Here is a 144,179-nt window from a genome sequence, read left to right as displayed (position 1 = left end):
CCAAAATATAGGCTAATAAGTAAGGCTGCATGATATATCGAACATGTACCTTAATCAGAGTGGAGAATATAAGTATAAATCAAGTTGCGCAAAGCCACTCTTCTCTGCTCCTCTCTCTAACAGACAGTTAACGATCGCTTGTTAAGTGCCTGCCAGACAGACAATCAGATGAAATGAAGGCAGGTGTAGAGTAGAGTGCAGACTAGTGAACTGAACATGTTCTCTTTATATCAAGTACTTCATACCAGCCCCTTATGAAACTACTTCTCCCCAAATCCAAATGGATTTAATTTTCCATCCTGAATGGCAGTAACTAGCATACAATGAGAACTGAGAAGATCTCCACAAAGGTTTACTCATCAAAACTGATTATAAAACTGTAACCATCAAAGCATGCACTCAACATACAATGGTTATGTGACCATGGCATGAGCATAATATAAAATCTTATAAGTTTTATCTGATATTGATTAATATGGGGGGTGGGTTGAATTAATCGATTATTAATCGGCAGAGCTGTCGACTATTCGATTTGGCTGATGGTCACTTTGTGGCATCCCTACAAGTTACAACAAGTGAGTATCTCTCTTCTATACTGGTGTGTGGCGTCTCTTGCGTGATATGATGAAGTGGAACGGTGCCAGTAGCCCGTGCACATTATAGGGACAAAGTTGTGTGTGTGTGTGTGTGTGTGTGTGTGTGTGTGTGTGTGTGTGTGTGTGTGTGTGTGTGTGTGTGTGTAGTGAAGGGGGAGGGGCCGCATCGCAACTTGTTTCTGTTCAGAGAGAGAGAGAGAGAGAGAGCCCACAGATGTGTGGGCATGGGGAAATCATGGAATGGTTTTAACTAAGAAAATGTAAAAAATAAGGCATTTTCCCACATTCCAGTTTTCTGACTTTTTATTTGGCTGGGTCTGAGCACTATGTATGTGGCTTGCTGGCTGGCTGGGTCTGAGCATACATAGATAGATAGATAGATAGATAGATAGATAGATAGATAGATAGATAGATAGATAGATAGATAGATACTAGATAGATAGATAGATAGATAGATATTATAGCAGTGACTGACTGAGACATCGAGCGTGCGTCCGCAACTGGTTGTGGCCCCCATCAAGTGACCTTTTGACCAATGCGGCCCTCGCCCCAAGTTGAGTTCGACACCCCTGTCCTAGGCGGTATTCTTGAATTGCTGGAATTAGTTAAGAAGAGTTCTGTGGTGTTGAGAGATTTCCATTTCCTCCGCTCACTCCAGTGTTTCCACTCCCCAGCAAAATAAGGACTGAAAATCAGCCGAAAAATTGGGACGTTGTCAGAGCCCAAACTTGTAGAACTCACAAAGTATCATCTTTTCACTTCGTGCTGACATTTTGATTGACAACTCTTTTATTTTTCCTCTATCTTTTTTTTATTTTCCCCTGCATTTTTATGCTATATTTCTTAGCTAGGATGGTGTGCAGAGAGACAGGAGAGTGAGGAGAGACGTGCGAAACAAGATCGGGAGTTGGATTCAAACTTGGGTCATGGCGGCTGACGAGAAGGACATGGTCTGTGCACTAGGGACTACCTTTTCTGCATGCAGAGCCTGGGTTTCGATGGGCGCTGATGGGATGCTTGTTTTACAGCCTCACAAAAACTATGGCTAAACCTAACCCCAAACCTACAGTATCCTCACAAATACTATGCCTAAACCTAACTCTAACCTCAGTAAAACTATGCCTAAACCTAACCCCAATCCTAACCTGTCAAACAAGTGCCCCCTCGACACCCAGGCTCTGCAAAAAAGACTCTCCCCTGTGCACTAACTGGCTGAGCCACCAGGTATAGCCTTGATTGACAACTCTACAGACGAATGAGAGTACAGCACACTTAGGTGGGCGTTATTAACTCGGACACAGACTGGGTATGAGGTTAGATTAGCATGAAACTGCATACAGGGGTTCAATACGAAGACATTGAATGCCGTTTCAGCATGCTGTGCTCAAGATCAAGGTTGCGTCACAGTACATGTAAATCGTATAATACCATTAATCTCATTGTTGGTTTTCATGCGTGTATTAAGCACACTGTACATGGTGCGCACTTTTGTTATTCACAAAGAACGGTAAAAGCTCGTATATACCATTTGTATAAAATTATTAAAAGCGTTCTTTATATGCTCCATTCCCATGTACAATGCCAAACACACAGTTAAATCGTTAATCGCAATTAGTTGAATTACAATTAATCGTCAAGTAAAATGTCATGATCATGACAGCCCTACTCCAGAGAAGAATGAGAAGATCGAGGCACGGTTTCTACTGCAGAGATCGTAATCTTGGGATTCCCAACGACCGCGAATATATTTAATTTTTCACTTTTTTCCCCCATTTTCTTCTACTTTCCAATTTGCCCCACTTTGAAAACCTAGTGGTGTTGTCCATGCCTAACGGCTAGCCTACGCTTACAGTAAGTCGCTGTATATTGTGCCTAAGCTATATGTAATATTTTGTATTATCCATTTTATCCCCTCTAATTCCCCTCCACCCACGCATGCAGAGGCACGCTTTTCTTCTTCCTACACTTCCAACACTGTCTGAAATGTCACACCCCCCCCCCCCCCACACACACACACACACACACACACACACACAATTCTCATCCCACTGTCACCCCTATTTCCAACCATCACCCCCATCACTGCCATTTTGCTCCTGGGCTGAAAAGCAATTGAAACAATTTTCTTGCAGAGAATTATTGTCCTTAATTGCGATGAAGGGCACGTTTTCCCGTCATTCCTTGGGAGTGTTTTTCCTCTCTCCGGGTGGAAATGTAGGCATTGCCACCGAGCGTGGGCTCTCTCTCTGAAAGGGGTCATAATTACATCCTTCAGTATGCTCGCCGTCGGCAAGGATTTTACGCCTCATAATTATTAAATGGCAGATTCACTCTGTGTGTGCGTGTGTATTTTCATGTGTGTATGGCCGCGTCTGTGTACCAGTGTGTTGCGGGCGCACGAGAGAGAGAGAGAGAGAGAGTGTGTGTAAGTGGTGGGTTGGTCTGTCTATGTGCGTGTGTATGTGTGTAGGAAAGAATTAGCATTTAATTTTGTTCTTCTTCATGCTTATGTTATGCTCTGTCGTGGGACGGTGTTGCAGGTGTTAAGTAGCAGATCTACAAGCTCACAACAGCAGACTGGAATTAGTTGAAATGGTTCAGAGGTTCTAAACCTTTTCTCGTTTGGGGGCCCCACTAGAACAATATATAGCCAATCAAAGTCAACATCATCATTGGCAATCGCGTAGAAGTGAGAAGTGCATCACACTTATTTATCAGTTTTAAGCAGCCACACAAATGAATCCTCTACCAGGCAATAATGTTTTGGAAAAACAGAATTGCAAATGTATTACTTCATAATTGCTTTGGATACATCGGTAATTGATACTGATACATGCTAGGAGATTGGGAGGTAAAGGCGCCGACTCAATGAGTCTGAGCTCCCCTCAGACTCAACTTTCCTGCCTCGGCATAATTTCCATATCATAATTATATTGTCTCAATCGCAGCTGAGATGCTATCCCACTCACTGCCCTCCCTCTCATCATCCACCAACCCGCCACAGTTGAAAGTACTCAAATGTCTTTACTCAATTGAATACAGTACAACAAGTTCTGCTTAAGTGTCCAGGTATTATATCTTTGCTGATGCAAGTTGTCCTCTGTTGAGGACAACTTGAGGACAACGAGTGGTTTTACCTTCTGCTGGCTGAAGTGCGCAAGACTTCTCTTGCCACAGTGCTCATTTTCGGCAATAATCATAAATCCAATGCAAGCATCCATCCCATATAGACTCTTTGTTGAGGGAACCAGGAAGATGCCAATTTATTCCTTCCAACCTTCTAAGTTCTGCCTACTGAAATATGTCACAGCCCCCCCCCCCCCCAAACACACCCAATAATAGATGGAAAAGGCTAATTTATTTCAACATCCAACACACTAGCATGTGTTTTAACATTGGTAGACAAACAACATAGACCATATAAACACTGCTATCAATTTCTCATTCTGCTATTTATTGTGTGCAAGTGTAGAGTAGCCCGTTTGCATGTTCCCCAATGACCGTTGCACCAGCCTAATGATGAGTAATTAGCAAACAAGACTTTAAACAGCTACATTATTTCAGGGCTTCTCTCAGTCACATAGATTGTGTGTGTGTGTGTGTGTGTGTGTGTGTGTGTGTGTGTGTGTGTGTGTGTGTGTGTGTGTCAGACCCACACAGGGAGGGACTGTTCTCAGGTCTGTCACGTCCCTGTGCATCTGACATCATGGCAGTGTGTTGTTTCATTTATCCCTAGGTGGCTTAAAAAACCCAAAACAAACATCCTGTCTAGTAGTGTCAAGTAATAGTATGTCAACAATGTGCTATATATTTTTCTCTTTTCCCTCTGTGTGTTAAGCATGTGCAGCAGCTATATCTGGTTGGACCATATAATGTATAACTAAATTCTGATCAGTGTTTGGGTCTATTGTATTACGCCTCTTGTGCAGATCAAAAAAATTTATTCAAATGTGTGTGTGCGCGTGTGTCCATGCATACATTCATAAATAAAGGGTTACATTGCACTATAAAACATAAATAGTAGGCCCATCCAAATACAGGAAACGAAACTAACCACGGGCCATCCTATACAGTAAAATCTTCAGTGTTCATTTCAATCTGAGAGTGTAATATAGGAATCCCAAATTGACTCTTTGAGCATAACAATTGACGAAAATCCCGGGGTCCAACTAACAGTTAGGTTTGAGTAACATTAATGATTGCACTGGCTATAATAATGTACTGTAGCCTAGATGTGGCCAGCACAGTGATTTATGGATCCCTAAATGTCCTAAAGCCATTAGACCCACTGAATCTCAGTAATATCTGAATGGTATGTAAATTAAAACTTAACTTAAATGGATTTAACTAAAGCAATTAAAATGAATGTGCACATAGGAGTTAGGGAGAGTGTGAGAGGAGGGGGGATTATATAATGCTTGTTAAGGCACAGGCACCTGCTGCCTGCCAGGCAGAACACGGGTTCAATTCAGGAGATTCAAATGAAAAAAATATATATGATTTTTAAACAGGGATGTCTCTAGGGATTAGGCAAACATCACCAGAGACAAATAAAAAAAACTTTCACTCTCTTCTGCGAGAAATGTCGAAAACGCCCTGTTTAGTCTTGTTCCGTTTCCTTCACAAACGTATACGTTTTCCAGCTGAAACAAAAAAGTGTTGAGTGGTGGAAATCAAGTGTTTTGGTTTTTTTTGTTCAGCCTGTCTCGCTGAAAACAAGACACTCGAGTTGGAAAGTGAGAGAGAAGTTGAGCTGTATGATCTGGGAAGCACACGTCGCTCCCCTGGGGAAAGACACAGCTCCGGGTAGTCACCGCACCGCGCCACCACCGAGGAGCGGGTTTAAAATGCTGTTGTCACACAGGGATCACAGGGCTCCGCTGATGGTACACAAATAGTCCCCTTTGCGACACGCTTAAAAGCCCATTAGACGTCACCCACCACGCATGGCGTTGAAGACGCCTGTGCTAAGTGCTGCTGATGCCGAAAGGAAAACAAGACATGAGCGCATGTAGAACAATTCACGTGCGCGTACACACCACACACACACATCCATCTGAATGTTTGTTGACTTTTCAGAGTGTCTTGTGCTGATAACATGTATGAGTGGCAGGTGATCAGCGTAATGGCCGTTTTATCCGAAGAGTGTTTTCCGTGCAAAACAAATGCTTGCAATGGATTCAGAATCATGAGAATGTACTATATATATATCCATTCATATATTCACTGGCGATAAGATGTACATTCATGCATATAATCATCACTGGAGATATATTTATTATATTTATTGAAAGAAGTTACTATACATGTTCTTATTCGGACCCAGAGCAGATGACTAGTGTCAGACTCTTGAAGTCTATTTATTTGATCTTATTTCTCTGCTCTTGCCTGTAACCTCTCCTGTGTTTCCACTCTCACTGTTGCGTCTATACGACTCCTGAACTCCCTGATGGGGATTAGGGTTGTCATTGTCACGATCACAAAGTTTATAATTCATTGTCACACAGATAATTGAATTGTGTTTTTGGCATTGAACATTGTGAAATGTTTGTCTTTTTAGGCTTCATAAACACAAATTGCACAGGGCAGATAGGACATATAACTTAAATATACAAAGTAAGTACTGACACATTTAATAATATTATAGGTTACTTTAAAGAAAATGTAAAAATTGTGGAAATAGCTCATCTACAAGCTTAAATGGAAATGTATGAACCTTTTCCAAAATGGAAACGATGACAATTATGCAAAAATAATTGTGACCACCTGAAATAATTGTGATTAGGCGATGATGTAATAATTGGGCCAGGCCTAATGGGGGTCAATACAGTTTTAATTCCATCATATGTCACTGTGTGACTAGTCAAACGTTGCGATTGTTTAACGGCTGATTTCTGAGGATTTTTTGTATAGCAACCTGGTGGCGTGTGAAAAGCAGCCCAACACAGAGGTCAGGTCAGGCAGGTCTGGTAGCCTAGGACGGGTGCTTCTAGAAGGCCAGGAGACTTGCTGCCTGGTGAGGAGCGGTGTGAGGGCAAGGATACATCAACATGTTCTTCCACTCTTTACTTACACTGTGTGGGGAAGCTAAATAGTGCCATCTGGTGACTTCCAAGAGTCAAGTAGGGCAGCAGCAACAGCAACAACAAAAAAGAGAATAACTTGACATGTCGACAACTAATAATAGATGTAATTAGGGAAAATACTAAATTAAATGTAGAGCAAACAAAATGCAAGACTCAGTTTATTTACTCTATGCCAATAGTTTATCCATTGCCATCTACAACCGCATATACAGTACCAACAGTTGTCATATTTTAACCAATGAAAACTCTGACTTTTCCAATATGAAAGCAGTAATCATACCAGTTGACAGGTCTAGTGGCATTGGCGCACAGCGGAAGGTGGAAATTAGAGAGAAAAAAAAAGTGAGAGACAAAGGGAGCTACCAACAGCGTGAGAGTGATCCAGGCCAGAGAGGTATTAGGTGAGGATAAATAAACGGAGAGCAGAACTATGGTTCCGAGTGTGTGAATGCGTTGGCAGCCCGGGGGGCCCGGTGATCACTCCCAACCAAACTGTGTCTGCTGCATGTGGGGATTGTGGCTCCTGGAAGTGGAAAAACTAACAGGTTCTAAAGAGGCGTGAGCCCAGAGGGAGGGAAGCAGTACTTACAGCTGAGGATCGGAGCCCAGCCAGAGCCTCTCTAATTGCACTTCATTATCTCATATTGATTTAATTAGCAGCTGCCTCGCCTTGCCGCTGCTCAGGGTTATGGTATGCCTTCACACGGAGAGGCCAACAGATGTACTGTATGTATACTGTACTGTACAGCGTTTAGAACTCAACGCGTGTACTGCATTGTGGTCGAGTCAACTCAATTAACCCACCATAGACAATGTAAGGCAGTTCCACTATTATTAGTTCCAAGTCGTTTTTACCGGGTAAAGATTGTACAACATATTTCTCATTATCCAATGTAGTCTGACTGCTCATATTTACCCACACTACCGGAGACCAGAGATTTCTTTACGTAAACTTTGACAATATTTATTCTTAATATACAATAGTTATACTATACAGTTAGTGAACTTTGACTACTTTATTTTATACCTCATAATAGCTTATAAAACATGCAAATCCCAAGCGGGCCAAGTGCATAGGGCCAAGCAAGACCCTCAAATCTCCTTCGGTTTCTGGTACTTTAGTCCTAATCCCATGTTTGTACTCTTAATCGCATCTATTTTTCTATATCTGTTCTATTTCATATAACTGTCATGACAACAGACTTTACCCCGTGGGATCAATAAAGGTACAGTATATCAATGAAAGTTCAAGTTACATACTATGTAATATATATATAGCAATATGCAGACACATAAAATAAAATCCCAAGTGTTCATTTATCCATGTCTAACTCTGGGAATGTACAAACGAACGTCTCTTACGGGTCCATTTGGTTACATCGGTACACTCAGAGAGAGTTGGATGAAACACTCAGGATTTTCCTGTGCATAGGTGTTGATTTAAGGGCAGGAAGCCTCCCTGCTATAACAGAGACTCACAGAGCTGAACGCACATAAAGATGGAGTCATGGCTGTTATTTCCATAGACGTTAGTCAAATAGAATATCTAAATGGTCATTTCATGGTGCTTTTTGGAGTTTGCACAGAGTCAACTCTGACGTCATGAAGAGCCATTTCATTATAAATTGCAGGGCTCCTTAATCAAAATAAGTAAGGAATAAGGAAAAATAAATACGTGTTTTAAAAGGCAAATAGAGCATGGAGGCCCCGGTCTGCACAAACACATGAAAATGTATAAGCGACGAAAATACCACTTCTGCGTCCGCACGTGAAGGAATTAAAATAATTGTCTCAATGGATGCTCTTGTTTCTTTCTCGCGCTGTACTCGCTAGCTTCCTGCTGACTGAAGTGACTTCAATGTTTACTGTGGGATTACAACAGAAAAGCACTCTTTAGACCAGTGGGTCCCAAACTTTTCAGGCTGTGACCTTTTCATTTTTTGAGGGGGCGCTAGCTCCTCCAACGTCTGGCTTTCAGTAATTACGTCATGTGGCAACAAAGTCTATGGACTTTTATTTTTTAATGTTTGCCTATGCATTTATTATTATTAACAAACACCCCAAAAAAACGGACCCCAGTCAAGATATGGACTTTTAATGTTTGCTTTGAGCAGTGGCAGCCACAGTGGTTCTCTCAACGTCCAGGGACACCGAGGGTTCCTTTAGTTTAGGGGTTCCAAGCTAAATGATTGATATTTAGTAAAGAAATGGATCCTAAAGCTCAATGAATGCTCCGTCACACGGAGAGAACAGCCGAAACACTGCAGACCTACAAGCTCACTCGTAGGTCTAGTGAGCTCACTCGAAGGTCTAGTGAGCTTGTGGCTCGGCTATTCGACGAAGTATGAATCAGGCTTTCATGGGTCTGTAACTGTGAGTGTACAAATATGTACTTTCTCAGAGTTAAACACAGTGAGGATTGGGCTCCCAGGGAGATTTTTTTTTAAATGGGGGTACGTGGCCTAATAAAAAATGGGGGTCCTTTAAAAGTTGAGAATCACTGGTTTAAAGAGGATCAGCTCAAATGTGTTTTGAGAGATGGAATGATTTAAACATGCGAAAACAACCCTTTTACAATGTGTTGTGGTGAGAGACAGACAGGATACACTGGTGCAGTAAGCAGGTGCAAAGAGGGCGAGATAATGAAAGCTGAGGTTGGACTTTTTGCATGAAAGAAAAATGTTTCATTTAGTTTTTAACAACTCGGCACACACTATTAATATCTGTGGAATACTCCCAAGTCTGCCAGATCAGATTTCTAGGCAAGGGATGGAAATGGGTTATAGCACACCAAAGACTATTCACAGGGAGGTGGTGTCAGGGATTGGGTGGAAGAGGAGAGGGGGGGGGGGGGGGTGGAGGGGTGATGGTTGGGAATGGGGTGATATACCAGAACGCTATGATTAGAGGAGGGAGTTGACGGCAGACAGCAGGGTTAGATGTTGCAATGAGACTTAGTAAAACCGGCTTTGCGCACACACAGTGTCACATTTGGTATTACGACTTTGCCATACACACGAATATTCTCTCTCACACACACACACACACACACACACACACATTTCATATCTACCACCCCCTTCCAGTCTCACTACCACCCCAACCCACTCCCCCCACACCCGAGTCAATCTGTACCATATTACGAGCAACAAATGGAGAGAGATATTCTAATCAAAAAGAGATGTGGTGGAAGTTAAAACTGCGTATTATATATCTAAAAGTTGAACATTTTCTGTTATTAATTTTAATGCCTGTTAAATATCTTAGGGACATTTTCTTTGCAGCTTTATCAAACGGAGCAGCCTCGGCGTCGACGAGGGGGAAGTCATACAAAAGAGCCGAAAACTGATTTCATATCCACAGACTTTCCCGATTGTCACAGCCGTTCTGAACAGAGCCTTTGTGTGTGCCTTTTGACACCAGTCTCTTTGAAGACTTCAAATACACAATGGGCAGAATGAATTCAATAGTGGAAAATCAGTATTACAGTTTAAAGGAGGTTAGATTGACTTCACCTCTCTCCCTTTGTCAGGCGTCGGAGCCCAAGATGGATAGACGTTCGCTTCACAGTCCTGGTTATATGTGTCGACTAGTAAGTACTGTAAGTACATTTTATTTATTAAGCACCTTTCTAAACAATGTTACAAGGTGCTGTACAGTGGACGACGACGTAAAATAGTCGAGTTAAAACAAGGCATATAAGAGCAAAAATACAACAATTAAAAGCAAAAACATTGACCTGCACAAATAGGTCAGATAAAAATGTCCAAAGACAAAATGCTTACGAAGCGTGGTCCCCCCCTCCCTGCAGGTTATTAAATCAACGTTGCATTCTTAATCCTTATGTTTTCGTATAACTCATGAGCCTGATTTATAATTGGATGCATTCCGGTGTCGCGTGCCAAAGTCAAGCCACAAGCTCGTAGATCGGCAATTTGCAGGCTTAAAAAAGGTAGGGTAAGTGATTATTTTTTGGTTAAAGCACTACATTCTGATAGTAATCATTGCTAGTATATAGTGTTAACTGCAAGAGTTCTCTATCCTGATTGGAAACAAATGGTAAAAATGTGTTTGATAAAGTGCTGAAGAGACATGAAGACTCCCATCACTCTATAGCAATGAGTACTATCAGACTATACACAGCTATTTAACACTCATTTGTAACCAAAGAAAATCACTTACGCCACCTTTAAAATCAGGCTGCTCTGCTACTTTTTTTTACACAATACTGGAGGAATCAACCGAGGAGGGTGTAGCATCATGTGAAACACACACAATAGATTTATTCCCCCAATTCTCTCATTGAAACCTTTAAAGGGAAAATACGAGAGCGAACTACAGTGCATTAAGGTGACTTTGAAGCAGCTGAGATAGGTAGATAGAGAGCAGAGTGGAGGATAGCGAAGAGGTCAGGAGGAGAGGAACGGAATGGGAAACAGGGCTGAGTTAAGTTACAGACTTGCTGAACAGAACGGAAAGCCCCGGCAGCAATCTGCTAGCACTTAAGAGTAAAAGCAGCCCAGGGTCACTTTCTAGTGCCAGATCGCCTTCGACACAGACCACTTCAGCCACTTGAAATTGTTAAACAACAAACAATTGTTTAGGAGGAGGAACTGGAAAGGTGCATTGGCACTGTTGTTCGTCTCTTTTCTTTTTTCCCCCCTATGCATTCTCGGTCACTCTCTGTTTTCGCATTTTCCTTTTACTTTAAAGAGTTGAACCGGAGCTATAGCATAGTAACTTTTCCAAGAGTGTGTGTTTGTCTCTCTCCCACTCCCTCTCTCTCTCTCTCTCTCCCTCTCTCTCTCTGCTGGCTTGGCAAGCTGTGGCTGATGGAGGGAAGGAGAGAAAAATAGATGGACTTGGCAGGCGACTCATCCTACCCAGCCTGGTAATGTGAGAAAGCCTTGTGCCAACACACAGGGATGGTACAGATGGACATGACATGTTGTCTGTTTTTTAGTTTCTATATTCCATCTCAGTCTCTGCACCTGGGTTAAAACGCGCACGCACGCACACACACACACACACACACACACACACACACACAGTGGAAGTAACTATACGTACATTTACTTAAGTACATGTACATACATGTATTTTGAGGTATTTGTACATTACTTGAGTATTTCCAATTGCCAGTAGCCTACTTTTACTTCTACTCCACTATACATCTCAGAGGCCAATATTGTACTTTTACTCCACGACATTTCTTTAAAAACTTTAGTTACTTTGTAGTTTTTCATTATTATTACAAAACATACATTAACCACTTCAGCTTCAGCTTGTAGATCTGCTATTTTCCAAAGATTTGTATACATTTGAAAACTTGAAACGGGACATTCTGCATAATGAGAATGTCCCGAAGTAAAAGTAGAAGTAGGATTCTACTTTTGCTACTTTAAGTATACATTTTGATGCCAATAGTTTTATACTTTTACTCAAGTACATTTATAATTCCGGACTTTTACTTGTAACAGAGTATGACTATATTGCAGTATTGGTACTTTTACTGCACACGCACGCACACACACACGCACACACACACGCACGCACGCACGCACGCACGCACGCACACACACACGCACACACACACGCACCTCAGAAGGGGCTTCACTTGCAGGCAGAGGCTCGACCATTAGGGTATACGTTCAAAGGACAAATCGTCAACGGCTAATTAGCAATTATTAACTGTACCGCTGTGAAAGAAGACAAATTATCATAAATTACAGCCTAATTAAAATGTGATTGCTGGCTCAATAGTTATAAATCATTCATTTTTAACACCCTTATCGCGCGCGGACCATACCAATTGGACAAAAGGCCCATTAGGCAGAAATTAATTTGCTGGTTACTTTTTAACATACACCCCACTTCCTGTTCTTCTCTCCCAATGCAGTCATTACCAGTAATTACTCTACTTAACACATTGGCTTTATCCATAGATATTAAGGAACAATTAAAACCACACTGTAATTGCATTAATTGAAGTCATGCTTTAGCAGCCGCACACTTTTAAGCGGCAGGGGAACCCTTCATGCGCATCGTAGATGTGCGGGTTCAAATCATCGTATCCTAAATGGCAATGTTAGCAACATAACGCTGCATTTAGAGTTGTATATACATAACATAATGCTGCATTTAGAGTTTTATATACATAACAGACCACATAACAGACAACATAATGCTGCATTTAGAGTTGTATATACATACCAGACCACATAACAGCACAACATAACAACACAACATAATGCTGCATTTAGAGTTGTATATACATAACATAATGCTGCATTTAGAGTTGTATATACATAACATAATGCTGCATTTAGAGTTGTATATACAGAACAACATAATGCTGCATTTAGAGTTGTATATACAGAACAGCGTGTGTGAAAGGAAAAGAAAGCTCCATGGCAATAACAGCTGGTCCCAAAACACAAAACGTATGTATTTTTAATGCCTTATAAAGCATCGGTTGTGTCAGCATACTCAGTACAACTCTCTCCCACCAGCGAAACCACTAAAACCAGTATCACCATCGACCCTGAACCCCACAACCCCTACACACGGTTTTGTGTGCGAGTGTGTGTGTCTTTATGTGCACATGCATGCGTGTGTGTGTGTGTGTGTGTGTGTGTGTGTGTGTGTGTGTGTGTGTGTGTGTGTGTGTGTGTGTGTCTGTCTGTCTGTGATCCCATGGCTCCTGTTTGTAGGGTTTTCTATCTATTTTCCTTTGCCTTCAAATCCTTCCTCCTTCCTCTAACAAGCTTGCTCTGGGGCCGTCGAGGTGAGCAGCCGAGGTGAGGGTGCAAAGGAGGAGGGGAAGCGAGGGGAGGGAGGGAGGGAGGGGGAAGTATAGGTATTGTTCAGAGACCCCCCCCTCTATACTGACAGTCAGGTAAACGGGTAAACGTGCTAGGCTCATCCATATTCCAGCAACCTGGGCCAAGGAGGCGTTTGGCCGGAGCATGGCAAGTGCGGGGGGGGGGGGGGGGTGGTTGGTCAGGCTATGAAATATTAAAAGGATAAAGTTGAAGGTGGAGGATTATCCAGGGGAGGGCCCTAGACAGTTAAGCAACTATTTGTGTGTGTGGATGTGTCTTTTCCTCTCCCGCCTGTATCCCCACCTGGTTCTTCTCCAGCTGTCTCAAAGCACACTTCAACCAGGTTCAGCACAACAACCACATGGACGTTGCTTCCTTCAACAACACCCGCGTTGTGTTCTATGATCAACTCTTATCATCCGCTAGAGTACAACTACAGTGATGGACCGACCGCGCGCTCGGTTTTACAGCAAACAACAATCAATAACGTGGCGTGACGAGAGAACAGGTTGGACTGAAACTTGAAACGTGGGGGTAGTAGTGGGGGCAGGGTTGGGTGGTGAAAGTAATGTAAACGTGGATTTTATAGCACACACATTCTAAGGATGATAACCACTATACACTTACCCACTTTAACCCTATATACTTAGTTAAACGGAATAAGCTCCTTTGTCTCCTCTCAACACCAAATATCTTCGCCGAAAATATCTGATCTACAAGCTTACAACAACCCATTGCGAGTGCCATTTTCTCTAAATGTTCGCCCCCAGAATATACAGGGATTATAGGGGTTGGGAGTGGTTAGAGGACGGAGGCTGCTGCGTTTTCTTTCCGTCCTCAGCCTCGTTGGCAGTAAAGCGTGTCCTGCTGTTTGGCCCGGGAAGTGTGCCAAGCAGGGATTCAGATATATCAGATTTCAATTAAGCACAGTTCATGAGGTCCATCGGTAGAGGTGACATGCCCCTCACGCAGCGCTCTCCATCCCCTGCTCAGCTGCAGCCCCAGGGAGCAGGTAATGAGATGGCTTTCTATCCGCCTCTCCATCTCCTCTCCCTCCTTCAGGGGGCCCGCCCGGTGCTCAGGGCCGAGGGGGTCTGTTGACACCTAGGGCAGGTGCTTGCTTGGTCCATTTGGCTCTCTGGCCTAATACAGCCTCCAAGCATGTTTTGGCTAGGACTGGCCGCACGGTTCGCCCCTCCGGACTGCTGGAGGGATGTAGATAATGAATGGTGTGTGTGTGTGTGTGTGTGTGTGTGTGTGTGTGTGTGTGTGTGTGTGTGTGTGTGTGTGTGTGTGTGTGTGTGTGTGTGTGTGTGTGTGTGCGCGCGCACATGCATACGCGCAAGTGTGTAGCCCTAAATTGTAAACAGGAAAAGATATTTGTACAATTGTTGTACAGACAAACACTTCTGGATGCTCACTTAATGGGGTTTTCCTTGAAACATTGGGTTCAATTTCAGTTTCTCGGTTTGCAGGTTGGACAAGAATAGAGGATTCCTCAGGTCAAATCTATCACAAGCAAAGACAAGTAAAAAAAAAAAGAGGTCTCAGACTCAGAGCCTATTTCTGCTCAATCACTTAAGCTTAATTTGTATTCTGACACTTGCGCACAAAGAAAACAAATAGCAGGGTGAAAATGACAGCTCATCCCTCAATAAATACATAAACAAAAAGAAAAGAAAAAAGAAAACGGGGACTCCAAGAGGCTCCAGCAGGAATGCGTTTGTTGGCTGCACAGCGGTATAAATTCCATGAGCGTGAAGAGTGACTTAAACGTAACCTGCTGTCAGGTTGGATCCTGAAGTGACCTCCTTCCCAACCTGCCCAGTAGGGTGTACTGGTCTGGGATGAGACATGAAGCCTCCACCGGGGCCAGCCAGCGGCCTCGTAGGGACAATGGGAGAGCCGGACAACATTAACCAGAGCCCCCAAAACGATCAGGGGGGTGCATGCATGCTGCTAACAAAAACAACCTGCCTATAATTGCAGGAGAATTATAGGCAAAACACATGTATCTCAGTCAATTTTACCGCCCCAACATATAGAGAATCTTATTGTGCATTTTATACGTTTTGTTTTTGCGGTCAGCTTCAAGGGGGAGTTGTTATGGGAGCTGAACATTTGCCGTGGGAGAGAAACCAACGGGGGTGAGCGAGGGAAGTGAGCAGCGAGCGAGCGCCCCAGTATTTTCTGCGGTATGCCAGCGCCATTCATAACCGGAGTGGAGAGCGGAGGGAGAGAGAGAGAGAGAGAGAGAGAGAGTCGGGGCGACGCAGAGAGCTGGTGCAACAGTGCATCCGTCACCGAGAGGGATGGCGGTGTCATCACCAACTGTGGTGCGGAATCACAGCCAGTCGCTCTAAGATACACTTCTTTATGGAGGCACTTTTTACATTCTGCTGAGTAGCCCTGGAAAAATAAAAGCTAAATCTTAGCTGTCAACCGTCATTCCGCCGCTATACACCGCGGCACTGTCCCGTGCAGAGGCTACGGGAGCACCGGGAGCCGGGCAAAGTAGTACGTAACAGAATATGTATCAAAAGGGAGAGAAATTAGGCATGAGTTCAAGTACGTTGCTCTCCCCATGTCCCCCATATATGGGGACTAGGTTGGCGGAGGGTGTGTAGAGCCCAGGATCACATTAGATAATTGACACAGGGGTGAACAATGCGTTACAAAATCGTGGGATAAAAATTAAAGGAAAAAAAAAAGGGAGAGAAATGCTAAATGGTGTCTGCGGCTTTGCCTGTATGTGTGTGTGGGTGTGTACACGTGTGTTATGTGTTTGTGTGTGAACGTGCCTTTAATTGTGTAATTCTGTGTTTTCATATACTATGTTAGTGTATCCATTTGCAACTCAAGAGAGTCCTAATGTAACATTTGTACATCATCCGATTTAAATTACTTGGTCTAGGTGTGTGCGTGCCATAGAGTAATAAAAGGATAGGCCGAACCTGGTGCGACAGCCCCGCCCCCTGCTATTCATTTCAGTGTAAGTTGCTCAGTGGCGTTTTGAAGCAGCCGGAAGAACGCTCTACTTATGCATTTTTGTCTTGGAAAAGAATGACAAATGTGGCATATTTCTGACACATTTTAACACAAATCTGGTATGGGGGTATCTGGCACAAAAGATTTGTAGATGTAGAAGTCCTTGACTTGAATGTGAGAGAATCACTGGTTTAAGCGACATTAGGAAACAAGCCCAAATAAGCAACTAAAAAAACTACCAATATTTACAAGCAACTTTACAGAAACAGAAGACCAAAGTCACTTATAATAAGCAGACAAGGAAAAACTGGTGTGTATGTATGTGTGTGTGTGTGTGTGTGGGGGGGGGGGGCAGCATAATAGATAGGAGGTGGTGTTGGGGTGGCTGCACAGCCATTTCACAGAATCAAATGGCTGAACAGTCAGTAATGAGCCACACAACGGAGACTCAGTCAGACCCTGAAGATTTGAAGGGCAGACAGAGGGGAGAGGAGAGGGGGGAGGCATGACAATGGAAGCGTGTTGGGGGGGTTATTGAATTAGTGAGACAGTAATAGCATAAAGAGGAGAGTGTGAACATCGCGCGGAGGAGTGAGAGACAGCGTTAGCGTGTTTATGACCAAAACTACATACTATGAAGTACAAGGAGGAGAGACAATGTCAGATTTAACCAGACTGAGAAAGATGGGCTACAAAAGTGATCCAAGGAGAAAGGAGGAGGGTATATGGATCTGCATTATTTATCAGACCTGGAGGGGAAGAATGAATGGTGGGTATTTTTTTTGAGAACAGTGGAGAGGATATGTAGCTCATTACTATATGCTGTTGCTCTTGTGAATGTACCCTGCTTAAAAATGTAATAAAGAGAACACGCATAGATAAAACGTAACAAAATGAATATAATTGTAAATTATAATTGTCGGCGCGGCGTGTGAGCCGGGACAGATGATGATTCCCATTGAACACTGAATGAGCTACAGTCTTCCATTTTTGGGATGGATCTCTGACGGGAATTGGGAACCAGGTAATAGTCACTCTGGTGTTCTAGCACGGGACTCTGAGGTGATGCAGTGTTAGAGAGAGAGTGTGGCTCCCTGTGATCTGCAGTCACACAGCAGCAGATTCCCAGAGAGGGAGCGTGTCACCAAGGGCTGTGAGGGGGACCTCAAATGCTCCGCTCGTTACTCTAAACGCCACCTAATTAATAATGTATCAGAGGACACAGACACACACACACACACACACACACACACACGCGCTCCCTGAAACAGACACACACACCCTTTGAAAGGCAGCGATCAAGCGCTCCCAACCAACCACTCTCACAGGAACGCAATAAACAGTAACACAAATGCTGCAACTGAATACATGCATTGCATATACAGTATAGGCTAGTTGATGCATCCTGCTTTGCACATTTTCATGAGTGACATTTTGATGGTAAACTGGAGTGGTGGAGGTAGGGGGTGGGTGGGTGTTAGTCACCTCCACCTGGTTGTAGCAGGGTGTGTCCCCAGAGGTATAGATAGATGTTTTGTTTGCTCTCTATTTTTCCCCATGGAGAAAAAAATTATAAAAAACAAACAATGAAGAATCTTTGGCCTCTAGGGAGTGTGCATACAAAGTTTTACACAGATCCGTGCAGTTAGAGGTGAAAACACTAATCGGCCAGTTATAGCGCCACCATGAGGCTGGGTTGAAAATGTTCAAGTGGCATTTCTTCCTCTGCCTAGTGGGAATGTGCGTGCACAATTTCACGGAAATCACACGATGTTGAAACTGAGCACTCCTGTGAACTTTGGAAGCCAATCTTTGTCTGAAAATCACACCCATGTGAACCGAGTGGTGCAACTCCCCTCTCCCCCTCCCCCCCCCCCTCCTCCTCCCCCCCCCCCCTCTCTCTCCCCCTCTCTCTCTCTCTCTCTCTCATTAGCAGGCAGCACTGTCTCTCTCTCTGTTTCTGCTTTGTGCTCATACATAGGTGAACACATACATGAACACGGACATTGCTGGTTGTATAGGAGTGGTTGAACCACTCAAAAATCTGAAAGACCAGTTTTGTTGAATGGCTCTGGAGAGACTGTGTGGCTCTAGAGAGACTGTGTACCAATATGCGTGATGTTTGAACAAAATCTGTAGGTGTACTGTCCAAAAAAGTGTTTTGCACAAAGCGGCCTCCTGGTGGCGCTATAAGAGGCCAATGTGAAAACCTTGGGGCAGAGGTTCAGCTGTGGCATTCAGGGAGTGTGTGCAGAGTATTAGCTGTCCACAGACGGACGGACGGACACACGGACACACACACACAAACACACAAACGGACGGACGTTGTGCAAAACATACTCTGTCCCCATACCTTCGGCCTGGTGGAGACAACTAATGCACTGTCTGTGCGCATGTGTTCATGTGTTCGTTCGTGCGTGCGTGCGAAATGGCCTCCATTTAATATTAAATCAGTAAAATAAATAAATAAAAACAAGCCATTCTCAAAATAAAAAAAATCGTACCTGCAGGCCAAAACACCAATAAAATGAAAATTGTGCCTTGATAAAATAAGAAAATTGTTTACTAAAAAGATTCCTTCAATACTAAACAGACACCATTGTTTATTTCTCTCTTTAGCCTACTTTTTTGACTCTGCAGCACTCTGAATAAAACCTCAATTGTGAGAAATGACACGGCGACTGAACTCATTCTGTTCCTATATGTTCCATACCTCAGTTGCCCAACGATAATCTGTCAAGAGCTGATCAATGCTATACACTACTACACAACTGGAGGGATAAAATTCCATAGTCTCTCGCTCGCTCTCTCTCTCTCTATATACAGCTCCACTATTTTTTTTTACCTCACATTTGATTTATTTGGCTCTTTGTTTGTTTGTCATATGGAGAGATGTAAATTTAGCCACACCCCCGAGGGAGAGCGTCCTCACTAGTGACACAAAAAAAGAAATCACAATAACATAAACCGCAAGAAGTGAGAGAGAGGGAGGGAGGTAGGGAGGGAGAAAGGGAGGGAAGCGAAGACAAAAGTAAAGGAAGAGTTGTGGTTTGAGAGATGGTAGAGAGGCGGAGGGGGGAGGGGGCGGGAGGTTTGAGATGCACAGGACTCTGTAAACAGTCGGCGCGGGGGCTGGAAAAATTAGCGCTGCATAAATTGTGCGAAACATGTCCTATTTTCTCGTTCTTTTCTTCCCTGCTCCCTCCATTAAAAAAAATAAAAAGGGGGTTCAGGATGCGGGGCTGTCAAAAGAACGCCAAGAAAGGCATTTTTCCTACTGCGTTTGATCTCACTTCCTCTTTAAAAACACTTTCCGTCGATGACAGAGGGGAGGCAGAAAGCAGGTCGTGTGTGTGTGTGTATGTTTCTGTGTGTGTGTGTGTGTGTGTGTACGTGCGCGTGCATACATGTGTGTATGTGTGTGAGGTGGCAGCGGTGGTTAAGCGAGGCAGTTGGAGAGACGTGCAGACAGGATAGACACATGTCGACAGACGTTCTCCGTCATCACACCCTCATTGACACAGTGCTTCTGCAGTCACTGCAAACATCACCTCGTTGTGGGAGGGAAGGAGGGAGAGAGAGAGAGAGAGAGAGAGAGAGAGAGAGAGAGAGAGAGAGAGAGAGATGCTGTGTTTTTCAGCATCTGCCAGGTGCGTCTATACCTGTGCAGTATACAGTGGTGGAATAAAAGTACTCACACTTTTTACTTGAGTAAAAGTCTCATGTCGAAGTACTCTGTTACAAGTCAAGTTAAGTCCGGAATTCAAAATGTACCTGTAAAGTTGCCTGAACAGCCAAGGCTCCAAGAACAGTCAGAAATTGTAGTTAAGGGCTTTTATTTTCCCCAAACTCCTCCACCAAAAGTCCAGACAATTGTTGCACGGCTGCCAGACGTGGCCCTAATGCCCTAATGACCTCAACAAACCCTGGATAGCCATACATGGAGACTGGATCATCACTTAGATCTGCATATAATATGGAACCGGCCATGCAACTCTACATCTGACCTCACGGACACCATGTTGATCTGACCTCATCAAACCCTTAGATCTCCATACATGGAGCTGACCTGATCCCTCCACACACGTCCTTCCTCTTCGATGTCTTCATTGGTGGAATTATGCTATGTTGATGAATTGAATACATAGGACCACAATGGAAACAAATCCCCAGGACATTTTTTGCATTATCCTTTTAGACCAAATGCATGACTGTACCCCATGCTGTTTGCATTTTTGTCTAATTAAAGTATTCAATCAATTATTAAAGTACAGTGATCACCAAACACTGTACACAGAGGTTTTTCTGTGTACAATGTCACAAAACCATTTTCCTTCGGGCCATCTCAGACAAACAACCTAATCTAAAGCCCATCCCCAAAACGACAGTCGTAAATGTTTGTTCATTGTTCTTTTCCCTTCAGGTTGTGTAACCTTTCACCTTTTGTGTCAACCTAAATCGCATCTGCAGTGCTTCACCAGCTAATGAATGACACAGAGAGAAAGGAAAAAAAGAGGGCATCTCTTTTTCCTCTCTCTCTCTCCCGCTCCCTCTCGCTATCACAACACCATTTCAATTTATAATTTCAATCGTTAATTTGCATAAGAAAAATTACTCGGGTGACATGCGTGATGTTTTTTTTCTTCCACAGCCCCCGTTCCTTTCTGCTTAATTTTCACGCTAATTATAAGCAGCAATGGCACATTATTTACATAAATAATTGTTGTTCCTTCTGTTCACTCCTCTTTTTTCCTCCTTCCTTTCTTTGTCAGAGTTGTTTTGGCATTTGTCGTCCGCAGGGGCAACTCTCCTCGGAGAACGTTTTCACATCTCTCCTGACTGGAAGATCTTGGATCTTGACATATAGAGTGTCGCTTGATGTTTGTTGTGGTGTTTTGCTGTCCTTTGTTCAATAAATAGATTCATCCTACATTCCCTTCCCCACACACACACACACACAAAGAAAAACTTCTAAACAGTCCTCTCGTAACGAAATGTGTCATTTCCAAACACTTTTCCGCTATTTTTACTTCAAGAAAACAAGTTTTTTAACATCTCCGCCAGTGACCCTTTTTGTGCAGAGCGGGTTCTGATGGAGATCAGACGTAAACCTGCAATGAATGCCGGAGTCAAGCTATTTCTTTTTGTTTGTCTATCATTGCTCTTTTGTTGTTATTATCGGCGGATGTTGGCGCGAGAGTGTTGAAGGTTGTTTGTGGTTGGGGTTGAAAGATTGTGCTGTGCGTGCGTGCGTGCATGCGTGTGTGTGTTCACAGGTGGAGCAGTAAAGCCCGCCCACTGTTCAGGGAGCTTTCACTGTTCATAAACAACTAAACAGCCAGATGATCAGGCTCTGTTAAAGCAGAGCATGTATGAACTCAACAACGTAACACTTGGTAATTGGTCTGGACGTAAAAACACATTGTTTACAGCAATTCAACTAAAGCAGCAGAAATGTTTTATCACTATAGTTGGAAGTTATAGTGAGTACGATACACACTACTACCGCAGTCCCACACTAATTATAAATTAATTGTTTTTTTGATCAACGACTGTCAGCAACGGCGTCCACTCAACAATACATTAATTTCAATGGGCAGAATTAACTCACCAGAAGGGTCAGACTGCAGTGGTGTCTGTTTATTAATAGACAAAGGTCTTGCTCATTACTAAAGGATGGTAATTTCCACAGTGATGCATATCAACTCTACATTTAGCACGTATTTTCATTAACCTACACTCAAACAAAGATCTCCAATCCCTTGATTCATAAGGAATACTAGGTTGCACAGCTTTTGCTTGTAAATAACAGGCACTGAAAATCAAAGTCGACATGTTCACTTCACCAAGCAGAGCACAGCTGACACAGAGAACATTTATCTGTGAGGCTATTTATGTTAAGATTCATAATGTCAATTAACTATATTTAGCGCCAATATTTATCTTACAGTTTACATCACTTGATTATCAGTTCAAACTCATTAACTCGTAATAGCTTCAATGCCCACAGCAAATCAGTCTTATACGCTGGCACTTTAAACAAACTGTTTTGAAAGTTTAAAGTAGAGTTCATTAGGAATAACAACAATGAATAACCTCAAAGTAATGCATCCTGTATCTATAGAATTGAACCATTCACTATAAACTCCCAGGGCTTTATCCTTTTTTCCCTCCAAACCAAATCTCTTCGATGCAAACAGCCGATCTCAGAGATCACCACGTGTCGCGTGCATTTTGTCCAAACATCACGCACATTGCCGGCCCACAATAACCTTCCTCACCTGGCGGAGACTTGCGCTCCGAGGAGCACTTTTTCTAGTTTTTTCATTTCATTTTAATGTAGGGGGGAAACAAAAATCACACTCGTGTGAAGTGAGGGGCGCTCTTATCATCATACATCATCATATCATACATAATCATACATCACATTCCGTGCTCAGCCAATCAAATCATCACAAATGTCATTCCGGCCAATCACTTTTAGCATCTTCACTTTTCTCCTCAATATGTACTTTTCTCAGCCAATCAGATCATCGCTATGGGGTGATAAGCCAATCATCAGCCAATGTTTGTGTTCACACAAACCCTCAAAGCTGGGAATAGGAGGGGCTGGCACCCCTCAAACATCACTTGTGTGAAGTGAGGGGTGCCCACTGCCACATTCATTGCAGATTCACTGCCCCTATATACGTTACGAGACATGATTGCAGTGTGTTATTGTATAAAACTAAATCAGTCACAAGATGCATTTATATTAGCCACATGACGTCTCATGTCATCAATATTCGTTTAACTGCTGTCCTAAACAAACGTTAAAACTCCATAGACTTGCGACTGCCATATGAAAACAGCTATAAAGGGCGGACCATTGGCGGGACTAGCTCCCCTCAAAAAAGGGGACATCATGACATGTACTTGCGACCCATAAAAATTGGTCTGCGACCGTAACACAGGGTCCCGACCCACTGTATGGGTAGATGGGTTTAATGGGGAGGGGGGGTTGTGAGGGATGGAGGAAGACCTTCAGAGGCCAATTAATTTGGAATACAAAGCAGTGGTGCAATCTGCTCAGGGTTCTGTCCAGGCGCACCCCTCGCTCAAGAGAGGCACTGTAGTGCACATCAAATTAATTTAAACAGCCCGCTACTTACTGCACACACTCTACACCTGTCTGCATAAGGTAGAGTGTGTGTGTGTGTGTGTGTGTGTGTGTGTGTGTGTGTGTGTGTGTGTGTGTGTGTGTGTGTGTGTGTGTGTGTGTGTGTGTGTGTGTGTGTGGGTTCATTATTGCAACTCTTAACTCTCATTTTAAAAACGGATTTCTTTGCAGCACAAATCCACATCATTATACCAGACACACACTCATGTGTACGTACACAGGAAGGCAGTGGCACGCGCACGCACGCACACAGACACTCTCTCTCTCTCTCTGCCTGCCTGCTACTCACAGAGCAGTGTACTCCCTTCAACTCTGCCAAAAATAGCACGTTTCTCCTCCACAGACTACTTACTGTCTGTGTGCTCTCACCAGAAAGACAGGTCTCGCATAGCAGTGGCCAAAGACCACCCACTCCTCCCGGGTCTGGTCTGCCAACTCTCTCTATAGATACGCACGCATACATGCAGGCAACTGGGGCATATACGCATGGGGCATGGCTAACCTCGCCGGCGGCGGCACTGTGCCCGTTTGTTTAACAAAGTTGTTTGTTCATTCCTAACAGACTGTTGACAGCACCAGACGGACAAATATGTGAAGGTCAACATGACTCACGTCATTACGAGATAACAAGAGTGCAAAATAGATGCTTCGGTACTTCACCCAAGATGTGAAAATGTGTCGATTGGATGGGATTCAACAAAACAAAATCATCATTGTTAATTGGGTGAACTTATTTTGGATCAATCTTTAAACTCTTTACAGTTAAATAGTTTTTGTCCCTCCGTCACACGGCTCGCACCATAGGACATCTGCGAATGAGACCCAGATGGACTAGACTTCCCCTAAAAGGATCAACACGTCAATAGGCCTGTCACAATAATTAAATAATCGCCTAATCGCAATTATTTGAGATAATGGCAATTATGTTTGCATAATCGTCAATAGTTTCCATCTTGAATAATGTCCATACATTGGGGAAACCGGAATCAGTTCCATCAGATTTGGAACTGTTTCCGGAACTGGTTTCATCATACTGTCAGAACTGGTATGTGGACTTCATGTCTACTATACAATTACAATAGCATTGATTCTCTAACTTTTTTTCATTTTCAAGGACCACTATAACTCCATTTGTACATTCCATTTGACCATTTGGAAACCCCTATAGGAATCGTTAAAAGTAACCGTTAAGGAATCGGACCGTTAAGAGGGAACCGTTAAGGAACCAGAATCGTTAAAATCCTAAAGGATCCCAACCCTAACCACTCAGTTTGATCGCACCGATTCTCCCAAAACTAAAGCACCCAACGGAGCCCTTTGCTCTCGTCCACATTGATCATGTCTAACTTTACGGTAGTGGTACGAACACGGACTAGACTTCTCCAACATCACAGCTCAACAGACCTTCCCCAGGCCACACAAACGCCCGTGATGCAACAAGGTTCGGAATGTTTGCAAAGTACCGTGCCTGTTCAGAGGGAAGCGGAACGAAACAAGGTCTCATCGACCGTGAGCAAGGAAAGCAGACAAAGACAAGAAGTCTAATTGTGGAAAAGGGAGAAGCTGTTAAAAAAGCACAGCATACTATATGCGAGAGAGAGAGAGAGAGAGAGAGAGAGAGAGAGAGAGAGAGAGATGGTTAATTCATAAGAATGGTGGCCGGGGTAACATGAACAAGGCCAAGCAATGGTAAAGAAGAGTTTCCCAGAATGCTATGTTTCACAGACCCTGCATCCATTCATGTCAATTAATTCTCTCTACCGTCTTTCGTTCTTTCTCTCTGCAACCCTAACCCCCCCACCCCTACACTGTCTGTTTCTTCCTCTCGCCATCTCTCTCTCTCTCTCTCTCTGTCTGTCTCCCTCTAGGCCCTATCTCTCCCCCACTGTGAACATAGTAGCCTTACAGCCTCTTGTCTCTCCAGCCCTCACAGAGGTAATCAATCTTAATCATGCTACAGGTGAAATATTTGTCTTGGCTCGGATTGGCCAGGGAGCATCTCCGGGACCCGGTCGAGAGTTCTGTCCTGTTTACACTGCGGCCCGCAGGAGCTCTGTTGTGTTTTAAGGCCACAATTCCGGTACGTTTCTTTTTAATGTGTTTATTTTCCATTTCTCCATCAATTGTAAATCAAGGTTAACAACAGATCCTCTCTCGCCCCATCTATTCTTTCTTACTTTCTTTAACATGCTCAAGTATCGCTCTCTCAGCCTTGCTCCACACCACCTCGCTCTCCCCTCCTCCTCCTCCTCCTCCTCCTCCTCTGTCTCTTTCATTCTCCCCCTCTCCATCTCTCCCTCATTTCCGATGCAGGGAGCGTAGCTGCAGCCGTGGAGCCCGGCGCAGAAACACCCGAGCAGACAAGAAAAATGACGGCCGGCGCAATTTCATTTTCTGAGGGGCTGCAAGTCAGGCAGGAAATGGCTATTATTCCATCGACACTGTCGGTATTAAGTTATTTCCTTCTCTAAATACGAGAATGTTCATGAATATCTATTGAGTTCCAGGTGTGAGCGCTGGGGGTTTTGTCACCACACACTCCGATGATTGCGGCCCTATATCCCGCCCGGTGCACCCTCACTTCTGAGATTGAAGTGAAAGACAATGGTAGTGGAAATTGGCTAATAAATCCAGGAGAGGCAAAGGCCCTGCTTGAGCTGTATACTGCTAGCTCATGCACGCCCTTTTCTTTTTCTTTTTTGCGGAATAAAAAAAACCTTTCGCTTTCCCTCTACCGTATGCTTTTCTAAAAAGCAGCTGACCTGGGCAACAGTCCGATATTGCCTCACCAGAGTTCCGGGGGGGCAACGCTCTTAAAGGCTGTGCTAATGTTGGTGGGACTGCAGCATGGTCAATAGGCTGGCTGCCATGCACGGCATATTTTAGCACTCCCACATGCATAATTCAGTTGAACGAGATCACATATAGCTGTCGCCGTGTGTGATGACACTTTTGTCACCAAGCATGATGGCACAAACAGGGAGAGAAACAGAATGGTGAGACGAAGAGGCTTGTGGCAAAAAGCTATATGGGTGTTTCACTAAGCGTTCCACAAGCTTCTATTATTGTCAGACATATATATATATGTTATAGCGCCACCAACAGGTGGATTTTTGCAAAACATATCTTTGGAACAAAATGCCTCAACTCATCTAATCCCCCCTCCCCCTTCATTGAATGGGTGTGTACGGGGTGGACACCTGCTGTACGTGAATGTGTGAATGGGGCCTTAGATTTAGGTGTGCATAGAGCGATGGGTGTGCGAATGTGCAAGCATAGACAGTAGTCAACATAATTGTGAAAGCTTGCAAAATGGCACACCTAAATCGAACACATCCATTATTAATTGTATTAGCCGCAGCTTCAAAGTACTCTTAAGGTCAACCTTATGCAGCCTGCCCCGTTTTTACCCTTCTGTAGTTTTTAACCTGAACCGGCCCAGAAAGCAAACCTAGATCGTCAATCATGCCCATTTAAGACGAGAAGTGAACATTCAAGAATTAGAGGATAAAAGCTGAGACTTTGAAAAATACATTCTCCATTTCTAACATTTTTAAAAGTAATGTTCAAAGCCAGTACTACTACTAGTACTGGGCCATTCTGGACCAGGGAGAGCATCGTTAGGGTGGTGGCCGATGGGAGGAGAATGCAGGGGGGAACGGAGGGCTGGAGAGCAGAGAGCTCATGGGGAATGCTGGCTGGGTTGATGATCAGAAGCCAATCTAAGGATTCTGAGAGGCCAGTTACCTCCCAGTGCACAGCGGCACGGGGAGCAGTCAGCGGGAAAAAAGGGCTCTGGAGCGCTGCTTACATGTGTCCGCTCAGAGGCAGTCCATCGCGGGGCAGAAACGGGGGGAGGAATTGATCGAAGGTGTTGGACCATAAATGAAGGTATTGATTTTGCGGGTCAGAGTCTCAGGATGAGGTCTTGAAATAAATTGAAATAAACATATCAATACATCAAGGCTATATGGCACGCGCGCCACACCTTCACAGATCTTTCCCAGATATACTATATATATATATATATTATAGTATTATAAACCTTATTAAGGGTAATAGATTGTAGATGAACGCATGTGTAATGGTTGTAAACACAACAGCTGGGTGATGTAAAGGAACGAGGGAATAATTTCTATTTTTACCACGTGTTTTTTAGTGTCTGTCTGTCTGTCTAAGATCATGTGTCTAATTACGGAGAACTAATGACTATGGTTTTAACGATCTACTAAAACACAATGGATATGAGGGCTATAATGACGTTTGATAGCAACTGCTTAATATAGCTAATGTACACTTTTTCAATTTCAAATTGATTATCTATGCTCTTCTGATATAGCCCATGTTGAAAAAGAAAATGTTTTCCATTATTTTGTTCTCTGAAAAAATAATTACCCTGCCCTATACTTCCCAAAGATAGTTTTTACTAAATTAATTTTATGCCACGTATTTGAAAATGAAAGGCCCTCATAAACAGCAAGTGTGAGTGAGTGATATGCGTCATTTTTTGCTATTTGAAAAATCAATCTCATCTCCATAATAAAAGAATACAGGGGGTCCCATAAAGTGAGCACTCAGGAAAGGTTAAAGTGTTTCCAATTCATGGGTCAGAGAGGGAGACGCTTAGCCGTTAGAAGGAGGGAGAAATGACTTGGCTGGCAGACCAACAGAATCCCAATGTAAAGGCATGGAAGCCAATTAAGAGAAAGGTCAGCCATAAAAGTGAAAGCAGACTATAAGGCTTCTACACACCTAGCTATGGCATCTCCTCCCCCTTTACTATCTCACACACGAAGGCCTATCTCCTGGTCGCAAAATGCATTTAATGTCTTTTTATAATGACAATTTGTTTTATGAACCACGTATTATAGATTATTATTCAGCCGAATAAAAGTTTATGTCCGGCAAAAGGGGAGGAACTGGACGCTTTATCATGTTCTTATATTGAATCTAGTGGTGGAAGGGGGTGAACGTCCAATTTTGGGTGTGGGCTTCAAATGAATACACTAAAGCAAAGAAACAAACATCACATAATTACATATTAAAAAAAGAAAATCCTCACAGAATCAATTTCTTTATGGTCATGATTCACCAGGATCCTGGATGGTTTTATTCTAGGATTAAAATAAATGCTGTAAATATTTTTGGAAATGGGAAAGATGAATGGGGCCTGGAACGATGGAACCAGAAAATGGCCACCACAATGCCACCATTCTAGCATATAGGAGTCCAGTCCATATAATCTACCACACACGCATGTGTGTGCATCTCTCAGAGCTCTGTTCTATTTGGGAGCATCACGGCATGCATGGCACAGCATCCTAAATGAGTCAGAGCAATGCAGAAAGGTAACCTCTTTTTCATTCTTGAGGCTTGTCGGTGACGCTTGCGTCAGTGACACTTTCAGTGTCATCTGTCATGACCTTTTCTCTAAATCTAGATCTAAAATATGACTGATGATGACAAAATGTATTATTGTGACCGCATGTCGCTTTTACAATGAAAACGTGCATTTCCCGTCAGTTCGTTGGTCCGTCACCCCAGACATTCGTGACATCATCAGGGATGGAGATCCCTGATGTCATCAACATTAAGCGCATATATGGGAATGCCCATAATGAGATCCCTGATGTCATCAAATCGTCCAGCAACTCTACTCTACATCTGACCACAAACCTCAAACCTTTAGATCTCCATATCCTACCTAGGCCCTCATCAAACCCTGTACACTCAAGACACTGCCCCCCTTAGATCTCCATATATGGAGCTGACCTGTACATTCCATATGTTGATCTGACCTCATCAAACCCTCTACGTCTACATTCAAGACACACTCCCATATATGGCCAGGACAGAATTCATTCCATTATGTTGATCTTACCCTCATGCCAAAGCGCCAGCGCTCACCCAGCAGTCTGCTGTCACCCAGGCGGATGCGTGCATGCACTACCTCGCCCTTTAGTACAAGGTCGCTTCTCGCCATCAGGTGTCTTACTGGTAGTTTAGACTTAAACGATACTATACAAGGTCTGGCACAGGAGTGGACTTATAGAATCAATCTGGGTGCTTTAAACTGTAACATGGGACATATTCTTAATATTATGTGATATAATGTGGCAACTAAATTGCCATCATCTGTTGGTATATCAAAATCTACCATTGTGAGTAGGGCAACAGCAAATGAGACAGCAGCAAATGCCATCCAGCAAACTTGAACCACAACTAGAATAGAAAAGCACACCATGCTCTGCAATAAGGCTGCAAGATATATAGATTTACCTTCGAGGTATCATCATGCAAGGTATACATATCGCGAGAGACGCCCTTCATCGAGGTAAATAAATGACATTATGTTTATTTGCCGATTGAGCAACCCCATCGGCAAAGCACAGTGGAGTGGAGATTGAAGAATAAATCAAGTTGAGCATAGCTGCTCCTCCCCACCACTCTCGTCTCTACTGAACGTTTTCTGTATATCATAAGGACTTCCCAGTAACCCCAAATCGAAAAGGACAATTTGGATGCCATCCTGAATGGCAGCAAGCAAGGCTAATATTATTATTGCATTTAGGCTATGTGCAATAATGCAACTTAACCCATTTAGGCCTGACCTCAACATTTTCTAAATCCTCCAGTTTTCTGAAATAAATATTTGCTCGATTAAAAAAAAATAGCAGACCTACAAGCTTGTAGCGCGCCACTCGGTGGCGCGCTATGAGCTTGTAGATCTGCTATTAGATCTGCTAATTTATAACATAATGTATGTAACACCAAAAGGGGTTCCTGCTCAAAATGGGTCAATGTTCAGAGGCATTATTAATGCTTTTTTAGGCTAGATATTTGTTTAACATATTGAATGAACATCTTTAGTTTGCTAAACTTAACCTGAAGCAAAAAGACATTAAATCTACATACAGATTATTTTTTGTAATTATCGTGAGTATATCGTTGTCGAGGTATTCAACAATGCTATCAAATATCGCATGCTTTTCTATTATCTTCTGCAACCACAGCAGTTCATAAAATGTAACATACCATACCACCAGGTTAAAACATCATCACTGAGTGGGGCCGCAACAGCAAGTGGCACGGCAGCCAACCAGAAAAGCAGAACCCAACTACAATAGACTTAGAGTAGTAGACTATTATTGACTCACCGATCAGTAGTGAGACCATGCAGGCAATGATTCAGCCCAGTTAATTCTCCTCAGGAGTGCATCTTTCCATTCACCAAAGCCTTGATCTGTTTCAAAAACATTAGTAGGTTGGAATAAGAGTCTTTTCAGGGCTCCAGAGTGCACCCATTTTGGACATGCATGGATCCAAAACTCTGTCACCTTATATGTAGTAGGTCTCTCTCTCTGTGTGTGTGTGTGTGTGTGTGTGTGTGTGTGTGTGTGTGTGTGTGTGTGTGTGTGTGGCAGCTAAATTATATGCTGGTGCACCTGTAAAACAGTTAGGTGCATCAATGCAACCATGGCATGCAACTAGAAAGTTATTCTTGAGCCCTGTTGTTCGATGCAACATGCTAAGCTATCAGTGAACATTCTATAAGGCAGAGATTTTTTTTTTGCTGTTAATAGTCTTAAAGCTGTCCATACCAAACGTACACACTTCCTCAACAACAGCAGAACCGAATGGCAGTCAATATCAATGCACAATCAAAAATGTACATGCCAGAATAGATGTTAGTTAATAGATGAATAGATAATGTTGTCTAATGCTGGTCTATAAGGGAGTTCTGAACTTGAGTGAGTGACATGAACAATGATAGTTTCTCAAAAACAGTTACTGTGGAAAACACCAACAGTCATCCCTCAAAGAAATATCACACATGACACACCCATGTATAATTAACAGTATCAATTAGGCCTACTGAGGGAGGTAGGGTACAGTAGATATAAAGATGCATGGTTCTTAGAAATAAATGGATAAGCAAACCTCAAACTCAAAGCAATTAAGTAGCATTAGACATAATCTCAAGTCCTACAGATAAAAAAGAAAATGGCCATGGACGGACAATTTACTATGACACATTAAATAGGAGTCCAGCTCATCTGGTACAATAGTGGTTCTCAAACTTTGAAACGTTTTGTGGCTATGGACCAGAGCTAGGACCGCCATAACTATCAGTGTAGGCCTACAAATGGAACCAAATGGACCCTTGTAGCATCCACCGACCTGTTCATGTCTCTTTCAGTCTTTCTCCAACTTCGTCTAGTTAGTGGTTTCCCTGTGGCTGTGTGGGCCTGGCTGTTTTCTCCTCTTCTGTGGTCTTTTTGTAGGCCAACGTTGCCCAAATATATATCTTGGAAACCGAAACTCCCAGTGTCATTTTGCGAACCGACGCACTGTTTGTTGCAATGTTGTCGTCGAGTTCCAGTGTCGCGACTACGCAGTTAAATGAAACAACAGTTGCTAGCCTAAACTTTATATTCTTGACATTCCTTGCTGGTTCTATAAGGGCTAGGGTAGGTAAAACGCGGCAATTTAGTTGATTCCCAGGGTGTAACAGTCGTTTGCGCGCTTTGCTCAACAACAAACAACAAAACAAACACGAACAGTGATTGCGCAAAGGTAAACAAACAGGTGCGCACAACAGAGGCGCAAGCCGCAAGGACACATCCAAGCGGTTGCCAGGTCTGCTTATTATAAGCGACTTCACTTTGTGCTTGTTTTTTCTGTAAAGTATCTTGTAATGTTGTTGTTGGGAGGCCTATATTGTGTATGTTTGTTTGTTTTTGTTTGGGGTTTTCTTTTTTGCGGGGGGGCTTGTTTCTAAAGCTAGTTGCTTTTTTGAGCTTGCTTCCCAATGTTGTCTAAAAAAACATAAGGACCCCCAATGTGTAGGCTATTTGTTTGTGGACCCCCATCAGAAAATACTGGGTTCCAGGGACCCGCGCGCATTTTTCCCCCTTTTTTTTTAAGGTTGTTTTGAAAGTAGCAAATCTATCTGCTATTTTCAATTTTTCAAGTCAGTGTTGCACTGCTGATTTTATTTTTGGTATTCATTTGGGACACCGCCGTCCTGCGCCCTACTAAAGCCGTAAGAGGCGCTGACCTCCGTCCTGGCTGACATATCCCAATTCAAATAAACTATTCATCACAGACACCAATGCCAGTGACAGGGTCTGGGCAGAGTGCTGTCCCAAGGTGTCCCAAGGGGGTGAGAATGGAGTGCATATGGTTGCTTACTGCAGGTGCTCTTAAATTGGACTGAAAGGAAAGTCCTGGATTATAGCATCAAAGTGTTATATTGGGATGAAAATATTGTGTCTAATTTAAAATCAATGTCACATTGTTGTCTGGAGTGTCTTTATTATTGTTGTGCTGGCTGTATCTTTTCATTCGGCGACAGTGACTCAAGTCAGGGCTTAAAAGATCAACAGCCAGAGAAGTTTGGCTCAAGTTGTTAGAACCATGTCACACATTTCTAACAATGTCGTCTCCGAAAGCTTTTAGACTCTCGAGACAGACTTGGCTCGCAGTTTTCACTTTCCAAAACAGTCTGGATATCGGAAGCACTGAAAATCCCTGAAAAAAAATAAAGTGGATGTCCTGTCCTGCCTCCCCCCACTTCCGTTGTGCCTTTGAAGTCCTACTGTAAATGAAATTAGTCTATAAGCCTAGCTTGCTGCTCAGCAGGAACTAGGAGGACTTTTAGGAGGTGAAGTACATACTCATTCAAAGGCATGTGGAAGAGTTGTTTGGAGTGAGAGACTACCAAAGCTCTCACCTGGTGCGTTACAGAAAATACTTCAAGTCATACTCAATATTCAGTCCATGAGATACCCTTTCAATATAAAATATATCTTAATGAGGAAATGATTGAATTGAAGAAAATAATTATGTAATAATGTTAAATGTACCTCAATGCATGCATGCAATATGTTACAAGAAAATAATGAATTTAAAATGTACTTGACAAAAAGGACAAATGTTACTGTATTGGCATCAATGTACTACTTAAAGTACCAAAAGTAAAAGTACTCATTATGCAGAATGTCTCATTTCAAAATTTCAAATAAAAATCTTCATTGGAAGCTTGTAGATCGGCTATTTATAAATGGCCGAAATGCATATAGGGCTGAAGTGGTTAATTTATGTTAGGTAATAATAATAAAAATCTACAAAGAAACTAGTAACTCCAGTTTTCAAATAATGGTAGTGGTGTAAAGGTACAACATTTGGATCCGAAATGTAGTGGAGTAGAATTGGAAATTGGAAATACTCAAGTCAAGTACAAATACCTCAAAATGGTATGGAGTAAATGTACTTTCCACCACTGCCTCAGGACCAGTCAACCATGGACTCCGTTCCCTGCCTCATTTGCCGAATATAGTTTCAGCTTTGTGTGAAAGAGGGGTGGCAGCCAGGTGGGGGTGGTGGTAGCATTGTCAGGTCCAGCTAGTTTCAGGAAGGAAAAATGGGAAATATTACCACAGGTAGTGTGGAGCTTCTGCCTGGCTCTTGGATTACATTTGCCGAGGTAATGAGACAGAACCAAAGCTGTCTAATATCAAGCTGTTTGAATGTATTCTTCATTTACTTATCACTGTATTTCACATATTTTCTCACAAAGAGGCTGAGTGCAGATCTAAGTAACAGTGGTATGCTGACATTACGCTACTGTAAGTTCATGAAAGACCTACGGTATACGAGGCATGGACCTATTTGCTACAAGGGGAATACTTGACATTCTTATGAAATTAAAGCTATAGCATGAAATTAAAGCTAAAAAACAAAAATGTCCCTTCTGGGCACAGGTCTCCACCAGGAGGCTAGGACTGTGAGATGTTTGGCAAAATGTTTAGGAGTAATATAAACATGTTTTTTTGTTGATTTGGATGAAATCTGTGCCTAACATGAGCAATGTGTTTTGCAGAAATCGGGCTCATGGTGGTGCTATAACCGGCAGATGTGGAGGGATGCAGGGACAATGTTTTTCCATGGCCTCTAATGAGTGCGTTGTATACAGATCGATGCAGTTATAGCTAAAAACAGGAATTGGCCTGTTATAGTGCCACCATGAGGCTGGTTTGGAAAAAAATTAGCATGTCGTCCTCGGCCTAGTGTAAATGTGCATGTATAATTTCACGGAAATTGCACACTGTGTTTGTGATTTGTGGCATTTTGTTCGAAACGGACCAATCATGTGAGCTCATGCAAGCCAATCTTAGCCAATCAGGATGGAAGATGGGAAATGGTGCAGATCTGTGATCACATGACAATGGAGATAGTGTATACCGAATTGTGTGAACTATGGATAAAATGTGCACGAGTAATCTACAGAAATGTGTTTTGCCTAAATCGGCCTCATGGTGGCGCTATAACAGGCCGTTGAAGAATATTTGGGGCAGAGGTTCGTCTTTGGCATCCAGGGAGTGTGTGTGCAAAGTTTGGCATGGATCGGGCCAACGGTGGCGGAGATTAGCTGGTAACGGACGGACGGAAGTAAGGACGGAAACATACTCTCTCCCCATTCTTTCGGCCTGGTGGAGACAATAACACTTTTGATGGATGTTAATGTCCCAAGTGAAGTGGGTGAGACTTACCGAGCGAAATATATTGAAAACAAGATCAAACAACTTTTTTGTTTGTCCAAGTTTGGATATATAATACTGTTAGTAGAATAACTAACCACTGAGCCAGAAAAACCACAAACAATTCTAAATTAAGACAATAGTATGCTCTGTCTACCCAGCTCACCAAGCGTTGCAAAGCGTTATGAGCTTTTAGATCTACTATTTTCGGGGTGGCCTTCAAAACATTTCTGATTTGTTGACATGACATGCCTAAAATTGGTATGCCTGGGTTAAAGTAGTTACAATGGTTGAATTAGTCTCCCTTGAATGAGCTGTGATCCAGCAGAGAAAAACACCCTATAGAAACTTTGACCGGTTATAGTTATGATATTAATTCTTATTATGGCAGACACAGAGAGGCAGGGGATGGTGACACCTTGGCCCTTCTTCACCTGCCAGCCCATTCTGAGGAGCAGCTGGCCCAGGCAGGCCTACATGGGCACGGAGCGTGGCATGAGGGATGACATGAGTAATGGGAAGTGGCGTGACAATTAGAGTGGTAATGTGGTACTAGAGGTGGGCTTGGCATGAAAGGGTATATGCAGGACCCCAAATTTACTACTAAAAGTAATAAAATAAAATGTGTCATTGAGGTTGGGAGCACATTTTTAGTAACAGGCATGACACACAAATGTGTGCTTTTGTATGTTTAACTTTCATTTACTTTATGGATGAATTGATATGGAAAATCTTGGCCGATACGATGTTTAAAAGCCTAATACCGATATAAAACAAAAGGTGCACAGGGCAGATATGACAAATAACATACAACTGTTTGGAACAGTTGTTTTTTGTATGTTTGAAAACATGAACATTTTTCAACATGGAAATGATTATGCCGAATATGAATAATTGTGATTATCTCAAATAATTGTAATTAGGCCATTTTGTAATAACTGTGACAGGCCTATAAGTAGCTTGGTAGGCTGCAGACCAACACAGCAACATAGCCAGCACAAAAGTGATGCTGCCCAACAACAGATAAATATTGTCTACTGCCATCGGTGAATGTCAACTTTATTTGCAGATGCCAATATTTACCAATACATGTGATGCATTGTAAGCTTGTAGATTGGCTATTTTGGATAATTTCTGCATTGTGACAGCATGTACACTGTACATTTTTGAATGTCTGTCTGTGTTCTCAATAAATATTTAACTAATGAAGTCTTAACAAGAGCTTGTGACTAAATTATACAGTGGATCCATATAGTAAGACATGTTCTATTTAAAGTTAAGGATTTGGACATGCAAGGTTTCCGCATGACAGCAACGACAAGAATGTTCTGGCTTAATTGCATAATACAATAGTGAATAGTCTTCATAATACCAGTCTTTGGTAATATTGTATTGGTGGTTGTTGACTCCGATTTTTTTTGATATTGATGTTCTAATCTGCAGGTGTTTGAGGGTGATACAGTGCAGTGGAAAGCTATTCATCCAACACCATCCATAGTTTATTTGTTTTACCATGGTTTTTCTCTCACCATCAGGGCCTGAAATAGTTCACAGTCTAATCATTTCAAAGGCCGCTGCCAAGCACGTTTCACATTTGTAAGGACTTTCTGCCAAGAGAGGGCATGGGTATATGAAGTCTTATTAGTGAGAGCGAGAGTGGGGAAATTGATGCCATGAAAAAAAATGAAACTGAAAAAGCCTCACATTCTCTATTCTTTCTTTCTTCTTTTCCTTTTTTTGCCCTCAAAGGTACAACCGTTGATGATGGCCTTTAGACCTGTACCAGCCATGTCCTTCCGCTGCTGAATGGAAAGCCGGTGGTGTGAGCTGACAGGTACCCTGACACCGCTGTCACCATTCTGCTACAGAGGTCCTCCACTCTCCCATCTCTCTGAGCCACGTAGCTGGAGCTGCATGGAGGTTGGCCAGCTGGCTCTCTATCCCGCCTGGCTTTCGTGCACTCTCCTTCCATTTCCCCTCTTTGCTGGGTAGAAAAGCAGAGGTCAGCGAGGGAGTAATTGTAAAATGGTAAATGGTGCATTTATATAGCGCTTTTATCCAAAGCGATTTACATAGATTGTGTATTACATTCACCCACTCATCCACACACACATTCATACAACGATGGCGGAGGAAACCATATGCACACACTTCCGGGCCCCTTCCCTCCTTCCTTTACAGGTGTTACCGATGATACTAATTCATGCTCTGTTCCATTCTGGTCAGTCAGGTATTGTGCATGCTGGCTCACTGTCATGGAAACACTCCAGTGGGTCTCAAAAGTGTCTTTGAGTAGGTTCACAATGGCCCTGTACGGGTGTGTAATCGGGGTCCTTGAAATTAAAAACGAAATGTATTAGAGCCTTAATTATAGTATGATATGATTGGTATACTTGAGAAGGGCCCGGAAGTAGGAAGAGTTCTTTCCTAAATGGCTGTTGTGACGTAAACTATAGTTGCGACCGAAGGTTGCAGTTAACTATGGAATTGTGCATTTCCCGTCAGTCTATGACTCACAATCCCCATACATGGTGAAAGCCCCCATATATGGTGCCCAGGTCTCGTGACATCACATGACATCATCAGGGATGGAGATGTCATCAATATTATTATTATTACAACCTGTTCTGACATTCCATATGTTGATCCTTCCCCATCCATCCTTCCTCTTCGATGTCTCCCTTTTGACTGATACCTGTCCATTTAAACTCTAGACAGGCCTGCCCCAAAGTTATTTGTACAGCCGCGCCCGGCAGCCGGTGAAAAATAGAGTTCTCAGGCCCAAAAATTAAGGCCCGGCCCTACCTGGGCCCTCATCAAACCCTGTAAACTCAAGACACGCTCAATATATGGCCAGTGCATTGTGTATATTGTATAGTTGGTGTGTTTTTATGGCAGATGTTATGTTGCCGGGTTGAGGGGTGCTAGCTTTGAGGGTCTGCAGTGTAATTGAAGACAAAAGTGTGTAAACACAAACATTGAAGACAAAAGTGTGTAAACACAAACATTGAAGACAAAAGTGAGGACGCAAATTGTGATTGGCCAGAATGAGATGATGAATGATGGTAAATGGTGCATTTTTGATGATTCACAGTTTGGGCTCACAAACTCACATAGGATGTCAGTTGAGCGTTCTCAATAACATTGTATTTTGAAGTGCTGCTTTTTCCACTTTGGTGGTATTTGATTGAAGTCTGTTGACTTTCAGGCAAATTAAGCAAAACAATATTGTCACCCTCTGTTGTCAACTTAATATCACGAAAATTCATTACAAAAACACGCTTTAATGAGGAAAATGTGATCCTTTCAAAGGCATTCCAAAATAGTGATTATATTATCGCTACCACTCACCACAGAACCTTCGATTCAAACACCTGCATAGTAGAGGTCAATTAAAGTTTTGTACTTGAAGAGGCTAAAGTTTGGAAAAAGATACCTTTTAGTTTAAAACATTTAATCATTTAATGGGAGTGAAACTGTATTTATGTATGTCAGAAGTTTTTACATATCAGTTCTAATCTGAGCTGTGAGAATGCACAGTAATAGTATATGGGCCATGCTGTTCTTTCGAGAGGGGAGCAGAATGGGATGCTATGGTACAGAGGCCTCACTCTAGGGGTCTCGGATTTTGGCAGCAGAACGTGTTTACATTGTAATTAGGACTTAATTGGCCTAATTAGAATCCCCAAACTCTGATTACCCCAAAGCATTGCATCCTGCTGAGCCAAATGACCTGACTCCGCCTTGGTCGTCAACCTAGAGGTCCTGCACGGGGCGTACGTGTTCCAAGAACATTGGGGTAATATTCCGGTAATATTCCTGTCGCGATTCCAAAAGCTTGTGATGACTATGAAGGGACCAGACCACTCAAAACTGCTCCGGGAACACAGAGAAAAATGGGTTTCCTGGAAATGTGTTCCGTCGGCCCCAAGGCTGCTTGAGGAGTCATATGTTAGCGATGGGAATTGTATGTACACAGGGCTGTATAGAGCTAGGAGCCTTTGTCATACATTACGTCCAAGAGCAGTCTTCCATCGATTTCCACTGAGTAGATTTTGTGAGATCAATGTTCATACCTCCACATACTCTCTGACTCCCTCTCTCTCCCTCCTATTTCCCATCTCGCAACCATAGATATAAAAACCTAGATGCCTCATTCGCCAGCTGCAGTTCATCGGAGCGATCTGTAAAAAAGGGGAGGCAGAAAAGCGGAAGGCATGTCGCTGCCTACTGGTCAATCACAGCGCGTCTTTTCCGGGACTTAAATTCAATTCAAATTATCTTTATTGACATGAGGAAACGTTGCCAAAACAAGTGCCTCTGGGAAAGAGGAAGTCCCGCCTCTGATTGACCTACCGAACGTCCCCTTCTGTGACACACTCGGAAGCGTGCTTCAGAATTCCGGAAGCTTGCCTTGCATGTTTGCCTTCGCTTATTTACAGACGCCCCAGAGACAGAGGAGATGTCTACCTTTCTATGTCTATGCTCAGCCTCTTAACCCCCAGCACCCACTCCACCCGTTCCCCCTCGCCCCTGTGCCACCTCCCACATCAATGTTGTGGGCACCTGCATGTCCTGGCCTCTGGAGGGCAACAAGTGGAACACAAACACACCTGTCTGTCTGCCTCCCTCCCTCTATAACCCCCCACTCCCTTCCCTGGCCTCGTGGGGCCGACGGCCAGAAGGCCCCATCAGCGGCCCCATCTGAGCCCCCTGGCTGGGACTGCCAAGCCCTGCTCCCTGTAGACCTCGCTGGGCTGACACTCCAGACAGAGTCTGGGGAGACTGACTGGGCAGGATGGCTGGCTGGGTTGGCTGCCACGCTGGAGGGAGCAAGGCGCGTGTCAAACTCAAGCCTGTGTGCGTGTGTTTGTGTGTGTGTGTGTGTGTGTGTGTGTGTGTGTGTGTGTGTGTGTGTGTGTGTGTGTGTGCGTGTGTGTGTGTGTGTGTGTGTGGGTCTGTGTGTGTGGGTCTGTGGAGGGTCTCTCCCGAGGCTTCGCACGGCTGCCCAGGCTCAGGGGCTGAATCGATCCACAGCCGAGGCACAGGAGGCCATCACACATCAACGATAGCATGGGCGGAATGTGCTCAGTGTCTTTTAACTGTGATTCTGAACACACAATACATCAATGTCACTCTTTCTCTTTCCTCTCTTTCATTCCCTCTTTCTTTGTCTGTTTTTTCTTACCTTTGTCTTTCTATATTATTGTCATCCTCAGGGACCCAAGAGTCCCTGAAGATTCACTGTTACGTTTCATCGTATGATGGAGTCGCACGCCAAAAATGGCTGATCTACAATCTCACAATGTGTTGCATCTGTCGCACAAGGAGTAACACCGACAAGATAAATACAAGCGAAACACAATAAAACATTGTCTATATACATACATTCATGAATTCACTTGCTGACCGGCTGTTAGTATTGGGCAATCTTTTTTATAGGGGTTTCTTGTGACCCCACCATTAACATCCTATTCCAGCCACTTGCCCAAATGTGCCCAAAATGTGCTGACCTCATCACATTTGTCATGATGTCTATGGCGGTTTTTAGCCCAAGGAGTATTTTGTGCAAAACTAATGCTTGGAATGGATTCAGAATCATGAAAACCCCCTAGTTTGACATGTCACATGCTACTACTTTTTGACATATTTGCCTGTCATAGGATTAATGGTAGGGTCACAAGAAACCCCTATTAAAAAATTGCCCAATACTTTCAGCCGGCCAGCAACTGGATTCATGAATGTATGTGTATAGACAATATTTTAGGCCAATTAAAAATACTATATACCAAATTTCCCACCCGTCCACCTCGGCTGCCGGACTAATTAGGTCAACGTTCATTATTAACGGCAGTATGAAGAAATCCCTCCTTCTTTGCCAAATCATACCGGTGTATTAGAGAGTTATCTCATCGGTTTCTGCATCTGATATAGTTAAAATACCAGAAGACAGATCTACAAAATGAGCCACGGAAGGAGGGATTTCAGAATTATAATTCTTTTAGATGAGAAAATATTTTTTTATTGAATTGTCAAATTGGAACAGGAAAAAGAAATGGATTTCTGTATCTGTGAATCTGAAGGCAATCCCCTGGTAAGATCCCAACATGCAACATGGACGCATGCACGCTGACTGACACACACTCGCTCGTGCACACCGAACCTTGTGAGCTTGTATATCACTATTTTCGGCACACACCACCGCCGTGTGAGGCACCATAAATCAGGCAATACACATGCATGCATGCATGCATGCAGACACAGACAGACAGACAGACAGACAGACAGAGGCATTCTGCAGCTCTGGAAGGGGCTGTCATGGCTCTGCTCTCCTGCTGTCGGTCTCCTCTCTCCTCTCCTGCCTTTGTTCCTCATCCTGCACACCGCCATGTCCAGGTCCCGCCTCTGGGGACCGCTGCCTGGCAGGAGACATGTTCTCTGAGCTCTTCTCTATCTCTCTCTATCCCTCTCTGTCTCTCTCTCGCTCTGTGTGTCTCTCCCTGTCTGTATCTCTCTCTAATCCTCTGTCTCTCTCTCTCTCTCTCCCCCCTTTTCTTCTTCTTCTTCCCAGGTTCTCTGTACTGGTGATGGCTAATTACCGGCACATTCTCCTCCTGCTGCTTGTTGAGCACCCCCCCCCCCCCCCATCCATGTACCATCACCTCACTCCCTTCCTCTCACTCCTTCCCCCCCCCCCCTCCTCCTCCTCCTCCTCCTCCTCCTCCCAGGCTTCCTCCATCACCCCCCCCCCCCCCCTCGCTCTCTCTCTCTCTCTCTCCTGGAGCATGAGGTGTGTGCGTGTGTGTGTGGGGGGGGGGTACAGATGTGTACTAATGAAGCAATGAAGGGCAGGAGGTGGCTCACAGAGAGAGAGAGAGAGAGAGAGAGAGAGGGAGAGAGAGAGAGAGAGAAGCAATGAGACACGGGAGAGCGACGATGAGAGTGCACATGAGAGGCAAAGAGAGAGAGAGAAACTATTGGCATGCAGAGACAATGAGACAGGGGGAGAGAGAGGCAATGAGAGTGCACGAGAGGCAGGGGCAGAGTGAGAGAGAGAGGAAACTATTGGCATGCAGAGACAATGATATTCTCTGCTTCTGTCCATTCCTTATTCACCTCTCTCTCTCCACTCGAATCCTCGCTCTGACTCCCTTTCTTGCTCTATCCCTGCCTCCCTCCCTCCTGCTCACCCTGTGTGTGTGTGTGTGTGTGTGTGTGTGTGTGTGTGTGTGTGTGTGTGTGTGTGTGTGTCTCTCCTTTGCTCCCCGGCTTGCTGCCACTGTGCTGATTTGAATAATTCAGTACAAGCCGGTATTCTCCAGGGCCCCATTGTCTGTGCACGGCAGGAGAATGAGTAGGAGAGAGAGAGAGAGAGAGAGAGAGAGAGAGATGGGTGAAGGTGTGTGCAGGTCAGTGTGTGTGAGTGTGCATGCGTGCGTGCATGCGTGCATGCCTGTCTGCATGCATGAGTGTGCGTATGTGCAAAACTGCAAGTGTGCGTGCGCGTGTGTAAATGGTGGGGGGAGGTGGTGGTCCGTCCTGCCTCCCTTCACCCAGCTGCAGTGTAAATCAGCACTAATGAGGTAGAGAAGGAATACCTCGACCCAGCAGCATACTGCAGACCCTCCCTCACCACACACACACATTCATATGCATACGCAGGTACAAAGACATGCCCACACTGTACACACATAATGTACGCACAGATGAATTCACACACGTTAAAATGGAAACCGACGGGCACACACAAATACACACGCACACTAACATTTAGGAGCGACTGTGGCACAAGAGGTAGAGCAGGTCGTCCAATGATCCAAGGGTCGGCGGTTCAAATCCCGGCACCTCCTGTCTAAAGTCGAAGTGTCCTTTGGAAAGACTGAACCCCAAATTTATCCTGGTGTGCTGGTTGGTACCTTACATGGCTTCCGCCACAATCGGTGTGTGTGTGACTGGGTGAATGTAATGCACAATCTATGTAAAGCGCCTTGGAAAAAGGCACTATATACCACACCATTTAACATGCATTCATACACAGCACAGTGTATGTTTGGGTTATTTGACTCGCTCTAGCGTGTTCACACTTTGAACCAGACGAAAATACAGCCATTGGCCTCTCAGACGCAAGACTTAGAATATTTTGTATATTTTCATTTTATACAGCGTAGCATGAAACCAATTTGGTTTCATTTTACGCTCTCAAGAGTTAAAGATCTATAAGGGTCCATTTGGTTACCAACTCTCCATCATTTAGCTGGGGACCACCTGGTGGTACCGGGACCACTGGTTGAGAAGCACTGTATAGACAGCAGTCCTTGTAGAGTGTTACATTGTGATGTGTCGGTGGTCTTCCGGTGCAGCGTTTAGTGTGGTGGCTGTTGACAGAGTTCTGTGTGTGTTTGTAATGATGTGAAACAGGAAGTCTCACCTCATCACGACATCACAGAAACAAGAGGAGGCTTGTTTCACACGCCATAAATTGAGATTTTTATCCATTCCAGAAATAGTTAATCAGAACCAAATATTTAAAAAAAAAACTGGTTAAACAGCAGATGCTCTGTGTGTCTGTCTGCCTGCCGCCCTGCCTGCCTCTCTCTCTCTCAGCCTGCCTGCCTGTCTCTCTCTCTCTCTCTCTCTCTCAGCCTGCATGCCTGCCTGCCTGCCTGCCTGCCTGCCTGCCTGCCTGCCTGTCTGTCTGTCTGTCTGTCTGTCTGTCTGTCTGTCTGTCTCTCTCTCTCTCTCTCTATCAGCTTGCTACTTTTAGTGTTTCTGTTCCCGTACGCCACACAGTACACGACGGTGACAGAAGTCAAGACAACAAACTCCTCCACCCACTGGCTGCAGCACCGTTCCAAACTTGGTCTCATCCCAACAGGCCCCCCCCCCCCCCCCTCTACAAAACATCCCCTGTCCACCCACGTCCCTCAATGTCTCTGCTGGCCGGGCAACAGAAACGGCTGCTCTCCAATCAGCGGTGTGTCACAAAGCTTAAGAGACCGTCGTAAGTCTCCACCGAGCAATGGCGCCTGCTTCGTTCCCTGCTGCTGGTGATTTGTTCCCATAAGGAAATGTGTCAGTAATAGGGACACCTTCATGAATATGGACCAATGTGGGACTCTTTGTACTGTCTACACAGTGACTTCAGTCAAGTACCTCTCTCTTAGGAGATGACATACTCGACCGTCAGATGCAGGGTTTTAGTTGTGTGTGAGAGAGAGAGAGAAAGAGAGAGAAACATATATCGTCTAGACATCAAAGGAATGACGCAAATGTTGTGAAAGGCCTTTCTTTGGTATGTCTTGTGAACTCGCTGTCAGGCAGTATCTGGTATAATATGAATTTTAAACGTTTGGGATTTTAGATTTTTAAGTATTGCACATTATTTCTATCGTCGCAACCCGAACTCTATATTTGGCTTCTGTGGTTGAAAGGATTAAAAAAAAAACTCAAAACAATGTGGGAGGTATGATTACCAGCTTCATTATATCCAAGAAATTGATTTCTTGGGGGCAATTTACAACTGTAATAAGGTAATGTGGTGAAATTTTATTGGGTTGTTTATCTCAAGTAACAAGCATACCGTGTGTTAGATATAGGCACAAATAACCAGCGAATCTAGACTAGTCCTGCAGGTACTTTCCTGTTCTCACTCTGTTAATAAGGTTCAAGCTAGAAGGTGTGTTTTTCAGCTTGTCTGACAGGAAACTAGGGAGGACCATGCTTGCTTCACATAATCAAGCAACACATGATGAATGAACCCACATGAGCATAATGGTCAAATAATCAGCATTAGGAATTTGGCCAATAAGTCAAACTGTATCCTCTGCACCGAAGGGATCCCTGGAATGAGAAGACGGACCAGGAAGGAACTTGTTCACCATTTGCCGTATGGAACTTTACCTTTGCGCGACCCCCCATCTGTTGTCTTGCCAAAGGCATCGACTGGACAAATACGGAATTCCTAAAACAGACTAAAGGTGGATTTCAAGCAGTGGTGGGAAAAAGTACTCACATTCTTTACTTAAGGAATACCTCAAAATTAAGACAGTAGGCTACTTGAGTAAATGTACGTAGTTACTTCACACCACTAATTTCAAGATTGAATGAAATTACATGAAAGGAGGAATCTTGACTGTACAGCGTGTGGTTTCACAGGATACATAACTTACATTGAATGTACAGCATGTGTGCATGGCTGTTCACTGTTGTTTGTAGCTGTTTGTTCTCATGCTGTTTTGTGTGGTCAGGATTATGATGTCACAGATGGTCATCATTGCTGGTACCCAAACTATAGTGAAAATAGACGATCTACCAGATCACAACATGGTGCGAAGCAACACGTTGTGAGCTTGTAGATCTACTATTTTCACTATAGTTTGGGTCTCGGGCAAACGTCTAATTTCTCTTTTGGGTCCTGAGCTAAAAAAGTAAAGAAAGAAAGAAAGAAAGAAAGAAAGAAAGAAAGAAAGAAAGAATTTCAACATCTGCTCTGCAGCTGGGAGGATTTCTGAGCGGGACGCCAGGAGAAAAGGATTTAAACATCGCAAGGTGGAGGAAAGGCTCACAGAAGGGCTGGAAGGAAAGAGAAAAGAAACGGAGAATCCACATTGAGGGAATGGCGGAAAAACAGAAAAACAATGTCTGTCTGTCTGTCTGTGACTCTGCGTTTGTCTGTCCAGGTGACCTTGACCTAAAGTGTCAATGTTGAGCAGCCTAAAGGACCACTCACACTGAGCACTATAACTATACCAGCAGTGTTGTTGATCAGCCTGCATCGCTATCAGTTCACACGGGTGTGATTTTTAATTTACCAAATAGCACGATGTTGATTAAGAAACTATTGACTTCATGAAGACATCCAGACAATTGAAACAATTAGGCTGTCAACGACAAGAAAATTAAAATCTCAACTCCCACCCCGCACACTGACGATTATTTGCTCCTTCACTTGATGGCAGTTTGCCGATCTTGTTTTAAGGCTGTGAAAATGGGCCACACACACTGATAGTGGTGGAAAAGGTACTCACATATTTTACTTAAGTAAAAGTATCACTACTGCATTGTAGAACTACTATGTTACGTACTCTGTTAAGTAAAAGTCCGGTATATCAAAATGTACAAGTACAAAAGTATTGGTATGAAAATGTAGGCCTACTTAAAGTACCAAAGTATTCATTATGCAGAATGTCCTATTTCACAAGTTTTCAAATGTATACGAAAGTCTTTTGAAAATAGCAGATCTACAGCAATGCGTCACATCGCCTAGTGGAGTAGAAGTAAGAGTAGGCCTATTGGGAATTGGAAATACTCAAGGTATACCACAAATATATCTATATACTATATATACTCACAAATACCCCAAAATTGTACCTAAGTACAGTAAAATGAGTGAATACTTGGTTACTTTCCACTGGAAGCCGGAGCACCGCGCCCGGCCCAGAGAACCCCCCCACCGAGGCCCCCGCCCCAACCCAACCCCAGTATAATCAGGAGAAGTAGTGAAGTAGTGCTGAGGAAGTGTCAACAGTAACAAACCCAACACTTCGTTTAGGCTAGATTAAACTGATAGCTCATTGCCAGTGACATAATTTAGATGAATGGTGGGTGCAATCCATCAGATGAGTATGGCTTGTGGTGTGTGAGAGTGTGTTGTGTGTGTGTGAGTGTAAGTGTTAGTGTGGAGGGACAGGGGGGGGCGGTTTTGGGTCGGGGCGACCCCTCTATGTGCCGGGCTGCCAGCATGGGATCCCATTACCGTACACCTGTTAACAACACCAATCCCCTTGTATAAACAGTAAAGTGATCCCTTTATCGGAGGCAGGGGGAAAGGAAAGAGACAGAAAGAGAGAGTGAAAGTAAGAGAGAGAGACAGAGTGAGGGATAGAGAGAGAGAGAGAGAGAGAGTTGAGGTGAGGGGGATATAGAGGTGAGAGACGTATGCGGAGCCCGAGACGAGAGATGGAGCGGGAGGAATGAAGACATATTTTCTCGCTTGGATTTAGAGAGACTAGAACCTCGGGACATGATGGATGAACTCGGGGTCTGGAGAGACAAGTCATGGACAGATGGCTGACACACACACACACACACACACACACACACACACACACACACACACACACACACACACACACACACACACACACACACACACACACACACACACACACACACACACAGAGCCTCTGTGACTAAAGCGAGAGGGACATCTAGTGGTGGGAAGAGTGTGGGTTTATTATAGGGAGAATTCGATTCCATACATTTGCTGAGTTGTATTGACCACTTTGACCCTGGTGTCCCCCTATTTTGGGCATGTCATTATAGCCCCCCCCCCCCCCCCAAAAAAAAGGGGAAATAGCTCATAAGGCCTAAGTGGGTATACGCCAAATTTAAACACTGTTGTACAATTTAAGGACTTTGGTGACATTTAACTACACAATTTAGCTTATTGTATAGCCCACTATAAAAAATTCTATTGCTTCTATATGAAGCCAAACACTCTGCAGTTTGAAATGTATTTCAACACCTAGCTTGATTATGTTAATGTGTACTACATCAATTCAAAGTATGCCAGTCTAAAGTTGTTGGTTTTTAGTTACCAATAAATATACGACGCGTACACTCAAATATTCAGTGCATTCAGAGGTTTGTAAATGTCACGTCTTGGTAAACCTAAAACGATGACTCGTGGTTTTCTTGAAGGATTCATGTGTTGTAAAACTAACTCTTCTCCGCAAGCTTATCGTAGGCGCTCAGTTAATTTTCTTTGACAAATGCCACCTTTCCCCTGTGAAATATTATTCTATAGTCTATATACGCTGCCATGTGACAGAAATCATTGCTGTTGGAAGGATATAGGCCGGCCTACAGTGTAGAAGTTTATGTCTCCCCCTTGGCTGAACCAAAACGTGTGACTGGCTCTCCACTGCAATGTGTTAACACTTATAATTAGAGGAAGCCAAATATGTGATTGCTCTAACGTGGGCTTCATTTGCACACACTAAACTTTTTTGGACTTATTCCTCAGTTTTCAGCAAAAGTTTCTGAAGGCACAGAGAGAATTAATTAAAATTAAATACGAAATAAATTTAAAAATGACTTTCTTTTGCAAGGATTATTGGTACATCCTCAAAAAGGGCGTCTGTGACACGTTCATGGCTGAACAATCACCTATTTTCACACAGCTATTTCAAAACAACTGCACGCCTCGATCGGTGGTGCTTTTGATTTGAAAACATACTTGCAGGTTTGCTCTAAAGGTCACGTCTTTACGATTATCTTTTCTTCTTTTGAAATAACTTCAAACAACAAAAACATGCATTCGTATCACTCATACATGTGCATAAACCCTTGTGTTTTACTGAACTTACAACAAGCCTTAATCATATTGTCATTCAGAAGGCTACAGAATGGAACCGACAGAGGAAATGGTGGATAAAGTAGAGGACTTATCGGCCATTGAAGGGCAGATTTGATTAAGGGGGTTTAGACCAGTTACGTCATGTAAGGGACTACTAGGGAGAGCTATTTGGTCAAATGCATCCAGTGAGTGTGCGTTAAACAATGTCCATTTACAGGCAATCGTCTTGTTTTCACCCAAGCATCCTTACCCCAACAGAGATGATCGTTCTGTTGATGCCACCTATATTGTTATCGGTTTTAATCAATTAAAATGTCTCCCGAATCTATGATAATGTATATTTTTATTTGGAAAACCTTACATTTATGAATGCATCCAGCAGGGCATCACAATAAAATTAGTCAATGTGTTCCATGACCGAATATATCAGTAGGCCTATCGGTTGATATCGGTATATATCGGTATCAGAAATTAGGATTTGGACAATATCGGGATATCAGCAAAAAAGTAAATATCGGACATCCCTAGTTGTTGCTGTGTTTCAATTTGTGTTCTTTCAGCTGTCTAGTTTATACAATATAATGTCAATATATTACACTCACTAATGTGTATGATCAAGTAGCACTGTGTTAAGTGCTACTGTAATTGATTTATTTTTCTTGGCCACAATCAGAGACAGAAAATTGACAGACAGAAAAACAAACAAATAGCAGTTTTGTGCTAAATGTTATTATTGAAATTCTTTAGTAGAAATAGCCCCTTGAGATGCAGCATCTCGTTTTTCCAGCGGGTCCTGACAGTTGTATCGTCACATAACAGGACAGGATCATTTTGGAGGAAACAAACCCTTCTGTTTTATCAGATGTTTGCATTACTTTTCACTATTGTGTTGTAAAACAAGCCACTTGCCAAAGTATTTCGGCATGTGACACGACATTTGGATCGAAGTGAAGAGAAAGGGAAGTATACAGAAGGGTGAAATCTGAGGTGCAGACAGACTGTCCACAGCTGGCTCTATTTGTGTGTGTGTATGTTTATGTCTTTCTATATGCCCACCTCACACACTTGCAGAAAGCATATCAGTTTCATATTTACAATAGTCCTACTTTTGTTTTCAAATAGTTTGCAATAACACAAAACCGTATTGAGATCATGTTACACAAGCCCATTGTTTCATGTGCACAGAAATAGTAATGGATACGGCCCGAATACCAGCACTCTTCGTGGCAAAAGGAAATTGTACCAGACACTTTCTGAGAGGAAAAAAAAAGAAATGTTAAACACAGAACCAAACTATAAATTGACAATTATTTTTTGGCGGGGGACTTTAAAAAAAAAACATATGATGAAACTTTTAGTAACACATGGCCTGGCATATCCAGTCAGTGTTACAATATTTTTTCTCAAACTCTACATAAAATGTTTGACAATGGATTCTGCAGGTGAGGGACCACATTTGGTGAGGTGGAATATTTTTACAGGCACAGTCAGAAATAAATATTTATAAAAGGAACCATGGAGGAATGAGTAGCTGACATGCACCTGTATATTTCAGTGCAGTGGTGGAAAGTACATTTACTCAAGTACTGTACTACTGTACTAAGCTAAGAACCTAACATCAGTGGAACGGTAGAATATATGTACAATGAAACTATAAATATACACTATATACATAATATGCAATCTAAATTACATAATTTTAGCCTTTGCATATGCCTGCAAGGTCGTCGAGTCTAGGGCAAGTGCTACGGCAAGTTCTGCGGGCTACGGTGGTCTGAAGAGATGAGTTTTTAAGACAATGATGACAGAAGATTGGGGGAGTGAGTCTGCACTGCAGTTCTGATTGCAATGGGTAGTTCATTCCATATATTTGGAGCCAGAAGGGAGAAGAGTCTGGGACGTGTTCGAGCGTTGTCCCGGGCAAACGTCTAATCTCTCTTTTTGGTCTCAACCTGAAACGTTCGGGAACCAGTGCGCTATACATGTTATCAAGTATTTTACAGTAGCCAAGAATGGTGACCCCACCAACCCGGCCGGGCCTCACCTGCAGTCACACCCTCTGCAACCCATAGATTTAATGCCCATATATAGAGCCTCTGTGTTCATCACTGCTGTCTCCATTTAACCATTGTAATAACCCCCCACCTCCCCCAGTAGATTCCTGTTGATCTATGAAGGCTGACTGATTCTAACCACAAGACCAAATTATACTGACAGAGCCAGCCAGAGTGCATAATTACGCTCAAGGTGAAACTGAGATAATTGGCTTTAAAGTTTTTTCAACTGGCTGGCCAAATATGGTTATAGGTAAGTGATATTACTTTAATTGTGTCACGGCCCCTTGGCCTGGCCTGCAGGGCCTATGCTGTCTATATGGTGTACTGCCCTGTCTGTGTGTTTCTCCCACAGATCATGTGGGCGTCGGCCCACTTGAGACAACTCATTAGGTGCATTAGGAGCACCTGATCAGTGCTCCTGAAATCCTATAAAGAGGGCTTGCCAGCCATTCTCTTGGTCCCACTCCAGATGACAGCACCTTTCTGTTTGTTGCGCCTAACTGTTTGATTTGCACACTACAACACACCTTCACCATATTAACCACACATACACACTGACACCACTGATCTTACTGACTACCACATCTCATACATTCTGTAAGCTTTATCCTTTATATTAAGTTATTATTAGTTCTCTTACAAATAAATTATTGTTATTTTGAACACTGTCGCTGTGTCCTCAATTTGTCATGGCCCAACGGGCCGGGTTATGACACATGTATTCATGACGTAATTCTCATGGCCAAGAAATGGCTGATTTGACCCTTGACCTGCCTTGGTTTTGAGTTAGGTTTTGTAGTTACTTATTTTTTAAATGCTTTCTCTCTAAAACAAAACAAAATTAAACTCTGAAACTGTCACTAGATAAAACACCAAGGAGTTCATTTTTAGTTATAACTCAATGTTCAACCAAAAATGTAGTTACTGCACTCTGGCTTTGTAGGGCAATGAAATAGCACAACCTCGCCAAAAGGTTCTGTGAATTGTAGTTTTACTTGTTTTTTGCTATTCTTATTAAAAAAAATTAACCCAATACCAATACTTTCATAGTTTTTCTCAAGTAATTTAATTCTGGACATTTACTTGGAACAGAGTATTTTCTATATTGCAGTATTGATACTTTTAAGTAAGAAGTGTGAGTACTTTTTCCACCACTGACAGTTTCCTGAGTCCTCCCCCTACCCTCCTCTCCCCTCACCATGTTCACACAGAACATTGTGTCTCTAACGAGTCACGTCCATCCAGCAATTATTATGAAATTAAAGCTATTTTCCGTGGCCGGTGTTTGCCCCGGTAATAACCACAGTGAGATAGGCTTCATTCATTTAGCATTTTAGTTCAGCTCAATTCCTGTCGCATTAGCGAGAGGAGCAAAATCAGAGTGTCACTCAGATATTCTGCTTAATGGTTTGGTGACGGCCTGGCCCCTATTTTCTCCCTTCCCTTTTTCCTTTCGCGCTCCTCCTGGCCCTATCTCCTCGCCAATTACGCTGTTTAATCTATATGTAGATAATGGTGTCCAGGACCTCCCTGTTGAAATGTCAGGTGTGAAGAGGTTATTAGCTAACTTTTAATTACTGTCCATCATTCACCGGCCATTGGGATAGATTGGCTCTTTCTGCCTGTCTGCTTATCTGGTGTCTGAGTGTTGGCCAGAGGTGGGGGTGCATGGGGGGAGGGGGTGTTGAGGAAGCACTGGGTCTCTGGCTTAATATCATCATTTTTATGCTATTAACGGCCAGGAGTCGGGGTATGGTGGGGAATGAGCTGAGGGGGGGGGGGGGGGGTGTTGAGAACATGTGGATCATGTGTCAAATAGTTTAATGGAAGATGCGTTGGGCAGAGATGCAGGAATGAGGACTATAGAGGTAGGAATGAGGGAAGATGTCATTGGCTATACGATATTGATGAGCGTTTCCCACTAGATGAGGCTTAACCACTTAAACCATATAATAGTACCGAGTCCCGACCCTATTCTGCGGGCGGAAATTCAGCAAAACAGCTGATCTGCAAGCTCACAGCGTGTCGCCATGCGAACCATTGTGAGCTTGTAGATCAGCTATTTTCCATGAAGAGATTTGGTGTAGACACACTCGTGTGAAGTGTCAAATGAGGTACGACTCACTCCTTTAAACCCCTAGAATTGGCCTCAGATCTAACGTTATCTAAACAAACATTAAAAGTCCATCGACTTGGCTACCATAATTTCCAAAAGCCCGTTGTTGAAGGGGCTGGAGTATAGCCTGACTTTGGCCAGACTGTGTCAGTGAATCCACGCTATGAGTCTGGCCAAAGCCAGGCTAGGTCTGGAGGGGGCCAAGTATAGTCCACTGGGCTAGAGGACCAAACAAAGGCATACATGCAGGTGACTGCAGTTATTGTGAGTAAAGCAATCCGTGCGATGAATCAATAGTTTATTGAGAACAATACGATGCCTGATCCGTTCATTGATACACATCGATCCTGCAAAGTAGAGTGGATTTCATTGTCCTGCAGGTCAAGGCTTCAACTTGACAAGTGTTTTAAGAGTCTGCAAACCATTTTCACCACATCCCCCTGGCCTGGTGTTAAAGCCTCCATTGTACATTTTAAGACTCGCAACCCCTGACCCAAAAGCTTGTCCCCGCCCCCTCCAACTCTCCAATACTTGTCTTGGGGCCCAAAATAATATGAGTGCTGGCCTCTGTCTCACAGCCCTGTCTGTATCCGCTATGCAGCAGATTGCTTTGGCTAAATGTTTGACACTAAAAGGAATATGAGCATGCGGACGATAATTAACATTTTTAATTCCTTGACTATATATTTTTAGTTCAGAAGCAGCATGTAAAAGGCAACTGTTGTGGTTGAGAATAACATGAGAGCACATTTTCTCTTTGTTAATTAACTGGAAAGGGAAAAGGGAAGGTTCAGAAACACTTCACTAACTTACTGTATGTACTTGGTTCATTTGTTGTGGTGTGATGGAGGCTAGACTATTATAGTATTACAACAATGTTACAGAGGAAATGTATTTGTATTGTCATTAGGCTAGAGGCCATCACCGGTCATAAGATCATTCATTAAACAACAGCATCAACAAGGCTACTGTGTTATTATATACCAACAATCTCACAATAAAAGCTAGAGTCTGTAAGTTTATATTATATCCCTCTCCTGATGGATAGAGGTAATTGCAATGTCTAAACTACAATAAAGATTGCTGTGTCAAATCACCAAATCGACAATCAGCGGGTGTCTTGTGTCAAAACTTCTCAGTGGAAGAGAAGGGACTCGAGGGAGAAAACCTCCAACCACCATGTTACAGTATATTAAAGTGGTCTTCAACAGGGGGTCCACCAAATCTTTGTGTGATGGGGAAACATTGGCCGAAAATAGCAGATCTACAAGTTCACAAAGCTTGGTACTGCGACACATTGTGAGCTTGTCATTTTATTTTCAGAGAACTGCTGTGTAGAGCATAGGGAAAAAGTGTAGACCAAAGTACAGAGCCATCAGTTTAAGGGTTAACTGTCAGAAAATACACATCAACATGAATCCAACATTAATTTACACAACCAACATTAATTTACACAACATGACAGTGCTGTCAAACAAGTCTATCTATGAAATCTATGAAAAGGTTTAATCTGCAACACAATTTCATGCCATATGTAGAGTGGGGCGTTCACTGTTTCATCTCTCTCTCTCAGCTAAGGTGTCCTTGACCTGAAAAACCTTTAAGACCCCTGGTATATTGTATTCTTTAAGGGGGCTTTCACACCGGACATGTTTGGTTCGTTTAAAACGAACCATGGTCCGCTTACCCCTTTGGTTCGGTTGGTGTGAACATGCATCCGAACTCTGGTGCGGATCAAAGAAACGAACCATGGTCCGCTAAAAAAGGCCGGACTCGGTTCGCTTCCAAACGAACCACGGTGCGGTTCGTTACTGGTGTGAATGCATTCGGACTTTATAGAGGACCAAATACAGTACGATAGCCAAAATAGCTGTCGGGCTTCGGCAGTTGTGAGGCTGCATTAATAATTAGTTATAAAAGCATGTATTTGTTACGGGGATCACTATTGATATGACAGCTGACAGTCTGATTTTATTTTAATAGTAGACGCATGTCGAGGCGCAGCGCAAATGTAATGGCAGCGTACGAGGTTCACATGCGCAAAAATAACAGATGTATAATTATCGACACGGAATGGTGTACGGTATATGGTAGGCTACACGTGGATGTAAGCTTGTAGATCTGTTTATTTTAAGCATGCGCAGCCGTCACGCAAAGTTATGACAAAGCATGCGATGCCATGAGTCTTCATGCGAGAGTTTCTCTTTCAACTCGTGTCCCCTACTTTTTTCTGTCTGTCTGTCTGTGTTTGTGTGTGTGTGTGTGTGTGTGTGGGGGGGGGGGGGCCACACATGAGGGGGAAAGAACCATATATTTATATGGGAGAGACGCAGAGTCAGAGAATTTGAAATATTTAAAATCATCCATGTCGCGCACGGCCGCACGTATAGAGAAAAAGGCAATGTTAAATAAGCTATACACAGGTGGTCCCAAATGATTAATTGATTACATCACTATAGCAAAAGACGTAAAACTAGGTCAACTCAATTAGCTGCAGCGGAGCTTTTCTGACTTGAAGCTCAATAACCTACTAACTGACCACCTTCAAGTTTAAACCATAAGATGACATGGAAATGCCTGCCGATTTGATGCGCAGAAATAACATAACTAATCAGGTCAAGGTGCACACATGGAAGAAAAGTCATTTTTATCGGGGATACCTTGTTGTTGTAGGCTATACGTCTCCGTGAATTGTATGCATCAGCAGCAAGCACATTATTGTTCAAACACCTGCTCCTCTGTTCACCTGTTGCTCTTATTTGGCTAATAAAATAATTAAGAATGAATGCAATAGCAAGTTGTTGCTGTCATGTTGCTGTTCTCTTCTCTCTCTGTGTGACTGAAGGTTGCCCCAAAAATTGTAGACAGTGATTTCCCCTCATGTTCTTTTTCCCTCACTATTTGGTTCGCTTAACATGTCCACGTGTCATTTGTTTACATATTTGGTACGCTTTACAAAGTCCAGTGTGAACACCAAACGGACCAAAATCAAAATGCTAATATTTGGTCCTTGGTCCTTGATCCGGACCTTCTAAGCGAACTTTGGGTGTGAAAGCGCCCTAAGACACACATGTGGCCAAGTCTGCCATCATCTTGGAGGAGGCGGAGGCGCAACAACACAGGTAGGTATCAGCATTGGGTTTGTACAGTGCGACTGATCATAGCCAGCTACAGTGAATGTCATTCTGTCTTGGTGGCACAATTGTATTCATTCAAATGAATCCTGGATTGTATACTTTAATGCAACCCCTACTGGGTTACAGCTTGTAATGTAAAGACACACTTTCTAAAAATCAACTTTGGGCGGCATTGAAATGGAAACACGGAAGTGTTTTTATTGGCTGTTTTAGTGCAGGGACAGGGAGCAATGGCACTCTGTTGACGTAGACAATTCTGCCAGGAAGGGATTTGTATGATTTGTATGAGCTTGGTGCCCAGTGATAATTCCAGCACTAGGCGCCCAGCAAACACAATTGTAAGTGTTGAGACTGCATAGGTTATGTTATTGTAGGGACCCCTACTGGTTGGTTGTGGTGCCAGTTCAGTAGGGGGGGGGGGGGGGGGTCTAGGGGTGGCAAGCTAATAGTATCTCGATGTCACTTTGCATGCTTTTAATATATCATCTAAAAACAATATCCCATAAATTAGGTTTGGGCCTTTGAGGGAAATGACACATGCGCGCACAGCCGCACACACACGCATGGACGCTGACACACGCACGTACAACTGCAGGGAAAGCCATCGCTATTCAGCCCTTGAACTGTCTTTGAGCGGATTTACTATTTTAAACTCTGCAGGGCCAAGCGCTGCCACAATGATTAGAGCAGGAGAGAAATACTTCCTCCTCAGCTTAGATTCTCTTTTCCTCCCTTGCCATTTTTATAGCTTAGACACAAATTCTGTTCCAGGCAATGTGTTGTTATTCCAGCACGAGTCCTCCCTATGATGGAAGCCCTCTCTGCAGTCTGCAAAAACAATCCTCACTGCTCATTCAACCAAATGGACCTGTAAGGGTCCATTTGGTTTGTACCTTTTCAACGTTACAAATAACACACTATACTTTAAGCAGCATGCATGTCATGTAGTCCAATCTCTATGGTAGAGTTAATACAATATAACTTATACAATTGCGGTGATTGTATTTTTGTCTCCCTGCTCTTCTAATGAGACATTTAGATTGTTGAATGGTAAAGATTGAATTTATCCCCTGAGCAAGCACTCAACCGTCCTGCGTAACACCTGTTTCTAAATGTCACATAATGCAGGAGGCAGCAAAATGTTGTGTTATTGAAAACAAGCACTTCCAAACACTGACACAAAAATAATCAAATGCAGGGCATTTCTTGACAGAAAGTAGCTCATAACGTTTCTATGGTGGATTTTCATGAAACAAAAACTTTGCAGATAGAAAGAGGATAATTAAAACAAGGCTCCAGACCTCCCAAAACAAACTGGTCAGGCTCCTACTTGGCCTCACCCCCCGAACCCACCTCACCCCTGCCCACTTTGACAGGCTGGGATGGCTTAGGGTCGACGACAGAGTACAGCATCTTGCAATGGGTCTGGTCCACAAGATTCAATACACCACCAAGATACCCATGTACCTGTCTAAATACTTCCTTAATGTAAACGAAGTCCACACCCACAATACCAGAGGGAGTGCAACAAACCATGTACAACCCAGATTCGGCACAAACAAGGGACTCAATTATTTTCGCTCCTATGCCACCAAAATGTGGAACGCCCTACCAACAGTCATTAAGACATGTGAATCACACACACACACACACACACACACACACACACACACACACACACACACACACACACACACACACACATTATAGGTTAGGAATAAGCCACGTAGTAGCAAACATGCTTACCTGGCCTCTTTCTCTCCATTGTGTAAACAAACATTAGCTCAGCTGGATTTGGCTGCAGTGATTGAGATTCAAACTCCCATAGCCTGAATGGAGGGGACCTTTTGATTGGTTCACCCCCAAAAGAATCATATTTGAACTGAGGACCCTCCAAAAAATAATCATAGGCCTATTTGAACTGGGACCGCCCCAAAGAATATTTGAAATGGGGACCCGATCCACCGCACTTTGTAGGGTGGCATTACAACAAATAGTTAATATTGTGAAAATAAAATAGCCGATGGATAAGCGCAGAGTGCCTCATTTTTGCCTCTTTCTTTATAGTAGCCTAAAGTTTGTTGATAACTTGGGGGTCCCGTGCCACAGGTTGAGAACCATGCTGTATCATACAGATTGGTTAACCCATTCTGACCTGAGATCAGATTCTAAAAATGTGATGTCTTCTACATCCTGACAGTTTTCTGAAAAAGCTATGTTTCTATGTCAGTCGTTCTTCGATTTTTCAAAATAGCAGACCTAAAAGCTCGTAGCGCGCCACTCGGTGTGCGCGCTATGAGCTTGTAGATCTGCTATTTTTAAATAGCTAAAGCATAACATAATACTATCACCAAAAAAAACCATACAAATTGGTTAATAGAACGTTTTATTCACTTAAACAACTAAGTGCAGGATTGCAGAATTAAGTCTACTCTACACAAGTCTCACTGCAGTCATAGACACAGCCATGCCTGGTTTCAGTGACTGATAATATAGTTATCATTAACTGAACCGATCCGTGTGTTTTGTCACAGCCGCGTAACTTTGAGCAGGAGGAGTTCAGCATGATATTCAAAACTCTCCGGACTGGGCCCGACTAATTCCTGTTATTTACCCCAGTTCTGTGTGGATCCCTCTCTCTCTCTCTCTCTCTCTCTCTCTCCCTGAGCTCTGTGGTGAATTAGAGGTGACCCATGAAGACCCAGGGCCCCGCTGCTAGCCTCCTACCTACATGGAAACCCCCGTCTGTCATCTGGCTCACATTGGGCTCCAATGGAGAGTACAACCCCTTTGTCTGAGATGGGGAGGAGGAGGAGGAGAGGAAAAGGGGGGTCTCTTCTAGAAGAGGGAGAGAGGGGTGCTTCTTGCTGTGTGCAGTGGTGTAAAGTAACTTAAGTATATTTACTCAAGTACTGTACTCAAGTACACTTTTGAAGAAATTTTACTTTGCTTGAGTATTTGCAATTTTCAATACTTTTATGTCCACCTGGGAAACCAGAACTTATTGTTACAGCCTTACTATATGAAACTGGAGGAAAGACTATCTGGGTTAGGGATGGGAATTATCCATGAATTAATTAATTGATAATTGATACGTTTTGATAACCTTAGCGATCGATTAACGGTTAGTTGATAAGCTTTTTTAAATTAAATTATTATTATTATCTGAGAATCTTAATTAAACTTAACATTTGCGATACATGGTATCTTTGTATGAGGAATAAAATGAAATGAAAAGTCTGTCTTGTCTGTCACATCCCATGCAAAAGCAGAGACGTTTCTGTGGCTAACAAGGTGGGGGGAGAGGGGGGTATAACTGGCCCACATGTTCATTCGTCAGCCACGCACGTGCACAGACAGAATTTAATTAACAGAAAACCGCCCAATGATATTACCGCAGAATTTTCAATTATTCAATGTTCTTCTGTTATAGCTAGACACAACACACAAGGTATAGTCATTTTTTTCAATCCCCAAACCGGGACATATAGGTGTTTGTGTACATGCATGTATACACTATACAGTACCTTAGGTGTTTGTGTATGTGCACATGCATGTATACAGTACAGGTGTTTGCAAACACATCTTCCAATAATATATATATTTTCTATATTTTTAGTGAATGTTGAGGAAAGCCTTAATTGTCTGGACTCAAAAGACACAAAGCTTGAAACCAGGGCAGTCTCGGACAGTTGTCTGGTCCAACTTTGTCATTCTACATGTAACACAAAAGTGGCAAAAAAATGCAGATCCACAAGCTCAAAACACCTTCTACTATGTGAGGTGTCCACCCCACAGCAACGATAAGTATAGAAAGTAAACGTCAGTGGTGTAATTAAGTACATTTACTCAAGTACTGTGCTTAGTAAAATTTAGAGGTATTTATACTTGAGTATTTCCAATTTTTTATACTTTTACTTCTACTTCACGACATCTCCCCACCCGTCCTTCCTGTTCTGACATTCCATATGTTGATCTGACCTCATCAAACCCTGTGCACTCAAGACACGTTCCATATATGACCAGTACAGAATTAATTAATTCCATATGTTTATCTGACCCCCCATGCCAAAGCGCCAGCGCTCGCCCAGCAGTCTTAAGTCTGCTGTCACCCAGGCGGATGCATGCACGCAATCAGGGCGTCTTACTGGTTATTATTACAAAACATACATTAACCACTTCAGCCCTATATACATTTCGGCTTTTGAAAATAGCCGATCTACAAGCTCAGTCACAATAAAAAGTAGAAAGTGTCCATACCGCTCCATCTCCATAGTCACCGACTCTCGCAGCCTTCCATAATGGAGACAGCTGACCTTTGGCCCTGCATGGTATCCATAGCAACAATGATCTGAAGGGAAGGGATTTTTCAAAATAAGATTTTTAGGCGCACCTATCATGCACCTTTGTCTCTTAAGACAGAATTAATGAAAAAAACTGCATGATGATATACAGTGTATAGCCTGCAGTGTATACAGTGTACACACACACACACACACACACACACACACACACAGCTAGAGTTGCTGGTCAGACAACTGCAGCACTGCCAGAAAGGATCACATGTACAGTAAGTCTTCTAGATCTTGGAAGTTTCCCTTACATGGACAAAAAATGTGTGTGTGTGTGTGTGTGTGTGTGTGTGTGTGTGTGTGGTACTGTAGTAGGCCTAGTAGAAGTGATATAGCCTAATGTAGGCTAGCTATGTGTGTTCTTTTCACTATAGAGCCAAACACAGAGCCCACACTTAAAAGGCTCTATTTACTAGTCATTAATAAACATTTAGTTTTCAGATTATTTATATGAGCCATGTAAGTTAAACATTGTAAGTGCTCTTGTGTGCCATGTAAGACCATAAGTTTAGACTGCTTTGTGGACATGATGTCATGATGGCATAGAATTGCCCCTTGAGCTGTAAATAGCTGACTTACCATCCAAATTAAAAGTTAAATGGATTCATCTTCATCATCATCACCACCACAGGCAAAGGCTACCAATTTTCATATTATGCAGCAAGGCACTTTTGTCTTTGGAATGGAAACACAAACACAAGCAGAACGTCTGTCTGACTTCCTTGTGGCAGAACCATAGGCAGAACATACACCGATTCAGTTCTTCTAAACTTGCACCTTGCTGCCCCCTGCTGTGTGACTACATGAGTGCAATTCTTTAAATACTTTGAATGTGAAAATGTGTGGTTGGTTGTAGGTGAATCCTGATCAAGACAATAGCTATAATAACAGCATTGTTATTTGAAAAGGAAAATCATAAAAGTTATGAGTTAGAGTCAAGTTTATGTTACGATAAAGTTTGTTTAGTATTAAACAAGTTAAACAATTAAAAAGTTGTATGCCTACTTTATTGTTACATCTTGTGTTTGGCTGCCTTCAGACAATGCAGCAACATATAGATAACATCAAAAAACAGCACAAAAAAAAGAAAACAAAAAGGTTCCATATATACACTTTATACAATTTAGTTTAGAAAGGTGCAATTCGAGCATAATGATGCAAGAGGGCGAAGGTGTGAGGGAGGGGGGGCTAGCGTTTTCCTTTGCCCTGTGTTGCTCTGGTTTTTACTGCTATTCTTTATTTCTTTGTTGTTGTTTAACTATTGCTTCGGTCCTATGATGAAGGTAGTGGATATGAACAGGAACAGGATGGGTAGGCCGAGGCCCCCTTCAGAGAACCTGGGACTATGTAGATCAGAGCTAATTCCAGACTTTCCGTCCATGTCCTTCACTTGTAGTGTTTACTCACCCATTCACACCAGGAAAGCATCTGTGATTCTGTGTCATTTTAGACTTCATCACTTTAACCACTTTAACCATTATTTCATACTTTGGCTATTCAGCAGATCTATAAGCTCACAGCATGGCACGAAAATAAAAATATGTGTAACTCTATACAATAAAAGTGAGAAGTTGATATACTGTACAGTAGATCTACTGTATGACTACAGCAAGCAAGAGAGAGTTGTTGCTTAGGGAAATGGTACTCCATGCCATAGAAATAAAATGCCTTATACAGTAAATACCAGCCAGGTGGACAAAATATTATTACGGCACAATACAGAAATACTCTAGTCAATACTGGTCATGGGTTTATAGTTTTTAGTTTGTTTTAAATGCAATTGATTGGAAATTAGAGGCTATAAAAAAGAGACATTTTCTTTAAATTGGAAAACGTTTATTACAAAGAGAGAGCAAAATAAAGTAATATAAATTGATTTAAAATGTGTAAAACTGGTGGTTCACATTTTCATTTCACTTTCTTCAAAAGAAACACACCAAAATGAACCCAACGAACAATATCAAACCAAATGCATATTGTGTTCTGAGAAACATACGGTCATAGTGATGGGCAAGCCAGGGGCTAGATTGGACTCGGCCTGGCAGGTTTCTAAGACTTGATTATGGGCTATAACAGCTCTTACTTGAACCACAATGTTATGCCATATTATTTAACACAGCTCGAGGAGACAATCACACATGCAGGGTGGAATGTCATTATAGCGTGTGCAAACATAACTACAATACCATTAGCCCTCATGCACACGATGAATGCATGCTTGCTCATTATAAAACACGCACACATCACACACACACACACACACACACACACACACACACACACACACACACACACACACACACACACACACACACACACACACACAAGTGAGACAGACTGTCTGACAGAGTCATTCAAATCAAACATCACAACTTAATCCGTTAACGCACATGTGCAGATTGATCCCTACACCAAATCTCCCTAACATTTTGCACAAAACCAGTTAGTGAGTTAGAAGATTAGTAGAGTTGTTCCGATACCAGTATCAGAAAAGCTGCCGATACTGCCTAAAATGCTGGTATCGGCGAGTATGCCAGTCGATACCATGTAGTTTATCACGATATTTAATTTGTATTAATTTACATCTTCAATTGACTGTTGATTGTTTTACACTCTTACTGTACTATTTACATTATTATTATACTTGTTTGCATTTTAACAATTATCAATGGAATTTAAATTTATTTCTAGATCAGTGGTTCTCAAACCTTTTAATTTCAAGGACCCCCATAAATCTGAGAGTGTACAAATGTACACATTATTTTGTGAACTCTCAAGAGTGAGACCTTTAAGGGTCCATTTGGAACTCCGTCAAGGAATTTAGATACAGAACCACTATCCTAGATTTGTTTAAATAACACACTGGTATCAGATCGGTACTCTGTATTAGCAACAGATACGCAAGTTATGGGTATTTGTATCGGGAAGGAAAAATGGTATCGGCACATCTCTATAGATTAGTTCATTAGTAGGTTAGTTAGTTTGTTAGTTTGTGCAGAGCTGCTTTGAGCTCTGCAGGTTAGTATTTGTTAAGCTCGTTGTTAGTATCTAGTCAAGGGAACAAAACCTTCCATGTTCCTTTTGACAACACTAAAAAAGCACTCAACGTGGTATCAGACGTCATACAAGGCATGCTTTGATTGCATCCAAGAATAACAGAAAAAGAGATGTGTTAGAGAAGTTGGTCCTAGACACCAGGACTGAACAGTTTGTGTTTCTTAATCTGCGATACGAACGGGATGTTAGTGAGAGCGAGAATCAGATGTGGACTTGTCCAGTCTCACCATCGTTAGCATAAACACCATACGCCAAAGTTAGTAGGGAGCAGGAGAGGTTTGCTTGCCTTCTTTCCGTGCGTTGTTTAATGTCTGTTTTATACTTTAAGACAAGTGTCTGTCTAGTGTCTACAGTGTCGAACAACAAAACGTTATTTAGTTTGAGAAGCCGTCATTGTGTGTGGATAATGTCGGCAAACTTGTACAAGTGTAAAACAGAGTTACAGGGGGTATGGGCTATAAGTAAGGCACTCTGCAACATTACTTTCACTGTCACTCCTTCCCACACAGTGAATAGGATCACAAATTCAGACATTGACTGCCATGTTGTGATTTAATAAAACAGAAGTAAAGTAATTTGGCATCCGAAATTTAAAATTTTATGTCAGTATGGCTTGGAATGAGTTTTGAGTAGATTCTGCCAAACATAATTACAGTACATGGACGACACACTTTGATATTGGCAACTGCTCCCGCTCTACTTTTCATCTTGTGGTTAATGTAGTCTCTCATCCCAAGTCCTGAAACCCTTCTCTCATCGCCCACTTGTTTTTTGCTTGTTTTGCCTTTTTGGCCGATAACAAGATTCCAAACTTTAAATCCAGAAATGTCAATGTTCTTAATTACCCTTACACTTGGAGAAGGATTGCAGAATCATGAGAGATGCTTCTGTGCATGAGACTGCGGGCATAAAGCAGATGGTTAGTCAGTGTGTTAGACAGAACAAGGCCAGGCACCAGGCAGCCATCAGCATTCAAAGAACAGGTTAGTACTACATCTTGTTAGCAAACATTAGTAGTAAAGTTAGATATTAGTGAGATACAGTTAGTATAATCCAGACCTCGATCAAATATAATTTGACCAGATTGCTTAGCATTTGTTTTGTTTTTGACCGAACAGCTGGGTGGGGGATGATTCTGTGAGGACAATTCAGATAGTCAGGTTGTCATCCATGAAAATTCCAAATTAATTGAAATTGAAATTGAAATGTGGCATGTTCATTTTATATGATTGGGTATGCTTTTGTGTACCAGATCAAAACAAATGCTAAAAATGGTAAATACTACTTGACCTTTTGTCTGTCTATCCATTCCATAGATAGGCTCCTTTGGGAAACCATTAACCTATACCAATTAGTGGCTCAGGATTCATGTCCATTACAATAAAAAAGGAAACCTAAATTCACGATCATAATTGTTCTAATGTGAGGATGATGTAAAACTGTTTTTTTCCATATCCTTCAAAACAAAAAATATATTTTTAAAATTAGGATACAAACATACATAAATGACTAGACATGATGAATACTTACAATCGCACGCACGCACACGCACACACACACACACACACACACACACACACACACACACACACACACACACACACACACACACACACACACACAAAAGCCAGACCCATTGCCTATATCGTAATGAATAAATAAATAGCTGCTACTAAACCACAATAAACAGGCTTTTAGAGAAAAAGAAAGAAAGTAGAAATACATGAGCACATTGCACAACGCATGAGAAACCCAGTATTCATCCTACAATACTGGTGTGTGCAGTGGGCACTGCATACTAGCAGATACTTCTATTCTGACTAGTCTCACAAATCTAAGACTATTGCAAAACCTGCTGAGATGATATGCTTCACTCGATGGTACACATTATATATACTGCCCATGTGTTTATATAAATACACACAAATAGCCTGGAACCATCAAAAACGGCTTCATTTTAAGATGTAATATGTGTGAGGAAGCGCCCGAGGTATTAGGCAGTTTCCAAGGTTACGGGAGAAAGGAGGACACTGCAGATAGCAGTAGAAAAATAAGTCGACGTGAGGTGTTAACTGACTGCAAAGTGTTCTGATCTGCCAAAAAGAAAAAAGGAAAAAGAAGGGTGGGGGGGAAGAGCGTGGGAGTGGTGGAAGCGAGGTTAGTATTAACAGAGAGGGAGGAAAAAAAACAACCTTCCACCAATATCAGTGGAGGAGGGTAAGATCACTGCAGTGAATCACCATGGGTTCATAGTCATACCCCACCCCCATTTGTGTTACTATGGCATGAAATGTGATGCTATAAAGCCCATAGGAAAATGGCTGACATATAGGCTACCTCTGTTAATCTCCTAACCATTGTTCATAGAAATCAACCCATTTCATGAAAACATGCATGCACGTCGCACGCACACACATTATAGCAGCAAATGTCATCTATGCTGTTCAAAATGATCTGTCGCTTGATGGGTGAAGGCTGGTTCTTGCTTGGCAGACCCAACCAGCAGCGATGGCCTCGGACATCAGCCACTGCAGAGGAATTGACAGGGTTGGGGAGGAATGGCGAGGAAAATCTTGTGATTTGTAACAATAAACATTATGATACTTTACAGCCGATTACTGATCTGATTTGACTGCAGACTTTGGCTTTAAAGATGGAGTACTTTTTCTGTTAAGTATGTGTCTGTGCCGTTGACATTACTCCCGGGTGTGGTTATAATACCTCAAATATGGCTTCCCTGTGTATTTTCGAAATGCACCACTTCAGTGACACACAAAAATCATCCCCTTCCCTAAACCCCTCCGACATTATCATACAACAGCTGTTGGTGCGGCTTCAGTTCAGGTGGGTAGTAAAATATTTTAACAATTTCCTTACACTTTTTTGAAAGAAATCTTCCTACCAGTATAATCATAACACTGAATCACAGCACTCCGTCTTTAAGGTTGTTTTAATTCCTCCCACAATTCTGTAAAGAGCAGCTTGCTTGCCAATGTTCACTACATGTAGTGAACACAATGTTCACTACATTGACAAGCAAGAAACACAACAAATCCCTCATCTTATTCTGTTCCTTCCTCTCTGCAGTGCTCGCTCAGTCAGCAAAGCTAAATCCACATACGGGAGGGCATATCCTGTAAACTTCATTGCCTAATTATCTAGATTTAGATGATACATGATGAGTAGTAAAAAAAAATGCAGTACAGTACAGAAAGAAATAACATATACCGGTCTGTAAGGAGGCTCAACAAAGAGGGCAGTCTCTGGTCCTCATGTGACATCACACCATGTGGGATGCGGCTCCTGCCTTCCGTTCAGCATACCTGGAGAAGAGCACAGAACACAAAGCAGCAGAAAGTGGAACGCAACCCCCTCTAACACCTCTCCTCCCTAGCCTCGCGTAGCCTTACTAATATCACTTCCCGGGGCAATTTGCATTGCAAAGGCAGATTAAGGCTGACTACCGAGGCTATGTCCTCCCAGCCAAACCCCCAGGACACAACTGACACAGACAGGCGACTGAATTTCCCAGGTCTCATCTATTAATCTTGAACCCAGTCACGTGTGACCTCAACTTAATAAATAGTAAAAAATGTGTTAACAATTACTTGATTGAGGCATAAAATAATGAAGATATATTCCTCTATGTATCTTATCTCATACACTGAATGATATAACAATAGCTCATTGATCTCAATAAAGAGCTAATGACCTGAGCACATACGTCCTGCTCTCTTGTTCCTCGTGCAGCTTTTCATGTCCCTCACAGGTCCACTCAGGTCCCTTAACTAGGGTCATCACTGCTGGTCTGTAGACGTCTCCAAAGGAGGCGAAGCCAACCATTGACAATGTTTCCTAAATAAATAAAAAAGACAACAACTCATTATACTTAGGCTGGATCTAGCTTTACACTACTTCATTTCACAACTTTGTGCCCTTATACAACTGAAGAAATATGCAATACCATACAAACTTAGGGATATTTATCCACTACCAATACAACATTTCATCAATCAATATTTACCATCTCAAATGCAGACAAAATAAATATGGCATGGCTAAGCGATTAGGCTATAGATAGCCATAGGCTATATATAGGCCTAAGAGATAACAGGTAGGCCTATATGTGGAAAAATCTATCTATTAACCATAACCTATGTATTCAACCCTGACGAACATCTGAAGAAAACCTCAAAATGTAATACACTAAATAAGTTGTGTAAAGATATATCAAATAGGACAGTGTATCAGTGTATCTACCCTACCCACAATGGAAATGCTTTTGGCATGTTCATTTTATATGAAGAAAGAAAGGACCACAATGTCGCCCCCTAAAATAAACAGTAGCACACCAAAAGAAGATCCGTAAGTACAATGAGTAACAGAAACAACAGAAATTCCACTGCGATAATTAAAACATGACCATACCAGTATCCATGTTCAGTTCCAGTAGCGTAGGCTATATGCACCTGTCTGTCCGCAGCATCAAAAAACGGCAACTGGAATCATCTTCACATCTGCTTCTACCGTGGAAATAAACGAAAAATAAAATAGGAGCATTCTGTCATTTTCTATTGCAAATAAACGCAGACGATTATTTCCTCCCCTGCGCCCATGTTACATACGCACTTACACATGACGCCAGTATATAGTAGCCACCAACCTCTCGTTGCGTCGCGGAGCGGAGTGGGGCAGCATCGCAGAAGATCAGGGAGTGTTCTTCGGCGTTCAGTAATATAACAGCTGCGCACTGGTCATAATGGCTGTCTGCCTGGGCGTTTTACGAAGCCAGAAAAATAGACAGACTTCGAAAGCCGTCGAACAAAGAAACAGCACGCAGCACAGATGTCAGTACATGAGCCTATAGCCCTATACACCTACGACTACTAGACTTGAATAGTCAATAGGCTGTTTGGACCCCAGGCAGCTGCCTCAGGTTTATTAGCTCTTTGTACATAGCCAAGCCCATGCATTCACCATCTGCGTTCCCTATAGGCAACCAGTCTAGGAAAATAATCTCTTATCTTATCTATCTATTCTCCACTCACTACGAGTAAAACACTTTGAGCTGTAGAGCTCCATGTGTGAATCTGAGACTTGTCGTTTCTGCGTTTCATAAGGAATAAGCCTAATTAATTCAAATGTTCACTCTTTTTTCCTCTCTCCTCATATAAGACAGGTCACAGCTGGGTGTATAGGCCTGCCGCCTACGGATACTCTGACCAGTGCTGTTATATAATACGTTCAGGGAGGGACTTTACAGTCATCATAATCAGTAAGGTTGGGAGTTGTGCTGGCTCATGAGAATTTCACCCACCTGCCACCTTAGGCCTACTTGTAATATATGTGATGTAACTAAATTGATTCTGATTTCAGATTATTCCCTATAGCCAGCCCATTTCACATGACGCTCGTCCTTCGCAAGCATGTTTCAGGGCTATTTTTCCCGTGACTGCAGTCCCTGAACTTGTTACAGCATACAAAAAGGGCCAGCCATGCAGTTGTGGTTCTGTTGTCATGAACTTGCTTGCATGTACACCTCCAGCAGGGGGCAATATAGGCTATTATAATGAGCTTAAACAAACTTTGGTCTCACTGAGTAGCCATACATGTGATGATGTGATGGTTGAGGGGGTTATCTGTTGATGGTCTGGTCTTTGGTCTGGTCATTCATTCACATCACATCACTGCTATATTTTGCATAATGTTGCAAATACTTTCCTTATTAGGAATTGGGGCTGTGTCGTCACGTTATATGAATTACGTCACTTCTACTTCAAAGTGGAGGCTTTTAAAGACAGAGCCGTAGAGTAGTGTTTTTCACAGAGAGTAAGCTAGTATTCACTATAATTAATGATGCACCAGCCAGGTACTCGGGGACTCTCTGGTTTATGCCCCATTACTGATCAACTTTATCTGAGCAACAGCCGAGCGGCGAATGACGGCGATGTGATACCTCGTTACAAGATAACGTGCATCATCAACGTCACAGAGAAGAGCAGAGACCGCGATGCCACCGTGCCCCCCGCGGTGGACTACCTCCATGTTCCGGTCACAGACTCACCGCTGACTCGTCTGGACGCTCACTTCGACCAGGTTGCGGATAAAATTCAGCAGGTCGGAGAGCACGGTGGTGGGCGCACGTTGGTGTACTGCAACGCCGGCGTGAGCCGCTCCGCGACGCTCTGCATGGCATACCTGATGAAACACCACGCCATGAGTCTGCTGGAGGCGCACGCGTGGGTCAAGTCACGGCGCCCCATCGTCCGACCCAACACCGGGTTCTGGAAACAGCTCATCCAATATGAACTCTGTCTGCGTGGAAACAACACCGTCCGAATGGTGTCCTCCTCCATCGGAGAGATACCACATATTTATGAAGCAGAGACCAAACATATGATTTAACTTTGAATTTGTAGAGATTTATCATTACCACCAGTGCACCCACACATATTCGAGATAGCTCCTGGTCCTGAGTCTGACTGTCCATGATTTGTACCTGGTAAAACTGTTAAATAAAAATAAACTATCCATAGAAACAAGTAATGACCACTGCTCTTAATAGACAATATGAAGTGACTGACGTGTGTAGTGGTTTGAAATAGGCCTACTAATTTGACAAGCTTGGAAATAAGTCAGTCTACATTAGGCTGCATATTACTAACTTAAACTGATTCTGTGTGTGTGTGTGTGTGTGGCCGAATTTGACAAGCTTGGAAATCAGTCAGTCTACATTAGGCTGCATATTACTAACTTAAACTGATTCTGTGTGTGTTGATTGATTGAAATATTTATTAGTTTGCAGAATTACAGTACATTTCAAGCACAAACTCAATACAAAGACTGTTAACTGTGAGTGGACGACCCAATTAAGCATTACACTTGTTTACAAGAGGCCCAGGGTCCACCATGTTCAATTCATCAACAGGTACGGTCGCCCCTTTTCCATCTCGCCCCATTACTGTTAGTGTGTATATTTGAGACAAGTACTAGTATGTGCACCCTACTTCTTGCTATTATATTGTCTGAGTAGCCAATACATTTGTTTCCAATCAATGAACTGTACTTTGTATTGGTAAACCTATGACAGCATGAGGGAGGGTGTTGTGTAGGCTAATTAAATGATTAGGCTGGAAAGTATAAAACTATTTATTTCAAAATTAAAACTTCAATTGGTCCAGCATACAAGAAAGTAATGTGCACACATTTGCATTTCAAAGACAGAATGACAGTAAACAGAAAGCCACTATGTAAAACAAAATTATGCCCATGTCACATGTGGTTAATCTTTAGCAATTTCTCAGATTTGAAAATGTATTAGGTTACAAAGTATGTTAGTCTATCTTTTTTGTCATTATAAATTATTATAATTTGAATCATTTTATTTTTGTTTAATTTCATTTTTATAATCATTTTCAGGCCAAAGTATGAGTATATTTGTCATAATCACTTTTCAGGCCAATTAAAAGACATCGTTCAATTTAGTGGGTGAAATAATTGTTTGCATGACATGGCAATTAAGAAAGATGATCTATCACAGCTATAATGGAACATTTTGCAACTGTTGGTAAATAATATTAAAGGAGCATTCAGTGATTTGGGTGATTTGGAGAAAATAAACGGTCCGCCCGGTATCAAGCTGTGCACAGTTGCACATGCACGCATTACAGTGGGAGACACGCAACAGGCCAACAAACGAAATTATATTTTAATTAAGTGAACTATTCACTGAATATACCTTTAAATGAAAATACAGCCAAGGGGTGACAAAGTATAATAGTAAGGAAGTAGGAAATGGATGATGAAAATAAATATAGTGGTAATGTAGGAAGCAGGCAAATTATAGCAAATGTTACTGATCTCTGTCAAGCCATTTGGCACAGCTTTCTTTGTGATGTCATGTCAGTATTGAAAACATACACACAATCTATTATAGATCAAAATAATTATATAGCACTCAATTTGGACAAAAATATATGGTCATTATTTTTTAAGCGTACTGCCACACAAGTTATAACCTTTCTCCGTTATTGCACTCCAATCAAAACAGTGCAATTGAATTGTTGGCCCGTTTCCCTGACGAACATTAGTTGTTTTTTTATATGTTTAATGAACATTTATAAGACTTGTCCCATCGCACCAATCCAATTACAAACTGTTCACCTAAAACGGAGAAATCATCTATGGATGTGTTGGACACCAACACAGTACTCAGACTGTCAACTTAGTTTTGAATGTATCGATAGTTCTGAGATAAGATTGTTCAGATAATGTACATCTTAAATAGTAGTGTGTGTGTGTGTGTGTGTGTGTGTGTGCCCAACAGATCAATTTATAATCAAATGTTTGGTTAGCTTGACTGTACAATGAATTACAGTAAGTGAGCAACATGCTAGCCTTTCTTTAGGACATTAAAAGTCACTAGTACGGTACATTCATCTGGCCGATGTCATTTGGTCTCGGTCATGTTAGAAGGCAGACATTGAAACATCCCCTTCAGTACATCGCAATGCCATTTCATACACACGAAAATAAATTAGAATTTTATCTGATATGCATAAAGAACTTTCCTTCATCAGTGGAGTGCCGCAACACCAACATCTTATTTTAAATGGCTTAGTCATTTAAATTAATGTAGTACAACAATTACATACAAAGATTGACCGAAAAAGAAAGAAATTATCTTATTAAAATATCCTGAGTCAGTGCCCTTGGGCAGCATCTTTCAGACCAAGTGAAAAAACATAAAAGGTTGCCTGTATGTGGCGTAACAACAAAAGTGCAAACACAGCATGCTTACGGTAACCTTTGCTGACCTTCAGTAATTCCAATAAGGCAACAGTGTCATCTGCATAGTCATGCAATAAATGTACAAAATACAATTCTCCAAACTATAAAGTGATTAAACCAAAGAAAATGTCACATCATCATGCCTTCTCTTACTAAAACCACGTACAGTGTACTTAGCTGCATCAGGAATTGGCTTCAACACAATGATACCTTCACATCTGAAAGAAAGAAGAAGAAAAAAAAGAAATCAGTTCTGACAACACTAACGGTGATATTAAAGTTTGCTTTATAATAATAGGAAAACACAAATGTAATTATTCCAATGAATTACTCACATGCTGATCCAGCTTCTGGTAATCTGTAGATTTGGGCCTACGAGTTGATCTGGATTTCTTACCCTCCAGAACGAAGGCAATTATCTGAGTAACAAAACAAACAGATGTGAGATATGATATGATATATATATTATATATATTATTATATATTTATTTTCCATTGTCATAAACAGGTACCAGCTACTAACATGGCTTTTGGTCTCTAATAGTCTAATTGAATGACTAAACATTTTTTTCCTCACAATTTGTTATTGTTGATATAATTTAGATGCTTCAGCTTTACTTAAACATGACAATTTGATCTACAATAGACAGTGAAAAACAAATCTGATTTTGGCAACTACTGTACCTTGCGCTTATTGTGGTAAGCAATGTAGAGCATTGCCACCAAGACGGCTGTGGTCACAAGATAGGCAAAGAAGTGACTGTTTTCCATGTCATCTTTTGGAAAAGTCATGGCGTGCATGGAATCATCTTCGGCTTCTCCTTTGTCCAGTTTGCCTGATGACTTTTCAACCTTGTCGATTTGCTCTCCAGGTTGGTCCTGGTTGGATTCTTCTCCAGGTTGGCTGTTCTCGGTTTCCTTTCCCGGTTGGCTGTTCTCGGTTTCCTTTCCCGGTTGGCTGCTCTCGGCCTCCTTTCCAGGTTGGCTGTTCTCGGTTTCCTTTCCAGGTTGGCTGTTCTCGGTTTCCTTTCCCGGTTGGCTGTTCTCGGCCTCCTTTCCCGGTTGGCTGTTCTCGGTGTCCTTTCCAGGTTGGCTGTTCTCAGCCTCCTTTCCAGGTTGGCTGTTCTCGGTGTCCTTTCCAGGTGGGCTGTTCTCTGTGTCCTTTCCAGTTAGGCTGTTCTCTGCCTCCTTTCCAGGTTGGCTGTTCTCGGCCTCCTTTCCAGGTTGGCTGTTCTCTGCCTCGTTTCCAGGTTGGCTGTTCTCTGCCTCCTTTCCAGGTGGGCTGTTCTCGGCCTCCTTTCCAGGTTGGCTGTTCTCGGTGTCCTTTCCAGGTTGGCTGTTCTCGGCCTCCTTTCCAGGTAGGCTGTTCTCGGCCTCCTTTCCCGGTTGGCTGTTCTCGGCCTCCTTTCCAGGTTGGCTGTTCTCGTCCTCCTTTCCCGGTTGGCTGTTCTCTGCCTCCTTTCCCGGTTGGCTGTTCTCTGACTCCTTTCCCGGTTGGCTGTTCTCTGCCTCCTTTCCAGGTTGGCTGTTCTCGGCTTCTTTTCCACGTTGGATGTTATCGGTGCCCACTGCAGATAGTTGGACATCCTTCAGATTCGCAGAGCTCCCCAACTCCACAGTATTATGATTCGTTTTAGGTACCACGCTTTCTCCACTCTGGCTTGTTCCTGTAATGGTTGTTGGCTGTTTCTTTTTAGAATCTATTTTAGATTGTCCATTGCTTGTATCTCCTTGATTCTCCACTGTTGCTATGTTTTTTCCAGTCACTTTAATTGGGTTGTCATCTTGTGGTAAAGTCTCTGGTGCATTTCCACTGGAATTATTGGTCTGAGCAGGTTGCACAGGTACTCCTATAAATAAAGAAAACTAGTTTAAATAGCATGCATGTAATGTACATTCAGTTTATGGCTCAATTCATCTCCTATACTTTTACTATAAACATAGACTACGAAAAGACAAAAACCTTCAATGTATGATATTTTTTATGTCTGGAAGTCATAGAACTGTGTTTTGCAAAACAGAGAAAGAATAATGACCCAGTTCAGCTACAGAGCTGCGGGATCAATGTAACACAGCAAGGAATGGTATAGTGATTGAAGGTGTGGATTATAGTGAGATTTACCATGGCAACCAGCCAATCAGAATCAAGTAGTGGGACTAACCGTTTTAGAATCCCTATTCTAGTTTGCCAAGAGGGTGGGACAACAGTAAGCACACTTATCACATGACCCCCAAATATTGAGTATCTGCTTCTACAGAGAAGGGGAGACTTTGTTCTTATGTCCACACAACAGCTCTAATAAATGAGGGGCGCTGTTGTCGTCATACATCAATTTATGTTAGCGGACATTTGACATTGCTACATATTAAGGTGGTCCCTTATTGGCCAAGCACTACCAACAACATGTAATTGGTTAGCCGGTTTGCTCGTTTACATATGACGTAAGATTTCCCTTCAATGCCAATGGCGTTTAATGTTTTGATGTTTAATTTACATCATATTTAGCGGAATTATCAGCTCTTATCATCATACATCATCATGAATCATCTCATACTGGCCAATCAGAATGCCTGTTGCCTGTGATTGGTTAGCTGATTTTCTTGTTTACATATGACGTAAATTTCCCCTTCAATGTCAATTGTGTTTAATGTTTTGATGTTTAATTTTAAAATCATATTTAGTAGAATTCTGACGTAATTTCTGCGTTCACTGTCAATGGCAAATATTGAGACGTGTTGGGACAAGATTTAGCAGACATTTGACCTGAATTCCCCTTTCATTGTCAATGGCAAATCTTGAGACGTGTGGTTGGGGACAAAAATATAATATAAAGCAAAACTTCCAAAAAGGTTTAAAAATACTTAGCGGCAGCGGTCTCTTAAAGCTGTTGTATGCATCTTTGAAACATCATGATCTCACCAACACTCAAGCGAACGAGCAGGTCTCCGTGAACAGGTAAATCTGTGTCCTATGGACGGTGGAATAAGCTACGAGGGACCCTAGGGTACCGCCGACCAAATTCAGAAAAGGTAACCGAGGGTCCCGAAAGGGGCTAGTAGGGTCCCAGGCTCCAGCCGTCCCACCAAAACAGTGGGCACCACCACCCAACAGACGACTTGGCATGTGGGGAACTAGACTGGTTTTCAGGCTAACCCAGGCTACAATCAGTAGGCCTACAATACGATTATACAATGGTGTCACATGTCTACATTTATCAGGCTTGCCTAAAGGATATTAGGATAACACAAAAGCATTGTGGTTCTGGTCCTGTGTATTAGGGGGGTTGATTGTTTTTGGTTGAAGACTGGGCACTACTCTTGATTAACTAAGTTTTGAAACAGGTGAAGCCTCAACAAGCCAAAAAACCCTGGTGTACATGATTAACAGTCAGTCAACTATCACCGTTTAATAATTATGTCTCATCTGTTAACAAACTAATGCCCAGTTGTCAATGTCCCATATCCTCCTGAACTTTGGCCCATGCCATATAGGTCATTCATATTGTCTAATGCCTGGGACATACTGTGTGAAGGGCTCTTCAGTTCAGTTCAGTTCGGATCTACTTTGGAACCATTTGAATACTCTAAATTATTTGGATGTAAATACTATTATCTGAACCATGTAGCACATTCTCTATGTACATTGACTTTATACCTACTAAAAATAATTGTTAAACCCTAAACCTTTCTCAGAACGTTATTTCATCTGCCTCCAAATCAAATTAAAGTCTTTCTATTTTTTGGTACAGTGACTGTCATTTAAAATGTAAAGGGCTACTCACTCATTTTTAAGGTAAATACAGCACGGTATTTAATTAATCTCCCGGTTGGGTTATTTGAAGGTATATTTATTTACAGTCCTTTCTAAATTATCATTACAAAATAGATATAATTTATTTGTATCTATTAATCACCATGAGCAGAGATAAGGAATAAGATAAAGGATTCATGTCTCAGTAGCATTTCATTTAGAAAAACGTGTATGGCCTACTGTCCATGCGTTCGATATCGAAACTAATTGTGCAATCAACGTGTTGTTGTTATAGTGATTCGACGCAATCGACGGGCCATAAATAATGGACCTGATTGTGCCAATGCCATACATAACATAATGTGGCATTTTGGTTGAGTTATCACAGCTTAAACACCGTGTAAATGGGAATAATAAATACATTCAGTTAAAAGTATGTCAACATATACCCGGAACACAATGCGGATGTCACCACATAAGCACTAAGCAGCGGTGACTGTGACGAATGCATTTCGCTCCTCCAGTTCAAAGTTCTCGTGTCAATCGTACGACGGTGTCGCTTGCCAAAAAAATAACAGATCTACAAGCTAAAAAGGCGTCGCGGTGCGACGTGTTGTTAGCTTGTAGATCAGTTATTTTTTCGGGGGAAAAAAACTTGGGTGACTGTTCTTACCTTTAATGATGCTGCAACACAGTAAAAATGTCACTAGGACACAGATCTTCCTCATTGTGATCCTTGTTAATGACAACAACATAAAGTGATGATGCTGTCACAGTCGTATAATAATAAAATGAATGTGCTGTGATGAAGAAGGCTTTTGGGTCCCAGCAGGGTACGTGTTGTCGTGTGCGTGTAACACAGATGACAAGTAGCGAGATCTCTCCAGTCTCCTCCTCCTTCTCTTTCACTTCCTACTACAAGTGTTGCCATGTCTGTTTTGAGCGACTTTGGGCTTGTTCTTTTTCTTGGTGGTTGCTGTTGGGGGCTTGTTTCTACTTTCTAGTGTAACTTTGCATATTCTTGGACGTTTCCAAATATTGTTTAAACCAGTTGTTCTCAAATATTTTCATGTCAAGGAATGAATATGTATACATGAGTGAAGAATATGATAAATATATCTGATCTGCAAGTTCATTTTTTGGGCTTGTTTTCCTGGACTTTATTTCTCTCACAAAATCTGGCAACACTACTAAAGAGCCCATAGTTCAGGAGGGCGGTCACGCTGTGATAGGTTACCTGGTTGTCAGGCAACCACTGCAACCAAACATCTACGCGTGTCCAAGTAGACATACTCATTTAATTCAACTTTAGTGCATACTGCATACTGCAGCAACTGATTTGTATCTTAAAATATCCCACAGAGATGAAGAAAAAAACTGTCATGACAAACACTCCTCAGTCTCCATAGAAAGATGCTGTCCAAAAGGAACACAATATTTAACAAATGTTGTCTTGTCTTCTGAATATTTACTAGCCCATATGGCCCATGCGTGAAGTTGGCCCATAAATTGGCCCCGTGCCTAGTAGTCCCACTCCCTTCAGGTTATGGGATGGAGACTCTAGTCTAGCACATAGCAACTCATGATGCCATAGCGACCACCAGTCTTCTTCAGGGCAGAGCTGCACATTTCGTGTCAGTACAGTAGCTCCTTATGGTGCCGTGCAGTGGTTAATTGCAGATAGGACAGGCCGACAGGGGGATAATCGATGATCCGTTTCCCAGCATGTGACCCTATCGGCAGCAGGTGGCAGTAGTGGACTTCAATGCAAGCGTTAATTAAATGTCTCATCCACCCTGTCTGTCCCCATCCATATAATCTTTGGTTGCCCTCAGAGTGTGCGCGCGCGTGTGTGTGTGTGTGTGTGTGTGTGTGTGTGTGTGTGTGTGTGTGTGTGGGTGTGTGTGTGTGTGTGTGTGTGTGTGTGTGTGTGTGTGCGCGCGCGCGTGCGTGCGTGCTCTTTTTCGTTTGCTGAAAAATCAACATTTTGGAGTTAGGTGGTTTCTTCCTGACAGCAGAGATATGCAGTAGGCTATGAATAAACTCAAACATATACGTATATTGTATATGAATATACTGTTTGTAAACACACACACACACACACACACACACACACACACACACACACACACACACACACACACCCTTCAATATCTCTCGGCATTGATTAGGAGATAGCATTTGCATTAAACGCTAATTGGAGGTGTTTTACATCTCAGCTGGAAGGGGTGGGGGGGGGCGACCTGTGGATCCTTGTAATGAATATGTCTTAATTATGGCAGGCTGTTTTGACATTTGAAAAGTCAGATGATCCCTCTTATTCTTGAGGCCGATTTGCATTTCCCTCTTTTAAGGTCAAATGGTCATGAATAATACATTAGTACGGAGATATTCTCCTGTATGCTCGCAGCCAGACACGTACCTTTCCCCTCCTCCTCACACAACTGAGCTCAGTGGATGTGAGAGAAACAATCAATTAATATCACACCGCTCTCTCTGCCCCCATCCATCCATCCATCTTCAACCGCTTATCCGGAGTCGGGTCGCTGGGGCAACAGCTCCACCAGAGAGCTCCAGACATCCCTCTTAGTCTCCAGAGCAACATTAGTAACTTCCTCCTGGGGGATCCGGAGGCGTTCCAAGGCCAGTGAGTCAATGTGATCCCACCAACTGCTCCTTGGTCTGCCCCGGGGTCTCCTCCCAGTGGGACGTGCCTCGAGGACCTCCCAGGGAGACGCCCGAGAGGCATCCTAACCAGATGCCCGAACCACCTAAGCTGGCTCCTTTCCAAGCGAAGAAGCAGGGACTCTACTCCGAGTCTCTCTTGTGTGACTGAACTTCTCACCCTATCTCTAAGGGAGATGCCAGCCACACGTCGAAGAAAACTAATTTTGGCCGCTTGTATTCACAACCTTATTCTTTCGGTGTACACTGGTGTAATGCTAGTGGAGTTACAAGTGGATAAATTAAAACTGAGAATCTTTACTATGTGGTACAGTATCTTTTTTTTTTAATATAATTTTTATCCCACGATTTTGTAACCCATTTTTCACCCCTGTGTCAATTATCTAATGTGATCCTGGGCTCTACACACCCTCCGTCAACCTGGGGAGAGCAACGGACTTGAACTCATGCTTCCTTCATGCCTAAGTTGCTCCTTTACACCTGACAGGGGGGAGTTTCCCTGGTTGGACATAGCGCATGGAAGGAACACGTTATTCCAACCAGTTCCATTCCCATCCATCAGGCGCCCCGGCTGGCCAGGGGGAGGCAGTTTAGAGACCAGCATTACTGCATGTTTTTGTGAGGGTACCTACCCTAGGGGACACGGGGAGAACATGCAAACTCCACACAGAAAGGCCCTTTCGCCAACACCGCCTCGGGTATGGGCACTGATGACGCGGAGGAGGAAACACGCTGCCAGCACCCACAGCTCCCCGAGCGGGAATCGAACCCAGGACCTTCTAGCTGTGAGGCGACAGCACTACCAACTGTGCCACCGTGCCCCTAGTGGTACAGTATCTTAACACAATGACTGCATGAGCCATTTAAAATAAACAATAATAATTTAATAAATGATATGGAAGTGTATTTTTGTGATTTAATTCAAAGTGACCGACCGACTACCAATATCAAGAATTATGTCAAACTGTTAATCACAGGATACTGGCGTTTCATGGACCATACTAGCATATGATGATGATGATAATAATGAATTATAATAATGATGTGATTTCCCTCTTTTCATTTGAGATTTCAATGTTGGCCTCCTAGTGGCAACAGGCAATGTGTCCACGTCACATCATGTGACATATCAAAGGGTTAACCTGGAATACATTCAAGATCAAAGGAGAGCCCAAATAAGAACCTTGGCAAGAGATTGCAAGAATTTAATGAGCAAAATTAACATGTATTAAGTCTGACCCAGTGCTTACATGGCAGATGTCGATTTAGAGAGGCAACCAAATGCATTATTAGATAATAAATAGTAATGTATTAGAATAGTTTGTGGCCCAATGTATGATTCATAATGCCAGATACTACCAATTTCAGTTTGAATATTATTTCATAACTTTCTCAAGTTTGATTTCACTCCATCAGCACAATCAATCATGGGCGAGGTGTCAACACATACACTGCACACATTCCTTCGAAATTAATGTTTTAACTCTAGCAAGCGAAAATAATGGGCGTATGTTCAGTGCATTTGTCAGCACAATAATCTTATTTGAAAAGGAGACATCTCCTTCAATAAATCAACACCCAACACTGTACGTGAATATAAAATACAAAAATTAGAGTGGCAGACAGTAAGAAAAATCCAATAAGCGGAAATACACCACATGGCATTCAAAACAACACGAAGCGGACAGTATATTTGAAGTCCTTCTCTTGGAGGCTGAGCTTCATAATGGGAGCGACTATCTATAGAGAATTGAACACCGCTGTGGATGTGTGGCCTTGAGCTGCAGCTTGCCTGGCTGTTTTGACAACTCATTACCTGTAATTTCAGTGATGGATTGGTGAAGCAGCTGAGAGTGGGCAGCTATGGCACCAGAGACCAAGGCTTCTGCCTGGAATGATGTAAGACAGAAAAGCAAACAAGCAAAGACTTATTATCGCTAATGATTCCTTAAGACACAGGGGTGGGGATGATGATGGGGGGCTGACGCTTGGTATCTTCACTGCAGGGCCATAAGAGACTAGAGAGGCCTCATCCTCAGTGAGTAGTCCATCTGTCCGTCTTTCGCCTTGAAGTCCAGAGAAGAAATTGCCTGACTGAAGGCACAGGCCTTCAGCCGTTATTGACATCATGGAAGGATAATGATCATCTGATGATCGATCGATATTATAATTTAATGAGCGTTCACTATGAGTATGTATGCAGTGACATTTTGGACGAAGTCCTACAAATAGGCCTAATAATATAGCAAAAATAGCAGATCTCCAAGCCCAAATGTCACAGTGTGACGCATTCGTAAGCTTGCGATTTTTGAAAGAATGCAAAAAATGCAAATGCCAGGGTTGATGTGATTAATGTACTGTTGCTATAAATACCGTAGTTAGTATATTAACCACAAAACAATCTTGCAACAGCACCATAGAACAAAAAGTGATGATAAATAAACAGCCTAAATTGCCTATAAAAATAACATTGATAATTATCTTTAGCATATCCACATTCATGCCTACATCTCCACTCATAAACACAATGTAGAGTGGGTATCGTCCTGCTAAATACAACTCAGTTATAAAATGTATCTGCATGGGGAAAAAAGGCGATGAATAGTTAATAAAGTTCTTGTGTGTTATGTAAGCTTAGTCCGTCAACTTGTGCACCGAATGAGCCTGAATAACCTCAATGGCAATGGAATGGGGGCACATCCAAGTACCATCTGTCTAGTTGTTGGTGATGTTGTGGTGGAATACACCCTACTGCTCCAGATCCCCGACTGAGGGGACTTCCAGGCCCGGTCCCCCTGCTCCAGGATAATTGGTCCATCCCTGGCTCCACTCCTCATCTCCAATGCCACCAAAAACTGTAACCTACCTTGTGTATTTTTCACTAATTGAATTGCCTAATGAGGTCCCAGGGGCTACATCCCATTACCTCTGAGTTAATTAAAGCCTTAGCAATGTGCCAAACGGTGAATACAGAAGCAGTAAAAGTGCAAGGGAAACAGGGAAAGCGAGCACAGTTTGGTGTGCCGGGGGGATGGGGCGGGCGAGGGGCGGGTGGGGACTGACCTGTTTTTTTTTGTCATTGTTATGGAACTGTATCTTCCAGGAAGGAACAGATGTCTATTTTTTCCCATCAAATTTTGTTACCCCTTTAAATTTCCAATGTGGTTAGCCTAAATCTGCCTTATTAAACATTAAACTTGAATACGACTCTACTACCCGAAATGTTTTTTTTATCAAGATGTTCCTTGTTGAGAGCTGGAGAGAGACAAGCACACTACTAAAATCATTCATGTCTGCAAACAAATTTGCCTGTTAAACAACATAATTACAAAACCACTGACAGGTGTGCCACTGACTTCTATTCGGTTTCATAATGACTAATAAAATAGCAGTGCTTACTATAGCTACATTCCAAACAGCTAAAACAGTCAGTTGCTATCAACATGTAAAGTGCTGTGGTTACAGTTATGGGAATAATAACCAAGCCCTCAGTGGCTTGTTAAAAAGAACACCTAATTAAGCCACTTAAGTGTTTTCTGGTACACATGATAAAAACAATCACTGACACACTTTTTAAGAAACAATTTCAAATGTTTATTTAACATGTCAAAGAGGGGCACACACTTCAGAATTGAAAGGGGCTGCAATTATTGGCCAGTACTATGAATTAAACTTAACACTAACATTAATCAAGTTTTGGCTAAAAAGAAAAGGTATTTTTGTTCCTTTTTTGTTTTTTTATAAAGAAACTTTATGTACATTGGTTCTTTTATACAAGAGGTTCATTGGATAAATGCATCAAAAAATGTAACCAGTTCTGCAGTAAACTTTACAAAAAATACATTTTTATTTCATTGAGAGATGTAGAAAAGGAGGCGATCAAATATTGACCAATAATATTTCTTCCTTTTCATTATTTAGAAAAAAAGTTGTTCTAATACCTATTTCAAAGAAAAGCAATATACAGCACAATAAATGGGGAGGACCATGAAAACAACAAAAAAAGTTTTTTGCAAAAGAAGAAGAAGAAGGAAAAAAAAAGATTTAGTCATTCGATTTGGTTACCAAGGAGAGGGGCTGTGACTGGAACAGAGCATGATGGGAGTGGAGGGCCGCCTGGTGGAACGGGGAGGGAGGGGAGAGCATGGAGGGGTGCAGGGAAGTGAAGGGGATTGGCCGAGTGAGAATGGGGCTCGAATGGCTACCTGAATGGATGGAGATGGCGGGGTGGTGGTGGTGGTGGTGGTGGTGGGAGGAGGAAGAGGAGGAGGAGGATGAAGAGGAGGAGGAAGAAGAGGAGGAAGATGACGCGGATCCAGGAGCTTTCCCGGGCAGGTGGAAATGGTGGTGCATGCGTCCCTCCGGCTTGGTGGTGAGAGACAGCGGCTGGGCCTGCTCCGAGTGAGTGGCGGCTGGCGCGGCCGGAGACGCCAGCGCCGCCGAGGGCGTGGCCGGGGAGTCCAGCATGCTGCCGTGAGACGACGCGGGGCTGTCGCACATCTTCTCCGAGGGAAGGTACTGAACGCACTGCTTCTTGTTCCTTATCGAGAAGTCTGAGGAGAGGCAGAGAGAAAGAGAGCGAAAAATTATATTAAGCGTTGGTCTAACATTTTGATAAGAGTCCCTCGACAATGCTCGTCAGATGACAGGCGGGGGGTATGGACATATTGACATGACCGTGTCCGTTGGCAATATAATGTTCTTATTTTGATAAGACCCAATTACTGAAAGGGTGTTCTTCAGAATATGTATGACACTGATTTACTATAACACAATGGCACATAATCATTAGGAGTCCACTAGGACAGTGGTTCTCTAACTTTTTATTTTCACAGACCCCCATAACTCTGAGAGTGCACGAATGGAACCAAATGGAGCCGGATACATTTGGTTCCATTTCTGCACTCTCAGAGTTACAGACCTGTAAAAGGGCAAGCAAGGCTATAGCTCTTTATTTATATAATATTATTGTCCACTCATTTGTATGTCCATGGTAAAAACAAAAGTTTCGACAAAAATGTCCACCACAAGCCAACATGGCGATGATTCAGGAAGAGGGGTCGACATAAAACAGAGGATGGGTGCGATGGAGGCTGACGAAAGAAAACACGTGAATTAAAATAAATAGATGCACGACAGAATTCAAACACGTATCCTACGCATATACCCAACGGCGACAATAAATGCGTTAACAATGGAAATAAATCTGCCGCCATGATCCGACTCGACATAACAGCAGTGAGCGGTGAAACACTGAAATGAGACCGGCGGCGTGGGTGGAGCAGATGGCGATGGTCTTACTGTTGCACCGCAGCAGACATACCTGCCTCTATTAGCACTGAACCTCATATGCTGCTTGTCAACGTGTAGAGGAGGAGGAGGGAGTTAGTAGAGAGGTGTTAGTGTTAGTGAAGGAAATGCATACATAAATAAATAAAACCAAACAAAGGGATGCTTGGACCTATGATGGTCTGCAACGACCAATTCCTTGGGCATTGCAAGCTGAGTAAAACATATATATACTGTAAGGTAATTTTATACAGATTGTGTTGTTTTTGTTCCACTATAAGAAGGGACCAACAGAAAGGAGAGAAAAGCCCCTTACCCTCTGGTGTTGAGTCTGGCTTATTATCTCTCTTCCTCTTTTTCCGTTTTCCCTGCACAGATAAAAACAACAATGCTGTCAGAAAAGGGGGAAAAAAAGAAAGAAAGAAAAACGTCTCACAAACAAAGGGAAAGCAATCTGCTTCAGTCCATGAGAACAAAAGTGTAGTTTTTTGTCATTACTTGAAACAAACAATTAAAATTGTCTTTCAGGCTTTAGTGAAAACATATCCGACTCGTGGAGATCACTTTTTGCTGGTGGTTGAGAGAGATGGAATACGCAACGAGAAGAGCCACTCACATAGTTATCTCGTGCTGACCAGCCGGGGTAGAGCTGCGAGTGTAATTGCCTCTCTTTCCTCGCCAGCTCATAGTATTTGGCTTGTTCCTCTCTTGATAGGGAGTGCCACTGCAGACAAAGGAATAAGAAGTCAGTGGATATTGTGTTAGGGTACGTTAAATATATGCCAACACAATTGCCTACAAGCAACACGCATGCAAATGCACACGCTCAATCCCCCCACTAGTCGTGGGCACACGCGCGCGCGCGCACACACACACACACACACACACACACACACACACACACACACACACACACACACACACACACACACACACACACACACACACACACACACACACACACACACACACACACTCACACTCACACAGTTATTTAGTTAGATATTCTGTTGTGTTACTTTATTGTTTTTTATTGACCACAAATGTTAAGAAAGTTATTTAGATAGCATATTGTTTAGACAGACATTAGGCGTATTCCTTGGAGGCACTGCATTGTTCTTTCTGTCTGCACTCTGCTCACTCTGCTTATTCTGATCTTGCAATTGTCATCCAGTGCAAAAGTCGCACTGGATGTATTTGCCTAAATTGTAAATTGTATGCACTAAAAAATATTTTGTCTTTTGTCCACACACATGTGTTTTGTGATGGGAAGGTCCCATAGCAAGAGCATTCCCCATACAAGTCTTCATCAGTGGTGGAAAGTAACTAAGTACATTTACTAAAGTACTGTACTTAAGTACAATTTTGAAGTATTTTTTTTTAACTTTACTTGAGTATTTCCAATTTCCAATACTTTTACTCCACTATCAGAGTATTGAGTATTTTATTAAAATGTGGCGCAAATTGAAATAATATATTCTTTCAACGTGAATGTATAGGCCTGAGGCCGATTCTAAAAACGCCTCTAAATCCTGACCTAAGGTTTCTGAAAAACTTCAAATATTTATATAGCAGAATCAAAATGTTTACATTTTTGAATACTGTACATACTGTACAGAACCCAAGTATGGGTTCCCGATCTGAGTGGGTAAAACACCAAAACGGGTTCCCGCCCAGAATGGGTTAACTCAGGTTTAAATGGGTTAAGTAAAAAATGGGAGTCCTTTTTCCACCACTGCTCTCTCCACATTAAAGTGATTCTAGTTGTGTCTGTGCTCACCCGTCTCCCTAGGATCTGGTTGATGGCGGCGCTCTCTTTCAGAGTGCACTCAGCCACTACTTTGGCCCTCATCTCCTTCATGTAGAGCATGAAGGCATTGAGAGGTTTCTTGATGTGTGGCTTCTTCTCTTCCTCCTTCTTGGCCGGCCCCGGGGATTTTCTGCTGAAACCAGGCATTTCAAAATACGTTGAGATGGGACCATAGCAGCTGCTTCGGGAGATGATGACAAATACAAGTACAACTTTTGGTAAAGCACGAGTCAACGAGAAGGATGTATACATAAATGTAGTGGTTTTCAAATGTTTTGTTGTCCAAGGCACACCGATGATGGGCAAGTCAAAATCTTGAGGCACACCTGTATTCACATCTGCAAGCATCTGTGTCGCAAAGCTTGTAGATTATTATTCTTTTACATATTTATGTATTTACCTTTTAATTTAAAAGAAAAGGATTATTAGTATTAATATTCACCTTTTATTTCACCTATAATGACTATAATGACCAAAATAGATTTGTCAGATTCAAAGTGGTTAAAATATCGATATTTTTACGATATAGAATTTGCCTCTGTATTGGGAAATTAGCACTGATATCCTAAATCTTAAAAAAGAATCGTATAGCTGTATACATTGCAATAATAATGTGTGCTTGTCAAAACTTGTCTCCTGGCACACCAGTGTGCCTCGGCGGCACACCGCCAGAGAACTGCTCCGACGGTGTGTAAACGGACTGCTTAGACTAGAAGGACTCTTACGCATGCATTGAAGGGCTGATGTTGTCACTGTTGGGTTCCTGCTTGATGGCCGGCGAGACGATGGCGGGGTGCGGGATGCCCGTCTGGTGCAGGCCGTGCGGGGGGTGGCTCACCATGTGCGGCGAGAAACGGCTGGACACCAGGCTGAGAGGAAACAAAGACCACAACGTTAGGACCATTGAACTCATTCCCTGCCAAAAAACGTCTTTGACGTCTCTTTTTTTAACGTTACCACAAATCTGGCATTAACCACTTAATACACTTCCGTCAAATCGTCCTTTGACAAATAATGAAAAGTGCGCCAGGTTTGCAGAAAAAAAAATAACCTGTGTTCCAATGGATCCAATGTGGTTATTATTAAGTCACAAGCTCTTTTCATTGGTTAAATATTTACAAACCCAAAGAGAGGGTCAACCACTTTCAACTATTTTAGTCAATTTTTGACCATTTCTGTCTAAAGTGACATGCCCAAAATAAGGTCCCCTGTTTGAAAGTGCTTAACCCCGGCGTAAAAAAGTTTGAACAGGCCCCGCCTCATCAGCGCCTTGCCACCGCTGCATGTCAGGTCAAATTCAGTGTGAAAACTGGCTCCGTCTAGACGTAAATCATACAACACAATGAGCTACATGCTTGGTTTTTGTTCAAATATAGACTTTTTCAAAAGCCCCTTTATTCAGCCACGGCTGGAGAAAAGTGGAGTGTGTTGTTGCCATGGTGACAGCATGGCCCTGACACCTGAAACCACTTTCCTCAACACGTTCCAAACCGTGGAGGGCCTTCGACAGCCGTGCGTTCGCACAGAGTACCTTCACATACATAAGCGACTGCCTTACTTTTCCAATTGTTAACACAATGGAGCATTGTAGTGGACAACGGCAGGGAATTAAGTTCCACGCACCTCTTGCCACGCATTCTTGTTAAATAATGTGTTACAATGGAAAATCTTTCAGTGCTTAAGAAAACAAAAGAAAAGGTAAAAAAGGAATCTCATAAAAGTCTAGACTGTCATACCAGTCAACATACACAACAGCCCTGTGCTTAAGGATTGCAGGAGCAGCCTCCCTCCCTCCCTGCCAAACATGGTTAGCTCATATGCCAAGCAAATCTCTTTTTTAACGATATAAGCAATTATCCTTTCTTTGGCTTGCATTGAAAACCTGCACACTTCAGCAACTGTCATATTAGAAATACCCTATTGGGTGGTTTTACATAATGGCACATAATCATAATACCTAACGTTTCTTCATAATAATCTCCTCTAAAATGCTGGCCGGAAGTAATGTCCGTAACAGGTTCCGGTTTAGCGCTAATCCGTTTTTTTCCTTTGTTTTTGCAATATACAACACACCTACTTGCAATGTATTCTTAAGGTGCGTTCGGAAATACCGCACCGGAGCGCAATCACCTATTAGTTTGCATTGCACAGTGCGCTCAGTGCACTATTTCCGAACGCACCCTCAATGTACTGCTAAACCAGGAACTGTTATAGACTACTGCTGCAAGGCATTATGGTCAATGTAAAAACACTGGATAACTAATTATAATAGCCCTTTACAACATTTCATGCAGGGCAGCATCATCAGAAATATGTGTTGCCTCGGGGATGAAGGTGTCAGCTAAAATTGTCCAATGCTACCTGAGACATCTAAGATTTCCCAGTTTGAAACAAAGCCATTGTAAAAGTTAGTCTTAGTGGCACGATAAAGCATCCTCGATAAGGACGCTGAGGCTTGCCCCGTGCACAGATGACAGACGCACACACACGCTGATATTTGCTGCTTTTCATTTCATTCACATGATTTCGTTGCAGTTTTTAAAAGACACTAGATCAATAACAGTGAGCACGGACCAAACAATAGCAGTTAGTCGACACAACAATGTAATCTCATAAAATATCTGAGGAATTTGCTGGCGATACGGTGCTTTCACTGCCATTTCTTCTTAGCCAGATTTTATATTTTAGCTTATGCTAACAAGGGGGTGCCATTGTTGTCCCCCGGGGATAAAACAAGGCCTGCTATGTTTTTACAGACCACGGTTAGCCCTTGATAAATCACACACAGCTGTTTCAACTAACGGACGATAGTGAGACTCAGTCAGAATGTTAACATTAACAAAATCTGCTGTGCTACACAGGTTTCAACCCAAAAAAGAAATCTTACTTTGCACTAGCAAATTTACCCCAGCATGCCTAATTCTACCTAATCCAGGTTCTGTAGTTAATGTTTTAATCAAAGGTTATTTCTCTCTTGCTGCAAAAAAGTGCCCGGCTAGCCAGATTTGTGTCATGACTAACTTGGAATATCACATAATGCAACGTCCTTCAGGTGTGTCATGGAATGTGCAATAATGTGTCCAGCCAGTTCATTCTTCGACTGGAGCTACAAATACTATTGATCACACAGAGACCCTTTTCAATATTTCAACTCATATGAACACCGGAAGGCTGCACTACAAATCTTTCTGATTTTGACAGCGGGTCAGTGAGTTAAGTCTGATGGGACTTGTAGTTTCAGATGAGCTTTGATTTGTCCTAATCGATTCTTGGCCCTTTCATCTTGTGTGTGTGTGTGTGTGTGTGTGTGTGTGTGTGTGTGTGTGTGTGTGTGTGTGTGTGTGTGTGTGTGTGTGTGTGTGTGTGTGTGTGTGTGTGTGTGTGTGTGTGCGTGCGTGCGTGCGTGCGTGTGTGCGTGTGTGTGTGTGTGTGTGTGTGTGTAGTCAAGCAGCTCAGAAGATTGGCCTGACTGTGGAAGTTTAGAAAAAAAGTCTCAACCTCGTCTCAGATATTAGACCTCACATTCCTTTGTAGTTTTGACACCACTGATGTCTGAAATAGAACGTACATCTGTCCTATCTTATGGGTAATTTCACCTGATATTCCATTCTACGCTCTTCCACAGAGATATTAAATTATAGGCGATAATATTCAAGCTACTTCCTCAAATTATTGCAGTGGCAGCTTAACAAAAGAAGCCTTTCCATCAATGTTTCATATTGTATCATATTGGAAATGGAACAAAGATAATGGCAAATGTCACCAAAAATTCCTCAATAATTTGCTCACGTACAGTGGAAAAGTTTTGTCAATAACGACATTATGCAATAAATTGTGAATGAACCAACGGAAACATACCTACCGCATATCTTACATGTTGCAATATTTCAAAAGTTTGCAAAAAAAACCATTTGCTTCAGTGAGAACACGTAATGATAACCAAAAAGGGCCTTTTTGCATGTATTCAACTGTATTCTACCCCTTGTACTGTTTAAAACCGCTTGGCAAAGCGTGCAAGTTAAACGTGATTACAGCATGTCATATAACCTGTACATATTAGATATCCCCCTCTGGGAATGTGGGGGTGTTGCTGAACATGATCCACTCACCTGGACATGGATGCATTCATGGCTAGCGCCGGATAGGGGTGACGGAAACCCCCCGGGGGGATGGAGTACATGTGCTGGCCCTGCCTGAGAGAGAGACAGCCAGAGAGAGAGAGAGAGAGAGAGAGAGAGAGAGAGAGAGAGAGAGGTGCAAAGTTAGGACGAGAGAAGGAGAGAGAGAGAGAGAGAGAGAGAGAGAGAGAGAGAGAGAGAGAGAGAGAGAGAGGCTACGGTGAGAGGTGGATCAAACACAGCTGACAGACAAAAAAAATAAAACACCAGCACTAATCCTCTCCTCATCAACTCAAATCCCCTTGCTTGCGGAACAGCAGCGTTGCAATTGATTACAACACCCGTAGCAAAAACCCATAAATGCTAAGGATTTATCCCGGTCAACTCAAATGTTATAATTTATTGTTGTTTTGATATGGTACACCTGCACCTACATTATGGAACATAAAAAGTGTAAAAAAAAATAACAGCCTACAGTGAAATTGCAGTCAGTTTGATTTGCTGGCTAGCAGCTGCGTGACACCAGTCAAGAGGTTATGCAGAGCAATGCATCTAGCTCCCTAGGTAGAATCCAAAATGACTACTCTTCAGCAATCTGTTAGGCTTTCCTTTTTATTAATCGTTTTTGAGGGCTAGCCCCTCCAACGTCTGGCTTTCGAACATTAGGTCTATGGACCTATAGTCTATGGACTTTTAATGTTTGTTTAGAGTACAATGTTTGTTTAGAAGTGAAGCACACCTCACTTCACACAAAGTGTGATTTTGTTTAATCAAACCCATACCTGTATATTACATTCTGTTGGCCTACCATTTTAAACTAATTTACTGCCAAGGATGACTTTGATGACTATTTGGGGCTTTTACTGATTGGGGTTTGAGATCACTCTTTGCCACCGTCTGCTTAGCTCTCAGTAAATGACTTAAAGAACCTGGACTTGAGTACTTGTTTCTAAGTAAGATAAATTAGGGAATACAAGTACTGAACAGATGAAGGTAATATTCTCAAATGCAACAGTTTTTAACTAAATGAAGGAGAGTAACTCACTGTGGCACGAGCCAGCCCAGAGGGTGTGCGATCTGGCCCACGGCTCCAGGAGACAGAGGGTAGTACGGCGAGAGCTCCGACGGGTGAGGAGTCCGAGGAATACCTGCATGACAACAACAAGCTGAAGCACAACGTACTGTACCTGCTAGTCAGAATCAAACTTTATTGTCACATCACATTACAAGTAACATGGGTGAAATTCTTGTTTGTGCATAGTACATAGTACATGACTAATCTACATGGTACAATATGTATGCATATAAAAATAATTAAATAATAGTGATGTAGCCTATGTGTATATATAAAGTAGTCTCTACTAAAAGGAGTATTATGGAGAGTGGAGATAAAAATAGCCAGATTAAATAAAGTTTTAAATTGTTATGGTTTGGGGGAGGAACCAACAAGGTGACGTACCTGTCTTTGGGTCTAGTATCTCTGGGGAGAGGTGTGAGGGTGGCGTGCCCGGGGAGAAGTGTTCGTTGCTGTAGGTGATTAGGGGGGTCAGCGGGTGGACATGGTGGGCATGCTGTACCACTGGGACCTTGTTGGACTGTGAAAGAGAAAGAGAGAACAGATAAAGAGGAGGAGGTTAGGAGCTGATAAGCACGGCGCTCTGACGCCTCTGGCACACACTATTCAAAACACAGCGGCACGTGATATCATCTGATATTATGCATCTGTTCAGGAGCTTACGCGTAACATATTATACACAACGTGTTTATCACAGGGAAGCATCTCAAACTCGCCAATGCATTGATACAGCAGTGGTTCTCAACCTGTGTGGGTCCACACATGATTTGTCCCCAGATGACAGTAAAGTGACAAAATGTAAGGACTTTTTAATACAAAAACAAACAGTTTGACACAGAGTCAAACTGGTGCTTGTCATTGCGGGGGTTCGGCGTGTCAGTTCAAATATGATTGTTTTGGGGGGGTCCCCAGTTCAAATATGATTGTTTTGGGGGGTCCCCAGTTCAAATATGATTGTTTTGGGGGGGGTCCCCAGTTCAAATATGATTGTTTTGGGGGGTCCCCAGTTCAAATATGATTGTTTTGGGGGTCCCTCCCCAGTTCAAATATGATTTTTCTGGGGGGTCGTGGCCCTGAAAGGCTTAAGAGCCAGACAGTGCATTACAGTACCACACATTACATCTCCTGACTCCTGCTGGTCAATGGTATTAGCATGTGTTACAGCACTTGTTCCCACACACTGGTTGCTTCATACATTTTGTTCTTAATTATTATTATTTCAAAACCTTTTCAGAAACATCACCAAAAAATCACAACCATTTGAAGTGAACTTATCATCGTACATCATCGTCCACATATGACGTACATTCTCCATTCATTGTCAATGGCAATTTCATTATTTGTGTAAGATGAAAAGTAGTAGTGAAAATAGCCGATCTACAAGCTTGTTGTGAGCTTGTAGATCTGCTCATTTCACTAGTTTGGGTCCCGGGAGACAACAAATGTATGGGTCACGGCCGGGCTAAAAGGTTTGGGAACCACTGTGTTAGAGTACCTGTGTGTTTGAACTATCCTGAGTGCAGCGCCTTCCACAGTAAACAACAGACATGTGCATGTGAATGTGAATGTGACGGGCCGTATTATGATGCAATCTGGACCGGCACCAAGGAACACTGAAAAGCCTTGCGGACACATGCCAAGACCATTACAGTCATTTAGTGGAGGAGAGAACTGTTTGTTCAGCCCAACAAGCAAAACAACAGCGCCGCCAGTCCAGAAGTCACACCGGCACCTCATGCACACACACACACACACACACACACACACACACACGTGTGCACGCTCGCACATACGCACACACACACACACACACACACTCGTGCACATACGCACACATGCACGCACGCGCGCGCACTCACTCACAAAATGAGACTAAGAATAAATGGCTACCCATAATCAACTGGAAAGATTATCAATCCCACATTTTCTACAGCAATCTATCCATTTATAGGAATATAGAAAGTGGATGCCAACACTACTACAGCATATCTTGATCCTACGACAAAATCTAAATGAAGTCATGACAACAACGATGTCATGTCATCATGTCGAGAATTTTTTAGGAATTCCATCATGATTTTTGTTTTTTCTACGTTGTTGTTAAAGATACTTTAATCCATTTAGACCTGTTGTATCTGGACGCTACCTCTGTGTCTCATTCGTTTGTTTTTTTAATACCGCCGGTAAGAATTTGAAGGTTTTCAGAAAACTTAGGTTAGGTTTCCAGAAGGCGTTTTTAGAATTGGACTACAGGTCTAAATGGGTTAACAATACTACCACGTGTGGTGAGAAAACCCAGACCCGTGGCTGTGGCCCAATCGTCATCATCATGCAGACCTGACCAGTACTGGACAATGACAACGACAACAACAATGATGGTGGTGGTGGTGAAGATGATGATGACGATGATGATGATGATGATGAAGACAATAATAATAACCAGCGTCTCTGCTTTCATTAGGGTAGTGTTTGGCCTCGCAGTCATTTCCCCTGGCTGCTCCGCTGAATAGAGCGCTTGTTGGCTCAACTTGTCACATGGGAGGGTCAGGGGGTGGGGGGGGGGTGGTGGTGGCGGGGGGGAGAAAGGAGTCTTGTTCCTCCAGCCTAACCTTTCTTCAATATCCCTCCCCCACCCCCCACCCCTCCCCCCCCTCGGTTTCTCGTCTCTCCAACCAACGTGGTCTGGTAAGGGAACAAGGTTTGCATTGAGACTTCTGTACTCTCTTACTTCACGCTGCTTAGAATTGTTCCAAATTTTAGCCGTGCCTCTTTTTTTCTCTCCTTTTTTTTCGTGCTACGTTTATTTTTTAAGGCAGGTCCAACCTTTACTTTTTTTTTTTTTTTAAACCCTTAGCAAACGTATTTCGCCCCCACGTCTAAAGGCGTACTTTGATTCGGGGTAATGCCAGCTCTAGTGAAGAAAATATTTACTGGTGTGAAACAAGGACTATATTAAGATCACTTTACTTAGAACAGATCTTTTTATGTTTTCCCTAAACCTGGAGAGCGTGTAAGGTCAATATGTTTGAAAGTCCTACATTAGGTGTTGCGGAAACGAGATTTCGTACAACACAGAAAAAGCTTTGATATAATTTTATGGCAGGAAAAAAATGCTTTATGGAGATTGCAACCCCAGATCCCACATGTCATGTATATTTCAGCTGTGCTTTGTTGCTCTACTTCAACAATGTGCCTGAATTCTCCCTATATTGTGCATGCTGTTTGAGTGAGACCTCTAGACCTGTGGGTGCCAACACATTTTGGGAAGCACTTCAGTTAGAATTCGAAATTATGCTCATTAATAATTCATATTCTGGAATACGCCAATCGTGTGTTTGCTTTGAACAGATTTTATAAGTTTAAAGGCACCAGTTTCGACATCACAATTCCAGTATTCATTTAAATTAAGTGGCCCAAAGAACTGTGATTGTACAATTGAGTGTGCAGACTGTACACGTGCAAAAATAATTTTTACTTGCCGCCTACCTGTTGAGCCGGTCACTACCGAAGAGAGGTTATACCATGGTCAACATTTCACAAAGACGGCGACCTCATAAGGAAAACGCCCTACTTCGGAGCCGTTTCACAGTTAAATAAACAAAACACTGTAAAAAGTAAAGCACGGGGTATTAATTTCTTGCTAATGAATTAAGCTCTAGCAAACACAAAAAGCAGTCATGTAAAATTGTGGCTCAGTGTTGGTGTAAAACTAAAGTCGCGACCCATCAATACCTTCATTCAGTTGCTTTATGTGTAGGGGTAATATTCCTCAAACCCGCGACAGCTTCATATGCTCAGCTTCATGATCCATGGGCAAGGTGTAATAAGGAAACCACATGGAACATGAGCTGTGTTTTAAATATAAACAACATCTACGTGACAGGACGGATACAGAGCAACCTGGAACCAGATGGTATCTGCATTGACAGACAGCCGAAATCATGCTCTTTACATAGACGTGCTTGTTGAGAACTGGCCTGCAACATAGTGCAGAGTACCTCGCGGCTCGCAAGCAACAACACCGGGACCTGGTATTAGAGCAGGCTCGACATAGTAGCAGGAAGATGAAAAATAGCAAAAAGGTTGCTGAGCCAGTGCAGAGAATAGGTGTCTCTCTGTTAAGAGGTTTTGGGGCTAAAGAGGCAGAGGTGGCAATACCTCGATGGGCTGTTCAACTTGGAACGGTGCTAAGAAAAGCACAGTCCTTGGTCAATGTGGGTGGAGGGGTGGATTTCATTCAAGCAAACATGTTTTTGGATCCTGCACATCTGAATTGAATTACTAGGCAAACAGCCGACGGGGAAGAGAGCTTAGAACAAACTGAATAACCCTGCAGCTTTGTGTGCCTTTCTGCTAGGCAATTCTGGGTGGGAGGTTCAGAGGCCTTTTCAAAACGGCCAGGAAAGACAGGGTGAAAAAGAATGCCTGGCATGCTGAGAAATCCAAGCCTTGTTTGTCAACGCCAACAGGAAGCGGACGTGAGAGGGGTCTGCCTGTGTCGTATGCCTTTAGAATCAGCCCTTCCTAAAGCCGTGCCATTCATCACAGACAACTTGCTGCTTTACCTCTACCCATCGCCTTTGAAAAGGTCAATGGCACTAATATTCTAGGTTAGAATAATAAAGCATGCTGTGTCATGTTACTGGAGTCGGTCAGCAGCAGTAGTGCGACCATTCTCTACGGTCATTAAAGGGCGCACACACACACACACACACACACACACACACACACACACACACCCACACACCCACACACCCACACACACACACACAAACACACACACACACACACACACACACACAAACACACACACACACACACACACACACAGATGACAAGGCATATACTAAAAACAAGCTCAGTGGGATATAACGCCAAACTCAATATCTTTGTGCTATGTAATTCAATAAGAAATATCTGTAAATTGATTAAGCTTCAGTAATATTTTTTCTTTAACATTGACATGTTAAAGAAAAGCTAAGCGATGCGATAACTGACACATTCTATGACCTTATCATTTTGACTTTCAGATCCACATTCCTCATGTCTGATGTATCTGCAGTGGCCCAGCAGGACTGCAGACCTCAGATCAGTATTCAGTTCGCAGGCCTGCAGAAGCCTTTGATTTCATCATGGACCCTGGATGTTCATTGCTTAATGCAAAATGTGAAAGTCTCACCGGACACACCAAGCCAAAGGTCTGCAGCAGAAAATATGGGCCAAGAAGAGAAGTAAGTAAAGGAAAATGTTTTTCCTTCTTTCTTTTTTAGCTGCCTCATCGTCACTCAGCATCTCAATGGAATCTGTCATGTGTCCAACAATGTGTTGAAAACAGCACTGGACACACTTGAGGGCGAAAAACAAAAGGCATCTCTGGAATGCTGCTCAGGAGGACCATGCAGCACTTCAATTCGTTTAGAAATTTGGTGACTAAGTGACTTATGACATGCTGACAAGAGCAGGTCTCTTGTTGTCTTGATTACTCTACAGTGTCTACACACTAATACAATATTGAAACAGAGAGCAGGGTTCTTCTGTGTCTGTCAAGACTCAAGTTCAGACCAGCCCATATGTGAGTCCTGATCTGATAAGTGATGGTGGGTAAGTCACTCGGGTCAGTGCTACCTCATTAGAGTGTCACTGCTCCTTTTAAACCAACATAATAGTCGAGCGCTTGTCACATAATGACACATAGAATGGGCCCTCCCGGACAAATTAACGTGAGTCACTGAATGACCTCAGCGGACTCGAGGAAGTATTCAGCCATGACAGCACTATCAACATGGCTGTAATAGGCATGTTGGCGTGATGATTGCTATATGAATGCACATGATCAGCCACCTTTCTCCACTCTCGAACTCTTCTCCTCCGTTCCGCTCTCCTCCTCAGCTTGAGCTCAGCCACTGCTTGCTGGACTGACAAGGTTGAGTCTCCCACACACTGCATCACCTGGGCCTGCAGCGCCTTTTGATGTTTTATTCATGAATAGACAGCTCTCTGAACACAGAGGCTGAGATGGGAGTGCTGGGGTGCCCGCATGTGTGTATATGGTTTGTAATGTGTGTGTGCCGTGCGGTGGTAAGGGATACCCGTAGAATAGCTTGTTCCCTCCTTCCCAGTCTATCCCCCGCAGCACATACACTCCAATCACCATCACAACCACTGTTACTACCAAAAGCAATACCAACTGAATGCTAAACAAACCTGTCTGTTGAATAATTGAGGATCTCGAGCCAGAGTGGGCTCCGGATTAGCATACAGGCCTCATGGACCCAATCTGCACAGTGACAGGACAGCTTTGCCCTCGACTCTCACTCCCACAGAAGGCTCTGATTTCCTACGTCTTGTGTATATAATATATACGCCTCTCTCTGTCTCCATTCCACACGGCCCGTGCCGTGAGCGAGGGCAGAAAGTCAACATGCGGTTCCTCGTTAGCGAACGGTTTCGCCGCGTGTCAGAATCGGGGAGGAGCGCTAAGGTTGTGATGCTCATCACCGCTGTCATAATCTCAAGGCTCGCTGCACTCCAGCCAGTAGAAGGCACTGATGACGCGTCGCCACTGCTCATACCGTGGATCTGAGAATCCAGATTAACCACTTTCAACTTGGCATCCCTACTTTGGGGATGTCATGAGAGACAACCTGTTTTTTTTTTTGTTTTTTTTTAATAGCAATTTTTGGTGTCACGCGGCTATTTTCGCCGCATGACACCATCGTACGACATTGTGCGTATAAAATAAGGCTTAAGTGGTTGATGAGGTTAAAACCACATGTACATGATGTGCCTACAAGTGGAGCTCTCGTCACTACACCTATTCCTCCTACAAATCGATAGTAGATCAAATCTCACCAGCCACTATGAAAAAACAATATGTATGTAATGTATTGAAGAATATCATATAAATGTTTTAAGGCCGGTCCAAATGTTCCTTCTTTTAAAACTTTTAATAACCCTCTGCTATTTTTGTCGCTTGAGTGACATCGTACAAGTGGTTAACGAGGTTAAAATAAAACCACATGTATACATGATATGACTCACCACTGCATACGATCTCACTGCCGATATCTCTCCTAATCAATATTAGATCAAGCATTTTTGTAATCATTATTTAGATGTATTACAAGCTTGAATGTGATGACTGCAGGATCACATGAAGAAGGACCATGCCCCATGCAGGACCCCCTACTGGGGGTCTCCCTGCCCGCTTCTCCTCAGGTCTCTCCTCCCTGGGTCCTCCTGTTGGCCCTGGCCAGTAATCCTTAGCCCCCCACACCCCCACCCCACCCCCATGGGCACCCATTCGCTCCCTCTGCTCTCATTAGTGCAGCGTGAGGGGGGGGCAAGCCTGGGGAGCCAGCAGCAGCCTTCTGCTCACCCTCCCACTCCCGAGCGTGTCTCCTCTGGTGGTGGTAATGAGCACATAATCAGCCTGGCTCCCTGTCAGCCAGCCGCTAGCGCCAAAGAGGGGGCATGTGAGCTTCTGGCCCGGGGTGGGTGGGGGGTGGGGGAGGGTAAGGGCACAGTGGGGTGTGTTCTATTCTGTGTGCCCAGGGTATACAGTAGTATACTGCCTGGTACCAGGCAGCAACCACCAGACAAGCTACTTCCCATCACACACACATCAAATGACCCTCTCCTCTGAGGGCTGCTGAGATCACCGGATCGCGGCCGTGAACACTTCCTCTTGGAAGTTCACATGATGTTTCAACTCTCTCTGAACTTCACAGAGAGAGTTGACAGAGCAGCGTAAACAATTATGTTATTTGCATCCTGGGTCAGTGTGTCGCACAAATGTTTCACTTGAGCTGCATGGATATGCGCTGCTACCTACTGTCAAAATATATGTGTGTGTTTTTATATATATATATATATATATATATATATACATAATCACATTTATAATGTGTTTCTCTTGTCCCTAATAGCCCACACCTAGCATAATTGTTTTGATACCTTTACAGTGCAAGGCATTTACTGGTACATTGAGTGTATTACACTCAATGAATATAAGCATTTTACTATTATTACTTTTGTATTTTGCCATGATATGATTATTATCATTCCTATTATTAATCAAATATATTTGTTTGTGATAATGAAAAGAGTTTAAATAGTTCAAATAATTAGTTTACTACAAGGTATTACGGAGTTAATATTCATTTTAAAACAAGTAAAAAATTTGTTGAACTTGCGTTCAATTTCCCAGGCATAATCTACAGTACACAACGTCCTCTGTCTGTATTGACCTTCTTGGATCAATGATGTTCAGTTGAGATAAAGGTCAAACTAATAGTGACAGGGTGCCAACACTGCAGCAAATGAAGTTTCCTTTCAAGTGAATCCTGCAGCAGCAACCATTGCAGCGCAGAGTGGAAACAATCCAACTAGTCCTCAAACTCTGCATCAAGTCTTCAATGGCCTCTTTCATTTCCGCCTAATTCAATTGACATTAACCCGCTCCTTGTACTTTCTTTCTCTCTTTCTCTCTCTCTCTCTCCGCTGTCCCACAATGCAAGAATCATGCATTTCATAATGTTATGCATTAAGTAAATAAGATAAAGGCAATTGACTGGAACAAAACATTGAACAGAAGCTCTGTCTGACAGACAACCCAGCCGTGCGCGAGTCACTTAGGGGTCAGCACTTATTGTAATAAAATATCTTTAATTGGTTTCCAATTGAGACTGAAGTCAACCACAGAGCAGCTTTGGATTCCCCTGGGCGAGCTCCACTCTCCCCTTCGCAACAGCTTCCCATTGACCGGCCTCAATGGAGACTTTGTTGTTTGCATCGTTGTGCTTATGAGATCCGACGAATCCACCACAAACTAAACAGGCTCGTCTAGCCAGGACGTGTAAGGTCAAGGGGCTGAGTCACAGCGGTTGTTTGCCCACAGCGCAGCGAGGGTGGCTTAACGCTCTCCTCCATGCATAACTAAACACGACTTCCCCTACCAGAGATCACTCTGCATGTGATCTGACAGGTGATAGGAGCATGCATGGGACTCCATGCTCTTATTCAGAGGGCTGATCTAGACTGCTGTTTATCTAACGTTATCATAACCCTGCCTGTAGGACACAGCCTTCAGCAAAACCACACAGCGAACAGGTCTGCTGAGGTCCCACATTGTCTAGTGACTAGACAATGCGGGACCTCAGCACACCCGTCTGTGTGTGTGTGTATAGACTCTAGTCAGAGACATCAGGATGACTGCTTCGCACCTGTGTGGGAAAAAAACTTATGAATGGCTAGGTGGTTCCAACTTGAATGATTTACAACGAGCTGAGTTATTGTGGCATGGACACACAGACTGCGTGGCTGTGCGGTGTGCAATAGTTAGCCTGCAGGTGCTGTTGTTGCTAGGTTTATAGTGGAGGAGGAGGAGGAGGCTGCAGATGGACAGATAGGAGTGTTATAGTGTCTACTTACTAAATGCCCCGGGGTTGGAGAGCGGGAGTCTTTCAGTCCTGCTGATCCAGGGACGTCCAGAAGAGGCCATTTCATCTGCAGGTACTGTGGGCAGAAATGTAAGAAACAATATTATGAGCTTACATAACACACAAATAGGTGAGCATGCCATATATTACGCAACATTATCCACTGATGACTAGTGTTTTTAAACAAATTAAACAACATGCATTCCTAAAAGCGCCATTGCTGCAGTAACGCCAAATAAAACAGATTGAGATGTTACTGCTACGCTACAGGACAAACTTCACTATTTGCTGAGAGTGAACAAGTATGGGGTTGCAGTTTTTCCGAGAACATACATGAGGGTAATGAATGGCGTAAAGCGAGCCAACAGAGAGCCATAACTCTACCAGACACCTGTATGAGAGCCATTCTGCTGCCGGGGTCAGACAGTGGGCTCTGGCATGAGGACGGGGGGGGGAGAGGGAGAGAGAGAAAGAGAGAGAGAGAGAGAGCAATGTGAGCACAGTGGACTGACTGCTGGAGAACTGTGAAATTGCCGTTTGTCAAGGAAAAACAAGAGTCCAGCTGTGGGCGCCCATCGCTGAGCGGGTGGGAAGAGACAGCTGGAAGGAAGCCCCATCTTGAGGAGGATGAAGTTAAAGACTTGGGTGTGGACTTTGAGCTATGTCTGGTCTATTCCGTTTCACTCACGTTGTTTGTCCTTGTAACCCATACCCAATTGCAATCATAATCAATCTTTAATGCTGCTATAAAAGTAAAAACTTAAGATCATCTCCCATTGTGAATTAATGTAAACTTACCCCCCCCCCCCCCCCCTCTTTCTTGTGTTATCTACAGTTATACTTGTAGATGGCTGCCCATCTTATGTACTGCACTATGTACTATGTGCTATGTAATACGCAGCGGGCCCTGATGTGCAACAAGTAAAGGTTGTTGCCATTTGTTACTCGGTACAAGTTGAACCGGATTTTATTTTTTCCTGTAGAGATAGCATGGAGCCAAAGCTGCACTAGCACAGCTCAGCCATCTGGTTTGTGAATCAGTTTAAACACCGGATACAGCACATTGACATGCATGTGGATTTTATGCCTGGTACAATTTCAAATTAATTAAAAGGGTTTCATATTTTAGCTTATGTGTTGCTCATGACGACACAATGTAGATAAAAAAACTGCCTGTAGTGATATATCATAATTTATAATTCCAGTTGCCTTTCGCCATGGGATTAAACTATCAAGTATTCTGTTTCGTGTTTACGACATCACTCATCTTGTGCAGATGAATTGCAGACAATCAATGCACTTTAACAGAATTCCTATATAGCATGAATGTACTCAATGTAGTGTGGATTTCAGTTCTGCACAATGACATCCACATACAGCATGTGTATTGAAAAAGATCAGAATTATAGTCATATTTTAAATAGTGATTACTAGTATACTGTACTACACCACCGTGAAATCTGATTTGACTTTTACAATTTAGAAAAGAGAAATTCACATGCATTCATGTTTTGATTTTTTTAAAGCTTCATTCATCACTCAGGGATTGTAAGGAGGAAGGAAGCTTGGATGACCGTGGGTTAAAAATGGAAAAGACATTATAGCAAGCGGGGGAAAGGGAGAGAAGGACAAAAAAAAACATTTTCAGGAATGAGTTTGTCGGAGCAGGCAGCGGGTATTGTTTCCTGACAGCTGGAGTCCAATAGAGCAGGGGGAGGGGGGAAGGGGACCCTTTTTCCCTTCCAAAAGGGGGGAAATTCTGTGAGTTGACATCAGCCCTCTTCATTTTCACCATACTGCTCAAGGCTGAATCGTAGGTTCCAGCTAATGGGCCCTAGTCCATACAACTGTCAGGCAGCCAGTTGCTTTTAGAGGCTGCTAGCTCCCTATTGAAACTGTACTCTGCTCTGTGCATGATGCCTAATGAATTCTACCCTCTAGAGAGAAAACCCAAAACAATACACTTTTCCCTGTCTAATCTATGTCAATCACGAGTCCTTCCACAAATGAAACGAGCCCTATTGTGAGCGTTTGGTCTGTCCTGGCCATGCCCACCACCTCGTCTCTCCTTCCCATCCATCCCCTTATTTGACAGCTTCTGCCAGGATTGAGGAACATGCCCCCGGGCATTTTTTTCCCCTAAGCGCCTACTTTTTTTTAATTGCCAGTGTGCCCTATGGAGCAAGCTGCTCGCAGATATACCCTGAAACATCTACCCAGGTGCTGCCAACCGCAGAATGTCACATTAGCTCCTATACTCTTCACAGTCACAGCCCACAGCAGCACGCTGCTCGGTAGCACATGAGAAGCAGTGGCAGGGTGTCTGTCTGGGTACAGTCCTCAGAGCGGTTTGAGGAAACAAAAGGTAAGAAATCCTGGGCCAAGCTACTCAGCGAAAACTTCTATAACACTGTAAAGCTGCTTTCTGCTGTGAGAAAAAAGCACGAAAGAGAGGGGGGAGAGAGAGGAGATTGGACGGGACATTTAAATAAGAGGAAACACTTAGAAACCGATTTCTTTTTTTAAAGAGCTCGCCTATCCCATGGCCGAAGTGTTATTAAATGTTTGTGAAAGATTGAAACCGCGGATAAACTAATATGAGCAATTACATTTTGCATTAAACTTCGGGACATTTAGTAATGGCTTGCAGATGCCCTTATTTAATTAGAAACAAACACAATTTGAGACAGACATATGGCTGAGGCCCATAGAGATGCTTGCTTCAGCATGGGAGCAGAATGCTCTGTTAATTAGTGTTGGACAGAGCATTGAGAGAACTCTGTAAATAAAGTGAAGTTTAGCAACTACCTCATCGATTTTCATCACTTTCTAATTGTCGTCCAACTTCCCCCACTGCCTCCAGCACTCCGAATCGACATAAGTAGAATATGCTACTGTTAAAAAGGCGCAGAAGCGATAAAGGTACCAATGATGCCACAGAAAAAAATCTCAAAAGCCACGACAAAACCCTTTGTTTTTTCTAACGGAGAGAATACAGCCATACAGTATGCTCTGTGAGCAATGCAGCTTACCAGAGCTGGGTTCTAATTGTTACACAGCTCTCACAGAGCTCTGGAAAACACAGCCAACAGTCTTTGTCAACTCTGAAGTGTGTGGTGCCACACTGCCGGCCAACATCAGAGCACGGACGAGAGACAGATGCCTGGACATTTGCTGTCAAACTACTAAGTCAGAGACTGCCAAAAGGGGGGGAAAAATCCCAAACTGTCACTAGCAAGCTATAGCAGGAACTAGCTAGCAGGAACCGGCCTAGTTTACGGTCCAATTAAAACTAGCACTGGTGAGTCGTAGATACATTTTTATGTAATGTAATTTTATTTGAATACATCATAAAGTGATGTGTTATTGTGTTTACAATCGTAGAAAAGGGGTGACTCGTGTTGATCCTATTCAATGTTGTTCCAACTCCAAAAATGTGAAGACTGACACAGCCAAAACAGTGACGCTATGCAAGCCGTTGTTTCAGACGAGACCTAAAACTTGTGCAACAGCTCTAACCCCCCTCCCTCTCCCAATCCCTCTCCTGAATAGCAGGGTAGCCGGAATGCCTCCATGGATTGCTCCAGCAGATAATGTCAATCACCTACCGTGTGGAGAACCCCTCCCCATTGTTTTCCTTTGCCCCCAACAGAAAACAAATGGGCCACACAGCTTGCTTGTTTGGCTGAGGTGATAATTACCCTCCCCTTACCCATATGAACAGCGACTCCAGACAATGGCCTTGTCAAGCCGCGACACAACAGTCCCTCCCCGGTTTGCTCAGCTGAGATCACCTGCTCATGCAGGGCCATTGACACCTTAACTTGATCTATGCATGAAATACAATTAGAGCTTGTGGGGGGCAAAGACAATGCAGTAAGTACTCTCCGCCCTGTCAGGGGGTTTTGCATTAAGACCCATTGTTTGCCAACATTACAGGCAATTACATGGACAATTCTTAAGCAAACCCCAACACTCATTGTGCTAATTAGTGTTTAATTGATGGGGAAACGACGAAGCATCTGAGCTGGTCAGACCTGCAAGTGCTGCTCTTTGGCCCTCTGTAAACATGCATGCATCATTGTCCCCGTTTTCCAGACCACTATGAGGCAGATTACTGAGGGAGGAAGTTATAAATGAAAACAATCTTGGGTGAACCGAAGGAAGACACACAGAGAGAGAAAATAACAACGGAAAAATATTTTTGTGCCAACATAATTGGTGGAAAAAATAAATCCATACTGCCCAAATACAGACACCATGTATTTACATGTTGCATATAAAAACATTACGGGCTCAGTGACGTTAGTCAACAATAATATGCTCCGGCAATGAATGAATGAGTAGAACACAGTATCGAAAACAATACAGCAAAAATATCGAGGTATATATATTTTTTCGTTTGGATACTCTCAAATCAACACAGGCACTCGTATAACCAGCAAAACTACTTTTGCTGATCACTTGGCTCATTACGAGAGAAAGTTCCAGCCAATGGAGGAACAGCGAGGCAAGGCAGTTTTTTATATAAAATTAACCCTGGGAAGGCTGCTGTCCCACAATTCAAAATGCAGAACTAGCATACTGGCTAATGGCTACCAGATTTCTGAAGTGTCCATTAGTCCGTATAGGAGTGAAGTTAAGTGACTGTGACAGGGGCACTCCCTCCGCTCGCTGGGCCTCCATTGTGACCTGGCCGGTTGTCCTGCACTCTTATTCACAGCCAGTAAAAAAAAACTGGGTCAAAGGTCAGACATCCAGAGTGCAGGGGTTTCCATGGCGACGGGGCCTATTAAGGCCAGGCTCATTGGCCTCTTAACATGCTCTCGTACACAAAAGAACTATTAGTGCAAGGAGAGAGAGAGAGAGGAGAGGAGGCAGCGTGAGGGGAGGTCTTAAAAACACAAGACTCTCAACCGGTTACATGCTATGCCTATCACTCAACAGTTGTCTATATATAACATCCGTGGGTTTTCGTCTCGTACGCTGCTAATCTATACGTAACGTCAAGCATCTCGGGAAAGCGCGGCGTGAAAGTCTTATCCCTGAAAAATGACACCTACACAATTTGTTATTTTGAAAACGGGCAATTTGTGTTGCCGACCGTTGCAGATATTGCTTAATTGGCCATTGTGTAAGAAAATGCCTGAATGTGACAGCATTCCAGCGCTTTGACTCCGCTGAACTCAATGAGCTTATTTGGTGTCATATGACTGCCTCATGCCGTATTCTGAACAATGCCCAAACTGCTCCGCAAACATTCGTTTATTTGAAAAGTCTAATGAGTGAGTTTACTGCTGCCTCAGCAGTAAAACTGCATTACCAGAATACAAGGCCAAGTTAAACTCCCCTAAAAAAGTTTCTTTAACGTTCTGTCTCGGGGCTAAGGCTGTGACTTCAGCTAGGAGTGTGCATTTTTGCAGTTCAAGCAATTATTTGTTTCTGGGTTTATTTATTTTTCTTCCTTTTGCTTGACGTGATCCTGAGTTATGGCTTCCTGTATCCAGACTTTTAGTGCGTTACGGTCCCCACTAATATGTCTCTTTAAATGAAGCAGCCCATTGTTCCCATTCTATCTCATTTACTTTCAGGCAATTTTAATCAAGTGCAGTTAAGGAATAGAAGTCCTTTATTCAGCCTTGCCGAGGTGAAAGTTTGGAATAAGTCAGCAATTGTACTGCAGAACACAACAGCAGGTCAAATAAAATCCAATGTGTAATTAGACCCACAAGAAAATAATCATGCATCTGGTAAAGGCTAGGCCCTCTCATAAAGACAGAGAGGAGGCAGCGACACTATTTAAGTCAATTACACGAAGTCAGTTATGTGGTTTTCCATACCTGGGGGACATGCTTTCAATTGTGACGGACCACTCCCGCTATATGTCAATGTCAGCGTGATCTAATGTCAAGCCATGCTAAGCACCGCTAATGTCAGAGATGTTGTCTGCCCCTCTCATCGCTTCCTCCTCTGGCATTGTTTGTCCAGTTATACAGGAACACAAGTTTTTATTGTTTGGGGAGGCAGCCTAGTCTCATTGAAATTCACAGCCATAAACCTCTGTATAATTAACTCCAGAACATGTGGTGGTTAGCAGTGGTTGGCTGAATGTTTACGGTAAAGCCCAACATAGAACTCAGATTGTGTGTGTGTGTGTGTGTGTGTGTGTGTGTGTGTGTGTGTGTGTGTGTGTGTGTGTGTGTCCGTGCATGCGTGCGTGCGCGCATATGTACGTTCGTCCAGGTCTACGCAAATGACACACCATCGAGTGCTGCATTTTTCATTTATGACCAAACACAAATTGACTGGAGACAGCATGGGTTACCAATATAATGCTAAGTGTTCAGACTGCCAAAGCAGTTAGGAGGCAATAAGAAGTGCACCATGCTCACACACTCACAACAGGGCAAATACCACAGTACAGTAATCATTTCTAACCTCTAGGTAAAACATAAAAATAAGCCTTTTTTTCCAGAAACTGCAGATAAATATTTACCCCCCAAGAGTAAATTTGATCTTAAACAACAGTGTGTCTGCCAACTTTTCCAAACGTGCTTTCTTTTTCATTTTTCATTTTTGGACACGTACGCCACACTAGCTGGGTGACTTTTTTTGGTTTTTTCTTGGTCTTTTAAAAAACTTCCTAAGAGCAGCTGAGAGAGAGAGGCAGGAGGCCATGAGAGACATCTTGAAGGAAAAAAGTCAGTTTGAAAAAATGGGGTGGGCACGGGTGGGCGTTGGGGGAGCAGGATAGAGGAAAAAAAGGGCCTAAATTAAACACATTTGTTTCTGCTCTCACATACCACAAGTCTTATGAAAACAGAGGGCTGATTGTGTTCACTCTGCAAGTACCCCCCCACCACCCCAACACCACCACCACTCTGCTCCACCACGCATCCACCCCCTGTCCTGAGCAGCAGCCCCCCCCCCATGCGCGCGCGCGCACACACACACACACACACACACACACACACACACACACACACACACACACACACACACACACACACACACACACACACACACACACACACACACACACACACACACACACACACACACACACACACACACACACACACACACACACACACACACAGCTGCCTGCAGATGCCTCCTGTGTTTGCTCTGAGTGCAGGCACAAATCTCCAGGCCCCTGAGAGTCCTGGGCCCTGCCTCATCTCAGTTTTACTGCCTGACATCCCTATCACCCCACTGCTATCCCCACTCACTCCACCCCCCCCACCCCCCCCCTACACTCAAACTCTCTATCTACTCTCTCACATACTCATATTCTAGAAACTCGTTCACTTGCCGCAGGTATCCTCAACAGCCTGTCCTTTATAGGGATTATAGCACTCGCACTAATGATAATAACAAATGAAATACAGCCGTTTGATTGGCTGCATCATTTTGGCTGCATTTACAAACACTCGATGACAGATGATAAGATAGATAGACCTTTATTGATCCCAAGGGAAATCCACACTATAAACAAATGCTTTTGTGAACTCAGAAGTGGAGTCAGAGGTTTGCTATGATGAGATCAATTGTATCACAAGCGCTGGGAGCTATTAAAATCTCATTGTTGCCTGCAGTTCTCCAATTCTAGCAAACCACTTGCCTAGTCAGTCAGACATCAAAATAAAGGGCTTTTCAGTAACTCAAGGTCTTGTTTCGAGAACTAAAACATTTGACATGTTTGCTTCAGACAAGGGGATTACACTTGTCTGATTACATATCACAACTCAGTTGTGATATGAATCTCACTGTTTGTAACAGAGGATCTTGTTGAATCCACTTTCCATTTTAAGTAGTTAACAGTTCAGCTTCAGCGCTTAAAAGGAACAACATCCTCAAAATTAGCAAAGCGTATTGTCACAGGGGGTTGAAAGGTCTGGGGGGGGGGGGGGGAGCATGAGGTGAAGTATTTTTCATAATCGGACACACTTGCAACAGCCATTGGCTGTATTCAAGAGGATTCGGTTTCATAATGCATACTGGAATTCAGTGCTGGGTCATGATTGCATGATATAATATAAATACAGTGGTGCACCTTCAACATTTAAAAACCCTCGCTTATTTTTGCCTCAAACTCACAATTTGTGTAGGAATTTTGAAACGTCCATACTATAGAACGTCCATTTTAGGAGGAGGGACACACACAAAGCAAGACGAGGCTGGGTCACAGGGTCCCACTACCTCTTCAAGGTTCACCAGGTCTCTTGAAAGCAAAACAATAGAGTGGCAAACATATGCAAGGAACCCTCACCTTCCTGAGAACAGAGTAACCTCCTTTTCTCAATCAATATTGGACCAAATTGAATTTGTGCATTTTACGAGCTGGTTTGGCCGTCCGGTTACAAATATCTTTATAGCATTAATTACACCATTATAAACTCAAGGCTGGATGTGGTATTAAAAAAAATGCATTCCGTTTCCACTATTACTATCTTCCGATCTCAATACATTGTGATGAGAAGGGCAAGGTGATTATGATCAGGGGCTGGTGCAAATATCAGATTTCCAGGGACGGAGTTTAGGAGAGGCCCCTACCAATTACACAGTATTCAGGAATGCAGAATCTGAACCACAGAAAGAGCCATGGACAAAGGCTCATGGCTATCCCATTTTGGATGTATAAGTATATGGCTTATGGTGTGTCACAGAAAAACGTTTATGAACAACAGCATAAAAATAGTTTCCGTAAAGCCTGTTTGTCTCCGTAAAGACAAATATGTGCCACAACGCAATGAACTTTACTGAATCCAAACTGCACACTTCTGCAAACAATTAGTGATGACCCAAGCACTGTAAGCTGTGTTACAGAGAGAGAGAGAGACTAAGAGAGGGGGGGAGAATTCTTGTGAAGGAAAGAAGGGGGAGTGACAGAGAAAAGGGAGAGGGGAACTTGTGCACAATTACAGCAGGGATTTATAGCCTGAGAAACAATTTATAAATCACAGCGCCTAAGCTAATGTGCTCCAGATTGTTCTCCATGCAGCTGCAATTTTGGTCTGCGTGAAACGGCATAATAAACCTGGCTGGAGGACATGTTTGGGTGGTGGCGGGGCGGAGAGAGACGCTGAGATTGTGGGTGGGGGCTTCGGAAGGCAAGGCCCTGAGTTTGCAAACTTTTGGAGGTGTTCTGGACAAAGAGACTGAGAGAACGTGTTTTTGTTAAGGGCTCGTGTGAGATCTTGCAGAGGTGCAAGACAGAATTGTCGATCTGGTCAGACATGTGAGAATGTCTTCGCACAAGCATAACAAATAGGACCTCTCAAATAATGCAAACAATATCAATGAGAAGGGGTTTTTTTTACATAGTGGAAAGCCAACAATAGTGGTACAGCAAACAACACAACAAACTACCGTTGCACTAATTCCTAATTTATATTATTTTTGGCATGGAACACAGTTGTACAATTACATAAATCAGGGTTCAGAGTCACAAATTTATACTTCATTCCACAGCTTTGTCATACAGAAATTTAATACAACACAATTTAAAGTGGAAAAACTGTAGTTTTTAGTTCCATTGAAAATAGGCCATGTCACTTCCAACACTTGTCGGAAGTGGCTACATACAAATTGTTTGTAAGCCTCTAAGCTAGCATTATTAACTATGCATCCCTGACAAAGGCCTCACTGACAGCTTAGGCGAGATGAATTTTATGCAGCCGATTATGATAAGAAAATTCGAAACGTTGAAAATTAATCCCCTTATTGACGCCATAGGCCGTTTGGAAAAGGGGATCAGGTCTGTAGGACTGGTGTGGACGAGGGGATCGGATATGCCAAGGGAAGACCGGGCTTTGGTGGCCACTCAGCCAACTGGCCCCGAACCTTGACCCCTAACCCTTCACCCTGGGGGGCAAACAAAGCTCTGAGTGACATCTGAAACTAGACACTCTATGGGGAGAGAGTGTCTGGACAGGACTCAAATGACCCATTAACTCTGCAGAAAAGATTTATGGGGATTTATTTAATTCTCCTCTTCAAACTCTCCAAATGAAGATACGGCTCTTATCACACACAATCCAGCAACGCTACTAATTAGAGTTCTATATATAATTTAATCTTGTTTACTTGCCAATATCTCCATGAATTTAAAAAAAAACATTCTGTAATCCACAGCCCTGAACAGCTTCATTCATACGAGTATGAAAGTATCAAAATTAATTCTGGAAAATGAAAGCAACATGAACACTAAGAGAGACTAACTTACTGGTGCATGTTCACCATCCTTTGAAGGAATCCATAGAATGGATTACGTAAAAACGGGCCCTTGGCATTAGCATATTGTAAACAAAAACAAGAGAGAGAAAAAGTTGATGGCAAATGTGGCAATGGTGAATGTGAGCCTTCATCTTCAGAACGCTGAAAGCCACTGTAGTATTTAAATCAGGCAAGGAGGGAGGAAGACGGGGCTGAGCATTCTGTAGCTCAGCTGTGAGGCTCTAAGCCGTTGCCCTAGGGTCTTTGTCCTGCCTTTCAGGGCAAGTCTGAGGTAGTCAAAGACCCTATTCATGACCGGCGCTCCCCCTGCCAACACACCCATACAGCCCCAGTCAAGTCAGCCGAGCGCTATAGAGCCTTCCCATTTCACACGAGAATCAGACCTGCCCCTAAAGCCTGCTTCAGGGATTTCCAATAGCCAGCCCTCCAGCCCATGTACAAATCAAACAAAAGGGCTCCTTGGCCTACTCCATGTCATATAGGGCCGATTAGACCTTTTTTCCCCCCAAATGTAGCTACTCTGAATTTGAAGCAAATAAGTCAGTCACATTTGTAGGGATTTGGTATCCAGCCATGTAAATGGATGAGGGATTATGTCAGTGGAGGTGCAGGACCCCCCCCCCCCCCCCACACACACACACACACACATATATACAGAGGAAGATCCACCATATACCTACATACCGGGGCCGGCAGTGTTTTAAAACAAGATGTCCTAGGAGAAATCTTTTGTATTTTGTGTAGTAAACAATATCGCTTTGGACAATGCGTTGAGTCAACAATAGGCATACGTTTCCAACTCAAAACCAACAAAAGAAAAAAACCTGGAAGACATCCAATTCACCTCTGTGTCAGTCGGTGCATCAACAAGGGGGGAAAACAAAAAACTTAAATAAACCAAAACATCGATCCTATCAATAATTTAGGGAAGCCACAGGGGAATCCCACACTAACGAAATGAAATAATATCCATGTCTGAGGAAAAATAAAACTATTGCCCTTTCCCCCCCAGTTCTTCTAACAGGATCCACAAGTGTGGCTGGAGAGATAAGGAGGTTACACATTTAAGATGACTTGTGTCTTTGCTCTGGCTTTAATCAAATTCGACACGCTGCAGAACATTGTGAGTCATTAACAAGTACAATTGGTTTACTGGGGTTACTGGAGGTAGCAAAGGGCACCCAAAGGCAAAGTCATTATCAGTGTCAGCCAGGACAACAGCTCCAACAACTCTACTAAGAAGGGTAAACTTGGAAGAGTTGTTTCGATCCTGCCTGGTTGTCATAAGCACTACTGGGACTAAGCAGACAGACAAAAGGCGTATTGTTGAAATGCATGTACATTGCACATATATTATTATCCCAAGAACATTTTTCCAAATCCTGCTTCATCCCCTGACCTTTTCAACTCGATGCTTTCGACTTGCACCCCTGGAGCACTGTTAGACAAACCTCATAAAAGTGATCATATGGAAATATGTGGTGTGCTTCTATACTCATAAAACCGGGAAACATCCACATACCTCCCTATAGGACCTGTGTTCCTTCTAAATCATGGCAATGTAATAATTACAGCAATACATTTTAGCTACTTGCGGTTTTAAATCAAGAGTTGAGACGGAGTAGCACGTCAGTTTCAACTTAACATTTTGATCGTGTACATGTTTTGTTTTTTTACAATCTTAGCCAGTTTGGATACTACAGTATACAGGAAAGTGAGGGCGGAGAGAGGACATGCAAGTTGCAACGCAGCTAGAATTGGACCAGGGACATTGCGATTTTGTGCTCATCACGCTATCTGTTCAGTATACTGGCACACCCTGTGACCGTGACTGTTAATGTTCAGTGTCACTTGGGTGGGGGTATTTCATCAGTGAGCGGAAGGTTGATCCATGCAGCCGATCACAAGGAGTACATACTGTAGGTTGCAGCTAAGAGTGTGTGCAGGTGCAACGCGTTGACTTGACACCCGTCTACCAAAGAGGCCTTGAGCTGCTGAATCAGCAGTCCAAAACTCACTGTACCGTTACGGGGGACGTGCTCAGTGGGAAGCAGCCGAACTGATTTATAACTCCGACCAGAAGAACAGCTGCTCTGCTCACTGTCAAGTCAACTAACCTCATCCTTGGACTTGATATCCATCCACTGCTTTATTTAGTACACCTCGGACGTCTCCGAAAAGCCTCGCTGATACTGCCCAGAGAAAGCATTTCCCTCGGCCTATGTGTGAACTTCAAGTGAAACCTGATAAAAATCTGAGTGTCGCTGATACTACATGTGCATGATCTGATAGCCTCCTCCCGCTGCTGGCTGATTGGGCTGTGGCTGTGAGGGAAACGGCAGCAAAGCATTGTGGTCCGGCGTGGCGGAGTAGCCCTAGCTGCTCTGTGGGAGACAGAATCCCTCAGATAAGTAAGAGCCGCAAGGTCTGTGTAGCGGCGGTTTACAGGCCGCCGCAAGGAGCTAAACATGGAAGTAAAGAGACGCTTGTATGACGCGTACGCAATGAATTCAGGTCCATTCCAGCTGTCAGTTTTACCGTTTTATTCTTGTCACCACACGAAGTTACAACAGTTCCCAGGCTGTAGCTATAACTGAACGTGGTTGTTAATGGTGATAGCTGGTGCGTTTTATACGGTCAACAGAAATGTCTTCTCCCACGCTCACCTCCTATCTCTATCAAACTTCCCTCACCCAAGTGACAGGTAACGCCATGAAATCTAGAGTGGCAGCGCCCCAGCCCCGGTGACACGCCCACTACCTAGGCAGTGCCCATTAAAGTGACATACCTTACGTCAATAATAATAGCACATTAGAACGCAACATATTACGGCTCCTACATTCCGGCCCCTAATTATGGGAACACAATAATTACAATCATGCATTAGGCTATGTAGGAGACAGTAAAAAAAAACGTTAAAGGGTCTTCTTCTTCATGCCAAAAAAGACAAAAATCCGCATAATAAAGTGATATAGTCCATCACTCACTGAGTCCAGTTTGGGAAAAACCAAAGTCATAGTTTGTGTGTGCAAAAAATGTCAATCATGTGTGGCAGTGTGTGCAAAGGTCTATGAAGGTCAAGGTCAGCTGTAGTCCTCAGGGATCTTCTGCTTCCAGTAGCAGGCACACCTTGGTGATAGGCCTGTCCAGACAGCTTGTCTTTGTTTTGACCTGCACACGACGCACAAGTCCTCTTCTATCTGGTGTAGTTTGCACAACCCTTCCAGTGAGCCATGAGTTGCGTGGTGCTGAGTCATCAACTATGAGGACGATATCTCCAGGAATTAAGTTGCGCTTGACTCTTGACCACTTCTGGCGTTCCTGAAGTAGAGGTAAGTATTCCTTGATCCATCTTTTCCAAAACAGGTCGGATATGTACTGTACTTGCTTCCATCTGCGTCGAGCGTACACATCCTCCTTTATAAAGCATCCTGGTGGCAACGATGGCTTGGTTTTGAGCAACAACAGATGGTTAGGAGTTAGTGCTTCCAAATCATTTGGATCCGTTGATGCTCTGGTAATGGGTCGGCTGTTGATGATGGATTCCACTTCGCAAAGAACTGTGTGAAGGCCTTCTTCATCCAGGTTTTGCACTTTCAGGATGGAATTCAGTACCTTTCTCACAGATCTTATCAGCCTTTCCCAGACTCCTCCATGGTGTGATCCAGTAGGTGGATTGAATGTCCACTTGATTCCTTTCTGAAGTAGGGTGTCATTGATTTGAGCCAGATTCCAACCTTCCATTGCCTCTCTCAATTCTCGCTCAGATCCAACAAAGTTGGTTCCATTATCTGAGCGCAGTTCCACCACTTGTCCTCTTCTTGAGATGAAGCGTCGAAGGGCATTGATGAATGAGTCCGTGTCCAGTGACGGTGCTACCTCGATGTGGATGGCTCTTATCGCCAAGCATGTGAAGAGAACTCCATATTTCTTCACCATACTCCTTCCTCTCTTAACCTCGAAAGGTCCGAAGTAATCGACTCCGACATGAGAGAATGGAGGATCATCTGGTGAGACTCTATCCTGAGGCAAATCTGCCATCTGCTGGTGCGCAGGAGTTGCATGCAGACGCCTACAGACAATGCACTTGGACAGAACTCTCCTTATAGCCACACTAGCACCAGGGATCCAATATCTTTGGCGCAGACACGATAGCATGTGGTTACGACCTCCATGTCCTACATCTTGGTGTACTTGCTGCAGAATTATGTCAGAAATGTGAAGATCTTTCGCCAATATGGCTGGATGTTTACTTTCTTCAGGCATAGCCGATCTACTTAGTCGTCCTCCAACTCTCAGAATGCCATCTTCGAGTATTGGGTTGAGCTTGTAGATGTGACTGGATGCTTTCACATTTTCTCCTTTTTCCAGACAGCTGATCTCATCAGGAAACCTCTTTCTCTGACAGAAGCGGACAATTTCCATCTCTGCCTCTTTGACTTCCTCCACTGAAAGAGAACTGCCAGCCTGTTCCTTGACCATCTGCAACTCCTTTTTCAATTCTCTTTCCTGTTGTTCTTTATTCAAGCCTGATTGTGCAAGAGTCACACTCAATTGCTTCCTCTTCCGACTGAGACGCAGTAGCAGGTTCTTAACCTTGAAGATCCACCCAACAGTCTTTTTCAGTCTGTTCCAAGAAGAAAAGTGATTGATCAAGCGGGCTACTGCATCAACTTCCTCTTCAGCCTGTATTGCGTTCACCGAGAGACTCATCTTGACCTCCGGGTCGTCCGGTGAGATCTTTAAGGAGTCATCAGGGTTTACAGGCCATTCCTCTTCAGACCTAGTCAGAAACATAGGTCCAGAACCCCACATGTCATCCTTCAGGAGTGTTTCCACCTTGACTCCCCTGGAGGCCATGTCAGCAGGATTGCTTGCGGTGTTGACATACCTCCACTGAGATGGATTTGACACGCTGAGTATCTTTGAGACCCTGTTGGCTACAAAGGTCTGAAACCTTGAGGTCTCGTTCCTGATATACTTCAGTACTGAAGTACTATCGGTCCAAAAAATTGAGTCTTGAAGTTGCATTTGCAGCTCCTTCCTCCACAACTTGTCCATTCGACTTGCCACCATGGCAGCCGTGAGCTCCATACGAGGGATGGTTATGGCTTTCAATGGGGCGACTCGAGCTTTACCCATGACGAAGGCACAGTGCACTTCTCCGTGGATGTTGTGTAATAACAGGTAAGTAACAGTTCCATACCCGTTTTCACTAGCGTCTGCAAAGTGGTGCAGCTGGGCAGAAGTCACTTCCCCAAAATCCTCCGGTTTCAAGCATCTGGGCACTTTAAAATCTTCAAGTTGACAGAGCTCCTTTAGCCAACTTGTCCAGTCTTCAGCAGCTGTGGCTGGTACAGCATCATCCCAACCCAGATCCTTCCTGCACAGGTCTTGAAGGATGATTTTGGCTGACAGCACCACAGGCGCCAAGAATCCTAAGGGGTCATAGATCGAACTGACTGTGGAGAGGATCCCTCTTCTGGTCAAGGGTTTGTCGCTGAGAGTGAGCTTGAACATGAACGCATCAGACTGAATACACCACTGCACACCCAGTGCCCTTTCAACAGGAAGTGTGTCGTTATCCAAGTCCAGATCCTTCACTTCTTTCGCTCTCTCCTTTGATGGTATGGCAGCCAGCACGCTCCGTCGGTTGCTTATCCACTTCGTGAGTTTGAAACCCCCTTTAGCACAAAGTGCCCGTAGATCTTGGTACAGTATGACTGCCTCCTCTTCCGATGTCACTGAAGCCAGACAATCATCCACGTAGAAATTGTTGAGGATTGTTTCAGTCACGCTGGTTGCGAAATGGTTCTTATTATCCTCTGCACACTTCCTCAGAGCAAAACATGCACAACTTGGTGAAGATGTGGCTCCGAACAGATGTGCAACCATTCTGTGCTCTACCAGGTTCTTCCCATGGTCTCCGTCCGGCCACCAGAGAAACCTCAGCAGATCTGAATCTTCAGATGTCACCTTGACCTGATGGTACATGGCCTCGATGTCTGCCATGAGTACAACGGGCTCCTTCCTAAATCTGGTCATCACACCGATGAGTGTGCCGGTAAGGTCTGGGCCTTGTAGAAGCTGTGCATTCAATGATGTTCCTTGAAATGTAGCTCCGCAGTCAAATACGACCCTGATCTTCCTCTTCTTTGGGTGATAAACACCATGGTGTGGTATATACCATACCCTGCCATCACTCCGGTCCAGATCATCAACAGGCACCCTTTCTGCATAGCCCTTGGAGATGATGTCATTCATGAAAGCAGTGTAGTCCGCATGAAATGAAACATTTTTATGAAACCTCCGTTTGAGGCCCAGAGCACGCTGTTCTGCTACTCTCCTGTTGTTGGGCATGTTCACATCCCGTTTCCTCAAAGGCAGGCCCATGGTGTAATGGCCGTCAATTAGTTCAGCATACTTTGTGACGTACTCCATGAACTGACCATCTTCTCTTGACAAACCAATCTGCTCATCATCTTGAATGCATTCAGGAAAATCGACTTTTAGCTGTTGCTTCCACAGCTCATCAAGGTTTGCAACTGAGATCCTATTCACTGTGACATTTGGATGTATATACGCATTGTCGTTCCTTATGTCTCCTCTGAGAGGTCCATTTACTGTCCAGCCCAGCATAGTTTTGACTGCATAAGGGCCACCATCTGCGCTTCGCGCCACTTGCCATGGTTCCAAAGCCTTGGGCACGTTGGTTCCAATCAACAGGTCAATGTCAGAGTCAATTTCTGTAATTTTCACATGTTTCAGATGTGGCCATCGTTGCAGGTCTGTCTGCCGTGGAATGTTGCCTCTATTTACTGGCATGGTCTTCTGTGTGTACATCTCAGGTAGGTCACATGAAGAATCACTGTCCAGACCAGACACTTCCAATCCTGCAACAATGTGGCTTCCAATAATTTTCTCCTGGCCCATTGTCCTAAGGAGTATGTTTGTTTTTCTTCCCCTGAGATTTAGCTTGTTCATCAGTCTCTCCGTGCAAAAAGATGCTGTGCTCCCAGGATCCAGGAAGGCGTATGTAATCAACGTCTCTTGTCCCTTCTTGGACTTGATCCGAACCGGTACAATGGCTAGTGTGCAGTCCTGCTCACCAGCCCCTGTTAAACCACTGGATTGAACAGTGATCAGAGCACTGCCCACTGCAGTCTCTGCTTCTCCTGTTACACGTGGTTCTCTGCCTTTTGAGTAATGAAGGAGGGTAGGATGCTTTAGATTGCAAACCTTGCATGACAGGCGCTTCCTGCATTCGCGGGATACATGTCCTATACATAGGCATCCAAAACACACACCATGATCTCTTAAGAAATCAATTTTCTCATCGTGCATCTTCTTCTCCAATTGATGACACAGATCCAACGTGTGTTTCCCTCCACAAAACAGGCAGACTGTGGCTCCATCTAAATTTCTTTCTTCCACTGTTTCAATGGTGGTGGCAAAGCTGCTCCCCTTTGCCTTTGGACGAGTTTGGGATTTAGCTTTCCACGCCTCATTTCCTGCTGCTGGAGCATCTTGTATGTCCCCAAAAAGCGGATCACTTGCAATCTTCACTTCCCTCTCGATGAAGATGACAATGTCAATGAAAGTGGCTCTTTGGTTGCTCATTTCCTGTAATTCACAGGCCTTTGTTCTCCATTTATCTCTCAATTTGTAGGGCAGTTTCTTAATGATGGTCATCATATTGGTAGGTGTGTTCAACTCATACATATAGTCAACCTCCTCCATGGCGTTGCAACAACCTCTCAGGAATAGACTGTATGCCTGTAGAGCCTTTACGTCTTCAGATTTGATTCCCGACCATGACAGTGCTTTTTCCATGTAGGTGGAGGCGATTTTATGTGCATTCCCAAAATGCTCCAATAGCAACGCCTTAGCCTTGGCATATCCTTGATCATGAGCCATATGCTGACAGCTTCTGACCAGCTCCCTGCACTGCCCTCTGGTGTACTGCTCAAGATAATACAGGCAGTCTGTAGGGTTGTCATTGTTTGTTTCAATGCTGCGCTCAAATGCCCTTATAAATGAGTGATACTTTAGACAGTCACCATCAAAAGCCTCAATTTCTCTTTTCGGCAGGAATGACATAAATTGTTGTTGGACAAGCAGGGCTGTGATTTGGTTTTGTTGCTCCAAAACTGTTATGAGTTGATCACTGCTGCTTGTTGAGGGCTGATTCCTTGTTGGGTGAATGTTTTGTATGGCTGGGTGAATGCCATGCTGATGACCTCCATGTTTCATTTTAGGTTGTGTGCCTAATGCATGTGAAGCTGATTTGGGCTTGCCACCTGTTGGCTTGTTATCAGGCACATATGACCTGGCATCCGCACTCAGTGGTTTGTTCATTTTCCTTTTTCCTCTCTCCAAATATGAGTTCATGCCATTGGATGCAGGCCTCGATGCTCCACTAGCAACATAAGAAGAGCCTTTCAAAACCTTTACTTTAGCCTGTGAGGCTTCAACTGCCACGTCAAGTTCAAGTTGCTGTTTTTTCCTTTTTAGCGCTGCCTCCTGCTCCTCTAAAGCATGACTGTCCTTTAAACGTTGCTGTTTTATCGCTGCCTCCTGCTCCTCTAAAGCATGAATGTCCTTTAAACGTTGCTGTTTAGCAATCAGAGCTGCCATGTCAGCCTCTTCGGCTCTAATGCGGGCTGATGATGTTCTTGAACCAGTGCTGGACAGCCTGGACTTAGATTTAGCAGAGCTTGGCCTGCCAGACCCCCTGCTTCCAACATTCGACACACTGTCATTTGGACTGATCTCATCTTCTGCACAAATATCTGTATGTTTCTCAGAGTGGATTGACACATGAGTCTGCCCTTCATGTTGGTCAGTCACAATTGTGGAGGAAACATCATGTACAGTGATATTTAGCATTCTTAAACCAGTTTCAGCGAGCCATAGTTGTCCATCTTCAATAAAACCATTATTGTTTCTGAGCACATTGTTGAACCATTCATTTTGTCTGGTTTGTTCCTCCTCAGGCAGTAAAGGAATCACGGTTTGGTGTAACTGAGCGCAATCATGAACCATTTTTATTAGTAGGTCAAGTTGACATTTCACTTGTGTGGCATTTTCATCACATTGCATTTGGTCTTTCATTGATTTTGTCATATCCTTCATTTTGTGTACCATGACTCTACGTTCCTTTTGTAGAGTTTCAATTTTGTTTGCAAGTGCTTTTGCAGTGGGTTTGCTTTCTCTTTTTGTTTCCTCCATTTTTGAACCATTGACGTTTGACATTCTAAACAGCAGCAGCAGTGCTCAGCGGCACACAAAGATCGTTCACTTTCACTTTCACAGCAATACAATTCCAGTCTGTTTGTCAACAACCAATCAATTCACCAATTCCACTTCCTCATGGAAAACACCCAACAAAGCAACACAACACACAAGCAACAACAACACGTCCCCAATGGACAAGCGGCACTGCAGTAACAACAACAACTAAACAGTCAACGAGTCAAGTCAACTTTATGTTAATTTACCGCAATAGCCTACCGCTTCTGTTGCGCTCTGCTCAGTCTGCTGTCGTTTTGCCGACGGGCTGTTTTCATGAATGAATGAGGCAGGCAGCTCCGGTGTCCAATACAACGGTGAAGTCCATTTGTGAATGAAAGCTTTGTCTTCCGTGTCACAAACAGTGAAGAACAAGTCTCGCTGTCACGATCCAAAGCGTCCCAATGCGATCCAAGGAATCCACGATATAATGTCCATTTCCCACGGATCTACACTTCGATGGACCGACGTTCTGTTGACAATGTAGCGGCGGTTTACAGGCCGCCGCAAGGAGCTAAACATGGAAGTAAAGAGACGCTTGTATGACGCGTACGCAATGAATTCAGGTCCATTCCAGCTGTCAGTTTTACCGTTTTATTCTTGTCACCACACGAAGTTACAACAGTTCCCAGGCTGTAGCTATAACTGAACGTGGTTGTTAATGGTGATAGCTGGTGCGTTTTATACGGTCAACAGAAATGTCTTCTCCCACGCTCACCTCCTATCTCTATCAAACTTCCCTCACCCAAGTGACAGGTAACGCCATGAAATCTAGAGTGGCAGCGCCCCAGCCCCGGTGACACGCCCACTACCTAGGCAGTGCCCATTAAAGTGACATACCTTACGTCAATAATAATAGCACATTAGAACGCAACATATTACGGCTCCTACAGTCTGGAAGCCAGCCTACCTCAGGATAACAGGCAAAGGGATAGCAAGACCCATATCTGCCCCAGTTTATGTCCTCCCCCCCACTTACACACACACACACACACACACACACACACACACACACACACACACACACACACACACACACACACACACACACACACACACACACACACACACACACACACACACACACACACATCTCATCAACAATCTCTATTCTTTCCTCTCTCTCTCCCTCTCTCTATCCATCTCTCACTCTCCTGCTGCCTGTGTTGCCTAAACTGAAAACAGCTGTTTGGAATACCAGACTGATGAAACCCTATTTAGATTTTTTTTTTCTCTCTTCCTGCTGTACAATCAAGTTTTATTAGCACGGAGTGAAGAGTTTAAGGTACAATTATGGAGGGAAAACATTTCTTTATATGAAATAAACAATGAGGGTTGCGGCCATGTTGTGGCTACTTATTATACTTGGGGGCAGCCTTATAGCAGCATGTACCGACACTAACGACCCCCCCACACACGCGCGCGCATACACATACACTCGCACACACATGCAATTCTCATCAATCAAACAAGAGTCCAGATCACCTGGGAGTGAGGCTGATTAACCCCCGAACCCCCTGATAAAACCAGAGAGACTGTTTCCCTCGTTCTCCATGGCTCTACCATTATACCACGGAGCAGACATTACTGAGCTGGTATTCACATGACACTTGATACATGCATATACACCCCCCCCCCCTACACACACACACACACACACACACACACACACACACACACACACACACACACACACAGTACACCTCCGTCCATCACTTATTTTCATGACAATCTGTGCTTTCACTTTTGATGATTATCACCTGTCTGACATAGAGGGGAAATTCTATTTTTTGGTGGTGGTGGAAACTACACTTATAGTCACGGTCTTGACAGTGAAGTTGAGCCGTTTTCGATTGCTGCAAGTCTAACTCCTGTAACTCTCTGAGCAGTGACAGCCTGTCCCAAGCATATGACAGAAAAGAGAGCATCCAAAATGAGAGGACTGCATTCATTAGAAATACGCTAACAATATGAAGTGTGCGGATATGAGTAGCAAATGACAATATGCATAAAAAAGTGATTCTCTTCGATAATTGACTGCGAGTGAATGAGCACACGGGACCAGGTGTATTCCGGCTCATCTCCATTGTCAGGACGTTGTCACAACACCTTCTCAAAAAGTGCCCTTAAAAATGACACATTCCTACTAAGGAAAAGCACACACTGTACAATGCATACTGTAAACCAACTCAGGTATATACGAAACATATCTTTGAGTTAGGGAAAAGCAGTGTACCAGATCTCAAACTGCATAGTAGCACCGGCCAAAACATAACGAACGAGAAAAACACATAAATTGATAAAAAACACATTTGCACACATATTCATCTTGGCACATCAAAGGGATTCATTGATGTCACTGAACGCAGGGAGTCTGCATGCGGCTGGAGAGAGGGGAGAGGGGTGGTTATCCTTGCCTCAAAGGGTGCTGAGATGCTCCTGATGGGCCCTGCTCTTGAGAAGCCAGAGAGTGCTATAAACAGAATATCTAATGTCGAGCGGGAGGGGTGGGTAGGTACTCTAGCACTAGCAGGCTACGGGGTGGCGAGAGGAACCGACGCCAGCTCACGCTTTCCACAGAGACCGGAGCAGAGAGGGGCTGGGAGGGAGGGAGGGATAGAGAGACAGGGACTGACACCATTTCACACAAGTTCTACACAAGTGCAGTTAGGAAAGGGAACATGTAGCTCGCTCCCCAAGTCTGAGGTCTGAAATGCAAACGCCCTACACACCACGATCCTCCTATATGACACAGGACAGGAACATCCTGAAAGTCCAACGTGCAACAGATACTGACGAGCATGTATTCTCTCTCCAACTATAACTTCTACTGACACATACATACTGTGGACCTGTGACAAATTTTCTTTCTTTTTTGTGTGTGGGGAAATTCTTTTGCTGAAGAAACACAAAACTCTGTAAAGCTGAAGATGCTAAACGTTAACACTTGCATTCATATTTTATGATGACACTATAATTGCATCAGGCACTGATGAGTTAATTGAATTGCTTTGATTTACGATTCGGTAATTAAAAACTGGTGACTGACCTTAATTCCACTCGCGTGATATGATATAGTAATTTTTCGGTTATACATCTGCGTAAACATACAAGCGATTTTGTAGTGTATGTGTATAACATGCAGTCAATCTGTTGTTAATGTGACGCAAAGAAATGAAACATTAAATCCATGGTTGATGAAATATTTTAAAACAAACAACTCCATGATCAGTTTCCTCAAGTCTTAAAATAATTTAAAACGTATAAATAAATTACTCAGGAACAAGACGTACTGTATGCCAGCTCGGGTCTTTTGGAGACTGCCTCCAATCTTTACTTTTAATTGAACGTTGAGACTAAATGGATGTAGATGTTGTTTGCCTTTAAAGGGGGAGGGGGGGGGAAATCTTTTCAAAAATATAAACTTAGTCAAAAATGTTAGCTCTGTTGACACAGTCCTTGGTTAAAAAAATATTTGCAAGCCAACATTCAGGATTGCTCTCAGCAGTGGCATACAACACTGAGGGTTGTCAGAATGTAAGCTCCATACACTGTTCCCTCTGTTGCACAGAATCCACAGCCCCTCACCTGAAATCCACCCCCCCATACACACAGACATGCTCACCAGTGCATGCACACAGACATACTTGCACACAACCATACACACGTGCGCAGTCTGCACACACACACACACACACACACACAACAGAGTAATGCCTTAAACTTAGTTGCGTGTGTGCACCGCACAACTAAAATAGCAGCTCTACAAGGTCTCAATGCGTCACAGCGAGACACGTTGTGAGTTTATAGATCTGCTATTTTCGGTGTGCGACACCCATGTGCAACGAGTATATATCTCGGGCTTAAGTGGAAAAGCCAAGTGAGTAACCTGATGAAAAGATACCTCCACACAAACACGGTTTGCTTATGCAGGGAGAGGCTCTTTTATTCAACAGGACAATGTCGCTGTTGACTTTTCTTTGTCTGCACATTTTTAAGCACCAAAAGCAACAGAAAGAACGGAGAAAAAAGACGTCAGAGAGGCATGCAACTGTAGTCTCCTAACATGTTCAGACTTATGCAGGCTTTCTATTCGAGGCTCAATCCCGAACATTTTTCTATTCAACGACCATGCATGGGATTTTGAGAGCCCCCACTGTGTGTGTGTGTTTGATAAAGATATATTTGAGTGACTAACCTCCCTCTCACTTACTTGCAACATCTCACACACAAGAGACATTTCACTCTTTACTGATGATGATGTACTAGGAGAGTTATCTAGACTGCTGATGAGGCTGATAGAGGTGGTGTCAAGCAGTCTGTGCTCACTGCTCGGCAATTAAACCTTGCACTAATCCTGCGCTAGACGCAAGCGAGTGAAGGGAAAAAAAACATATCAATGAATCTCTAGACCACACCTCATAACAATGACAGGGATTTTGACAACTCTCAACGCAAGGGGGGGGGGGGGGACTCGCTGGCCCTCCACCACACACCAGGCAAAAGTCTGGTGGAACATCTTTCCAGGCATAAAACCTTCCTCCTCCTCCAGTCTCGATGGATTACAGCGGAATGTCAACTCAGAACAGGCTTTAAATCAGTTATGCTTGCCCCTCGGGGGAACTTTGTGCTGATCCCATCTAGGCCTGTCTCTCATTGCTCATGATAGGGGTTGCTACATCCACACTTAAAGTTATGTCTAAAACCATAACCAGCCATTGTAATTCTGCAGCACACACTGCAGAATTGCAAAGTTGCGTTGACGGCTTATTATAGAAACGACGGGAAAGGAACACTCAACGATGCTCTTTTTCATATTCATGACATATTATTAAAACATATTGTGTGTGTGTGTGTGTGTGTGTGTGTGTGTGTGTGTGTGTGTGTGTGTGTGTTTGTGTGTGTGTGTGTGTGTGTGTGTCTGTCTGCTATTACCCAATACACTGTGCCATCAACAGAATGTCATGAAACTTCCTACATTATGTCTTTAACTCACTCAATATCTGATATGTGGTTAAGATTGGTGGCCAAAGTTCAAGGTCGACAATGATGAGCCATGTGGCTGAACTATGGACACCCAGATTCCCCTCGTTTTAGAGGAGGGAGTTGTAAACAGATTCAAGAGGGAGACTACGAAAGCATGCATTCCTAAAGTTAGAAACCTTCTATTCTGTCAGCCAATTAGGAGAGCCTGCAGATATACACATACAGGGAGAGTGTACATACTGTATCACAGTAGAGCTCATTAGTTAAACTAACTGGTTGACCCAATGTTTACACAGGCTAGTGGCAAATAGTCCCTGCTAAATCCTACTGTCTCAGTATGTGCCGTTAAAAGCTTGCCACTGAACTCCAGTGATTTGTATGAACAAATATAGAAAATTCTTAGCATGACGCAGAAGAAAAATGAAATAAGAGTTCAATGTCTCATCGTTGAAATTCACAGCATTTTCAGTGAGGAGTGTGTTTACCTTGCTGCAACATGGCAAACACTCCAACAGCTTAAGATGCCTCAGTTTGGTATACATTCTAAAGTATGCCAGCCATTGTCTGCCTGCTTTTTTTTCTACCAGTGTGGTGATTGACATAGTAGGCACAGACTGGCCCGTTGACCTCATTCTGAATTCCTTCTTTAATATGGGGGCTTTAACCACCAGATTTTAAATCCTTAGTAATTATTAGTTACCTTGCAGTGAGCAATGAGAACAATCTTTTTGTCCTCATTCCAATGTTTGCTTTACCGAAGACAAAAAAACACATATAAGGAAGGAGGCAAAAGGATTTTAAATTATATGAGCCACAGAGACAAAACAAAGTGACGACAAGATAAAGGCTTTCTGACATATTTAGGCACTTACTTCAGCCTATTAGTCTATTCCGTCAATAGTAAGAGTTGCCATAGTTTTCTGGGGGGGGACGGGGGACACGACATCTGATCATTGCTGAAGGGAGATGAATAAATCAGCACGCCGCAATAATAATAAAAAACACAGTTCTATCATAGCAGCACAAGTACGCTACTCACATTATCCCTACAAACTCTGGTGGTTAATTTTTTTTAAGAAAACAAAAACAAATGACAGTTTCTCCACAGAGCCGTATGCAGCACCTAGTGTGAGAGGAGGAGAGTAGCCATTTAGTTAATGAGCCCCGATGGAGACCTCCAATGAAGCCATCAAGCCTGTTCAGAATAACAATGGTCAACTAACGCCTTTCTAATTGAATGGAAGGTACAGGGGAGGCAGGGGGGTGAGCTTGGAACAGTGAAAAGGAGATAGGGAGGGAGGGGGGGGGGTCTTTTCAGTCAAATGCATGCCCGGTCCTAACGAAAGCGCTTGTTTTTTTTCTCCCCTTCTTTTCGGAGGGCTGGGCTGGGGGCAGGTTTGGGGGGATGGACATGCTCTGAGAAACAGAGTAATCCAGTATGGGTTATTTCAAGGAACTTTGAATATTCATGTCCTTCAAGTGCATTTTAGATGGCATCACACAACATAATGCAGGCCACGCATATACTATGCAAAACACCAATTTTACATATTTAAATGCAATAAAGATTCGATACTCTTGTAAGCTATTATCTGACCTAGTATGAGTATTTTCCCCCTCCCCTTTTCAAATGTTATTACAGTGACCTATGCACGGTGTCATAGTTAATTACTGTATAATACATGACTACTTTGTCTAGTGTCCATCACCAGAGGTTCACTGTTCATACAAAATACATGTTCAAATGTGTGTTTACTGTATAGGCCATGCATGTCCAGAAAGCACTTCTACTTATTAAGTGCAACATTGTGTTAAAACATGGTAATTCAGCTGTTGGTTAGATGCATATCTATGGCTAGAACTAATCTCTTGCCTCACTTAAAACACCACAATTGATTTAATGGTCAACCAAAAGGCAATAAATTCCAACAACTATACCAGTTTAAAACCCACCACAAACAACATCTGTATGGTTGCCATCCCTTGTCAAGTACACTTAATACGTTTCACAACTGGCTCAGCTGATGTCATATACAATTCAATTCTTGTTTTGTGTGTAAAAGCATTAATATTACAACATGACTTCATGCAAACGCCTATTTTTCGACTTTTTACTGGCACTTGTAGTCTAGGCCTATGAAACAGGGCTCAGGCAGTTATCGGATGCTGCAGCTGATGCATTTGGAGGTGACTGACAACCAAACTCCTCAACATTTAAGTTTGTGAACTAATGAAACTCCTCAACATTTAAGTTTGTGAACTAATCAAAAAGTACTTAAGTAAGTGTATGCTAGTCTGTAAGAAGTAGCATATTCTGTCAGACACAAACGGTCCCAAATAGGCTGCGACTTGCAATAAAATCAACACCACGTCACGTCAAGTGTGAAAACTTTGGGCTTCATGTGAACTTGTCAAAACAGAAGGGTGACAGGGGGGAAACATCCCAAAAGAACAAAGAAGTAGTTAGTTACTCCTTGTGAGGCCACTCCGGGAAAATATGGCGGTCCGATACACTGCAGACATAACTTTTTCAAAGCATGATTCTGCTTGGTTGTGGACGGAGGGAAGGGTTGTGGTGGAGAAAGTAACAATACTTTGTTTCACTTCTTCTTACCGTTCTTGCGCTGGGAGACAACGAGCCGTTGGGCAGGTATGGGTTGGACAGATCTGGGATCATTAGAAATGGGTAGCCAGGGTAGTGGGGGCTCTTGAAAAATCCACCATCTTGCTGTCTCCTGAGTGCTGTGAGTGACAAATAAAGCGAGGAAATGTCAGAACAACAACAATAATAATAATAAAGCGCCAGGAAAAACATGCAAACAAAAAAACACTTTAAAACTCTACAGTTCTTTCTCTTTTTTTGTTACCTTCATGGAAGTAATCTCTGGCTTTCTCGTAACTTTCTATGTCGGGTCTGGTCTGGGGGCGCCTCTCAGCTTGCTGATAAGGAAAGGATACTACTAGTGAAAGTCTTCAAACAGCAACATTTAGATAATATACAAGACCCTTATTGGTACAAAGTGTGCAAGCAACTATTTCTACGCAAAACGCTCTTACCTCCGAATCCGACGAGCTGCTGTTATTCTCCGACTCGTTCACTAACGACGATTTCACATCATCCAAATCCCTTTCTGCCGACACGTTTTCGGATATTTTCTCCTCTTGCTCCCCTTCGTCTTTGAAAGAAATCATCTCATCGTTCGCCCCCAAATCATCTCCACCGCCTCCGTTTAATTGTGGCATTTTGGGGGACAAGAAAGGGGGACACTAGCCTACTTATAGAAAAGTAAATAAACACACTGCGTCTAAGATCTATGACACTTTTATCAGCACGAAATAAATTAGTCCAAATCGCTCTGACAGTCGATCCCTAAAACTAAAAAAACTTTGAAATCAATAGTGCATCTTTAAAGCTCCATGCTGACTTTTTTCTTCATATTTTCCAATTTTTCCATGACGAATCTTCTTCCAATAATCCACCGTGAAGTCCTCCACAAATTGTGGCGTGAGTTGCGCGCCGGATGCTGCAACTTAACTTCAGACAAAAAAGTTTTGTCTTCTGGTTGTTTGTCAACTTGTTGTAGCCTTGTGTTGTATATCTCCTTGTGACGAATGCGACGCGTTTCCCGGGAGAGCGACAATAATAATGAACTCTACTAGCGTCCAGGCGATTGATAGGTTGGTGAAGAATGACGCCCCGGTCACCTCCTGTTATCCATGTGTAAGAAACAATAGTTCAGACAAAAAGACAGCCAGGACAGGACGTCTTCACTGTAACAACCCACGGGGCGAACTAGCTGCAGTGTTCTTCTTGACTGTCTATCTGTCTGAGCACTGAGTCGATTGGTTTTTCTTTTCCCGAAGTTTTCAAGCAAACGTTTAACAATATCCCTACAAAGCGCGAAGCCCATAAACGGCAAAAATAGTAGCAAACCAGTTGCAAACAAATATATATATTAATAATAATGAAATTTTCAGCTAGAAGAAATAGCTGTTTCCCTCCACATTGCTGCCGGGGAATGCGCTCTAAACAACTTGGTTGTTCAAGTGGAAGAAAAGCGCAGCTTGTCCGTAGAGGAGGAGTTTGCACTGAAAACCGACACTTCATTCACCACCACCATGTAGATAAGCTATTCTTAACCCCCAAACGACCAACATACAGCCAGCCATGCTACCCAACATAACCATAAAACTAATTACAACTTCATCATCATACAGGAATAAGTGGTGGTATAGACAGAAAGGCTATTATGTCTTCATCTCATATGGAATACTTTTACAGACTACATAAACAAATAACCATTGCTTCATGGTGGATGCTTGTGTAATATTTTACACTCAATTTGGCTTATGGTGGTGTTAAAAGTAGGCAACATGTGCAGTGCTGAATTATTATTATTATTATTATTATCATCATCATCAGCAGCAGCAGCTATCATTATTATGCCCGTGGCTGTTTGTGTCAATGTTCTTTGGTTCCTGTTTATTGATATGAAGGTTGGCATTTATAACTTGAACTTAAACTTAAAAAATATGAATCAAAATCATAACAGTTCTAAAACAGCCAGTGTAAATCATGAGATGAAAATTCTAAATATTAGTGTAAGAACCATTTGGCAGGGTGGTCTATTAGTCATTCAGGGTAGTAGAATCATGAATCATGCAGGCAGACAAAGGGAAGGGAACTTCACTTTCTTTGTTGCAAGAAGCAGAGGGACAAGCTTAGTAACTATCCAACTCACCCAAAGTTACGATTCAAAGGCAAAGCAAGAATGTGAAAGTCTTTATCCACACAGACTGCTGCCCGAATTACACTTCATCGTACACATGTGTATAAATCATCCCTATACAATGTATGGACAGGAGTTTGACTTGGTGCAGGTACGCCACAAGACATCACAACACACACAACTGACAAGAAGAAGGTCGTGTGTGTGTATATATAGGCTATACATGCATGAGTGCAAAATGATTTAAGAATAAATAAAAAAGTGTTACGTGAGAGACTGAGTGATTGAATTGTCCCTGTTGTGCACTGCCTCTATACTACAGTGATGGCCATGTGGTGTTTCCTATTTAGTGTCTATAGGCTACCGCCGGCACCCATGTTGCATTCAGCAGTGTTATAATGACAGACCAGGCTTAGTGAGAAAGTCATAATTACACACTACCATGCAAATTGTATGTCTGTGTGTGTCCTAAAACAATACACTGGGAAAGGCAAAGCCCTTCAGTACTGGGGATAAGCATGGCCTGTTATAGCACGGTCATAGCAGGTTTGGCTTGGGTTGTAGCGAAAAACCATGCAATATAGCAGGTTGGATCCAGGCCTCCCACCTTGACAGGACAGCCCCCCCCCCATAGACTGAAATACATGGCTGCATTGTTGACTCGAGGAATTGGGTTGGAGTCCTGATTCTGCACACACTCTCAAAAAGAGCTGAAGTCCATGTGACTTTCTTTGTTCGTGCCAAAAGAACTTGCCCGTAAAACTTTAGCAATTTTTGGAGGATGTGCTTTAAAATGCAAGAGAGAGTAAAACTGCAATGCAAACTCTGAGATGGGCACTTAAATCAAGGTTTTTCCTCCTCATTTCCGCCAAAACATCTCCTGCCTTGTTACCTATTATTCTGAGTCTGTCTCTTAAGTTTTATCTCGCTTTCATACCCTGACTCTCACCTTTCTCAGCGAAACTCCTGTGGACTTCCGATTTCTCTTAGCTTCGGATGCAATTTGACAGGCTTCCCTCTGTTTGAGAGAGAGAGACTCATTGATGTTGTCGACCACGTGTCAGCAAGCTGAAGTTTGATTGACAATCCAGCAGTGTCTCCACGGGCCTCATTAGAACACCTCATGGGTGCTTGTGTGTGTGTGTGTGTGTGTGTGTGTGTTAAGAGCTGTGGTTGCATACTCCATACTGTATCACTATATGAATCAAATGCATGGTGGTCTTGGACAATGGGCTTTCTTTGCGCGCGCGCACGCGCGCACGCACACACACACACACACACACACACACACACACACACACACACACACAGGTGAATATTTGCCCTCCAGGCTACATATCATTGTCTTTCTGTATGGCAGTGTGTGCAGAACGTAATAGATTGCAATTTCCAAATGATGCTTACACAAGCCATGTTCATCTCAGTCGTTCCAAATGAATGATGCAACCATCCCGCTTTCCCTCAGCAATGACACGTAAATTATATTTTAAGCTCAAATAAAAAGAGTGAAAGCATCTACACTGTAGAAAAGTTTGGGGAAAAGATAAAGTATTAAATGAGAAATATGACGGGTTGTGCATGTCCCAGCAGGCATAATTACATTATATTCAGTGTTCATAGGCTTTAGAATATGCTCATGAATGATTAATACATATCAAATATTAAATCAAATCAACATAAAAACATCACAATGAGACACATTAGAGGCCATTGGTGAATCTAAACCAGATGATTTCTCAAACATTGACACTTCTCACCCATACACAAGTTTCAGTAGTGTGCTATTAAGTGCCATTGGCATGTAGTATTTACACTGTTGTCCACAGTAACCTGTAACAGGACACTGAGATATGACACGTGCATGAAAAATGAAAAACCAAAAAAAGAAAGAAAGAAAAAACACCTCACCTGTGTTTGAGAAGGTTCATTGCAAAACGAGATAATCACCAACTGGAAAAAAAAAAAGATGCTTAGGCTATACTCTTACAAAATGATTGCTGGCTGTTTCAAAAGTAAAGCACATTATAGAATTACTATGCCGCACCATCTCAAATTAACCACATGAACCCATAGTGTGAATGTTCTGTTTTAACATCAGATTTGGAGTGGAGTGAAAACCTGAAAACATTTAGCCTATGACTCAGAATGAAAACCTTCCATTTCCTCAATATTTCATTCATGAGGTAAACTACTGCACTATTCAATGAGCCGTGGCTTTTTCAGAGATTATGCTAAGTGACTGAAAATGGAATGTAGTTTTATTCCTTACACCCACTACACTACATGTCATACAGTAGAAGTTTTTTTTATATATATCTCCTCTAGTCTAAATCTACCTACTGTATCTCTTCCTCTCTCTGTGGCTCCCTTGCTAGTGTGGGATCGGTCTTAACTGGAAGCTGATGAGGGGGTCAGGAGAGATGCGAACAGCCACAATCTTAGCCTGAGGGCAGATCGACTGGTGGCCAGAAAATTAATTCAGTGAGAGCTGTCCCCGCATCTGCCTTACTTTGAAGTTGCTCTCTCAACTCTGACTTGTCGTACGTGACTGTGTGTTCATTTTTCCCCCCTGCGAAAAGGGAGACTGTGGATAAGTGTGAAAAAGAGGGATTGTGTACTTGTGGCGTGCACGTGTTTCTGTGTGTGTGTGTGTGTGTGTGTGTGTGTGTGTGTGTGTGTGTGTGTGTGTGTGTGTGTGCGCGCGTGCGTGCGTGTGTTGTCATGCTTGTCCATTCCACTATCTTGTTTCTGTGTGCATTTGTGTGTGTGTGTGTGTGTGTGTGTGTGTGTGTGTGTGTGTGTGTGTGTGTGTGTGTGTGCGCGTGCATGTGCATGAGGATTTGGATGTGTATTGGGGAGACATACACAGAGAGAGCTAGAGGTGCTGTGTGCCAATCCATACTCGCTTTGGAGAATTCAAGGTCATCCTTTCATGTTTTGCCAACCATCGGTCAATCAGTTTCTGATCAAAGCGGTGCTTAATTCAGCAGTAATTCCCAGACCAACTCCATCACAGTTTTTTTTTCTCTTTTTCTTTCTGTGCCTCACTGTTTGAGAGGTGTAAAAGACTTCCTCCTGTCGTTCCTCTGATCTGTTGCAGTGTGTCCGACATATTTATGCCTGTGCCAAATATACTGTACATTATCTGTTTTAAACTGAAATTAATTATGTTTGGGCAATATATACAATGTATATATTGCCAATGTATATATAATGTCAATTAAATTGTTGTTAAATTAGAGATGCACAATGTTGAAATTCTGACCTAATATCAAATCTCCGATTATTTGTAGGGTCATATCGGCAGATATCAAGATATTACATATTTATATTGAACTCATTGCAGATTTTTTTTATTTAAAATGTTTGTTTTGCTGGTGAAAGTAGATGGTACTATGCCCCCCTCCACACTAACAGTAACAGCTGACGCTCTTAAAGAGACAGAGACAGGCAGACTGGTCAGACTAGAGCCATTGACGTTGACGGTCACTCACATTATTATTGCCGATATTTTATGGCCGATATGGTCGATAACTATTGGTGCTTTCACAAAATATTTAAACAATGAGAGTTTTGCTAAATAATTGCCAGTAAGGACTATATATATTAACGTTATATAACGTTATTTTAAGTTCAGTAAATTACATCACTTTAAAACCATGAAGACTCATATGCTCAATGTCCAACATCCCTGACGATATCTAGTGTAATTTTGATATGAAAAAGTAAATATATTGTAAAGTTGATATATTGCCCATGCAGCCCAAAAGCTATAATACCATATGTGTGGGCAGGGCCAGTCACCTCACACAGGCTCCATCAGTTCTTCATGTGATATGTAATGTTGATTTATTTTGTTTGTATTTTTGCCACGTGTCCCAGTCAGGTTACTATATTGGGATATATTTTACATATAAAAGCACATGCATGTAGATTCGCACAGGTATAAAATACACACAGACGCACGCACACGCTCACGCACGCAGCTATGCTTTCATCCCATAATTTGTGATTTATTGATTGTTTTGTCTTGATTTTAGAAACATTAATGTATTATTGGTCTGTTACATTGTAGACCATATATATTGGATGACAGTTTGCACAAAAATATGTGTATGTTAACGTATAAAGCTCTTCATGGTCTGGCACCTAGTAACCTAATCGAGCTCCTAAATATATGCCAGTTTGTAACCTGAGGTCATCTGACATAGCTCTACAGATTTTTACTTTGCCAAAGTTGGTGAGTCACTGCGCCAATGGTGACCAAGGCGCAGTGGTTCCATAACTTTTTAGTCTGAGACCCAAAAGAGAAATTAGGCGCCAAACTAGTCCCGACCCAATGTTTGGGAAACAGCGAGTGACCAAGGGTGACGGAGCCTTGGCCATCAACAGCTATAGACTCTGGAACAGAACAGCCTGCCTGAGAATCTCAAGTTAGGAAGCTGAACCACGGTAAAACCGGTATAAATGCACAACGCCATTTTATTTTATCTATTTTTATCTTCAGTTTATTTTACCATACAAGCACTTTGTAACACTGTATAAAAAAAGTGTCCCCCGTAGAGTGAAAACTGGAATGTCAATTTACCCGTAAAGGTCAGTTTTAAGCTAAATTTAATTAGCACTGCAGAGTGACCTACTGTCTAGCTTTTAAATGGAACCGCTTTCTTTTGTTTAACTAAGAGGACAGGAACTGATTTCAGCTGAGCTGCTTTGCATCACCTCTTTGCTATTAGCTCAGTACTTAATCCTAACCTCTCTCCTATCAACCTCCTCACTCAACACGGCTGACTCTGGATAGGAGTGTCTCGTGGCCTCCTCATGCAATCACACATCTCACCAAAATAACCTCATATCCATTTTTTTCCCTTCTCTCTCTCTCTCCACAGAAAGATCCCCTTTTCAGCCGGGCATGGGCGTATATGGCATTTAAGACTGGGAGCACACTATTAGATGACAATTTTTTACTGCCTGGAGGGTGTAACTGAAACACTAAACTGAGCCGAGAAGGGAAAATAAAAGACCATGTTTTGAAATTGTATTCCCGCCTCTGCTTCTCTCTGGTGTCGTGTTGCGATTTAACAGTGTATACCTTTCCAAAATGTTCCTATTTTCATGGAATTTGTTGATTGTGTACTCTGCAGTGATTCAAACTGTAGGCGTTTCTTATCCACTTAAGCCCTATTTTATAATTTGTCATCCGATGGTGTCGCACTGTGAAAATAGCAACTCTATAAGCTCATAATGTATCGCATCGCGACACACTGTGAGGCTGTTTCCGGTATACCAGTTGAAAGTGGTAAAGCGGAGCAACAGGTGCTGTCCGTTTTGAATACCATATGATCCACACTGATGAATGTCAACTTTCTTTGTCTGTTCACACCATAAATGTAATAAAATATCATGACCGTAAGTAATGTAGGCTCATAAATACTGCTTTACCAGGAACTGTAGTTATTATCATTGAAAGGATCCTCAAGTCTAGCCTAAGTCCTAATTCTGAATTTACACGGCTCTTAAGAAGTGCTCATGCGCAGGCCTTTTGAAATAGTCATTTACCTTTTCTCTATAGCAGAAGATGCTTTTAAGGGGCATTATTTCGGAGAACTTCAAAGCCTGCCAAAAGCACTCTCCTTCTGAACGTGAGGCCTCTTGAAAACATACTTATATTTTCCAAATGGACAGGAAGAGGCCCTCAGTGGTATTGAGGTGATGCTAATGCAGTGTGTCGCTTGTTTTCCATGTCGCCAGTGAGGAAGTATATGCTATAGTCCTATTCCTATTTACCTCTCACCGACAAACTGTGCAAGCTTTGCACTTTAAATAGAACAAATGTAAACCGCACGAAAATGTACTGTACAACCGCACTACACTAACAGAGTAAAGTATGGCAATACATCCACCAATTCACAGTAGAAATACTGATTTACTAACGATTTGAGTGATGTCATGACTTGAGCGACATCTATAATTGCTATCCACAATGCCCGAGTCAGGCTCTGTCCAGATGCTATCTGCTAGCACTATAGTTTTTATTCAGTGCATCTCAAACATTTTCATGTCAAGGACTGCCATATGAATACATATTAGGCCATAGACCACCCCCCATTGAAAATATGTTGTGCTAGCCCAGGGCAGGGACCCCCATAAGAGATTGTTTTTGTTTAGTACATCATTCTACAACTTTCTGTACTGTAGGGGGAGACAGCGATACCTACGTATATGATCTCAATAGCCGCATTCCAAAACAATAGCAAAAATAGCAGATCTATAATCTCACAAACGTCTTGCAATGCGATGCATTATGATTTTTGTTTAGGTCTTAAATTGTTCAACCGTTTCTCATTTTGCTGGGAACCTCCAACAAGCTATTTTCAAATGGGTGAAATATAGGGCTGAAGTGGGTAATGTATGTTTTTTTGTGACCATAGCACGCAGTTACTACGAAAACCTGCATCTCCCGTCCATCCGTCCTTCCGTTAGTTAGTTAGTTAGTCACCCACACCTCCATATATGGTCAGGCCTCGTGACATCATATCTCCATATATGGTCACGCCTTGTGACATCACACCTCCAAGTGGGATGGGTCCCCCCATTCCCCACCCGTCCTTCCTGTTCTGACATTCCATGTTGATCTGACCTCATCAAACAATGTACACTCATAGACACTCCATATGTTGATCTGACCCCCCATGCCAAAGTGCCAGCGCTCGCCCAGCAGTCTGTGCTGTCTGCAGTCACCCAGGCGGATGCGTGCAGTCACTACACCTTGCTTCTCGCCCTCAGGGTGTCTTACTGGTGTAATCTAAACTACAAAGTAACTAGTAATAACTAAAGTGTTCAAATAAAAAAATAAAAAAACAAGTAAATATTTATTTATACAATACAATATTTGCCTATGAAATGTAATGGAGTAGAAGTAAAAGTATTGGAAATTGGAAATACTCAAATAAAGTACAAATACCTCAAAATTGGACTTAAGTCCAGTACTTAGTTACTTTTCACCACTGCCATGGGGGTCCCCCCCTGGACCCCACTGTGTGAACGAACCATCAGTTTTATTGATCCAGTTAACGTGATCAGTTACGAGTCCAGAGCCTTTAACACTTTAACAGTCGGTGTTTTCTCAGCTGAGCGATGCATTGCAGTACTCCGTGGAGGATCGGATGCTCCGTTCTGTGATGTAAACCCTATGCAAGTGAGAGGCTGTTGACTTTATTTAATATGTCCGCCAGATTTTTTTACGAGTGTTCCGCGAGTGAAATGGTCTGCATTATGCGTGAACCATACGTTCCTCCACAGAGCCGAGGCATGCATGGCTGCAGACAGCTGGAAGTAACTGGAGCCCCTCGGTCACTTATCAGCATTGGCATCCCTGCCATTTCCCATAGCCATCTTCAAGCCAGAAGAATCCTGCCATTGTTTTCATCTCTGTGGCCCCTGTGTTAACCCGGCAATGCCTTACTGATTGTTGCAGAGATATTAAAGAAAATGGCAGATTTGTCTTTGTCCATATACCCCTGTCTTGTGACATCCAAGCTGTGTGCATGTATGCGTGCGTGCTTGTGCATGCTTGTGTGTGTCAGTATTTGTGTGTGCGCTGTGCGGTGCCCGTAAGTGGTTGGGTCTGTGTTGCATGTGTTGTGTGTTGTTGTTGTTGCACGCACGTGTGTGTGTGTGTGTGTGTGTGTGTGTGTGTGTGTGTGTGTGTGTGTGTGTGTGTGTGTGTGTGTGTGTGTGTGACTGTGACTGTGTGTGTGCACGTGTGCGTTGCAGAGAAGCAGCTGCACCTGCCCTGTGTGTCAACAACTGGGTCTGGAGCAGCAGACACTCAAGAAGAGGAGAGGTGGCTTTCACACCACTGGACCCACCAAAGCTGCTTACTTTCCAAAGACAACAATGACTACACTGCTCATCTGTGGAGAGGGCCAGAGACCATGCTGCTAGGGGGCTCTCCTATAGGTTTGGCACCCTGGTCTGTGTGGCCTCCAGATTATCTCCTGACTGAACCCTCTACATACAAGCTTATTGGACTTCCTCATGTCCCCATGTTTTTTCGTGGCTCTAGAGTTTCCAGGATGCTTTTTGACTGTCTGTTTTACACATAGAGACAGGATCCCCCATGGGGGTTGTTACAAGGTTAGAGGGGGGTAGTGAAGAGGTCAGGGAGAAACTGTCAGTCTATTTCCTTTCTCTGGCCTTGGGAAACTGCACCACAAGTCTTTTGCATATTTTTAGTGTCCACGTTTTTTCTTTTTTTTTCTTCCTCTTGTCCGCCTCAACGAATACACAGGAGAAGATATTATTCCCAGTTTATATGGTGGGGGTTGTTTCTCTCATGGATTACTTATTATTAGTCTTTTTCTCTTCCTATGTATTGAAAGACCATGTCCAGCACACACTCTGTTAGAATAATGTGCTGGGTCTGGAAGCCATCATCTTTATGTGTTGGTGTATAAAACTTGGCTCCATAGAATTACAGAACAGTCTTCTGCTAGTAGTTAGTTGACTCGTACTTATGTGAGTACCAATACTCTATGTCCATTATAGCTGTGAAACTGGGTGTGGAGGAGATGAACGCTGTGGAAAAACAAGTCATATATTTAGCTGCGTTAATTCTCGTTTTCTCTTTGAGACACTGATTACGCTATGATGCTTTGCTGTAACGAATCATCACTACTCTAACTTAAGTATACTTTTGTTTACACTTTATACTGGATTATTATGTCTACTTGACCTTGTTTTTGTCTTTACTTAACTAGAGACACGTTCTGTTTCTGTGGAAAAATCCAGAGCAAATTTCCCGGCAGAAAGTAAGAATGACATTGAATGTAATCATTAAATGCAGAGGGGTGAAATGGGCAACGTGTTTGTTATTTACTAAATTGATGTGCTGGCAGTATATTGGGGAAATGGAAGCTGGCTGATTGAAGGCATAGAACTCTGAGTACTAAAAATTGATGTGCCGGCAGAGGAGGGGAGAAAGAAAAAAAGTCTTGTTAGCGAAATAGTATTGGATATGTCAAAGTATTGAGTAGAGCTCAGACTGTCTCTCTTCTTTGGCCAACTCACGCCAAGGTCAGGCGCTATTGAGTGAGTGTATTCAGCAGAGGGAGAACTCCTCAAGTCACACTCTTTTCCTGTACTTTCAGTCAGCCTCACAAAGTAGCCTACAATGTACTCAGGTACTGAACTTCCAGTCCAATTCTGAGGCACTTTTACTTTACTTGAGTATTTCCAATTTTCCATATGTCAATACTTTATTCAACTCATCTGCAAATAATGTACCTTTTACAACCACTGAGAAAGGTTTTAGTTACTACTATAGTTACTTTGCCAATTCAGAGTATTGATACAAAACAAACCTTAAGCATCTATGCCCTATTTTGTACCCAGAATGCATGCCAATACATTTAAGTTTTACTTCCAACAGCATTGATTTATATAATGTGTTATTGCTACTCGTATTTGAATAACAAATCTGAGTACTAGTACCAGTCTAGAGCAGAACAGTCCAACCGATGCCATAGATCAGGGCTTCTCAAAGTGGGTGCCTTGACACACGTTCAGAAGTCCTGCAGAATACTTTACACTTATCACTTCAGTTTAACTATTAGACCCTTAGTCTATACTTAGGAAGACAGACCAGCAAAACTCCTTGCTGACAACGTGACGTGAGCATTGTGAGCTTGTAGATCGGCGATTTTTGATGAATGTTCCCCCCCAGAATAAGGATACTATAGGGTTCAAGTGGTTAAATGTTAAAAAGTATAGTTATTTAAAATCTGTCCTATAATAATGGAAAATATACTATTCTCTCAGGTTTCCCTCTTGAAACATGCTGTATCTTGATATATCCTACCATAATATGACATAAATGTATAAAGGATCTTTAATATATCAATGTAATTCAGGGATGCCTTGGATGAAATATTTATTTACAGGGGTGACCTGAGACAAACAAATCAGCTTCCCAAACCTTTTAAGCTGAATAAGCAGCAGAGATGGAGTTAACTCCTGGACCTCAACCTGTGGGCCGGGGCCCACTGGTGGGCCGCGAGGGTATTGCACATGGGCCCCCCACAAATAATTGGCAAAGCACTAAGATTTTAATGATAATCCAACACTAATACAAAAAAGTAATACCAATAAATATGAACTTGGAGTATAATACTACGTTAGTTCCATTGATTCAAGGTGGAACACAATCAATCTATTCATTGATCACTATAATAAATAACATGCTCTGACAATGCACACAGTAACTGACGTGAAGGAGCACTTCACACATTTTTAACACTATCTTCATATAATTAATTGGTCCTGACAAATACTCATTAAAAGATGGTCTTCTACTGCATCTCAGCAGTGGTCTCTGGACAGTTCAGAAAACTGCCTACCAATAACATCAACGATATGGCTAATAAAAACTATACAGTCTTTCTCTTCCTGGAAAGCTAGCATGCTGGCATTAATGCATTATTGCATTAATTAAAACAAGAAAAGTTTGAAATCATGGCTTGAAGATGATGTCATTTGGAATCACGTCCGCAGCTGAGACACAGACCGAGTAGACAGACATTGACAAATAAAGAAATGGAGAAGACCAAAATCTTATGAAGAGCCTTAGACCATTGGACCAATTAGCCCTTCACTAAATCCCACCCCAAAAAGCGATTGTCCAATGCCAATCCAAATAGTTTAGCAACGGTTGTTATGCAGGTCAAGCTTTCTTCGCTGCAAACGTGCCTATTGGACAAGGATGGGTTGGGGAGGGACTTAGTGAAGGGCTAATTACATGAAGATTACGTAGGTTGAAGATGGGTGTCTTTTAAGTCTTCTTTAAAAAAATAGTGAAAATAGCAGATCTACAAGACGGCAACGCATATTTTCAATTTTGTTGAAAAAATACATTTAGAAACAACCCATAAAAACAGGTCCGCGGGTATAGGGCCTGCAATTTTAAGTTTGGGATACACTCACTGCCATAGACAATATTGCCAACAAATGCGTCTCACTGGCTCCCCCGCATTCCTACCAGTGTTGAGCTGTCCCAACATCATTCACCTTAACTTTACAGGCTCTCTCCACATCCTTAATGCATACAACTCTTCCTGCAGGTTATGCAGAATGAGCAACACGCCTCGTGTGATGCCAAGAGATAAGCACACATTTTAAATTAGATATAGAATGAGTAAATAAACAGGCTTATGCAACAGCTCGACCTCATCATTAATGTGTAGCAGTAGCCAGTTCTCTGAAATAGCATGTGGAATTGCATGTACCGTAGGGTCAAAAAAGTGCAGGAAGCCATCTTCTACTCGTATGGAATATCTAAGTAGAGTGCATATTTGGCCACATTAAAATGGTGTTAACCAGACTGTTGTTCTTATCCTCTAATTCCACAGTGTAATTATCACACGGTGAATGGGACTGTACGTGCCAATGAAAATAAGTCATTTCTGTTTAGCTTCGGCCTACCTCTCTAATGCACTGCTCTGCAGCTGCACGGTGCTGTGGAAAACAAACAGTGCAGTGCAGCTGGGCTCCTCAAGACAGCGAAAGGGGAATTTTAATCCTTTTTTTTTCTCCTTTGGCACCAGACAGATTTATTTGGTCATAAAGAAAGGAAAAGCACCCCACCATCTGAGTGGGACTGCGAGTTGTGCTGTGCCAGACCCCCGGTCGCAGACGTATACAGTGTGTAGAAACACAACGGACCAGGAAATTAAGGCACGAAGGGTCAAAGTGCTCCAGGAAAATTCAAAGCACACAGTGTCTAACTGGCTTGGATATAGTGGCACATTGCTGGCATGCCAGGACAGCACACACAGTCTGCTCACAGGGGGTGATGTGTCAGAGCCAACCTGACATTCTGTGCTATATAAATGTTCACTAGTGACATCGCTCAGTTATTAACACCAAGAGGAGAGCAGCACTGTCGAACCGATGGCTTAACATACACGCGTCCGTCATCTACATCTCCCTGCTCATTCCCCCCCAAAGCCTGGTCGGAAAACAAACTATCCCAAGCCCCCCCCCAAACCATTTCCAGCTGTCACCTCCCTGCTCCAGTAACTCCTAACCTGATACGATAGGGCAGGTTGGGGGGTGAGGGTCAGGCCCGGGGGAAAATGCAGAGTATGTAACTCAAACTATGAGCATTATATTCAGAATTGCCCGTGGTTAGAAAAGTGAAGATCACGGTTGGCGTGTAACACCTAAACGTCGATCGCATTACCGTTGACGTCTCACTTTACAGCTACAATTCTAAGTTGTCAGAAATACAAGGACAAGGTTAAAAATAAGGCGCAGTGCTCAACACGTTTTTGGAAAGCCTTTTTGAATGCAAAGGATAGTAGTAGCCTATAGTAGCCACTGATCGAAGTATGTAGCCTACAGCAATGGCCTTTATACCTTTTTTTATGCCGAGGGCACACCAATGGGCACACCTGTATTCTATAGCAGACATACAAGCTCACGTGTAGTGACACATTTATGTGAGCTTGTAAACCTATTTCTTGCTATTTTTGGACAATTTGTGAAAATTATTATTATTAAAATATATATTAAACATTTCGCCGATAAAGACATTCCCAAATTAGGGACTAGTTGTACAGTAGCTGTTGTAATAATAATGTTATTACAAAGTCCCAAAGGTCCCCTGAAGGCAGTGGTGGAAACTGGAAAGTAACTAAGTACATTTACTTAAGTGCTGTACTTTTTTTGGATGCAAATATTGTACTTCTACTCGACTACATTTATTTGAAAACTTAAGTTACTATAGTTACTTTGTGGATTTTGATTATTATTACAAATATACATAACCCACTTCAGCCCTACTGTATATACATTTCGGCCATTCAACCATTATGCATTTGACGCATTGTGAGCTTGTAGATCTGCTATTTTCAAAAGATTTTAATATATTTAAAAACTTGTAACAGAGTATTTGTATATAGCAGTATTGATACTTATATTTAAATAAAACATGAGAGTACTTTTTCCACCACGGTGAACCACTGGCCCCTATTATGTTTTGCTGCATTTCTGCACCGTACTGTGTTTCAAACTGATTTGGAAATAAATGAAAATAAAAGCAGGAAAATAAAATCTAAATGTATTCAAATAATACACAAACATCACATTACTGTTGTCTGAAGGCACTGCAAAAATGACTATGAATGGCATGCCACTAAAAGACAGGTAATAAGATGACAATATGCTATGGAGGGAGCATCTGGTATATTGTTCAAAGATGTGGCCCTTGCATCATAAAAAAGATGAATGTGTGTCTGTCTGTAAATGTCCAGAGAGAAGTGTAATGTCTCATCCCAGTCCCTCAGTACACTGGGCAGTGGACCGCGCTTCAGGGCCCTAAATCTCTTTAGTTCAAGTGCAATAAACAAAACGTAAGAGAATATTTCTCAAAGTCTTCAAAAATAAACGGAATAACTTTACAGGAAATGTCATATACAGGCTGTTAGGCACACACATACACGCAAGTTCGCAACACATGCACAAGAGCACACACACGGACGCACGCACGAATGCAGGCGCACACACACACACACGCACACACACACACATGTAGGCACGCAGGCAGGCAGGCAGGCACACACACACACACACACACACACACACACACACACACACCTCTGCTATCCTGTATAGCCTCAAGAGTGGTGCAAAGAGATTTGACCATGGTTGTCGTCGGTGTCTCCATTCTGATTTTCTAAAATGCCATTCTTAATCTAGCGGTAAAAACAATATTTATCTGTTGAAAGGCTATAGTCGTTGTCAATGTGAGCACATCCACTGTTCTGTTGAAAGGATGTAAGCACATCCACTGCGGTGGATATCATAGCTTTTGGTCAGTCTGGGCTCTGCACTGTGACGGAGGTTGGCTGAACATTGTGTGACAAGATACAAATAGAGCTTTCTTAGCTGTGTGTTTCCCCCCCGTTTCTTTAATGATACGCCTTACCCCTAATTTGCTGGTCATGATGAATTCCTCATACTTCTGTGGGAAAGCATGCATACTATGCCCTCCATTAAAGGAAAATGGTTACACTGAAGGACCTAATAAAGACATACAAAGGACGCAAACAGGGAACAGTGGCCTACACACAGCGGAGCATTGACCAAAGGCAATCAGGATGTTTAGTATTAAAATGGTCAGTCCTCCCATTGTGCTTTCAAAACCCTGACTTAGTTTCCTGAAATGCTTGAAATGAATGTGTTTTAGAGTGAAGGATGGCACAACAAGAGAAACAAAAAGGGACCAATTTTGGAGATTTGTTTGGGGGTCGGGAGCGGGGGGGGGGGGCTCTTTATCATACCTCAAATCCAACCTCTTACCTCCCCCTTTGGGCCTTTAGGAGCATCCTGTGACCCCTGACCCCGTGCACAATAGAGGCCAGGACGTTTCCCAGTGAGTGGCGACGGAGCCAACAACAGGAACATGAGGGGTGCTCCTGGGAAACAAACTGTTTATTATGCAGCAGGATGGACAGGCCCCCGTGTCCCACTCACTTATACTTTCACACACACACACACACACACACACACACACACACACACACACACACACACACACACACACACACACACACACACACACACACACACACACACACACACACACACACACACACACACACACACACACACACACACACACTCCATAATTCTGGTAAA

At 42.9% G+C, this 144,179-nt stretch overlaps 3 protein-coding genes and 1 long non-coding RNA gene across 7 annotated transcripts; 1 reads left to right on the top strand and 3 right to left on the bottom strand.

Annotated features, from left to right (window-relative positions):
• Positions 1 to 62,083: 62,083 nt before the first annotated feature.
• On the bottom strand, positions 62,084 to 67,918 carry LOC308316536. The gene is made up of 3 exons (XR_013964175.1): positions 67,704 to 67,918; positions 66,504 to 67,130; positions 62,084 to 65,803 (listed from the first exon to the last, which is right to left on the bottom strand). It is a non-coding gene; the product is annotated as an uncharacterized lncRNA (long non-coding RNA).
• Positions 67,919 to 68,921: 1,003 nt separating this feature from the next.
• LOC308317371 (dual specificity protein phosphatase 18) lies at positions 68,922 to 70,326 on the top strand. The gene has a single exon (XM_080766339.1). It carries the CDS (start codon positions 69,129 to 69,131, stop codon positions 69,678 to 69,680), a length of 552 nt encoding a protein of 183 aa, XP_080622465.1. The 5' UTR covers positions 68,922 to 69,128; the 3' UTR covers positions 69,681 to 70,326.
• An 84-nt stretch (positions 70,327 to 70,410) lies between these two features.
• tgoln2 (trans-golgi network protein 2) lies at positions 70,411 to 76,679 on the bottom strand. Its single transcript, XM_080766338.1, has 4 exons — positions 76,490 to 76,679; positions 72,750 to 73,915; positions 72,401 to 72,484; positions 70,411 to 72,283 (listed from the first exon to the last, which is right to left on the bottom strand). The coding sequence occupies exons 1-4, from the start codon at positions 76,569 to 76,571 to the stop codon at positions 72,278 to 72,280; spliced, it is 1,338 nt and encodes a 445-aa protein (XP_080622464.1). The 5' UTR covers positions 76,572 to 76,679; the 3' UTR covers positions 70,411 to 72,277.
• Positions 76,680 to 82,326: 5,647 nt separating this feature from the next.
• On the bottom strand, positions 82,327 to 128,760 carry tcf7l1b (transcription factor 7 like 1b). 4 transcript variants are annotated; one of them, XM_080766568.1, is made up of 12 exons: positions 127,807 to 128,760; positions 127,617 to 127,689; positions 127,364 to 127,491; positions 100,226 to 100,309; positions 91,178 to 91,313; positions 90,764 to 90,866; positions 89,710 to 89,793; positions 86,326 to 86,469; positions 85,571 to 85,781; positions 84,407 to 84,514; positions 84,107 to 84,158; positions 82,327 to 83,054 (listed from the first exon to the last, which is right to left on the bottom strand). In XM_080766568.1, the coding sequence occupies exons 1-12, from the start codon at positions 127,990 to 127,992 to the stop codon at positions 82,546 to 82,548; spliced, it is 1,818 nt and encodes a 605-aa protein (XP_080622694.1). In that variant the 5' UTR covers positions 127,993 to 128,760; the 3' UTR covers positions 82,327 to 82,545. The 4 variants fall into 4 exon arrangements, with proteins under 4 accessions (XP_080622694.1, XP_080622695.1, XP_080622696.1 ...); XM_080766569.1 differs by having other exon boundaries at positions 85,571 to 85,778; XM_080766570.1 differs by having other exon boundaries at positions 85,571 to 85,733.
• Positions 128,761 to 144,179: the final 15,419 nt, after the last annotated feature.

The sequence above is a fragment of the Protomyctophum bolini genome (genome assembly GCF_963924005.1).
Source record: "Protomyctophum bolini genome assembly, chromosome: 6".
In the NCBI taxonomy this organism is placed as follows: domain Eukaryota; kingdom Metazoa; phylum Chordata; class Actinopteri; order Myctophiformes; family Myctophidae; genus Protomyctophum; species Protomyctophum bolini.
This window is presented reverse-complemented; position numbering and strand designations above follow the sequence as displayed.

What these genes read in the sequence shown, in the direction of transcription:
- LOC308317371 (XM_080766339.1), top strand. Translation starts at nt 69,129, where the DNA reads ATGATGCACCAGCCAGGTACTCGGGGACTCTCTGGTTTATGCCCCATT.
- tcf7l1b (XM_080766568.1), bottom strand. Translation starts at nt 127,992, where the DNA reads ATGCCACAATTAAACGGAGGCGGTGGAGATGATTTGGGGGCGAACGAT. An exon ending in CAGAGATTACTTCCATGAAG is followed by an intron (nt 127,492 to 127,616) that starts GTAACAAAAAAA and finishes TGTCACTCACAG; the next exon opens with CACTCAGGAGACAGCAAGAT. An exon ending in GCCAGACTCAACACCAGAGG is followed by an intron (nt 83,055 to 84,106) that starts GTAAGGGGCTTT and finishes GCCTCTCCTCAG; the next exon opens with ACTTCTCGATAAGGAACAAG.
- tgoln2 (XM_080766338.1), bottom strand. Translation starts at nt 76,571, where the DNA reads ATGTTGTTGTCATTAACAAGGATCACAATGAGGAAGATCTGTGTCCTA. An exon ending in GTGTTGCAGCATCATTAAAG is followed by an intron (nt 73,916 to 76,489) that starts GTAAGAACAGTC and finishes CTTTATTTATAG; the next exon opens with GAGTACCTGTGCAACCTGCT. An exon ending in CTTACCACAATAAGCGCAAG is followed by an intron (nt 72,485 to 72,749) that starts GTACAGTAGTTG and finishes TTTGTTACTCAG; the next exon opens with ATAATTGCCTTCGTTCTGGA.